Raw genomic sequence first — 139,707 nt, 5'->3', positions numbered from 1 at the left:
GGGCTTTGACGTCTTTCCGAGGTAGTGGTGCTAGTACCCTCCTCTCAGCCTTCGAGAAGAAGCCCTGCTGCAAGGTAGCTCGATGCCTCTGAGTGCCTGTGCTCGGTGTTGACTTTTTCCCGTGTGTTTGTGATGGCTTGGCCGCTGAGCGCCAAAAGCAGCTGCAGCTCTTGTAAAAGGGCCTGTATGCCTGGAAGAGGCCTAGCCTTCTGCCTGCGCCATTTCCTCGCCAAAGGCTGCAAGTTGCTCGGGCCTTGCTCTTGATGCGCTGCCAAAGGTGCTGTAGCCCCCACACAGGTACTGTCCGCGTTCCAGTTGGCAGCACGCTGGGGAAGCCAAAACCGTCCCTGGCTTGTTTGAAATAAGGCAACCAGTGTTTCGCCTGAGACCACTGGTGCCTGTTTTGCCCACGGAAAACAGCCCTGGCTGCTGTGCGGTTTTCCCACTCGGGAACTCACGGAGCCCTTGCTGACGGGAAGGGCTGTGTTGGGACAGACCGCTCTCCCGCGATGCCTTGCTCTTCTGCTCTGCGCTAGCCCTCTGCTGTTAGCCAGCGCCAGCGAGAGGCTCCTGGAGCACAACTGGCCTTACCTAATGACCATGTTCATCCGAGGGCTCAGCAGCTTGACGTTCTGCACAGTGTGCACCTGTTGTCCCAAAGAAGGGTTCTTTCGCCCGGTGTGCAATGCGCCTAAACCACACAGAGTCGAGATATTTGTTTAATTCATTTCTGCGCAGAGATGGGTGCTAGGTGGTAACTCCACCAAGCTAGCACACCTCATTACTACACAGCTTACACTTTATACAGTTTAAGCAACAGTTCTCAGTATAGTTTACAAGGCCATTAAGTCCTCCTCATTCTTATTGGTTCTGTTAGGTCTCCTCTTCATTGGAAGTCACAGTGTCCTCTTTTTCTACTCGGCATGCTCTATGGGGAAGGGGCTTTGATCAGCAGGGGGCTTCCCTGCTTGCCGGTGGGTTTTTTATTATGCTAATTAGGATAGTTCACCCGGAGTTCAAGTAGTTCTCTCCTCTGTTTATCAGCTGTTTTTGTTCTCTTCAGGTTTATTTGGGAACTTCCTTATCTGGTTGCCTTATAGTGTTGTCTTGCTCCTTCCTTCAAGGCCTTGTTTTGTTAACTACCTGTGAAAGACTGAATAATACCTTACTCTCCTTTTTCCCCATACCTCCAACACAACCACTCTGGCCTTTCTCGCTCTTCTCTTCACTTTTCCCCTGTAGCTTTTGCCTTGAGAACCGCTTCTGTAGCAGAGGAGCGGTCTTTCGTGCCAAAAACGTCCAAAGTGTAGAAGAGGTGGAAGCAGGTGGTCGCGTGCCTCAGGACACATAGCTGGAGACAGCGTGTGAGCACGTGCGTGCGCATGCGCGCGAGGCTGGCATTAGGCAAGCTAAAGGCCCCCTGGAGTTGAAGCTGGCCAGGGCCACGAAAGGCAACAAGAAAGGCTCCTAAGCGTCCACCAGCAGCAAAAGGAAAGCGAGGGAAACCGGGGGCCTGCTGCGAGAGGGGGCGGGGGCCCTGGGCACAAAGGAGCCTGACAAGGCAGAGGTCCTGAAGGCTTTCTTCAGCTCAGGCTTCACCAGGAAGACCGGGCTTCAGCACTCGCAGGTGCCTGCGAGCAGAGGGGAAGGCTGCTCTAAGGGTGACTGCGCTCCCCAGTACAAGAGAGACCTGGCACTACTGGAGAGAGTCCAGCGGAGGGCTACAAAGATGATTGGAGGACTGGAGCACCTTTCCTATGAAGAAAGACTGCAAGAGCTGGGCCTGTTCAGCCTGGAGAAGAGAAGATTGAGAGGCGATCTCATAAACGTGTGCAAGTATCTGAAGGGGGAGTGTCAAGAGGATGAGGCCAGACTTTTCTCTGTGGTGCCCAGCAACAGGACAAGAGGCAATGGGCAGAAACTGAAGCACAGGAAGTTCCACCTCAACCTGAGAAAAAACTTCACTATGAGGGTGACAGAGCCCAGAGAGGTAGTGGAGTCTCCTTCCCTGGAGATATTCAAAACCCGTCCGGATGTGATCCGGGGCAATATGCTCTAGAGGTCCCGGCTTGAGCAGGGAGGTTGGACTAGATGATCTCCAGAGGTCCCTTCCAACCTAAACAATTCTGTAATTCTGTGACCCTGGCTGGACGATCAGGTAAGGGAGCGTGGAAGCAAAGTGGACGCAGGCGCGTGCATGGGCCCGGGTGGGCTGCACGCGTGAGCGCGGCGGGCGCTGGCCCATGTCATTGTAAGGCCACGCGCTATCATCTCGGAAAGGTCGTGGCGATGAGGCGAGGGGCCTGCGGACGGGAGGAGGGCAAAAGTGGCTCCAGCCTTCCAGAAGGGCAAGACGGAGGATCTGGGGAACTCCGAGCAGCCTCTGCCCTGCACCTCCTCCTAGACAAGCCGAGCAAGGACAGGCTAGGTAAGCGGTCAGGGAGGTGCAGGCAACACTGCCTCGAGCGCTGGTCTCCGCGGGCTGTGCTCGGGGGCACAGGGAGCAGCGAGAGGCCAGGCACCACAGGTGTCCGCCAGGGCTCAATGCTGGAGCCAAGCGTGTGGAACATAGTGCTCAGGAGGTGGGCAAGAGAGGCTCGGCTACTGGCCGAGAGACCCTCAAAGCAAGTGGGTTGGGGGGGGTGGGTAACACAGGAAAGGACTTGCAGTCCGAGCTGCACGGGGAGCCGCGGGAACCGCGTGGCGGGGCTCGCTGATGGGAGGCTGCTGGAGGCACGGGCCGGCCGCCCAGGCGGGACTGGACTCGTTGCAGCCTACGGGCCCCTTAAAGCTATGCCAACTCTCCCCTTAGCTCAGCTGTGCTAAGCCTGAGAACCTGCTGTCCGGGAAGCAGCTAGACATTGTTGCCAAAAGGGCGACTAGGCCCGCCTGGCCCTGGTGGGCACTTGGTCAGGGTGTAGTTGCACACACTGGGCCTGCTAGCAGCTACTCTGCCAGGCACTGACAGGTGTGCCAGAGCTTGCACAGGTGTTCTCACTCCAGAGGTCTTCCTTAGCAGCCTGGCAGATGCAACTGAATGCACCTGCAGCAAGGTCACACAGGTGATGCAAGCCTGGGAGGAGTGGCTGATGGCCCAAGCTGCTGTGCTGCTTTTCCCAGGGCCCTGCAGAGGCTGGCAAAAGGGGCAGAGAGCAAGCTCCTGGCGTGCCACAAAGGCAAAGGGTGCGCCCCGGGGCGGGGGAGACGAAGAACGCGGGCACCGGTCCGTGCTAGGGGCCAGGCAGCTGGAGAGCGGCTCGGCGGAGAAGGCCCTGGGGGTGGTGGTGGTGCACGAGCTGAGCAGGAGGCAGCAATGTGCCCTTGTGGCCAAGAAGGTATCCTGGGAAGCATGAGAAGAGCATTGCCAGCAGGTAGCGGGGGAAGGGTGGGTGTGGGGGAGGCTCCTTGCCCTCTCCTCAGCCCTGGGCAGGCCACCCGCGGAGTACTGGCTCCAGCTGTGGGCTGCCCAGGACACGAGAGACATGGACCGACTGCAGCGAGTCCAGCAAAGGGTCACCAAGGCGAGGAAGGGGCGGCAGCCTCTCTCCTCGGAGGAGAGGCTGAGCAAGCTGGGAGCGTTCAGCCTGGAGAAGAGAAGGTGGCGGTGGGTGGAGCTTGGCAAGCTCTTCTCTGGTGCTGAGCTGGGCCTCTGCCTCGCACTGGCTAAGGGAGGGCATCGGAGGGGCCCAAGACCGCTTTTCTGCAACTTCAGGCGAGTGCGTGACCGTTGCGAGGGGGAGGGGGGGCTGATGCTTTGGTGTCAGGGTCTGAGTGGGCACGGTGTGGGTTTGGGAGGAGCGAGCAGAAGCATGGACGGGCAGGTCTCTGGAGGCTGCACTTGGCACGCCAATGCTACGGGGGGGTGGGGGGGCAGGGGCCGAAGAGGGCTTCTCGGCAAGCGCTTGGTGGTGGGTGAGCTGTTGGAGAAGCTGTTGCATGCTGTGCGACTCTCGCCAAAGCAGAGAGTTGACTTGTCGTTAGTGCCACTCGTGTCCTGCGTGCCCACTGCAATCTCAGAAGAGCTGCGCTGGTGTGTGGGGAGGTTGGTGTTGGGCACTTGTGGGTGCAGAGAGTGAGCCTTGGGCTGCTTTTGGGACAGGTTTGCTGGAGTTGGTCTTGACCCCCCAGCTCCAGCCCCCGACCTGGTGTCATTTGGGAAAGCTGAGCCGGGGGCCTTGGTCTTTTTTCCCTGCAACGTCCCCTCGGTGTGGTGCATCTGAATTGGGCGGCCATTGCTGGCTGGGGGAAGGGGTGCCTGCGGCCTGAGCAGCGTGCCCATCATGTCGCCCTTTTTGGTGTGGGCAGACGGAGCGTGGGCTGTGTGCCTGCAGCGTGGAGGGGGTGGTGGTGGGTCAGGTGAATGGGGGAGCTGCTGCCCCTTGGGGAGAAGTGTGCTGGGAAAGAGTCGCCGTATAGCCTGCTTCTGCTGGCAAAGGTGAGCCTGCACTTTGCCACTGTGTTTGGTGGTGGGAAGAGAGAGAAAAGGGCCAGTGGGCAGGGGGCTCCTGGGGCCAGAGCGTTGGCGTTGGGTGTGGCGGGGCTGGCGGGGGTGGTTTGTCCAGGCAGCGGCTTCTTGCCGCCTTTGCTTTGCGTGGCGGCCGAGCGCCTGTCGTCTTCTTGGCAGGGTGTCCTTGTGTGAGGCAGCCTTTGCGAGAGCAAGTGTCGAGTGCTGCAGAGGGATCGGGAGGTTGCGGATGAGGCCGGAGCAGCGGGAGGGTTTCTGAGCATGGGCTTTTGGCTGCCTGGGGCCCTCGTGCCAGGCTTCTTGGCGTGCGGGTGCCACGGTGGGAGAGTTTGGTGGGGGGACTGGGGCACTTGTTGGTCTTGCCGGGGAGGTAGTGCCTGTTGCTGAGGGCATTGTCACCGTTGCCCGGGGTGGCAGCGAGTTGTGTGTTCTGGTGGCCATGGAGGGCGGCTCCCCTGGCCGCAAGGTTGGTGTCCTCGTGGGCAGCCGGGGAGCTAGCGTGGGGCTCAGCACTGTCATTGCCATGGTGCAGCGTGGGGGGCCCCGAGCTGTGCGCGGGCCTTGGGGCCGAGGGAGCTGTGGGGAGTTGTTTGGGGCCTGGGGCCTGGCAGCTGCTGCTGCTGGCTTTGCTCGTCGTTTGCTTTGCGCAGGGGCCGAGGGTGGCGGAGAGCAGCTCCCGAGGACGTCCCAGGCCCCTGCAGTGCAGTGCAGGCGAGCGCGCCGGTGTTGGCGTGCGGAGGGGCCGCGTGCCGTGGCGGAGGTACGCAGCCACGGGCCGGGCCCCGGAGGGTTGGGGCTGTTTGGGAGGGGTTGGAGAGCCCCGAGGAGCCTTTTGGCTTGTGCTGCCTGGCCCCTCAGGGGTCTCGCTGGAGTCCTCCACAAGGGTGGGATGAGAGTGCCGTCGGGGCCCAGGGGGCTTGTCTCTTGGGGCTGTGGCCTGGTGGCAGCCGCTGATGGCCTCACTCCTCCTTTGCTTTGCACGGCGGCCGAGCGTGGCGGTGAGCAGCTGCCGAGGATGTCCCGGGCCCGTGCGCTGCAGTGTGCAGGCAAGCACGCTGGCGTTGGTGTGTGTGGCCCCGGGAGGAGGTGGTGGGGGGTGGAGGGGGTCCCTTTGCAGCAGAGCAGCTAAGTGGCTGCGTGCTGGGCTCCGGTGGGCAGGAGGTGCTTGGGAGGTTTGGGAGAGGTGGCAGGGCCCTTTTGGGTGGTCCCAGCTGGTGCCTCGGGGGGGATCCTCAGTGGAGTTGCCCAGGGCAGCAGGAAGGGAGTCCCCTAGGGCTGGGGAATGTGTGTCACGGAGGGGAGGGGGGGGTCGGCTGCTTGTTTCTGGGGCGGCTGGGGCCCATCTGCGGCCACTGCTGGTCTCGTTGCTGCTTTGCTTTGCATGCCGGACGAGCGTGGTGGTGGCGGCGGTCAGCTCCCGAGGGCGTCCTGGCGCTGAGCGGCTTGGCGGTGCACAGGTGATGGCACCAGTGTTTGCATGCGGGCCCCCCGCCCCCGGCTGCATCAGAGGTAAGCGTCTGCATGCCAGGCCAGCTGGGGGAGAGCTGGGTGTGCAGGCGGGGCCGGAGAGTGCCCAGGGCCCTTCTGGGTGGTCCTGCCAGGCGCCTCGGGGCTCTGGCTGGGGTTGCCCAGGGCAGGGGGTCCCCTGAGGCTGCAGCCTTTGGGGGCGCGCCTTTCTTTGGAGGGCTGGGACTGGCATGGAGCGCTGACGGCCTCGCTCCTCCTTTTCCTTTGCCCAGCAGCCAAGGGCGGCGGCGGCGAGCAGCTCCCGAGGGCATCCTGGGGCCGTGCGTCTTGGTGGCGGAGGCGAGCGCGCCGGCGGCACCTGAGGGAGGGCATTCGCTTTGCCCCTGAGAAACAACATGTGTCTCGTCCACTTTTGTAGAAAAGGAAAGACCTTATTAAAGAAATGATGCTCGCTGAGTGGCTCTTTGGGTTTGTCCGTTGCAGTCTCGAAGAGAGAGCGGTGTGCCTAACGAGGTCACTGCTACCGAGCAAAACAAAATAGCAAGGCAAGAAACAGCTCCCGGTGGAACTGCTCCCCCTGTGCTTTGGGAGTTTGTCTGGACGTCAGCTTGGCGTTCTGAAAGGCGCGCTCTTGCAAGCACGGGGAGTGCGTTTGCGACTTTCTGCTGGCCACCCACATGGAGCAGCAGCTGCTTGCTGGGCATATGGCAGCGTGCGCGTGGTGAGGGAACCGCCAGGGTGATGAGCGGCAGAGGAGCCTTTGGAAGCCAGCAGCAAAGAGCAAGAGCCGAGAAGCAGCAGATGGCAAAAGTGCTCTCGTGAGGCTGTTGAAGCCCAGGCAGTGTCCAGGCAGCTGAGGCCGGGCAAAGGCAAGGCTGCAGGCAGCTAGGGCTTTGACGTCTTTCCGAGGTAGTGGTGCTAGTACCCTCCTCTCAGCCTTCGAGAAGAAGCCCTGCTGCAAGGTAGCTCGATGCCTCTGAGTGCCTGTGCTCGGTGTTGACTTTTTCCCGTGTGTTTGTGATGGCTTGGCCGCTGAGCGCCAAAAGCAGCTGCAGCTCTTGTAAAAGGGCCTGTATGCCTGGAAGAGGCCTAGCCTTCTGCCTGCGCCATTTCCTCGCCAAAGGCTGCAAGTTGCTCGGGCCTTGCTCTTGATGCGCTGCCAAAGGTGCTGTAGCCCCCACACAGGTACTGTCCGCGTTCCAGTTGGCAGCACGCTGGGGAAGCCAAAACCGTCCCTGGCTTGTTTGAAATAAGGCAACCAGTGTTTCGCCTGAGACCACTGGTGCCTGTTTTGCCCACGGAAAACAGCCCTGGCTGCTGTGCGGTTTTCCCACTCGGGAACTCACGGAGCCCTTGCTGACGGGAAGGGCTGTGTTGGGACAGACCGCTCTCCCGCGATGCCTTGCTCTTCTGCTCTGCGCTAGCCCTCTGCTGTTAGCCAGCGCCAGCGAGAGGCTCCTGGAGCACAACTGGCCTTACCTAATGACCATGTTCATCCGAGGGCTCAGCAGCTTGACGTTCTGCACAGTGTGCACCTGTTGTCCCAAAGAAGGGTTCTTTCGCCCGGTGTGCAATGCGCCTAAACCACACAGAGTCGAGATATTTGTTTAATTCATTTCTGCGCAGAGATGGGTGCTAGGTGGTAACTCCACCAAGCTAGCACACCTCATTACTACACAGCTTACACTTTATACAGTTTAAGCAACAGTTCTCAGTATAGTTTACAAGGCCATTAAGTCCTCCTCATTCTTATTGGTTCTGTTAGGTCTCCTCTTCATTGGAAGTCACAGTGTCCTCTTTTTCTACTCGGCATGCTCTATGGGGAAGGGGCTTTGATCAGCAGGGGGCTTCCCTGCTTGCCGGTGGGTTTTTTATTATGCTAATTAGGATAGTTCACCCGGAGTTCAAGTAGTTCTCTCCTCTGTTTATCAGCTGTTTTTGTTCTCTTCAGGTTTATTTGGGAACTTCCTTATCTGGTTGCCTTATAGTGTTGTCTTGCTCCTTCCTTCAAGGCCTTGTTTTGTTAACTACCTGTGAAAGACTGAATAATACCTTACTCTCCTTTTTCCCCATACCTCCAACACAACCACTCTGGCCTTTCTCGCTCTTCTCTTCACTTTTCCCCTGTAGCTTTTGCCTTGAGAACCGCTTCTGTAGCAGAGGAGCGGTCTTTCGTGCCAAAAACGTCCAAAGTGTAGAAGAGGTGGAAGCAGGTGGTCGCGTGCCTCAGGACACATAGCTGGAGACAGCGTGTGAGCACGTGCGTGCGCATGCGCGCGAGGCTGGCATTAGGCAAGCTAAAGGCCCCCTGGAGTTGAAGCTGGCCAGGGCCACGAAAGGCAACAAGAAAGGCTCCTAAGCGTCCACCAGCAGCAAAAGGAAAGCGAGGGAAACCGGGGGCCTGCTGCGAGAGGGGGCGGGGGCCCTGGGCACAAAGGAGCCTGACAAGGCAGAGGTCCTGAAGGCTTTCTTCAGCTCAGGCTTCACCAGGAAGACCGGGCTTCAGCACTCGCAGGTGCCTGCGAGCAGAGGGGAAGGCTGCTCTAAGGGTGACTGCGCTCCCCAGTACAAGAGAGACCTGGCACTACTGGAGAGAGTCCAGCGGAGGGCTACAAAGATGATTGGAGGACTGGAGCACCTTTCCTATGAAGAAAGACTGCAAGAGCTGGGCCTGTTCAGCCTGGAGAAGAGAAGATTGAGAGGCGATCTCATAAACGTGTGCAAGTATCTGAAGGGGGAGTGTCAAGAGGATGAGGCCAGACTTTTCTCTGTGGTGCCCAGCAACAGGACAAGAGGCAATGGGCAGAAACTGAAGCACAGGAAGTTCCACCTCAACCTGAGAAAAAACTTCACTATGAGGGTGACAGAGCCCAGAGAGGTAGTGGAGTCTCCTTCCCTGGAGATATTCAAAACCCGTCCGGATGTGATCCGGGGCAATATGCTCTAGAGGTCCCGGCTTGAGCAGGGAGGTTGGACTAGATGATCTCCAGAGGTCCCTTCCAACCTAAACAATTCTGTAATTCTGTGACCCTGGCTGGACGATCAGGTAAGGGAGCGTGGAAGCAAAGTGGACGCAGGCGCGTGCATGGGCCCGGGTGGGCTGCACGCGTGAGCGCGGCGGGCGCTGGCCCATGTCATTGTAAGGCCACGCGCTATCATCTCGGAAAGGTCGTGGCGATGAGGCGAGGGGCCTGCGGACGGGAGGAGGGCAAAAGTGGCTCCAGCCTTCCAGAAGGGCAAGACGGAGGATCTGGGGAACTCCGAGCAGCCTCTGCCCTGCACCTCCTCCTAGACAAGCCGAGCAAGGACAGGCTAGGTAAGCGGTCAGGGAGGTGCAGGCAACACTGCCTCGAGCGCTGGTCTCCGCGGGCTGTGCTCGGGGGCACAGGGAGCAGCGAGAGGCCAGGCACCACAGGTGTCCGCCAGGGCTCAATGCTGGAGCCAAGCGTGTGGAACATAGTGCTCAGGAGGTGGGCAAGAGAGGCTCGGCTACTGGCCGAGAGACCCTCAAAGCAAGTGGGTTGGGGGGGGTGGGTAACACAGGAAAGGACTTGCAGTCCGAGCTGCACGGGGAGCCGCGGGAACCGCGTGGCGGGGCTCGCTGATGGGAGGCTGCTGGAGGCACGGGCCGGCCGCCCAGGCGGGACTGGACTCGTTGCAGCCTACGGGCCCCTTAAAGCTATGCCAACTCTCCCCTTAGCTCAGCTGTGCTAAGCCTGAGAACCTGCTGTCCGGGAAGCAGCTAGACATTGTTGCCAAAAGGGCGACTAGGCCCGCCTGGCCCTGGTGGGCACTTGGTCAGGGTGTAGTTGCACACACTGGGCCTGCTAGCAGCTACTCTGCCAGGCACTGACAGGTGTGCCAGAGCTTGCACAGGTGTTCTCACTCCAGAGGTCTTCCTTAGCAGCCTGGCAGATGCAACTGAATGCACCTGCAGCAAGGTCACACAGGTGATGCAAGCCTGGGAGGAGTGGCTGATGGCCCAAGCTGCTGTGCTGCTTTTCCCAGGGCCCTGCAGAGGCTGGCAAAAGGGGCAGAGAGCAAGCTCCTGGCGTGCCACAAAGGCAAAGGGTGCGCCCCGGGGCGGGGGAGACGAAGAACGCGGGCACCGGTCCGTGCTAGGGGCCAGGCAGCTGGAGAGCGGCTCGGCGGAGAAGGCCCTGGGGGTGGTGGTGGTGCACGAGCTGAGCAGGAGGCAGCAATGTGCCCTTGTGGCCAAGAAGGTATCCTGGGAAGCATGAGAAGAGCATTGCCAGCAGGTAGCGGGGGAAGGGTGGGTGTGGGGGAGGCTCCTTGCCCTCTCCTCAGCCCTGGGCAGGCCACCCGCGGAGTACTGGCTCCAGCTGTGGGCTGCCCAGGACACGAGAGACATGGACCGACTGCAGCGAGTCCAGCAAAGGGTCACCAAGGCGAGGAAGGGGCGGCAGCCTCTCTCCTCGGAGGAGAGGCTGAGCAAGCTGGGAGCGTTCAGCCTGGAGAAGAGAAGGTGGCGGTGGGTGGAGCTTGGCAAGCTCTTCTCTGGTGCTGAGCTGGGCCTCTGCCTCGCACTGGCTAAGGGAGGGCATCGGAGGGGCCCAAGACCGCTTTTCTGCAACTTCAGGCGAGTGCGTGACCGTTGCGAGGGGGAGGGGGGGGCTGATGCTTTGGTGTCAGGGTCTGAGTGGGCACGGTGTGGGTTTGGGAGGAGCGAGCAGAAGCGTGGACGGGCAGGTCTCTGGAGGCTGCACTTGGCACGCCAATGCTACGGGGGGGTGGGGGGGCAGGGGCCGAAGAGGGCTTCTCGGCAAGCGCTTGGTGGTGGGTGAGCTGTTGGAGAAGCTGTTGCATGCTGTGCGACTCTCGCCAAAGCAGAGAGTTGACTTGTCGTTAGTGCCACTCGTGTCCTGCGTGCCCACTGCAATCTCAGAAGAGCTGCGCTGGTGTGTGGGGAGGTTGGTGTTGGGCACTTGTGGGTGCAGAGAGCGAGCCTTGGGCTGCTTTTGGGACAGGTTTGCTGGAGTTGGTCTTGACCCCCCAGCTCCAGCCCCCGACCTGGTGTCATTTGGGAAAGCTGAGCCGGGGGCCTTGGTCTTTTTTCCCTGCAACGTCCCCTCGGTGTGGTGCATCTGAATTGGGCGGCCATTGCTGGCTGGGGGAAGGGGTGCCTGCGGCCTGAGCAGCGTGCCCATCATGTCGCCCTTTTTGGTGTGGGCAGACGGAGCGTGGGCTGTGTGCCTGCAGCGTGGAGGGGGTGGTGGTGGGTCAGGTGAATGGGGGAGCTGCTGCCCTTGGGGAGAAGTGTGCTGGGAAAGAGTCGCCGTATAGCCTGCTTCTGCTGGCAAAGGTGAGCCTGCACTTTGCCACTGTGTTTGGTGGTGGGAAGAGAGAGAAAAGGGCCAGTGGGCAGGGGGCTCCTGGGGCCAGAGCGTTGGCGTTGGGTGTGGCGGGGCTGGCGGGGGTGGTTTGTCCAGGCAGCGGCTTCTTGCCGCCTTTGCTTTGCGTGGCGGCCGAGCGCCTGTCGTCTTCTTGGCAGGGTGTCCTTGTGTGAGGCAGCCTTTGCGAGAGCAAGTGTCGAGTGCTGCAGAGGGATCGGGAGGTTGCGGATGAGGCCGGAGCAGCGGGAGGGTTTCTGAGCATGGGCTTTTGGCTGCCTGGGGCCCTCGTGCCAGGCTTCTTGGCGTGCGGGTGCCACGGTGGGAGAGTTTGGTGGGGGGACTGGGGCGCTTGTTGGTCTTGCCAGGGAGGTAGTGCCTGTTGCTGAGGGCATTGTCACCGTTGCCCGGGGTGGCAGCGAGTTGTGTGTTCTGGTGGCCGTGGAGGGCGGCTCCCCTGGCCGCAAGGTTGGTGTCCTCGTGGGCAGCCGGGGAGCTAGCGTGGGGCTCAGCACTGTCATTGCCATGGTGCAGCGTGGGGGGCCCCGAGCTGTGCGCGGGCCTTGGGGCCGAGGGAGCTGTGGGGAGTTGTTTGGGGCCTGGGGCCTGGCAGCTGCTGCTGCTGGCTTTGCTCGTCGTTTGCTTTGCGCAGGGGCCGAGGGTGGCGGAGAGCAGCTCCCGAGGACGTCCCAGGCCCCTGCAGTGCAGTGCAGGCGAGCGCGCCGGTGTTGGCGTGCGGAGGGGCCGCGTGCCGTGGCGGAGGTACGCAGCCACGGGCCGGGCCCCGGAGGGTTGGGGCTGTTTGGGAGGGGTTGGAGAGCCCCGAGGAGCCTTTTGGCTTGTGCTGCCTGGCCCCTCAGGGGTCTCGCTGGAGTCCTCCACAAGGGTGGGATGAGAGTGCCATCGGGGCCCAGGGGGCTTGTCTCTTGGGGCTGTGGCCTGGTGGCAGCCGCTGATGGCCTCACTCCTCCTTTGCTTTGCACGGCGGCCGAGCGTGGCGGTGAGCAGCTGCCGAGGATGTCCCGGGCCCGTGCGCTGCAGTGTGCAGGCAAGCACGCTGGCGTTGGTGTGTGTGGCCCCGGGAGGAGGTGGTGGGGGGTGGAGGGGGTCCCTTTGCAGCAGAGCAGCTAAGTGGCTGCGTGCTGGGCTCCGGTGGGCAGGAGGTGCTTGGGAGGTTTGGGAGAGGTGGCAGGGCCCTTTTGGGTGGTCCCAGCTGGTGCCTCGGGGGGGATCCTCAGTGGAGTTGCCCAGGGCAGCAGGAAGGGAGTCCCCTAGGGCTGGGGAATGTGTGTCACGGAGGGGAGGGGGGGGTCGGCTGCTTGTTTCTGGGGCGGCTGGGGCCCATCTGCGGCCACTGCTGGTCTCGTTGCTGCTTTGCTTTGCATGCCGGACGAGCGTGGTGGTGGCGGCGGTCAGCTCCCGAGGGCGTCCTGGCGCTGAGCGGCTTGGCGGTGCACAGGTGATGGCACCAGTGTTTGCATGCGGGCCCCCCGCCCCCGGCTGCATCAGAGGTAAGCGTCTGCATGCCAGGCCAGCTGGGGGAGAGCTGGGTGTGCAGGCGGGGCCGGAGAGTGCCCAGGGCCCTTCTGGGTGGTCCTGCCAGGTGCCTCGGGGCTCTGGCTGGGGTTGCCCAGGGCAGGGGGTCCCCTGAGGCTGCAGCCTTTGGGGGCGCGCCTTTCTTTGGAGGGCTGGGACTGGCATGGAGCGCTGACGGCCTCGCTCCTCCTTTTCCTTTGCCCAGCAGCCAAGGGCGGCGGCGGTGAGCAGCTCCCGAGGGCTTCCTGGGGCCGTGCGTCTTGGTGGCGGAGGCGAGCGCGCCGGCGGCACCTGAGGGAGGGCATTCGCTTTGCCCCTGAGAAACAACATGTGTCTCGTCCACTTTTGTAGAAAAGGAAAGACCTTATTAAAGAAATGATGCTCGCTGAGTGGCTCTTTGGGTTTGTCCGTTGCAGTCTCGAAGAGAGAGCGGTGTGCCTAACGAGGTCACTGCTACCGAGCAAAACAAAATAGCAAGGCAAGAAACAGCTCCCGATGGAACTGCTCCCCCTGTGCTTTGGGAGTTTGTCTGGACGTCAGCTTGGCGTTCTGAAAGGCGCGCTCTTGCAAGCACAGGGAGTGCGTTTGCGACTTTCTGCTGGCCACCCACATGGAGCAGCAGCTGCTTGCTGGGCATATGGCAGCGTGCGCGTGGTGAGGGAACCGCCAGGGTGATGAGCGGCAGAGGAGCCTTTGGAAGCCAGCAGCAAAGAGCAAGAGCCGAGAAGCAGCAGATGGCAAAAGTGCTCTCGTGAGGCTGTTGAAGCCCAGGCAGTGTCCAGGCAGCTGAGGCCGGGCAAAGGCAAGGCTGCAGGCAGCTAGGGCTTTGACGTCTTTCCGAGGTAGTGGTGCTAGTACCCTCCTCTCAGCCTTCGAGAAGAAGCCCTGCTGCAAGGTAGCTCGATGCCTCTGAGTGCCTGTGCTCGGTGTTGACTTTTTCCCGTGTGTTTGTGATGGCTTGGCCGCTGAGCGCCAAAAGCAGCTGCAGCTCTTGTAAAAGGGCCTGTATGCCTGGAAGAGGCCTAGCCTTCTGCCTGCGCCATTTCCTCGCCAAAGGCTGCAAGTTGCTCGGGCCTTGCTCTTGATGCGCTGCCAAAGGTGCTGTAGCCCCCACACAGGTACTGTCCGCGTTCCAGTTGGCAGCACGCTGGGGAAGCCAAAACCGTCCCTGGCTTGTTTGAAATAAGGCAACCAGTGTTTCGCCTGAGACCACTGGTGCCTGTTTTGCCCACGGAAAACAGCCCTGGCTGCTGTGCGGTTTTCCCACTCGGGAACTCACGGAGCCCTTGCTGACGGGAAGGGCTGTGTTGGGACAGACCGCTCTCCCGCGATGCCTTGCTCTTCTGCTCTGCGCTAGCCCTCTGCTGTTAGCCAGCGCCAGCGAGAGGCTCCTGGAGCACAACTGGCCTTACCTAATGACCATGTTCATCCGAGGGCTCAGCAGCTTGACGTTCTGCACAGTGTGCACCTGTTGTCCCAAAGAAGGGTTCTTTCGCCCGGTGTGCAATGAGCCTAAACCACACAGAGTCGAGATATTTGTTTAATTCATTTCTGCGCAGAGATGGGTGCTAGGTGGTAACTCCACCAAGCTAGCACACCTCATTACTACACAGCTTACACTTTATACAGTTTAAGCGACAGTTCTCAGTATAGTTTACAAGGCCATTAAGTCCTCCTCATTCTTATTGGTTCTGTTAGGTCTCCTCTTCATTGGAAGTCACAGTGTCCTCTTTTTCTACTCGGCATGCTCTATGGGGAAGGGGCTTTGATCAGCAGGGGGCTTCCCTGCTTGCCGGTGGGTTTTTTATTATGCTAATTAGGATAGTTCACCCGGAGTTCAAGTAGTTCTCTCCTCTGTTTATCAGCTGTTTTTGTTCTCTTCAGGTTTATTTGGGAACTTCCTTATCTGGTTGCCTTATAGTGTTGTCTTGCTCCTTCCTTCAAGGCCTTGTTTTGTTAACTACCTGTGAAAGACTGAATAATACCTTACTCTCCTTTTTCCCCATACCTCCAACACAACCACTCTGGCCTTTCTCGCTCTTCTCTTCACTTTTCCCCTGTAGCTTTTGCCTTGAGAACCGCTTCTGTAGCAGAGGAGCGGTCTTTCGTGCCAAAAACGTCCAAAGTGTAGAAGAGGTGGAAGCAGGTGGTCGCGTGCCTCAGGACACATAGCTGGAGACAGCGTGTGAGCACGTGCGTGCGCATGCGCGCGAGGCTGGCATTAGGCAAGCTAAAGGCCCCCTGGAGTTGAAGCTGGCCAGGGCCACGAAAGGCAACAAGAAAGGCTCCTAAGCGTCCACCAGCAGCAAAAGGAAAGCGAGGGAAACCGGGGGCCTGCTGTGAGAGGGGGCGGGGGCCCTGGGCACAAAGGAGCCTGACAAGGCAGAGGTCCTGAAGGCTTTCTTCAGCTCAGGCTTCACCAGGAAGACCGGGCTTCAGCACTCGCAGGTGCCTGCGAGCAGAGGGGAAGGCTGCTCTAAGGGTGACTGCGCTCCCCAGTACAAGAGAGACCTGGCACTACTGGAGAGAGTCCAGCGGAGGGCTACAAAGATGATTGGAGGACTGGAGCACCTTTCCTATGAAGAAAGACTGCAAGAGCTGGGCCTGTTCAGCCTGGAGAAGAGAAGATTGAGAGGCGATCTCATAAACGTGTACAAGTATCTGAAGGGGGAGTGTCAAGAGGATGAGGCCAGACTTTTCTCTGTGGTGCCCAGCAACAGGACAAGAGGCAATGGGCAGAAACTGAAGCACAGGAAGTTCCACCTCAACCTGAGAAAAAACTTCACTATGAGGGTGACAGAGCCCAGAGAGGTAGTGGAGTCTCCTTCCCTGGAGATATTCAAAACCCATCCGGATGTGATCCGGGGCAATATGCTCTAGAGGTCCCGGCTTGAGCAGGGAGGTTGGACTAGATGATCTCCAGAGGTCCCTTCCAACCTAAACAATTCTGTAATTCTGTGACCCTGGCTGGACGATCAGGTAAGGGAGCGTGGAAGCAAAGTGGACGCAGGCGCGTGCATGGGCCCGGGTGGGCTGCACGCGTGAGCGCGGCGGGCGCTGGCCCGTGTCATTGTAAGGCCACGCGCTATCATCTCGGAAAGGTCGTGGCGATGAGGCGAGGGGCCTGCGGACGGGAGGAGGGCAAAAGTGGCTCCAGCCTTCCAGAAGGGCAAGACGGAGGATCTGGGAAACTCCGAGCAGCCTCTGCCCTGCACCTCCTCCTAGACAAGCCGAGCAAGGACAGGCTAGGTAAGCGGTCAGGGAGGTGCAGGCAACACTGCCTCGAGCGCTGGTCTCCGCGGGCTGTGCTCGGGGGCACAGGGAGCAGCGAGAGGCCAGGCACCACAGGTGTCCGCCAGGGCTCAATGCTGGAGCCAAGCGTGTGGAACATAGTGCTCAGGAGGTGGGCAAGAGAGGCTCGGCTACTGGCCGAGAGACCCTCAAAGCAAGTGGGTTGGGGGGGGTGGGTAACACAGGAAAGGACTTGCAGTCCGAGCTGCACGGGGAGCCGCGGGAACCGCGTGGCGGGGCTCGCTGATGGGAGGCTGCTGGAGGCACGGGCCGGCCGCCCAGGCGGGACTGGACTCGTTGCAGCCTACGGGCCCCTTAAAGCTATGCCAACTCTCCCCTTAGCTCAGCTGTGCTAAGCCTGAGAACCTGCTGTCCGGGAAGCAGCTAGACATTGTTGCCAAAAGGGCGACTAGGCCCGCCTGGCCCTGGTGGGCACTTGGTCAGGGTGTAGTTGCACACACTGGGCCTGCTAGCAGCTACTCTGCCAGGCACTGACAGGTGTGCCAGAGCTTGCACAGGTGTTCTCACTCCAGAGGTCTTCCTTAGCAGCCTGGCAGATGCAACTGAATGCACCTGCAGCAAGGTCACACAGGTGATGCAAGCCTGGGAGGAGTGGCTGATGGCCCAAGCTGCTGTGCTGCTTTTCCCAGGGCCCTGCAGAGGCTGGCAAAAGGGGCAGAGAGCAAGCTCCTGGCGTGCCACAAAGGCAAAGGGTGCGCCCCGGGGCGGGGGAGACGAAGAACGCGGGCACCGGTCCGTGCTAGGGGCCAGGCAGCTGGAGAGCGGCTCGGCGGAGAAGGCCCTGGGGGTGGTGGTGGTGCACGAGCTGAGCAGGAGGCAGCAATGTGCCCTTGTGGCCAAGAAGGTATCCTGGGAAGCATGAGAAGAGCATTGCCAGCAGGTAGCGGGGGAAGGGTGGGTGTGGGGGAGGCTCCTTGCCCTCTCCTCAGCCCTGGGCAGGCCACCCGCGGAGTACTGGCTCCAGCTGTGGGCTGCCCAGGACACGAGAGACATGGACCGACTGCAGCGAGTCCAGCAAAGGGTCACCAAGGCGAGGAAGGGGCGGCAGCCTCTCTCCTCGGAGGAGAGGCTGAGCAAGCTGGGAGCGTTCAGCCTGGAGAAGAGAAGGTGGCGGTGGGTGGAGCTTGGCAAGCTCTTCTCTGGTGCTGAGCTGGGCCTCTGCCTCGCACTGGCTAAGGGAGGGCATCGGAGGGGCCCAAGACCGCTTTTCTGCAACTTCAGGCGAGTGCGTGACCGTTGCGAGGGGGAGGGGGGGGCTGATGCTTTGGTGTCAGGGTCTGAGTGGGCACGGTGTGGGTTTGGGAGGAGCGAGCAGAAGCGTGGACGGGCAGGTCTCTGGAGGCTGCACTTGGCACGCCAATGCTACGGGGGGGTGGGGGGGCAGGGGCCGAAGAGGGCTTCTCGGCAAGCGCTTGGTGGTGGGTGAGCTGTTGGAGAAGCTGTTGCATGCTGTGCGACTCTCGTCAAAGCAGAGAGTTGACTTGTCGTTAGTGCCACTCGTGTCCTGCGTGCCCACTGCAATCTCAGAAGAGCTGCGCTGGTGTGTGGGGAGGTTGGTGTTGGGCACTTGTGGGTGCAGAGAGTGAGCCTTGGGCTGCTTTTGGGACAGGTTTGCTGGAGTTGGTCTTGACCCCCCAGCTCCAGCCCCCGACCTGGTGTCATTTGGGAAAGCTGAGCCGGGGGCCTTGGTCTTTTTTCCCTGCAACGTCCCCTCGGTGTGGTGCATCTGAATTGGGCGGCCATTGCTGGCTGGGGGAAGGGGTGCCTGCGGCCTGAGCAGCGTGCCCATCATGTCGCCCTTTTTGGTGTGGGCAGACGGAGCGTGGGCTGTGTGCCTGCAGCGTGGAGGGGGTGGTGGTGGGTCAGGTGAATGGGGGAGCTGCTGCCCTTGGGGAGAAGTGTGCTGGGAAAGAGTCGCCGTATAGCCTGCTTCTGCTGGCAAAGGTGAGCCTGCACTTTGCCACTGTGTTTGGTGGTGGGAAGAGAGAGAAAAGGGCCAGTGGGCAGGGGGCTCCTGGGGCCAGAGCGTTGGCGTTGGGTGTGGCGGGGCTGGCGGGGGTGGTTTGTCCAGGCAGCGGCTTCTTGCCGCCTTTGCTTTGCGTGGCGGCCGAGCGCCTGTCGTCTTCTTGGCAGGGTGTCCTTGTGTGAGGCAGCCTTTGCGAGAGCAAGTGTCGAGTGCTGCAGAGGGATCGGGAGGTTGCGGATGAGGCCGGAGCAGCGGGAGGGTTTCTGAGCATGGGCTTTTGGCTGCCTGGGGCCCTCGTGCCAGGCTTCTTGGCGTGCGGGTGCCACGGTGGGAGAGTTTGGTGGGGGGACTGGGGCACTTGTTGGTCTTGCCGGGGAGGTAGTGCCTGTTGCTGAGGGCATTGTCACCGTTGCCCGGGGTGGCAGCGAGTTGTGTGTTCTGGTGGCCATGGAGGGCGGCTCCCCTGGCCGCAAGGTTGGTGTCCTCGTGGGCAGCCGGGGAGCTAGCGTGGGGCTCAGCACTGTCATTGCCATGGTGCAGCGTGGGGGGCCCCGAGCTGTGCGCGGGCCTTGGGGCCGAGGGAGCTGTGGGGAGTTGTTTGGGGCCTGGGGCCTGGCAGCTGCTGCTGCTGGCTTTGCTCGTCGTTTGCTTTGCGCAGGGGCCGAGGGTGGCGGAGAGCAGCTCCCGAGGACGTCCCAGGCCCCTGCAGTGCAGTGCAGGCGAGCGCGCCGGTGTTGGCGTGCGGAGGGGCCGCGTGCCGTGGCGGAGGTACGCAGCCACGGGCCGGGCCCCGGAGGGTTGGGGCTGTTTGGGAGGGGTTGGAGAGCCCCGAGGAGCCTTTTGGCTTGTGCTGCCTGGCCCCTCAGGGGTCTCGCTGGAGTCCTCCACAAGGGTGGGATGAGAGTGCCGTCGGGGCCCAGGGGGCTTGTCTCTTGGGGCTGTGGCCTGGTGGCAGCCGCTGATGGCCTCACTCCTCCTTTGCTTTGCACGGCGGCCGAGCGTGGCGGTGAGCAGCTGCCGAGGATGTCCCGGGCCCGTGCGCTGCAGTGTGCAGGCAAGCACGCTGGCGTTGGTGTGTGTGGCCCCGGGAGGAGGTGGTGGGGGGTGGAGGGGGTCCCTTTGCAGCAGAGCAGCTAAGTGGCTGCGTGCTGGGCTCCGGTGGGCAGGAGGTGCTTGGGAGGTTTGGGAGAGGTGGCAGGGCCCTTTTGGGTGGTCCCAGCTGGTGCCTCGGGGGGGATCCTCAGTGGAGTTGCCCAGGGCAGCAGGAAGGGAGTCCCCTAGGGCTGGGGAATGTGTGTCACGGAGGGGAGGGGGGGGTCGGCTGCTTGTTTCTGGGGCGGCTGGGGCCCATCTGCGGCCACTGCTGGTCTCGTTGCTGCTTTGCTTTGCATGCCGGACGAGCGTGGTGGTGGCGGCGGTCAGCTCCCGAGGGCGTCCTGGCGCTGAGCGGCTTGGCGGTGCACAGGTGATGGCACCAGTGTTTGCATGCGGGCCCCCCGCCCCCGGCTGCATCAGAGGTAAGCGTCTGCATGCCAGGCCAGCTGGGGGAGAGCTGGGTGTGCAGGCGGGGCCGGAGAGTGCCCAGGGCCCTTCTGGGTGGTCCTGCCAGGCGCCTCGGGGCTCTGGCTGGGGTTGCCCAGGGCAGGGGGTCCCCTGAGGCTGCAGCCTTTGGGGGCGCGCCTTTCTTTGGAGGGCTGGGACTGGCATGGAGCGCTGACGGCCTCGCTCCTCCTTTTCCTTTGCCCAGCAGCCAAGGGCGGCGGCGGCGAGCAGCTCCCGAGGGCATCCTGGGGCCGTGCGTCTTGGTGGCGGAGGCGAGCGCGCCGGCGGCACCTGAGGGAGGGCATTCGCTTTGCCCCTGAGAAACAACATGTGTCTCGTCCACTTTTGTAGAAAAGGAAAGACCTTATTAAAGAAATGATGCTCGCTGAGTGGCTCTTTGGGTTTGTCCGTTGCAGTCTCGAAGAGAGAGCGGTGTGCCTAACGAGGTCACTGCTACCGAGCAAAACAAAATAGCAAGGCAAGAAACAGCTCCCGGTGGAACTGCTCCCCCTGTGCTTTGGGAGTTTGTCTGGACGTCAGCTTGGCGTTCTGAAAGGCGCGCTCTTGCAAGCACGGGGAGTGCGTTTGCGACTTTCTGCTGGCCACCCACATGGAGCAGCAGCTGCTTGCTGGGCATATGGCAGCGTGCGCGTGGTGAGGGAACCGCCAGGGTGATGAGCGGCAGAGGAGCCTTTGGAAGCCAGCAGCAAAGAGCAAGAGCCGAGAAGCAGCAGATGGCAAAAGTGCTCTCGTGAGGCTGTTGAAGCCCAGGCAGTGTCCAGGCAGCTGAGGCCGGGCAAAGGCAAGGCTGCAGGCAGCTAGGGCTTTGACGTCTTTCCGAGGTAGTGGTGCTAGTACCCTCCTCTCAGCCTTCGAGAAGAAGCCCTGCTGCAAGGTAGCTCGATGCCTCTGAGTGCCTGTGCTCGGTGTTGACTTTTTCCCGTGTGTTTGTGATGGCTTGGCCGCTGAGCGCCAAAAGCAGCTGCAGCTCTTGTAAAAGGGCCTGTATGCCTGGAAGAGGCCTAGCCTTCTGCCTGCGCCATTTCCTCGCCAAAGGCTGCAAGTTGCTCGGGCCTTGCTCTTGATGCGCTGCCAAAGGTGCTGTAGCCCCCACACAGGTACTGTCCGCGTTCCAGTTGGCAGCACGCTGGGGAAGCCAAAACCGTCCCTGGCTTGTTTGAAATAAGGCAACCAGTGTTTCGCCTGAGACCACTGGTGCCTGTTTTGCCCACGGAAAACAGCCCTGGCTGCTGTGCGGTTTTCCCACTCGGGAACTCACGGAGCCCTTGCTGACGGGAAGGGCTGTGTTGGGACAGACCGCTCTCCCGCGATGCCTTGCTCTTCTGCTCTGCGCTAGCCCTCTGCTGTTAGCCAGCGCCAGCGAGAGGCTCCTGGAGCACAACTGGCCTTACCTAATGACCATGTTCATCCGAGGGCTCAGCAGCTTGACGTTCTGCACAGTGTGCACCTGTTGTCCCAAAGAAGGGTTCTTTCGCCCGGTGTGCAATGAGCCTAAACCACACAGAGTCGAGATATTTGTTTAATTCATTTCTGCGCAGAGATGGGTGCTAGGTGGTAACTCCACCAAGCTAGCACACCTCATTACTACACAGCTTACACTTTATACAGTTTAAGCAACAGTTCTCAGTATAGTTTACAAGGCCATTAAGTCCTCCTCATTCTTATTGGTTCTGTTAGGTCTCCTCTTCATTGGAAGTCACAGTGTCCTCTTTTTCTACTCGGCATGCTCTATGGGGAAGGGGCTTTGATCAGCAGGGGGCTTCCCTGCTTGCCGGTGGGTTTTTTATTATGCTAATTAGGATAGTTCACCCGGAGTTCAAGTAGTTCTCTCCTCTGTTTATCAGCTGTTTTTGTTCTCTTCAGGTTTATTTGGGAACTTCCTTATCTGGTTGCCTTATAGTGTTGTCTTGCTCCTTCCTTCAAGGCCTTGTTTTGTTAACTACCTGTGAAAGACTGAATAATACCTTACTCTCCTTTTTCCCCATACCTCCAACACAACCACTCTGGCCTTTCTCGCTCTTCTCTTCACTTTTCCCCTGTAGCTTTTGCCTTGAGAACCGCTTCTGTAGCAGAGGAGCGGTCTTTCGTGCCAAAAACGTCCAAAGTGTAGAAGAGGTGGAAGCAGGTGGTCGCGTGCCTCAGGACACATAGCTGGAGACAGCGTGTGAGCAGGTGCGTGCGCATGCGCGCGAGGCTGGCATTAGGCAAGCTAAAGGCCCCCTGGAGTTGAAGCTGGCCAGGGCCACGAAAGGCAACAAGAAAGGCTCCTAAGCGTCCACCAGCAGCAAAAGGAAAGCGAGGGAAACCGGGGGCCTGCTGCGAGAGGGGGCGGGGGCCCTGGGCACAAAGGAGCCTGACAAGGCAGAGGTCCTGAAGGCTTTCTTCAGCTCAGGCTTCACCAGGAAGACCGGGCTTCAGCACTCGCAGGTGCCTGCGAGCAGAGGGGAAGGCTGCTCTAAGGGTGACTGCGCTCCCCAGTACAAGAGAGACCTGGCACTACTGGAGAGAGTCCAGCGGAGGGCTACAAAGATGATTGGAGGACTGGAGCACCTTTCCTATGAAGAAAGACTGCAAGAGCTGGGCCTGTTCAGCCTGGAGAAGAGAAGATTGAGAGGCGATCTCATAAACGTGTGCAAGTATCTGAAGGGGGAGTGTCAAGAGGATGAGGCCAGACTTTTCTCTGTGGTGCCCAGCAACAGGACAAGAGGCAATGGGCAGAAACTGAAGCACAGGAAGTTCCACCTCAACCTGAGAAAAAACTTCACTATGAGGGTGACAGAGCCCAGAGAGGTAGTGGAGTCTCCTTCCCTGGAGATATTCAAAACCCGTCCGGATGTGATCCGGGGCAATATGCTCTAGAGGTCCCGGCTTGAGCAGGGAGGTTGGACTAGATGATCTCCAGAGGTCCCTTCCAACCTAAACAATTCTGTAATTCTGTGACCCTGGCTGGACGATCAGGTAAGGGAGCGTGGAAGCAAAGTGGACGCAGGCGCGTGCATGGGCCCGGGTGGGCTGCACGCGTGAGCGCGGCGGGCGCTGGCCCATGTCATTGTAAGGCCACGCGCTATCATCTCGGAAAGGTCGTGGCGATGAGGCGAGGGGCCTGCGGACGGGAGGAGGGCAAAAGTGGCTCCAGCCTTCCAGAAGGGCAAGACGGAGGATCTGGGGAACTCCGAGCAGCCTCTGCCCTGCACCTCCTCCTAGACAAGCCGAGCAAGGACAGGCTAGGTAAGCGGTCAGGGAGGTGCAGGCAACACTGCCTCGAGCGCTGGTCTCCGCGGGCTGTGCTCGGGGGCACAGGGAGCAGCGAGAGGCCAGGCACCACAGGTGTCCACCAGGGCTCAATGCTGGAGCCAAGCGTGTGGAACATAGTGCTCAGGAGGTGGGCAAGAGAGGCTCGGCTACTGGCCGAGAGACCCTCAAAGCAAGTGGGTTGGGGGGGGTGGGTAACACAGGAAAGGACTTGCAGTCCGAGCTGCACAGGGAGCCGCGGGAACCGCGTGGCGGGGCTCGCTGATGGGAGGCTGCTGGAGGCACGGGCCGGCCGCCCAGGCGGGACTGGACTCGTTGCAGCCTACGGGCCCCTTAAAGCTATGCCAACTCTCCCCTTAGCTCAGCTGTGCTAAGCCTGAGAACCTGCTGTCCGGGAAGCAGCTAGACATTGTTGCCAAAAGGGCGACTAGGCCCGCCTGGCCCTGGTGGGCACTTGGTCAGGGTGTAGTTGCACACACTGGGCCTGCTAGCAGCTACTCTGCCAGGCACTGACAGGTGTGCCAGAGCTTGCACAGGTGTTCTCACTCCAGAGGTCTTCCTTAGCAGCCTGGCAGATGCAACTGAATGCACCTGCAGCAAGGTCACACAGGTGATGCAAGCCTGGGAGGAGTGGCTGATGGCCCAAGCTGCTGTGCTGCTTTTCCCAGGGCCCTGCAGAGGCTGGCAAAAGGGGCAGAGAGCAAGCTCCTGGCGTGCCACAAAGGCAAAGGGTGCGCCCCGGGGCGGGGGAGACGAAGAACGCGGGCACCGGTCCGTGCTAGGGGCCAGGCAGCTGGAGAGCGGCTCGGCGGAGAAGGCCCTGGGGGTGGTGGTGGTGCACGAGCTGAGCAGGAGGCAGCAATGTGCCCTTGTGGCCAAGAAGGTATCCTGGGAAGCATGAGAAGAGCATTGCCAGCAGGTAGCGGGGGAAGGGTGGGTGTGGGGGAGGCTCCTTGCCCTCTCCTCAGCCCTGGGCAGGCCACCCGCGGAGTACTGGCTCCAGCTGTGGGCTGCCCAGGACACGAGAGACATGGACCGACTGCAGCGAGTCCAGCAAAGGGTCACCAAGGCGAGGAAGGGGCGGCAGCCTCTCTCCTCGGAGGAGAGGCTGAGCAAGCTGGGAGCGTTCAGCCTGGAGAAGAGAAGGTGGCGGTGGGTGGAGCTTGGCAAGCTCTTCTCTGGTGCTGAGCTGGGCCTCTGCCTCGCACTGGCTAAGGGAGGGCATCGGAGGGGCCCAAGACCGCTTTTCTGCAACTTCAGGCGAGTGCGTGACCGTTGCGAGGGGGAGGGGGGGGCTGATGCTTTGGTGTCAGGGTCTGAGTGGGCACGGTGTGGGTTTGGGAGGAGCGAGCAGAAGCGTGGACGGGCAGGTCTCTGGAGGCTGCACTTGGCACGCCAATGCTACGGGGGGGTGGGGGGGCAGGGGCCGAAGAGGGCTTCTCGGCAAGCGCTTGGTGGTGGGTGAGCTGTTGGAGAAGCTGTTGCATGCTGTGCGACTCTCGCCAAAGCAGAGAGTTGACTTGTCGTTAGTGCCACTCGTGTCCTGCGTGCCCACTGCAATCTCAGAAGAGCTGCGCTGGTGTGTGGGGAGGTTGGTGTTGGGCACTTGTGGGTGCAGAGAGCGAGCCTTGGGCTGCTTTTGGGACAGGTTTGCTGGAGTTGGTCTTGACCCCCCAGCTCCAGCCCCCGACCTGGTGTCATTTGGGAAAGCTGAGCCGGGGGCCTTGGTCTTTTTTCCCTGCAACGTCCCCTCGGTGTGGTGCATCTGAATTGGGCGGCCATTGCTGGCTGGGGGAAGGGGTGCCTGCGGCCTGAGCAGCGTGCCCATCATGTCGCCCTTTTTGGTGTGGGCAGACGGAGCGTGGGCTGTGTGCCTGCAGCGTGGAGGGGGTGGTGGTGGGTCAGGTGAATGGGGGAGCTGCTGCCCTTGGGGAGAAGTGTGCTGGGAAAGAGTCGCCGTATAGCCTGCTTCTGCTGGCAAAGGTGAGCCTGCACTTTGCCACTGTGTTTGGTGGTGGGAAGAGAGAGAAAAGGGCCAGTGGGCAGGGGGCTCCTGGGGCCAGAGCGTTGGCGTTGGGTGTGGCGGGGCTGGCGGGGGTGGTTTGTCCAGGCAGCGGCTTCTTGCCACCTTTGCTTTGCGTGGCGGCCGAGCGCCTGTCGTCTTCTTGGCAGGGTGTCCTTGTGTGAGGCAGCCTTTGCGAGAGCAAGTGTCGAGTGCTGCAGAGGGATCGGGAGGTTGCGGATGAGGCCGGAGCAGCGGGAGGGTTTCTGAGCATGGGCTTTTGGCTGCCTGGGGCCCTCGTGCCAGGCTTCTTGGCGTGCGGGTGCCACGGTGGGAGAGTTTGGTGGGGGGACTGGGGCGCTTGTTGGTCTTGCCAGGGAGGTAGTGCCTGTTGCTGAGGGCATTGTCACCGTTGCCCGGGGTGGCAGCGAGTTGTGTGTTCTGGTGGCCGTGGAGGGCGGCTCCCCTGGCCGCAAGGTTGGTGTCCTCGTGGGCAGCCGGGGAGCTAGCGTGGGGCTCAGCACTGTCATTGCCATGGTGCAGCGTGGGGGGCCCCGAGCTGTGCGCGGGCCTTGGGGCCGAGGGAGCTGTGGGGAGTTGTTTGGGGCCTGGGGCCTGGCAGCTGCTGCTGCTGGCTTTGCTCGTCGTTTGCTTTGCGCAGGGGCCGAGGGTGGCGGAGAGCAGCTCCCGAGGACGTCCCAGGCCCCTGCAGTGCAGTGCAGGCGAGCGCGCCGGTGTTGGCGTGCGGAGGGGCCGCGTGCCGTGGCGGAGGTACGCAGCCACGGGCCGGGCCCCGGAGGGTTGGGGCTGTTTGGGAGGGGTTGGAGAGCCCCGAGGAGCCTTTTGGCTTGTGCTGCCTGGCCCCTCAGGGGTCTCGCTGGAGTCCTCCACAAGGGTGGGATGAGAGTGCCGTCGGGGCCCAGGGGGCTTGTCTCTTGGGGCTGTGGCCTGGTGGCAGCCGCTGATGGCCTCACTCCTCCTTTGCTTTGCACGGCGGCCGAGCGTGGCGGTGAGCAGCTGCCGAGGATGTCCCGGGCCCGTGCGCTGCAGTGTGCAGGCAAGCACGCTGGCGTTGGTGTGTGTGGCCCCGGGAGGAGGTGGTGGGGGGTGGAGGGGGTCCCTTTGCAGCAGAGCAGCTAAGTGGCTGCGTGCTGGGCTCCGGTGGGCAGGAGGTGCTTGGGAGGTTTGGGAGAGGTGGCAGGGCCCTTTTGGGTGGTCCCAGCTGGTGCCTCGGGGGGGATCCTCAGTGGAGTTGCCCAGGGCAGCAGGAAGGGAGTCCCCTAGGGCTGGGGAATGTGTGTCACGGAGGGGAGGGGGGGTCGGCTGCTTGTTTCTGGGGCGGCTGGGGCCCATCTGCGGCCACTGCTGGTCTCGTTGCTGCTTTGCTTTGCATGCCGGACGAGCGTGGTGGTGGCGGCGGTCAGCTCCCGAGGGCGTCCTGGCGCTGAGCGGCTTGGCGGTGCACAGGTGATGGCACCAGTGTTTGCATGCGGGCCCCCCGCCCCCGGCTGCATCAGAGGTAAGCGTCTGCATGCCAGGCCAGCTGGGGGAGAGCTGGGTGTGCAGGCGGGGCCGGAGAGTGCCCAGGGCCCTTCTGGGTGGTCCTGCCAGGCGCCTCGGGGCTCTGGCTGGGGTTGCCCAGGGCAGGGGGTCCCCTGAGGCTGCAGCCTTTGGGGGCGCGCCTTTCTTTGGAGGGCTGGGACTGGCATGGAGCGCTGACGGCCTCGCTCCTCCTTTTCCTTTGCCCAGCAGCCAAGGGCGGCGGCGGCGAGCAGCTCCCGAGGGCTTCCTGGGGCCGTGCGTCTTGGTGGCGGAGGCGAGCGCGCCGGCGGCACCTGAGGGAGGGCATTCGCTTTGCCCCTGAGAAACAACATGTGTCTCGTCCACTTTTGTAGAAAAGGAAAGACCTTATTAAAGAAATGATGCTCGCTGAGTGGCTCTTTGGGTTTGTCCGTTGCAGTCTCGAAGAGAGAGCGGTGTGCCTAACGAGGTCACTGCTACCGAGCAAAACAAAATAGCAAGGCAAGAAACAGCTCCCGATGGAACTGCTCCCCCTGTGCTTTGGGAGTTTGTCTGGACGTCAGCTTGGCGTTCTGAAAGGCGCGCTCTTGCAAGCACAGGGAGTGCGTTTGCGACTTTCTGCTGGCCACCCACATGGAGCAGCAGCTGCTTGCTGGGCATATGGCAGCGTGCGCGTGGTGAGGGAACCGCCAGGGTGATGAGCGGCAGAGGAGCCTTTGGAAGCCAGCAGCAAAGAGCAAGAGCCGAGAAGCAGCAGATGGCAAAAGTGCTCTCGTGAGGCTGTTGAAGCCCAGGCAGTGTCCAGGCAGCTGAGGCCGGGCAAAGGCAAGGCTGCAGGCAGCTAGGGCTTTGACGTCTTTCCGAGGTAGTGGTGCTAGTACCCTCCTCTCAGCCTTCGAGAAGAAGCCCTGCTGCAAGGTAGCTCGATGCCTCTGAGTGCCTGTGCTCGGTGTTGACTTTTTCCCGTGTGTTTGTGATGGCTTGGCCGCTGAGCGCCAAAAGCAGCTGCAGCTCTTGTAAAAGGGCCTGTATGCCTGGAAGAGGCCTAGCCTTCTGCCTGCGCCATTTCCTCGCCAAAGGCTGCAAGTTGCTCGGGCCTTGCTCTTGATGCGCTGCCAAAGGTGCTGTAGCCCCCACACAGGTACTGTCCGCGTTCCAGTTGGCAGCACGCTGGGGAAGCCAAAACCGTCCCTGGCTTGTTTGAAATAAGGCAACCAGTGTTTCGCCTGAGACCACTGGTGCCTGTTTTGCCCACGGAAAACAGCCCTGGCTGCTGTGCGGTTTTCCCACTCGGGAACTCACGGAGCCCTTGCTGACGGGAAGGGCTGTGTTGGGACAGACCGCTCTCCCGCGATGCCTTGCTCTTCTGCTCTGCGCTAGCCCTCTGCTGTTAGCCAGCGCCAGCGAGAGGCTCCTGGAGCACAACTGGCCTTACCTAATGACCATGTTCATCCGAGGGCTCAGCAGCTTGACGTTCTGCACAGTGTGCACCTGTTGTCCCAAAGAAGGGTTCTTTCGCCCGGTGTGCAATGCGCCTAAACCACACAGAGTCGAGATATTTGTTTAATTCATTTCTGCGCAGAGATGGGTGCTAGGTGGTAACTCCACCAAGCTAGCACACCTCATTACTACACAGCTTACACTTTATACAGTTTAAGCAACAGTTCTCAGTATAGTTTACAAGGCCATTAAGTCCTCCTCATTCTTATTGGTTCTGTTAGGTCTCCTCTTCATTGGAAGTCACAGTGTCCTCTTTTTCTACTCGGCATGCTCTATGGGGAAGGGGCTTTGATCAGCAGGGGGCTTCCCTGCTTGCCGGTGGGTTTTTTATTATGCTAATTAGGATAGTTCACCCGGAGTTCAAGTAGTTCTCTCCTCTGTTTATCAGCTGTTTTTGTTCTCTTCAGGTTTATTTGGGAACTTCCTTATCTGGTTGCCTTATAGTGTTGTCTTGCTCCTTCCTTCAAGGCCTTGTTTTGTTAACTACCTGTGAAAGACTGAATAATACCTTACTCTCCTTTTTCCCCATACCTCCAACACAACCACTCTGGCCTTTCTCGCTCTTCTCTTCACTTTTCCCCTGTAGCTTTTGCCTTGAGAACCGCTTCTGTAGCAGAGGAGCGGTCTTTCGTGCCAAAAACGTCCAAAGTGTAGAAGAGGTGGAAGCAGGTGGTCGCGTGCCTCAGGACACATAGCTGGAGACAGCGTGTGAGCAGGTGCGTGCGCATGCGCGCGAGGCTGGCATTAGGCAAGCTAAAGGCCCCCTGGAGTTGAAGCTGGCCAGGGCCACGAAAGGCAACAAGAAAGGCTCCTAAGCGTCCACCAGCAGCAAAAGGAAAGCGAGGGAAACCGGGGGCCTGCTGCGAGAGGGGGCGGGGGCCCTGGGCACAAAGGAGCCTGACAAGGCAGAGGTCCTGAAGGCTTTCTTCAGCTCAGGCTTCACCAGGAAGACCGGGCTTCAGCACTCGCAGGTGCCTGCGAGCAGAGGGGAAGGCTGCTCTAAGGGTGACTGCGCTCCCCAGTACAAGAGAGACCTGGCACTACTGGAGAGAGTCCAGCGGAGGGCTACAAAGATGATTGGAGGACTGGAGCACCTTTCCTATGAAGAAAGACTGCAAGAGCTGGGCCTGTTCAGCCTGGAGAAGAGAAGATTGAGAGGCGATCTCATAAACGTGTGCAAGTATCTGAAGGGGGAGTGTCAAGAGGATGAGGCCAGACTTTTCTCTGTGGTGCCCAGCAACAGGACAAGAGGCAATGGGCAGAAACTGAAGCACAGGAAGTTCCACCTCAACCTGAGAAAAAACTTCACTATGAGGGTGACAGAGCCCAGAGAGGTAGTGGAGTCTCCTTCCCTGGAGATATTCAAAACCCGTCCGGATGTGATCCGGGGCAATATGCTCTAGAGGTCCCGGCTTGAGCAGGGAGGTTGGACTAGATGATCTCCAGAGGTCCCTTCCAACCTAAACAATTCTGTAATTCTGTGACCCTGGCTGGACGATCAGGTAAGGGAGCGTGGAAGCAAAGTGGACGCAGGCGCGTGCATGGGCCCGGGTGGGCTGCACGCGTGAGCGCGGCGGGCGCTGGCCCATGTCATTGTAAGGCCACGCGCTATCATCTCGGAAAGGTCGTGGCGATGAGGCGAGGGGCCTGCGGACGGGAGGAGGGCAAAAGTGGCTCCAGCCTTCCAGAAGGGCAAGACGGAGGATCTGGGAAACTCCGAGCAGCCTCTGCCCTGCACCTCCTCCTAGACAAGCCGAGCAAGGACAGGCTAGGTAAGCGGTCAGGGAGGTGCAGGCAACACTGCCTCGAGCGCTGGTCTCCGCGGGCTGTGCTCGGGGGCACAGGGAGCAGCGAGAGGCCAGGCACCACAGGTGTCCGCCAGGGCTCAATGCTGGAGCCAAGCGTGTGGAACATAGTGCTCAGGAGGTGGGCAAGAGAGGCTCGGCTACTGGCCGAGAGACCCTCAAAGCAAGTGGGTTGGGGGGGGTGGGTAACACAGGAAAGGACTTGCAGTCCGAGCTGCACAGGGAGCCGCGGGAACCGCGTGGCGGGGCTCGCTGATGGGAGGCTGCTGGAGGCACGGGCCGGCCGCCCAGGCGGGACTGGACTCGTTGCAGCCTACGGGCCCCTTAAAGCTATGCCAACTCTCCCCTTAGCTCAGCTGTGCTAAGCCTGAGAACCTGCTGTCCGGGAAGCAGCTAGACATTGTTGCCAAAAGGGCGACTAGGCCCGCCTGGCCCTGGTGGGCACTTGGTCAGGGTGTAGTTGCACACACTGGGCCTGCTAGCAGCTACTCTGCCAGGCACTGACAGGTGTGCCAGAGCTTGCACAGGTGTTCTCACTCCAGAGGTCTTCCTTAGCAGCCTGGCAGATGCAACTGAATGCACCTGCAGCAAGGTCACACAGGTGATGCAAGCCTGGGAGGAGTGGCTGATGGCCCAAGCTGCTGTGCTGCTTTTCCCAGGGCCCTGCAGAGGCTGGCAAAAGGGGCAGAGAGCAAGCTCCTGGCGTGCCACAAAGGCAAAGGGTGCGCCCCGGGGCGGGGGAGACGAAGAACGCGGGCACCGGTCCGTGCTGGGGGCCAGGCAGCTGGAGAGCGGCTCGGCGGAGAAGGCCCTGGGGGTGGTGGTGGTGCACGAGCTGAGCAGGAGGCAGCAATGTGCCCTTGTGGCCAAGAAGGTATCCTGGGAAGCATGAGAAGAGCATTGCCAGCAGGTAGCGGGGGAAGGGTGGGTGTGGGGGAGGCTCCTTGCCCTCTCCTCAGCCCTGGGCAGGCCACCCGCGGAGTACTGGCTCCAGCTGTGGGCTGCCCAGGACACGAGAGACATGGACCGACTGCAGCGAGTCCAGCAAAGGGTCACCAAGGCGAGGAAGGGGCGGCAGCCTCTCTCCTCGGAGGAGAGGCTGAGCAAGCTGGGAGCGTTCAGCCTGGAGAAGAGAAGGTGGCGGTGGGTGGAGCTTGGCAAGCTCTTCTCTGGTGCTGAGCTGGGCCTCTGCCTCGCACTGGCTAAGGGAGGGCATCGGAGGGGCCCAAGACCGCTTTTCTGCAACTTCAGGCGAGTGCGTGACCGTTGCGAGGGGGAGGGGGGGGCTGATGCTTTGGTGTCAGGGTCTGAGTGGGCACGGTGTGGGTTTGGGAGGAGCGAGCAGAAGCGTGGACGGGCAGGTCTCTGGAGGCTGCACTTGGCACGCCAATGCTACGGGGGGGTGGGGGGGCAGGGGCCGAAGAGGGCTTCTCGGCAAGCGCTTGGTGGTGGGTGAGCTGTTGGAGAAGCTGTTGCATGCTGTGCGACTCTCGCCAAAGCAGAGAGTTGACTTGTCGTTAGTGCCACTCGTGTCCTGCGTGCCCACTGCAATCTCAGAAGAGCTGCGCTGGTGTGTGGGGAGGTTGGTGTTGGGCACTTGTGGGTGCAGAGAGCGAGCCTTGGGCTGCTTTTGGGACAGGTTTGCTGGAGTTGGTCTTGACCCCCCAGCTCCAGCCCCCGACCTGGTGTCATTTGGGAAAGCTGAGCCGGGGGCCTTGGTCTTTTTTCCCTGCAACGTCCCCTCGGTGTGGTGCATCTGAATTGGGCGGCCATTGCTGGCTGGGGGAAGGGGTGCCTGCGGCCTGAGCAGCGTGCCCATCATGTCGCCCTTTTTGGTGTGGGCAGACGGAGCGTGGGCTGTGTGCCTGCAGCGTGGAGGGGGTGGTGGTGGGTCAGGTGAATGGGGGAGCTGCTGCCCCTTGGGGAGAAGTGTGCTGGGAAAGAGTCGCCGTATAGCCTGCTTCTGCTGGCAAAGGTGAGCCTGCACTTTGCCACTGTGTTTGGTGGTGGGAAGAGAGAGAAAAGGGCCAGTGGGCAGGGGGCTCCTGGGGCCAGAGCGTTGGCGTTGGGTGTGGCGGGGCTGGCGGGGGTGGTTTGTCCAGGCAGCGGCTTCTTGCCGCCTTTGCTTTGCGTGGCGGCCGAGCGCCTGTCGTCTTCTTGGCAGGGTGTCCTTGTGTGAGGCAGCCTTTGCGAGAGCAAGTGTCGAGTGCTGCAGAGGGATCGGGAGGTTGCGGATGAGGCCGGAGCAGCGGGAGGGTTTCTGAGCATGGGCTTTTGGCTGCCTGGGGCCCTCGTGCCAGGCTTCTTGGCGTGCGGGTGCCACGGTGGGAGAGTTTGGTGGGGGGACTGGGGCGCTTGTTGGTCTTGCCGGGGAGGTAGTGCCTGTTGCTGAGGGCATTGTCACCGTTGCCCGGGGTGGCAGCGAGTTGTGTGTTCTGGTGGCCGTGGAGGGCGGCTCCCCTGGCCGCAAGGTTGGTGTCCTCGTGGGCAGCCGGGGAGCTAGCGTGGGGCTCAGCACTGTCATTGCCATGGTGCAGCGTGGGGGGCCCCGAGCTGTGCGCGGGCCTTGGGGCCGAGGGAGCTGTGGGGAGTTGTTTGGGGCCTGGGGCCTGGCAGCTGCTGCTGCTGGCTTTGCTCGTCGTTTGCTTTGCGCAGGGGCCGAGGGTGGCGGAGAGCAGCTCCCGAGGACGTCCCAGGCCCCTGCAGTGCAGTGCAGGCGAGCGCGCCGGTGTTGGCGTGCGGAGGGGCCGCGTGCCGTGGCGGAGGTACGCAGCCACGGGCCGGGCCCCGGAGGGTTGGGGCTGTTTGGGAGGGGTTGGAGAGCCCCGAGGAGCCTTTTGGCTTGTGCTGCCTGGCCCCTCAGGGGTCTCGCTGGAGTCCTCCACAAGGGTGGGATGAGAGTGCCGTCGGGGCCCAGGGGGCTTGTCTCTTGGGGCTGTGGCCTGGTGGCAGCCGCTGATGGCCTCACTCCTCCTTTGCTTTGCACGGCGGCCGAGCGTGGCGGTGAGCAGCTGCCGAGGATGTCCCGGGCCCGTGCGCTGCAGTGTGCAGGCAAGCACGCTGGCGTTGGTGTGTGTGGCCCCGGGAGGAGGTGGTGGGGGGTGGAGGGGGTCCCTTTGCAGCAGAGCAGCTAAGTGGCTGCGTGCTGGGCTCCGGTGGGCAGGAGGTGCTTGGGAGGTTTGGGAGAGGTGGCAGGGCCCTTTTGGGTGGTCCCAGCTGGTGCCTCGGGGGGGATCCTCAGTGGAGTTGCCCAGGGCAGCAGGAAGGGAGTCCCCTAGGGCTGGGGAATGTGTGTCACGGAGGGGAGGGGGGGGTTGGCTGCTTGTTTCTGGGGCGGCTGGGGCCCATCTGCGGCCACTGCTGGTCTCGTTGCTGCTTTGCTTTGCATGCCGGACGAGCGTGGTGGTGGCGGCGGTCAGCTCCCGAGGGCGTCCTGGCGCTGAGCGGCTTGGCGGTGCACAGGTGATGGCACCAGTGTTTGCATGCGGGCCCCCCGCCCCCGGCTGCATCAGAGGTAAGCGTCTGCATGCCAGGCCAGCTGGGGGAGAGCTGGGTGTGCAGGCGGGGCCGGAGAGTGCCCAGGGCCCTTCTGGGTGGTCCTGCCAGGCGCCTCGGGGCTCTGGCTGGGGTTGCCCAGGGCAGGGGGTCCCCTGAGGCTGCAGCCTTTGGGGGCGCGCCTTTCTTTGGAGGGCTGGGACTGGCATGGAGCGCTGACGGCCTCGCTCCTCCTTTTCCTTTGCCCAGCAGCCAAGGGCGGCGGCGGTGAGCAGCTCCCGAGGGCTTCCTGGGGCCGTGCGTCTTGGTGGCGGAGGCGAGCGCGCCGGCGGCACCTGAGGGAGGGCATTCGCTTTGCCCCTGAGAAACAACATGTGTCTCGTCCACTTTTGTAGAAAAGGAAAGACCTTATTAAAGAAATGATGCTCGCTGAGTGGCTCTTTGGGTTTGTCCGTTGCAGTCTCGAAGAGAGAGCGGTGTGCCTAACGAGGTCACTGCTACCGAGCAAAACAAAATAGCAAGGCAAGAAACAGCTCCCGATGGAACTGCTCCCCCTGTGCTTTGGGAGTTTGTCTGGACGTCAGCTTGGCGTTCTGAAAGGCGCGCTCTTGCAAGCACGGGGAGTGCGTTTGCGACTTTCTGCTGGCCACCCACATGGAGCAGCAGCTGCTTGCTGGGCATATGGCAGCGTGCGCGTGGTGAGGGAACCGCCAGGGTGATGAGCGGCAGAGGAGCCTTTGGAAGCCAGCAGCAAAGAGCAAGAGCCGAGAAGCAGCAGATGGCAAAAGTGCTCTCGTGAGGCTGTTGAAGCCCAGGCAGTGTCCAGGCAGCTGAGGCCGGGCAAAGGCAAGGCTGCAGGCAGCTAGGGCTTTGACGTCTTTCCGAGGTAGTGGTGCTAGTACCCTCCTCTCAGCCTTCGAGAAGAAGCCCTGCTGCAAGGTAGCTCGATGCCTCTGAGTGCCTGTGCTCGGTGTTGACTTTTTCCCGTGTGTTTGTGATGGCTTGGCCGCTGAGCGCCAAAAGCAGCTGCAGCTCTTGTAAAAGGGCCTGTATGCCTGGAAGAGGCCTAGCCTTCTGCCTGCGCCATTTCCTCGCCAAAGGCTGCAAGTTGCTCGGGCCTTGCTCTTGATGCGCTGCCAAAGGTGCTGTAGCCCCCACACAGGTACTGTCCGCGTTCCAGTTGGCAGCACGCTGGGGAAGCCAAAACCGTCCCTGGCTTGTTTGAAATAAGGCAACCAGTGTTTCGCCTGAGACCACTGGTGCCTGTTTTGCCCACGGAAAACAGCCCTGGCTGCTGTGCGGTTTTCCCACTCGGGAACTCACGGAGCCCTTGCTGACGGGAAGGGCTGTGTTGGGACAGACCGCTCTCCCGCGATGCCTTGCTCTTCTGCTCTGCGCTAGCCCTCTGCTGTTAGCCAGCGCCAGCGAGAGGCTCCTGGAGCACAACTGGCCTTACCTAATGACCATGTTCATCCGAGGGCTCAGCAGCTTGACGTTCTGCACAGTGTGCACCTGTTGTCCCAAAGAAGGGTTCTTTCGCCCGGTGTGCAATGCGCCTAAACCACACAGAGTCGAGATATTTGTTTAATTCATTTCTGCGCAGAGATGGGTGCTAGGTGGTAACTCCACCAAGCTAGCACACCTCATTACTACACAGCTTACACTTTATACAGTTTAAGCAACAGTTCTCAGTATAGTTTACAAGGCCATTAAGTCCTCCTCATTCTTATTGGTTCTGTTAGGTCTCCTCTTCATTGGAAGTCACAGTGTCCTCTTTTTCTACTCGGCATGCTCTATGGGGAAGGGGCTTTGATCAGCAGGGGGCTTCCCTGCTTGCCGGTGGGTTTTTTATTATGCTAATTAGGATAGTTCACCCGGAGTTCAAGTAGTTCTCTCCTCTGTTTATCAGCTGGTTTTGTTCTCTTCAGGTTTATTTGGGAACTTCCTTATCTGGTTGCCTTATAGTGTTGTCTTGCTCCTTCCTTCAAGGCCTTGTTTTGTTAACTACCTGTGAAAGACTGAATAATACCTTACTCTCCTTTTTCCCCATACCTCCAACACAACCACTCTGGCCTTTCTCGCTCTTCTCTTCACTTTTCCCCTGTAGCTTTTGCCTTGAGAACCGCTTCTGTAGCAGAGGAGCGGTCTTTCGTGCCAAAAACGTCCAAAGTGTAGAAGAGGTGGAAGCAGGTGGTCGCGTGCCTCAGGACACATAGCTGGAGACAGCGTGTGAGCAGGTGCGTGCGCATGCGCGCGAGGCTGGCATTAGGCAAGCTAAAGGCCCCCTGGAGTTGAAGCTGGCCAGGGCCACGAAAGGCAACAAGAAAGGCTCCTAAGCGTCCACCAGCAGCAAAAGGAAAGCGAGGGAAACCGGGGGCCTGCTGCGAGAGGGGGCGGGGGCCCTGGGCACAAAGGAGCCTGACAAGGCAGAGGTCCTGAAGGCTTTCTTCAGCTCAGGCTTCACCAGGAAGACCGGGCTTCAGCACTCGCAGGTGCCTGCGAGCAGAGGGGAAGGCTGCTCTAAGGGTGACTGCGCTCCCCAGTACAAGAGAGACCTGGCACTACTGGAGAGAGTCCAGCGGAGGGCTACAAAGATGATTGGAGGACTGGAGCACCTTTCCTATGAAGAAAGACTGCAAGAGCTGGGCCTGTTCAGCCTGGAGAAGAGAAGATTGAGAGGCGATCTCATAAACGTGTGCAAGTATCTGAAGGGGGAGTGTCAAGAGGATGAGGCCAGACTTTTCTCTGTGGTGCCCAGCAACAGGACAAGAGGCAATGGGCAGAAACTGAAGCACAGGAAGTTCCACCTCAACCTGAGAAAAAACTTCACTATGAGGGTGACAGAGCCCAGAGAGGTAGTGGAGTCTCCTTCCCTGGAGATATTCAAAACCCATCCGGATGTGATCCGGGGCAATATGCTCTAGAGGTCCCGGCTTGAGCAGGGAGGTTGGACTAGATGATCTCCAGAGGTCCCTTCCAACCTAAACAATTCTGTAATTCTGTGACCCTGGCTGGACGATCAGGTAAGGGAGCGTGGAAGCAAAGTGGACGCAGGCGCGTGCATGGGCCCGGGTGGGCTGCACGCGTGAGCGCGGCGGGCGCTGGCCCATGTCATTGTAAGGCCACGCGCTATCATCTCGGAAAGGTCGTGGCGATGAGGCGAGGGGCCTGCGGACGGGAGGAGGGCAAAAGTGGCTCCAGCCTTCCAGAAGGGCAAGACGGAGGATCTGGGGAACTCCGAGCAGCCTCTGCCCTGCACCTCCTCCTAGACAAGCCGAGCAAGGACAGGCTAGGTAAGCGGTCAGGGAGGTGCAGGCAACACTGCCTCGAGCGCTGGTCTCCGCGGGCTGTGCTCGGGGGCACAGGGAGCAGCGAGAGGCCAGGCACCACAGGTGTCCGCCAGGGCTCAATGCTGGAGCCAAGCGTGTGGAACATAGTGCTCAGGAGGTGGGCAAGAGAGGCTCGGCTACTGGCCGAGAGACCCTCAAAGCAAGTGGGTTGGGGGGGGTGGGTAACACAGGAAAGGACTTGCAGTCCGAGCTGCACAGGGAGCCGCGGGAACCGCGTGGCGGGGCTCGCTGATGGGAGGCTGCTGGAGGCACGGGCCGGCCGCCCAGGCGGGACTGGACTCGTTGCAGCCTACGGGCCCCTTAAAGCTATGCCAACTCTCCCCTTAGCTCAGCTGTGCTAAGCCTGAGAACCTGCTGTCCGGGAAGCAGCTAGACATTGTTGCCAAAAGGGCGACTAGGCCCGCCTGGCCCTGGTGGGCACTTGGTCAGGGTGTAGTTGCACACACTGGGCCTGCTAGCAGCTACTCTGCCAGGCACTGACAGGTGTGCCAGAGCTTGCACAGGTGTTCTCACTCCAGAGGTCTTCCTTAGCAGCCTGGCAGATGCAACTGAATGCACCTGCAGCAAGGTCACACAGGTGATGCAAGCCTGGGAGGAGTGGCTGATGGCCCAAGCTGCTGTGCTGCTTTTCCCAGGGCCCTGCAGAGGCTGGCAAAAGGGGCAGAGAGCAAGCTCCTGGCGTGCCACAAAGGCAAAGGGTGCGCCCCGGGGCGGGGGAGACGAAGAACGCGGGCACCGGTCCGTGCTAGGGGCCAGGCAGCTGGAGAGCGGCTCGGCGGAGAAGGCCCTGGGGGTGGTGGTGGTGCACGAGCTGAGCAGGAGGCAGCAATGTGCCCTTGTGGCCAAGAAGGTATCCTGGGAAGCATGAGAAGAGCATTGCCAGCAGGTAGCGGGGGAAGGGTGGGTGTGGGGGAGGCTCCTTGCCCTCTCCTCAGCCCTGGGCAGGCCACCCGCGGAGTACTGGCTCCAGCTGTGGGCTGCCCAGGACACGAGAGACATGGACCGACTGCAGCGAGTCCAGCAAAGGGTCACCAAGGCGAGGAAGGGGCGGCAGCCTCTCTCCTCGGAGGAGAGGCTGAGCAAGCTGGGAGCGTTCAGCCTGGAGAAGAGAAGGTGGCGGTGGGTGGAGCTTGGCAAGCTCTTCTCTGGTGCTGAGCTGGGCCTCTGCCTCGCACTGGCTAAGGGAGGGCATCGGAGGGGCCCAAGACCGCTTTTCTGCAACTTCAGGCGAGTGCGTGACCGTTGCGAGGGGGAGGGGGGGGCTGATGCTTTGGTGTCAGGGTCTGAGTGGGCACGGTGTGGGTTTGGGAGGAGCGAGCAGAAGCGTGGACGGGCAGGTCTCTGGAGGCTGCACTTGGCACGCCAATGCTACGGGGGGGTGGGGGGGCAGGGGCCGAAGAGGGCTTCTCGGCAAGCGCTTGGTGGTGGGTGAGCTGTTGGAGAAGCTGTTGCATGCTGTGCGACTCTCGCCAAAGCAGAGAGTTGACTTGTCGTTAGTGCCACTCGTGTCCTGCGTGCCCACTGCAATCTCAGAAGAGCTGCGCTGGTGTGTGGGGAGGTTGGTGTTGGGCACTTGTGGGTGCAGAGAGCGAGCCTTGGGCTGCTTTTGGGACAGGTTTGCTGGAGTTGGTCTTGACCCCCCAGCTCCAGCCCCCGACCTGGTGTCATTTGGGAAAGCTGAGCCGGGGGCCTTGGTCTTTTTTCCCTGCAACGTCCCCTCGGTGTGGTGCATCTGAATTGGGCGGCCATTGCTGGCTGGGGGAAGGGGTGCCTGCGGCCTGAGCAGCGTGCCCATCATGTCGCCCTTTTTGGTGTGGGCAGACGGAGCGTGGGCTGTGTGCCTGCAGCGTGGAGGGGGTGGTGGTGGGTCAGGTGAATGGGGGAGCTGCTGCCCTTGGGGAGAAGTGTGCTGGGAAAGAGTCGCCGTATAGCCTGCTTCTGCTGGCAAAGGTGAGCCTGCACTTTGCCACTGTGTTTGGTGGTGGGAAGAGAGAGAAAAGGGCCAGTGGGCAGGGGGCTCCTGGGGCCAGAGCGTTGGCGTTGGGTGTGGCGGGGCTGGCGGGGGTGGTTTGTCCAGGCAGCGGCTTCTTGCCGCCTTTGCTTTGCGTGGCGGCCGAGCGCCTGTCGTCTTCTTGGCAGGGTGTCCTTGTGTGAGGCAGCCTTTGCGAGAGCAAGTGTCGAGTGCTGCAGAGGGATCGGGAGGTTGCGGATGAGGCCGGAGCAGCGGGAGGGTTTCTGAGCATGGGCTTTTGGCTGCCTGGGGCCCTCGTGCCAGGCTTCTTGGCGTGCGGGTGCCACGGTGGGAGAGTTTGGTGGGGGGACTGGGGCGCTTTTTGGTCTTGCCGGGGAGGTAGTGCCTGTTGCTGAGGGCATTGTCACCGTTGCCCGGGGTGGCAGCGAGTTGTGTGTTCTGGTGGCCGTGGAGGGCGGCTCCCCTGGCCGCAAGGTTGGTGTCCTCGTGGGCAGCCGGGGAGCTAGCGTGGGGCTCAGCACTGTCATTGCCATGGTGCAGCGTGGGGGGCCCCGAGCTGTGCGCGGGCCTTGGGGCCGAGGGAGCTGTGGGGAGTTGTTTGGGGCCTGGGGCCTGGCAGCTGCTGCTGCTGGCTTTGCTCGTCGTTTGCTTTGCGCAGGGGCCGAGGGTGGCGGAGAGCAGCTCCCGAGGACGTCCCAGGCCCCTGCAGTGCAGTGCAGGCGAGCGCGCCGGTGTTGGCGTGCGGAGGGGCCGCGTGCCGTGGCGGAGGTACGCAGCCACGGGCCGGGCCCCGGAGGGTTGGGGCTGTTTGGGAGGGGTTGGAGAGCCCCGAGGAGCCTTTTGGCTTGTGCTGCCTGGCCCCTCAGGGGTCTCGCTGGAGTCCTCCACAAGGGTGGGATGAGAGTGCCGTCGGGGCCCAGGGGGCTTGTCTCTTGGGGCTGTGGCCTGGTGGCAGCCGCTGATGGCCTCACTCCTCCTTTGCTTTGCACGGCGGCCGAGCGTGGCGGTGAGCAGCTGCCGAGGATGTCCCGGGCCCGTGCGCTGCAGTGTGCAGGCAAGCACGCTGGCGTTGGTGTGTGTGGCCCCGGGAGGAGGTGGTGGGGGGTGGAGGGGGTCCCTTTGCAGCAGAGCAGCTAAGTGGCTGCGTGCTGGGCTCCGGTGGGCAGGAGGTGCTTGGGAGGTTTGGGAGAGGTGGCAGGGCCCTTTTGGGTGGTCCCAGCTGGTGCCTCGGGGGGGATCCTCAGTGGAGTTGCCCAGGGCAGCAGGAAGGGAGTCCCCTAGGGCTGGGGAATGTGTGTCACGGAGGGGAGGGGGGGGTCGGCTGCTTGTTTCTGGGGCGGCTGGGGCCCATCTGCGGCCACTGCTGGTCTCGTTGCTGCTTTGCTTTGCATGCTGGACGAGCGTGGTGGTGGCGGCGGTCAGCTCCCGAGGGCGTCCTGGCGCTGAGCGGCTTGGCGGTGCACAGGTGATGGCACCAGTGTTTGCATGCGGGCCCCCCGCCCCCGGCTGCATCAGAGGTAAGCGTCTGCATGCCAGGCCAGCTGGGGGAGAGCTGGGTGTGCAGGCGGGGCCGGAGAGTGCCCAGGGCCCTTCTGGGTGGTCCTGCCAGGCGCCTCGGGGCTCTGGCTGGGGTTGCCCAGGGCAGGGGGTCCCCTGAGGCTGCAGCCTTTGGGGGCGCGCCTTTCTTTGGAGGGCTGGGACTGGCATGGAGCGCTGACGGCCTCGCTCCTCCTTTTCCTTTGCCCAGCAGCCAAGGGCGGCGGCGGTGAGCAGCTCCCGAGGGCTTCCTGGGGCCGTGCGTCTTGGTGGCGGAGGCGAGCGCGCCGGCGGCACCTGAGGGAGGGCATTCGCTTTGCCCCTGAGAAACAACATGTGTCTCGTCCACTTTTGTAGAAAAGGAAAGACCTTATTAAAGAAATGATGCTCGCTGAGTGGCTCTTTGGGTTTGTCCGTTGCAGTCTCGAAGAGAGAGCGGTGTGCCTAACGAGGTCACTGCTACCGAGCAAAACAAAATAGCAAGGCAAGAAACAGCTCCCGATGGAACTGCTCCCCCTGTGCTTTGGGAGTTTGTCTGGACGTCAGCTTGGCGTTCTGAAAGGCGCGCTCTTGCAAGCACGGGGAGTGCGTTTGCGACTTTCTGCTGGCCACCCACATGGAGCAGCAGCTGCTTGCTGGGCATATGGCAGCGTGCGCGTGGTGAGGGAACCGCCAGGGTGATGAGCGGCAGAGGAGCCTTTGGAAGCCAGCAGCAAAGAGCAAGAGCCGAGAAGCAGCAGATGGCAAAAGTGCTCTCGTGAGGCTGTTGAAGCCCAGGCAGTGTCCAGGCAGCTGAGGCCGGGCAAAGGCAAGGCTGCAGGCAGCTAGGGCTTTGACGTCTTTCCGAGGTAGTGGTGCTAGTACCCTCCTCTCAGCCTTCGAGAAGAAGCCCTGCTGCAAGGTAGCTCGATGCCTCTGAGTGCCTGTGCTCGGTGTTGACTTTTTCCTGTGTGTTTGTGATGGCTTGGCCGCTGAGCGCCAAAAGCAGCTGCAGCTCTTGTAAAAGGGCCTGTATGCCTGGAAGAGGCCTAGCCTTCTGCCTGCGCCATTTCCTCGCCAAAGGCTGCAAGTTGCTCGGGCCTTGCTCTTGATGCGCTGCCAAAGGTGCTGTAGCCCCCACACAGGTACTGTCCGCGTTCCAGTTGGCAGCACGCTGGGGAAGCCAAAACCGTCCCTGGCTTGTTTGAAATAAGGCAACCAGTGTTTCGCCTGAGACCACTGGTGCCTGTTTTGCCCACGGAAAACAGCCCTGGCTGCTGTGCGGTTTTCCCACTCGGGAACTCACGGAGCCCTTGCTGACGGGAAGGGCTGTGTTGGGACAGACCGCTCTCCCGCGATGCCTTGCTCTTCTGCTCTGCGCTAGCCCTCTGCTGTTAGCCAGCGCCAGCGAGAGGCTCCTGGAGCACAACTGGCCTTACCTAATGACCATGTTCATCCGAGGGCTCAGCAGCTTGACGTTCTGCACAGTGTGCACCTGTTGTCCCAAAGAAGGGTTCTTTCGCCCGGTGTGCAATGCGCCTAAACCACACAGAGTCGAGATATTTGTTTAATTCATTTCTGCGCAGAGATGGGTGCTAGGTGGTAACTCCACCAAGCTAGCACACCTCATTACTACACAGCTTACACTTTATACAGTTTAAGCAACAGTTCTCAGTATAGTTTACAAGGCCATTAAGTCCTCCTCATTCTTATTGGTTCTGTTAGGTCTCCTCTTCATTGGAAGTCACAGTGTCCTCTTTTTCTACTCGGCATGCTCTATGGGGAAGGGGCTTTGATCAGCAGGGGGCTTCCCTGCTTGCCGGTGGGTTTTTTATTATGCTAATTAGGATAGTTCACCCGGAGTTCAAGTAGTTCTCTCCTCTGTTTATCAGCTGTTTTTGTTCTCTTCAGGTTTATTTGGGAACTTCCTTATCTGGTTGCCTTATAGTGTTGTCTTGCTCCTTCCTTCAAGGCCTTGTTTTGTTAACTACCTGTGAAAGACTGAATAATACCTTACTCTCCTTTTTCCCCATACCTCCAACACAACCACTCTGGCCTTTCTCGCTCTTCTCTTCACTTTTCCCCTGTAGCTTTTGCCTTGAGAACCGCTTCTGTAGCAGAGGAGCGGTCTTTCGTGCCAAAAACGTCCAAAGTGTAGAAGAGGTGGAAGCAGGTGGTCGCGTGCCTCAGGACACATAGCTGGAGACAGCGTGTGAGCAGGTGCGTGCGCATGCGCGCGAGGCTGGCATTAGGCAAGCTAAAGGCCCCCTGGAGTTGAAGCTGGCCAGGGCCACGAAAGGCAACAAGAAAGGCTCCTAAGCGTCCACCAGCAGCAAAAGGAAAGCGAGGGAAACCGGGGGCCTGCTGCGAGAGGGGGCGGGGGCCCTGGGCACAAAGGAGCCTGACAAGGCAGAGGTCCTGAAGGCTTTCTTCAGCTCAGGCTTCACCAGGAAGACCGGGCTTCAGCACTCGCAGGTGCCTGCGAGCAGAGGGGAAGGCTGCTCTAAGGGTGACTGCGCTCCCCAGTACAAGAGAGACCTGGCACTACTGGAGAGAGTCCAGCGGAGGGCTACAAAGATGATTGGAGGACTGGAGCACCTTTCCTATGAAGAAAGACTGCAAGAGCTGGGCCTGTTCAGCCTGGAGAAGAGAAGATTGAGAGGCGATCTCATAAACGTGTGCAAGTATCTGAAGGGGGAGTGTCAAGAGGATGAGGCCAGACTTTTCTCTGTGGTGCCCAGCAACAGGACAAGAGGCAATGGGCAGAAACTGAAGCACAGGAAGTTCCACCTCAACCTGAGAAAAAACTTCACTATGAGGGTGACAGAGCCCAGAGAGGTAGTGGAGTCTCCTTCCCTGGAGATATTCAAAACCCATCCGGATGTGATCCGGGGCAATATGCTCTAGAGGTCCCGGCTTGAGCAGGGAGGTTGGACTAGATGATCTCCAGAGGTCCCTTCCAACCTAAACAATTCTGTAATTCTGTGACCCTGGCTGGACGATCAGGTAAGGGAGCGTGGAAGCAAAGTGGACGCAGGCGCGTGCATGGGCCCGGGTGGGCTGCACGCGTGAGCGCGGCGGGCGCTGGCCCATGTCATTGTAAGGCCACGCGCTATCATCTCGGAAAGGTCGTGGCGATGAGGCGAGGGGCCTGCGGACGGGAGGAGGGCAAAAGTGGCTCCAGCCTTCCAGAAGGGCAAGACGGAGGATCTGGGGAACTCCGAGCAGCCTCTGCCCTGCACCTCCTCCTAGACAAGCCGAGCAAGGACAGGCTAGGTAAGCGGTCAGGGAGGTGCAGGCAACACTGCCTCGAGCGCTGGTTTCCGCGGGCTGTGCTCGGGGGCACAGGGAGCAGCGAGAGGCCAGGCACCACAGGTGTCCGCCAGGGCTCAATGCTGGAGCCAAGCGTGTGGAACATAGTGCTCAGGAGGTGGGCAAGAGAGGCTCGGCTACTGGCCGAGAGACCCTCAAAGCAAGTGGGTTGGGGGGGGTGGGTAACACAGGAAAGGACTTGCAGTCCGAGCTGCACAGGGAGCCGCGGGAACCGCGTGGCGGGGCTCGCTGATGGGAGGCTGCTGGAGGCACGGGCCGGCCGCCCAGGCGGGACTGGACTCGTTGCAGCCTACGGGCCCCTTAAAGCTATGCCAACTCTCCCCTTAGCTCAGCTGTGCTAAGCCTGAGAACCTGCTGTCCGGGAAGCAGCTAGACATTGTTGCCAAAAGGGCGACTAGGCCCGCCTGGCCCTGGTGGGCACTTGGTCAGGGTGTAGTTGCACACACTGGGCCTGCTAGCAGCTACTCTGCCAGGCACTGACAGGTGTGCCAGAGCTTGCACAGGTGTTCTCACTCCAGAGGTCTTCCTTAGCAGCCTGGCAGATGCAACTGAATGCACCTGCAGCAAGGTCACACAGGTGATGCAAGCCTGGGAGGAGTGGCTGATGGCCCAAGCTGCTGTGCTGCTTTTCCCAGGGCCCTGCAGAGGCTGGCAAAAGGGGCAGAGAGCAAGCTCCTGGCGTGCCACAAAGGCAAAGGGTGCGCCCCGGGGCGGGGGAGACGAAGAACGCGGGCACCGGTCCGTGCTAGGGGCCAGGCAGCTGGAGAGCGGCTCGGCGGAGAAGGCCCTGGGGGTGGTGGTGGTGCACGAGCTGAGCAGGAGGCAGCAATGTGCCCTTGTGGCCAAGAAGGTATCCTGGGAAGCATGAGAAGAGCATTGCCAGCAGGTAGCGGGGGAAGGGTGGGTGTGGGGGAGGCTCCTTGCCCTCTCCTCAGCCCTGGGCAGGCCACCCGCGGAGTACTGGCTCCAGCTGTGGGCTGCCCAGGACACGAGAGACATGGACCGACTGCAGCGAGTCCAGCAAAGGGTCACCAAGGCGAGGAAGGGGCGGCAGCCTCTCTCCTCGGAGGAGAGGCTGAGCAAGCTGGGAGCGTTCAGCCTGGAGAAGAGAAGGTGGCGGTGGGTGGAGCTTGGCAAGCTCTTCTCTGGTGCTGAGCTGGGCCTCTGCCTCGCACTGGCTAAGGGAGGGCATCGGAGGGGCCCAAGACCGCTTTTCTGCAACTTCAGGCGAGTGCGTGACCGTTGCGAGGGGGAGGGGGGGGCTGATGCTTTGGTGTCAGGGTCTGAGTGGGCACGGTGTGGGTTTGGGAGGAGCGAGCAGAAGCGTGGACGGGCAGGTCTCTGGAGGCTGCACTTGGCACGCCAATGCTACGGGGGGGTGGGGGGGCAGGGGCCGAAGAGGGCTTCTCGGCAAGCGCTTGGTGGTGGGTGAGCTGTTGGAGAAGCTGTTGCATGCTGTGCGACTCTCGCCAAAGCAGAGAGTTGACTTGTCGTTAGTGCCACTCGTGTCCTGCGTGCCCACTGCAATCTCAGAAGAGCTGCGCTGGTGTGTGGGGAGGTTGGTGTTGGGCACTTGTGGGTGCAGAGAGCGAGCCTTGGGCTGCTTTTGGGACAGGTTTGCTGGAGTTGGTCTTGACCCCCCAGCTCCAGCCCCCGACCTGGTGTCATTTGGGAAAGCTGAGCCGGGGGCCTTGGTCTTTTTTCCCTGCAACGTCCCCTCGGTGTGGTGCATCTGAATTGGGCGGCCATTGCTGGCTGGGGGAAGGGGTGCCTGCGGCCTGAGCAGCGTGCCCATCATGTCGCCCTTTTTGGTGTGGGCAGACGGAGCGTGGGCTGTGTGCCTGCAGCGTGGAGGGGGTGGTGGTGGGTCAGGTGAATGGGGGAGCTGCTGCCCTTGGGGAGAAGTGTGCTGGGAAAGAGTCGCCGTATAGCCTGCTTCTGCTGGCAAAGGTGAGCCTGCACTTTGCCACTGTGTTTGGTGGTGGGAAGAGAGAGAAAAGGGCCAGTGGGCAGGGGGCTCCTGGGGCCAGAGCGTTGGCGTTGGGTGTGGCGGGGCTGGCGGGGGTGGTTTGTCCAGGCAGCGGCTTCTTGCCGCCTTTGCTTTGCGTGGCGGCCGAGCGCCTGTCGTCTTCTTGGCAGGGTGTCCTTGTGTGAGGCAGCCTTTGCGAGAGCAAGTGTCGAGTGCTGCAGAGGGATCGGGAGGTTGCGGATGAGGCCGGAGCAGCGGGAGGGTTTCTGAGCATGGGCTTTTGGCTGCCTGGGGCCCTCGTGCCAGGCTTCTTGGCGTGCGGGTGCCACGGTGGGAGAGTTTGGTGGGGGGACTGGGGCGCTTGTTGGTCTTGCCGGGGAGGTAGTGCCTGTTGCTGAGGGCATTGTCACCGTTGCCCGGGGTGGCAGCGAGTTGTGTGTTCTGGTGGCCGTGGAGGGCGGCTCCCCTGGCCGCAAGGTTGGTGTCCTCGTGGGCAGCCGGGGAGCTAGCGTGGGGCTCAGCACTGTCATTGCCATGGTGCAGCGTGGGGGGCCCCGAGCTGTGCGCGGGCCTTGGGGCCGAGGGAGCTGTGGGGAGTTGTTTGGGGCCTGGGGCCTGGCAGCTGCTGCTGCTGGCTTTGCTCGTCGTTTGCTTTGCGCAGGGGCCGAGGGTGGCGGAGAGCAGCTCCCGAGGACGTCCCAGGCCCCTGCAGTGCAGTGCAGGCGAGCGCGCCGGTGTTGGCGTGCGGAGGGGCCGCGTGCCGTGGCGGAGGTACGCAGCCACGGGCCGGGCCCCGGAGGGTTGGGGCTGTTTGGGAGGGGTTGGAGAGCCCCGAGGAGCCTTTTGGCTTGTGCTGCCTGGCCCCTCAGGGGTCTCGCTGGAGTCCTCCACAAGGGTGGGATGAGAGTGCCGTCGGGGCCCAGGGGGCTTGTCTCTTGGGGCTGTGGCCTGGTGGCAGCCGCTGATGGCCTCACTCCTCCTTTGCTTTGCACGGCGGCCGAGCGTGGCGGTGAGCAGCTGCCGAGGATGTCCCGGGCCCGTGCGCTGCAGTGTGCAGGCAAGCACGCTGGCGTTGGTGTGTGTGGCCCCGGGAGGAGGTGGTGGGGGGTGGAGGGGGTCCCTTTGCAGCAGAGCAGCTAAGTGGCTGCGTGCTGGGCTCCGGTGGGCAGGAGGTGCTTGGGAGGTTTGGGAGAGGTGGCAGGGCCCTTTTGGGTGGTCCCAGCTGGTGCCTCGGGGGGGATCCTCAGTGGAGTTGCCCAGGGCAGCAGGAAGGGAGTCCCCTAGGGCTGGGGAATGTGTGTCACGGAGGGGAGGGGGGGGTCGGCTGCTTGTTTCTGGGGCGGCTGGGGCCCATCTGCGGCCACTGCTGGTCTCGTTGCTGCTTTGCTTTGCATGCTGGACGAGCGTGGTGGTGGCGGCGGTCAGCTCCCGAGGGCGTCCTGGCGCTGAGCGGCTTGGCGGTGCACAGGTGATGGCACCAGTGTTTGCATGCGGGCCCCCCGCCCCCGGCTGCATCAGAGGTAAGCGTCTGCATGCCAGGCCAGCTGGGGGAGAGCTGGGTGTGCAGGCGGGGCCGGAGAGTGCCCAGGGCCCTTCTGGGTGGTCCTGCCAGGCGCCTCGGGGCTCTGGCTGGGGTTGCCCAGGGCAGGGGGTCCCCTGAGGCTGCAGCCTTTGGGGGCGCGCCTTTCTTTGGAGGGCTGGGACTGGCATGGAGCGCTGACGGCCTCGCTCCTCCTTTTCCTTTGCCCAGCAGCCAAGGGCGGCGGCGGTGAGCAGCTCCCGAGGGCTTCCTGGGGCCGTGCGTCTTGGTGGCGGAGGCGAGCGCGCCGGCGGCACCTGAGGGAGGGCATTCGCTTTGCCCCTGAGAAACAACATGTGTCTCGTCCACTTTTGTAGAAAAGGAAAGACCTTATTAAAGAAATGATGCTCGCTGAGTGGCTCTTTGGGTTTGTCCGTTGCAGTCTCGAAGAGAGAGCGGTGTGCCTAACGAGGTCACTGCTACCGAGCAAAACAAAATAGCAAGGCAAGAAACAGCTCCCGATGGAACTGCTCCCCCTGTGCTTTGGGAGTTTGTCTGGACGTCAGCTTGGCGTTCTGAAAGGCGCGCTCTTGCAAGCACGGGGAGTGCGTTTGCGACTTTCTGCTGGCCACCCACATGGAGCAGCAGCTGCTTGCTGGGCATATGGCAGCGTGCGCGTGGTGAGGGAACCGCCAGGGTGATGAGCGGCAGAGGAGCCTTTGGAAGCCAGCAGCAAAGAGCAAGAGCCGAGAAGCAGCAGATGGCAAAAGTGCTCTCGTGAGGCTGTTGAAGCCCAGGCAGTGTCCAGGCAGCTGAGGCCGGGCAAAGGCAAGGCTGCAGGCAGCTAGGGCTTTGACGTCTTTCCGAGGTAGTGGTGCTAGTACCCTCCTCTCAGCCTTCGAGAAGAAGCCCTGCTGCAAGGTAGCTCGATGCCTCTGAGTGCCTGTGCTCGGTGTTGACTTTTTCCTGTGTGTTTGTGATGGCTTGGCCGCTGAGCGCCAAAAGCAGCTGCAGCTCTTGTAAAAGGGCCTGTATGCCTGGAAGAGGCCTAGCCTTCTGCCTGCGCCATTTCCTCGCCAAAGGCTGCAAGTTGCTCGGGCCTTGCTCTTGATGCGCTGCCAAAGGTGCTGTAGCCCCCACACAGGTACTGTCCGCGTTCCAGTTGGCAGCACGCTGGGGAAGCCAAAACCGTCCCTGGCTTGTTTGAAATAAGGCAACCAGTGTTTCGCCTGAGACCACTGGTGCCTGTTTTGCCCACGGAAAACAGCCCTGGCTGCTGTGCGGTTTTCCCACTCGGGAACTCACGGAGCCCTTGCTGACGGGAAGGGCTGTGTTGGGACAGACCGCTCTCCCGCGATGCCTTGCTCTTCTGCTCTGCGCTAGCCCTCTGCTGTTAGCCAGCGCCAGCGAGAGGCTCCTGGAGCACAACTGGCCTTACCTAATGACCATGTTCATCCGAGGGCTCAGCAGCTTGACGTTCTGCACAGTGTGCACCTGTTGTCCCAAAGAAGGGTTCTTTCGCCCGGTGTGCAATGCGCCTAAACCACACAGAGTCGAGATATTTGTTTAATTCATTTCTGCGCAGAGATGGGTGCTAGGTGGTAACTCCACCAAGCTAGCACACCTCATTACTACACAGCTTACACTTTATACAGTTTAAGCAACAGTTCTCAGTATAGTTTACAAGGCCATTAAGTCCTCCTCATTCTTATTGGTTCTGTTAGGTCTCCTCTTCATTGGAAGTCACAGTGTCCTCTTTTTCTACTCGGCATGCTCTATGGGGAAGGGGCTTTGATCAGCAGGGGGCTTCCCTGCTTGCCGGTGGGTTTTTTATTATGCTAATTAGGATAGTTCACCCGGAGTTCAAGTAGTTCTCTCCTCTGTTTATCAGCTGTTTTTGTTCTCTTCAGGTTTATTTGGGAACTTCCTTATCTGGTTGCCTTATAGTGTTGTCTTGCTCCTTCCTTCAAGGCCTTGTTTTGTTAACTACCTGTGAAAGACTGAATAATACCTTACTCTCCTTTTTCCCCATACCTCCAACACAACCACTCTGGCCTTTCTCGCTCTTCTCTTCACTTTTCCCCTGTAGCTTTTGCCTTGAGAACCGCTTCTGTAGCAGAGGAGCGGTCTTTCGTGCCAAAAACGTCCAAAGTGTAGAAGAGGTGGAAGCAGGTGGTCGCGTGCCTCAGGACACATAGCTGGAGACAGCGTGTGAGCAGGTGCGTGCGCATGCGCGCGAGGCTGGCATTAGGCAAGCTAAAGGCCCCCTGGAGTTGAAGCTGGCCAGGGCCACGAAAGGCAACAAGAAAGGCTCCTAAGCGTCCACCAGCAGCAAAAGGAAAGCGAGGGAAACCGGGGGCCTGCTGCGAGAGGGGGCGGGGGCCCTGGGCACAAAGGAGCCTGACAAGGCAGAGGTCCTGAAGGCTTTCTTCAGCTCAGGCTTCACCAGGAAGACCGGGCTTCAGCACTCGCAGGTGCCTGCGAGCAGAGGGGAAGGCTGCTCTAAGGGTGACTGCGCTCCCCAGTACAAGAGAGACCTGGCACTACTGGAGAGAGTCCAGCGGAGGGCTACAAAGATGATTGGAGGACTGGAGCACCTTTCCTATGAAGAAAGACTGCAAGAGCTGGGCCTGTTCAGCCTGGAGAAGAGAAGATTGAGAGGCGATCTCATAAACGTGTGCAAGTATCTGAAGGGGGAGTGTCAAGAGGATGAGGCCAGACTTTTCTCTGTGGTGCCCAGCAACAGGACAAGAGGCAATGGGCAGAAACTGAAGCACAGGAAGTTCCACCTCAACCTGAGAAAAAACTTCACTATGAGGGTGACAGAGCCCAGAGAGGTAGTGGAGTCTCCTTCCCTGGAGATATTCAAAACCCATCCGGATGTGATCCGGGGCAATATGCTCTAGAGGTCCCGGCTTGAGCAGGGAGGTTGGACTAGATGATCTCCAGAGGTCCCTTCCAACCTAAACAATTCTGTAATTCTGTGACCCTGGCTGGACGATCAGGTAAGGGAGCGTGGAAGCAAAGTGGACGCAGGCGCGTGCATGGGCCCGGGTGGGCTGCACGCGTGAGCGCGGCGGGCGCTGGCCCATGTCATTGTAAGGCCACGCGCTATCATCTCGGAAAGGTCGTGGCGATGAGGCGAGGGGCCTGCGGACGGGAGGAGGGCAAAAGTGGCTCCAGCCTTCCAGAAGGGCAAGACGGAGGATCTGGGGAACTCCGAGCAGCCTCTGCCCTGCACCTCCTCCTAGACAAGCCGAGCAAGGACAGGCTAGGTAAGCGGTCAGGGAGGTGCAGGCAACACTGCCTCGAGCGCTGGTTTCCGCGGGCTGTGCTCGGGGGCACAGGGAGCAGCGAGAGGCCAGGCACCACAGGTGTCCGCCAGGGCTCAATGCTGGAGCCAAGCGTGTGGAACATAGTGCTCAGGAGGTGGGCAAGAGAGGCTCGGCTACTGGCCGAGAGACCCTCAAAGCAAGTGGGTTGGGGGGGGTGGGTAACACAGGAAAGGACTTGCAGTCCGAGCTGCACAGGGAGCCGCGGGAACCGCGTGGCGGGGCTCGCTGATGGGAGGCTGCTGGAGGCACGGGCCGGCCGCCCAGGCGGGACTGGACTCGTTGCAGCCTACGGGCCCCTTAAAGCTATGCCAACTCTCCCCTTAGCTCAGCTGTGCTAAGCCTGAGAACCTGCTGTCCGGGAAGCAGCTAGACATTGTTGCCAAAAGGGCGACTAGGCCCGCCTGGCCCTGGTGGGCACTTGGTCAGGGTGTAGTTGCACACACTGGGCCTGCTAGCAGCTACTCTGCCAGGCACTGACAGGTGTGCCAGAGCTTGCACAGGTGTTCTCACTCCAGAGGTCTTCCTTAGCAGCCTGGCAGATGCAACTGAATGCACCTGCAGCAAGGTCACACAGGTGATGCAAGCCTGGGAGGAGTGGCTGATGGCCCAAGCTGCTGTGCTGCTTTTCCCAGGGCCCTGCAGAGGCTGGCAAAAGGGGCAGAGAGCAAGCTCCTGGCGTGCCACAAAGGCAAAGGGTGCGCCCCGGGGCGGGGGAGACGAAGAACGCGGGCACCGGTCCGTGCTAGGGGCCAGGCAGCTGGAGAGCGGCTCGGCGGAGAAGGCCCTGGGGGTGGTGGTGGTGCACGAGCTGAGCAGGAGGCAGCAATGTGCCCTTGTGGCCAAGAAGGTATCCTGGGAAGCATGAGAAGAGCATTGCCAGCAGGTAGCGGGGGAAGGGTGGGTGTGGGGGAGGCTCCTTGCCCTCTCCTCAGCCCTGGGCAGGCCACCCGCGGAGTACTGGCTCCAGCTGTGGGCTGCCCAGGACACGAGAGACATGGACCGACTGCAGCGAGTCCAGCAAAGGGTCACCAAGGCGAGGAAGGGGCGGCAGCCTCTCTCCTCGGAGGAGAGGCTGAGCAAGCTGGGAGCGTTCAGCCTGGAGAAGAGAAGGTGGCGGTGGGTGGAGCTTGGCAAGCTCTTCTCTGGTGCTGAGCTGGGCCTCTGCCTCGCACTGGCTAAGGGAGGGCATCGGAGGGGCCCAAGACCGCTTTTCTGCAACTTCAGGCGAGTGCGTGACCGTTGCGAGGGGGAGGGGGGGGCTGATGCTTTGGTGTCAGGGTCTGAGTGGGCACGGTGTGGGTTTGGGAGGAGCGAGCAGAAGCGTGGACGGGCAGGTCTCTGGAGGCTGCACTTGGCACGCCAATGCTACGGGGGGGTGGGGGGGCAGGGGCCGAAGAGGGCTTCTCGGCAAGCGCTTGGTGGTGGGTGAGCTGTTGGAGAAGCTGTTGCATGCTGTGCGACTCTCGCCAAAGCAGAGAGTTGACTTGTCGTTAGTGCCACTCGTGTCCTGCGTGCCCACTGCAATCTCAGAAGAGCTGCGCTGGTGTGTGGGGAGGTTGGTGTTGGGCACTTGTGGGTGCAGAGAGCGAGCCTTGGGCTGCTTTTGGGACAGGTTTGCTGGAGTTGGTCTTGACCCCCCAGCTCCAGCCCCCGACCTGGTGTCATTTGGGAAAGCTGAGCCGGGGGCCTTGGTCTTTTTTCCCTGCAACGTCCCCTCGGTGTGGTGCATCTGAATTGGGCGGCCATTGCTGGCTGGGGGAAGGGGTGCCTGCGGCCTGAGCAGCGTGCCCATCATGTCGCCCTTTTTGGTGTGGGCAGACGGAGCGTGGGCTGTGTGCCTGCAGCGTGGAGGGGGTGGTGGTGGGTCAGGTGAATGGGGGAGCTGCTGCCCCTTGGGGAGAAGTGTGCTGGGAAAGAGTCGCCGTATAGCCTGCTTCTGCTGGCAAAGGTGAGCCTGCACTTTGCCACTGTGTTTGGTGGTGGGAAGAGAGAGAAAAGGGCCAGTGGGCAGGGGGCTCCTGGGGCCAGAGCGTTGGCGTTGGGTGTGGCGGGGCTGGCGGGGGTGGTTTGTCCAGGCAGCGGCTTCTTGCCGCCTTTGCTTTGCGTGGCGGCCGAGCGCCTGTCGTCTTCTTGGCAGGGTGTCCTTGTGTGAGGCAGCCTTTGCGAGAGCAAGTGTCGAGTGCTGCAGAGGGATCGGGAGGTTGCGGATGAGGCCGGAGCAGCGGGAGGGTTTCTGAGCATGGGCTTTTGGCTGCCTGGGGCCCTCGTGCCAGGCTTCTTGGCGTGCGGGTGCCACGGTGGGAGAGTTTGGTGGGGGGACTGGGGCGCTTGTTGGTCTTGCCGGGGAGGTAGTGCCTGTTGCTGAGGGCATTGTCACCGTTGCCCGGGGTGGCAGCGAGTTGTGTGTTCTGGTGGCCGTGGAGGGCGGCTCCCCTGGCCGCAAGGTTGGTGTCCTCGTGGGCAGCCGGGGAGCTAGCGTGGGGCTCAGCACTGTCATTGCCATGGTGCAGCGTGGGGGGCCCCGAGCTGTGCGCGGGCCTTGGGGCCGAGGGAGCTGTGGGGAGTTGTTTGGGGCCTGGGGCCTGGCAGCTGCTGCTGCTGGCTTTGCTCGTCGTTTGCTTTGCGCAGGGGCCGAGGGTGGCGGAGAGCAGCTCCCGAGGACGTCCCAGGCCCCTGCAGTGCAGTGCAGGCGAGCGCGCCGGTGTTGGCGTGCGGAGGGGCCGCGTGCCGTGGCGGAGGTACGCAGCCACGGGCCGGGCCCCGGAGGGTTGGGGCTGTTTGGGAGGGGTTGGAGAGCCCCGAGGAGCCTTTTGGCTTGTGCTGCCTGGCCCCTCAGGGGTCTCGCTGGAGTCCTCCACAAGGGTGGGATGAGAGTGCCGTCGGGGCCCAGGGGGCTTGTCTCTTGGGGCTGTGGCCTGGTGGCAGCCGCTGATGGCCTCACTCCTCCTTTGCTTTGCACGGCGGCCGAGCGTGGCGGTGAGCAGCTGCCGAGGATGTCCCGGGCCCGTGCGCTGCAGTGTGCAGGCAAGCACGCTGGCGTTGGTGTGTGTGGCCCCGGGAGGAGGTGGTGGGGGGTGGAGGGGGTCCCTTTGCAGCAGAGCAGCTAAGTGGCTGCGTGCTGGGCTCCGGTGGGCAGGAGGTGCTTGGGAGGTTTGGGAGAGGTGGCAGGGCCCTTTTGGGTGGTCCCAGCTGGTGCCTCGGGGGGGATCCTCAGTGGAGTTGCCCAGGGCAGCAGGAAGGGAGTCCCCTAGGGCTGGGGAATGTGTGTCACGGAGGGGAGGGGGGGGTCGGCTGCTTGTTTCTGGGGCGGCTGGGGCCCATCTGCGGCCACTGCTGGTCTCGTTGCTGCTTTGCTTTGCATGCCGGACGAGCGTGGTGGTGGCGGCGGTCAGCTCCCGAGGGCGTCCTGGCGCTGAGCGGCTTGGCGGTGCACAGGTGATGGCACCAGTGTTTGCATGCGGGCCCCCCGCCCCCGGCTGCATCAGAGGTAAGCGTCTGCATGCCAGGCCAGCTGGGGGAGAGCTGGGTGTGCAGGCGGGGCCGGAGAGTGCCCAGGGCCCTTCTGGGTGGTCCTGCCAGGCGCCTCGGGGCTCTGGCTGGGGTTGCCCAGGGCAGGGGGTCCCCTGAGGCTGCAGCCTTTGGGGGCGCGCCTTTCTTTGGAGGGCTGGGACTGGCATGGAGCGCTGACGGCCTCGCTCCTCCTTTTCCTTTGCCCAGCAGCCAAGGGCGGCGGCGGCGAGCAGCTCCCGAGGGCATCCTGGGGCCGTGCGTCTTGGTGGCGGAGGCGAGCGCGCCGGCGGCACCTGAGGGAGGGCATTCGCTTTGCCCCTGAGAAACAACATGTGTCTCGTCCACTTTTGTAGAAAAGGAAAGACCTTATTAAAGAAATGATGCTCGCTGAGTGGCTCTTTGGGTTTGTCCGTTGCAGTCTCGAAGAGAGAGCGGTGTGCCTAACGAGGTCACTGCTACCGAGCAAAACAAAATAGCAAGGCAAGAAACAGCTCCCGATGGAACTGCTCCCCCTGTGCTTTGGGAGTTTGTCTGGACGTCAGCTTGGCGTTCTGAAAGGCGCGCTCTTGCAAGCACGGGGAGTGCGTTTGCGACTTTCTGCTGGCCACCCACATGGAGCAGCAGCTGCTTGCTGGGCATATGGCAGCGTGCGCGTGGTGAGGGAACCGCCAGGGTGATGAGCGGCAGAGGAGCCTTTGGAAGCCAGCAGCAAAGAGCAAGAGCCGAGAAGCAGCAGATGGCAAAAGTGCTCTCGTGAGGCTGTTGAAGCCCAGGCAGTGTCCAGGCAGCTGAGGCCGGGCAAAGGCAAGGCTGCAGGCAGCTAGGGCTTTGACGTCTTTCCGAGGTAGTGGTGCTAGTACCCTCCTCTCAGCCTTCGAGAAGAAGCCCTGCTGCAAGGTAGCTCGATGCCTCTGAGTGCCTGTGCTCGGTGTTGACTTTTTCCCGTGTGTTTGTGATGGCTTGGCCGCTGAGCGCCAAAAGCAGCTGCAGCTCTTGTAAAAGGGCCTGTATGCCTGGAAGAGGCCTAGCCTTCTGCCTGCGCCATTTCCTCGCCAAAGGCTGCAAGTTGCTCGGGCCTTGCTCTTGATGCGCTGCCAAAGGTGCTGTAGCCCCCACACAGGTACTGTCCGCGTTCCAGTTGGCAGCACGCTGGGGAAGCCAAAACCGTCCCTGGCTTGTTTGAAATAAGGCAACCAGTGTTTCGCCTGAGACCACTGGTGCCTGTTTTGCCCACGGAAAACAGCCCTGGCTGCTGTGCGGTTTTCCCACTCGGGAACTCACGGAGCCCTTGCTGACGGGAAGGGCTGTGTTGGGACAGACCGCTCTCCCGCGATGCCTTGCTCTTCTGCTCTGCGCTAGCCCTCTGCTGTTAGCCAGCGCCAGCGAGAGGCTCCTGGAGCACAACTGGCCTTACCTAATGACCATGTTCATCCGAGGGCTCAGCAGCTTGACGTTCTGCACAGTGTGCACCTGTTGTCCCAAAGAAGGGTTCTTTCGCCCGGTGTGCAATGCGCCTAAACCACACAGAGTCGAGATATTTGTTTAATTCATTTCTGCGCAGAGATGGGTGCTAGGTGGTAACTCCACCAAGCTAGCACACCTCATTACTACACAGCTTACACTTTATACAGTTTAAGCAACAGTTCTCAGTATAGTTTACAAGGCCATTAAGTCCTCCTCATTCTTATTGGTTCTGTTAGGTCTCCTCTTCATTGGAAGTCACAGTGTCCTCTTTTTCTACTCGGCATGCTCTATGGGGAAGGGGCTTTGATCAGCAGGGGGCTTCCCTGCTTGCCGGTGGGTTTTTTATTATGCTAATTAGGATAGTTCACCCGGAGTTCAAGTAGTTCTCTCCTCTGTTTATCAGCTGTTTTTGTTCTCTTCAGGTTTATTTGGGAACTTCCTTATCTGGTTGCCTTATAGTGTTGTCTTGCTCCTTCCTTCAAGGCCTTGTTTTGTTAACTACCTGTGAAAGACTGAATAATACCTTACTCTCCTTTTTCCCCATACCTCCAACACAACCACTCTGGCCTTTCTCGCTCTTCTCTTCACTTTTCCCCTGTAGCTTTTGCCTTGAGAACCGCTTCTGTAGCAGAGGAGCGGTCTTTCGTGCCAAAAACGTCCAAAGTGTAGAAGAGGTGGAAGCAGGTGGTCGCGTGCCTCAGGACACATAGCTGGAGACAGCGTGTGAGCAGGTGCGTGCGCATGCGCGCGAGGCTGGCATTAGGCAAGCTAAAGGCCCCCTGGAGTTGAAGCTGGCCAGGGCCACGAAAGGCAACAAGAAAGGCTCCTAAGCGTCCACCAGCAGCAAAAGGAAAGCGAGGGAAACCGGGGGCCTGCTGCGAGAGGGGGCGGGGGCCCTGGGCACAAAGGAGCCTGACAAGGCAGAGGTCCTGAAGGCTTTCTTCAGCTCAGGCTTCACCAGGAAGACCGGGCTTCAGCACTCGCAGGTGCCTGCGAGCAGAGGGGAAGGCTGCTCTAAGGGTGACTGCGCTCCCCAGTACAAGAGAGACCTGGCACTACTGGAGAGAGTCCAGCGGAGGGCTACAAAGATGATTGGAGGACTGGAGCACCTTTCCTATGAAGAAAGACTGCAAGAGCTGGGCCTGTTCAGCCTGGAGAAGAGAAGATTGAGAGGCGATCTCATAAACGTGTGCAAGTATCTGAAGGGGGAGTGTCAAGAGGATGAGGCCAGACTTTTCTCTGTGGTGCCCAGCAACAGGACAAGAGGCAATGGGCAGAAACTGAAGCACAGGAAGTTCCACCTCAACCTGAGAAAAAACTTCACTATGAGGGTGACAGAGCCCAGAGAGGTAGTGGAGTCTCCTTCCCTGGAGATATTCAAAACCCATCCGGATGTGATCCGGGGCAATATGCTCTAGAGGTCCCGGCTTGAGCAGGGAGGTTGGACTAGATGATCTCCAGAGGTCCCTTCCAACCTAAACAATTCTGTAATTCTGTGACCCTGGCTGGACGATCAGGTAAGGGAGCGTGGAAGCAAAGTGGACGCAGGCGCGTGCATGGGCCCGGGTGGGCTGCACGCGTGAGCGCGGCGGGCGCTGGCCCATGTCATTGTAAGGCCACGCGCTATCATCTCGGAAAGGTCGTGGCGATGAGGCGAGGGGCCTGCGGACGGGAGGAGGGCAAAAGTGGCTCCAGCCTTCCAGAAGGGCAAGACGGAGGATCTGGGGAACTCCGAGCAGCCTCTGCCCTGCACCTCCTCCTAGACAAGCCGAGCAAGGACAGGCTAGGTAAGCGGTCAGGGAGGTGCAGGCAACACTGCCTCGAGCGCTGGTCTCCGCGGGCTGTGCTCGGGGGCACAGGGAGCAGCGAGAGGCCAGGCACCACAGGTGTCCGCCAGGGCTCAATGCTGGAGCCAAGCGTGTGGAACATAGTGCTCAGGAGGTGGGCAAGAGAGGCTCGGCTACTGGCCGAGAGACCCTCAAAGCAAGTGGGTTGGGGGGGGTGGGTAACACAGGAAAGGACTTGCAGTCCGAGCTGCACAGGGAGCCGCGGGAACCGCGTGGCGGGGCTCGCTGATGGGAGGCTGCTGGAGGCACGGGCCGGCCGCCCAGGCGGGACTGGACTCGTTGCAGCCTACGGGCCCCTTAAAGCTATGCCAACTCTCCCCTTAGCTCAGCTGTGCTAAGCCTGAGAACCTGCTGTCCGGGAAGCAGCTAGACATTGTTGCCAAAAGGGCGACTAGGCCCGCCTGGCCCTGGTGGGCACTTGGTCAGGGTGTAGTTGCACACACTGGGCCTGCTAGCAGCTACTCTGCCAGGCACTGACAGGTGTGCCAGAGCTTGCACAGGTGTTCTCACTCCAGAGGTCTTCCTTAGCAGCCTGGCAGATGCAACTGAATGCACCTGCAGCAAGGTCACACAGGTGATGCAAGCCTGGGAGGAGTGGCTGATGGCCCAAGCTGCTGTGCTGCTTTTCCCAGGGCCCTGCAGAGGCTGGCAAAAGGGGCAGAGAGCAAGCTCCTGGCGTGCCACAAAGGCAAAGGGTGCGCCCCGGGGCGGGGGAGACGAAGAACGCGGGCACCGGTCCGTGCTAGGGGCCAGGCAGCTGGAGAGCGGCTCGGCGGAGAAGGCCCTGGGGGTGGTGGTGGTGCACGAGCTGAGCAGGAGGCAGCAATGTGCCCTTGTGGCCAAGAAGGTATCCTGGGAAGCATGAGAAGAGCATTGCCAGCAGGTAGCGGGGGAAGGGTGGGTGTGGGGGAGGCTCCTTGCCCTCTCCTCAGCCCTGGGCAGGCCACCCGCGGAGTACTGGCTCCAGCTGTGGGCTGCCCAGGACACGAGAGACATGGACCGACTGCAGCGAGTCCAGCAAAGGGTCACCAAGGCGAGGAAGGGGCGGCAGCCTCTCTCCTCGGAGGAGAGGCTGAGCAAGCTGGGAGCGTTCAGCCTGGAGAAGAGAAGGTGGCGGTGGGTGGAGCTTGGCAAGCTCTTCTCTGGTGCTGAGCTGGGCCTCTGCCTCGCACTGGCTAAGGGAGGGCATCGGAGGGGCCCAAGACCGCTTTTCTGCAACTTCAGGCGAGTGCGTGACCGTTGCGAGGGGGAGGGGGGGCTGATGCTTTGGTGTCAGGGTCTGAGTGGGCACGGTGTGGGTTTGGGAGGAGCGAGCAGAAGCGTGGACGGGCAGGTCTCTGGAGGCTGCACTTGGCACGCCAATGCTACGGGGGGGTGGGGGGGCAGGGGCCGAAGAGGGCTTCTCGGCAAGCGCTTGGTGGTGGGTGAGCTGTTGGAGAAGCTGTTGCATGCTGTGCGACTCTCGCCAAAGCAGAGAGTTGACTTGTCGTTAGTGCCACTCGTGTCCTGCGTGCCCACTGCAATCTCAGAAGAGCTGCGCTGGTGTGTGGGGAGGTTGGTGTTGGGCACTTGTGGGTGCAGAGAGCGAGCCTTGGGCTGCTTTTGGGACAGGTTTGCTGGAGTTGGTCTTGACCCCCCAGCTCCAGCCCCCGACCTGGTGTCATTTGGGAAAGCTGAGCCGGGGGCCTTGGTCTTTTTTCCCTGCAACGTCCCCTCGGTGTGGTGCATCTGAATTGGGCGGCCATTGCTGGCTGGGGGAAGGGGTGCCTGCGGCCTGAGCAGCGTGCCCATCATGTCGCCCTTTTTGGTGTGGGCAGACGGAGCGTGGGCTGTGTGCCTGCAGCGTGGAGGGGGTGGTGGTGGGTCAGGTGAATGGGGGAGCTGCTGCCCTTGGGGAGAAGTGTGCTGGGAAAGAGTCGCCGTATAGCCTGCTTCTGCTGGCAAAGGTGAGCCTGCACTTTGCCACTGTGTTTGGTGGTGGGAAGAGAGAGAAAAGGGCCAGTGGGCAGGGGGCTCCTGGGGCCAGAGCGTTGGCGTTGGGTGTGGCGGGGCTGGCGGGGGTGGTTTGTCCAGGCAGCGGCTTCTTGCCGCCTTTGCTTTGCGTGGCGGCCGAGCGCCTGTCGTCTTCTTGGCAGGGTGTCCTTGTGTGAGGCAGCCTTTGCGAGAGCAAGTGTCGAGTGCTGCAGAGGGATCGGGAGGTTGCGGATGAGGCCGGAGCAGCGGGAGGGTTTCTGAGCATGGGCTTTTGGCTGCCTGGGGCCCTCGTGCCAGGCTTCTTGGCGTGCGGGTGCCACGGTGGGAGAGTTTGGTGGGGGGACTGGGGCGCTTGTTGGTCTTGCCAGGGAGGTAGTGCCTGTTGCTGAGGGCATTGTCACCGTTGCCCGGGGTGGCAGCGAGTTGTGTGTTCTGGTGGCCGTGGAGGGCGGCTCCCCTGGCCGCAAGGTTGGTGTCCTCGTGGGCAGCCGGGGAGCTAGCGTGGGGCTCAGCACTGTCATTGCCATGGTGCAGCGTGGGGGGCCCCGAGCTGTGCGCGGGCCTTGGGGCCGAGGGAGCTGTGGGGAGTTGTTTGGGGCCTGGGGCCTGGCAGCTGCTGCTGCTGGCTTTGCTCGTCGTTTGCTTTGCGCAGGGGCCGAGGGTGGCGGAGAGCAGCTCCCGAGGACGTCCCAGGCCCCTGCAGTGCAGTGCAGGCGAGCGCGCCGGTGTTGGCGTGCGGAGGGGCCGCGTGCCGTGGCGGAGGTACGCAGCCACGGGCCGGGCCCCGGAGGGTTGGGGCTGTTTGGGAGGGGTTGGAGAGCCCCGAGGAGCCTTTTGGCTTGTGCTGCCTGGCCCCTCAGGGGTCTCGCTGGAGTCCTCCACAAGGGTGGGATGAGAGTGCCATCGGGGCCCAGGGGGCTTGTCTCTTGGGGCTGTGGCCTGGTGGCAGCCGCTGATGGCCTCACTCCTCCTTTGCTTTGCACGGCGGCCGAGCGTGGCGGTGAGCAGCTGCCGAGGATGTCCCGGGCCCGTGCGCTGCAGTGTGCAGGCAAGCACGCTGGCGTTGGTGTGTGTGGCCCCGGGAGGAGGTGGTGGGGGGTGGAGGGGGTCCCTTTGCAGCAGAGCAGCTAAGTGGCTGCGTGCTGGGCTCCGGTGGGCAGGAGGTGCTTGGGAGGTTTGGGAGAGGTGGCAGGGCCCTTTTGGGTGGTCCCAGCTGGTGCCTCGGGGGGGATCCTCAGTGGAGTTGCCCAGGGCAGCAGGAAGGGAGTCCCCTAGGGCTGGGGAATGTGTGTCACGGAGGGGAGGGGGGGTCGGCTGCTTGTTTCTGGGGCGGCTGGGGCCCATCTGCGGCCACTGCTGGTCTCGTTGCTGCTTTGCTTTGCATGCCGGACGAGCGTGGTGGTGGCGGCGGTCAGCTCCCGAGGGCGTCCTGGCGCTGAGCGGCTTGGCGGTGCACAGGTGATGGCACCAGTGTTTGCATGCGGGCCCCCCGCCCCCGGCTGCATCAGAGGTAAGCGTCTGCATGCCAGGCCAGCTGGGGGAGAGCTGGGTGTGCAGGCGGGGCCGGAGAGTGCCCAGGGCCCTTCTGGGTGGTCCTGCCAGGCGCCTCGGGGCTCTGGCTGGGGTTGCCCAGGGCAGGGGGTCCCCTGAGGCTGCAGCCTTTGGGGGCGCGCCTTTCTTTGGAGGGCTGGGACTGGCATGGAGCGCTGACGGCCTCGCTCCTCCTTTTCCTTTGCCCAGCAGCCAAGGGCGGCGGCGGCGAGCAGCTCCCGAGGGCTTCCTGGGGCCGTGCGTCTTGGTGGCGGAGGCGAGCGCGCCGGCGGCACCTGAGGGAGGGCATTCGCTTTGCCCCTGAGAAACAACATGTGTCTCGTCCACTTTTGTAGAAAAGGAAAGACCTTATTAAAGAAATGATGCTCGCTGAGTGGCTCTTTGGGTTTGTCCGTTGCAGTCTCGAAGAGAGAGCGGTGTGCCTAACGAGGTCACTGCTACCGAGCAAAACAAAATAGCAAGGCAAGAAACAGCTCCCGATGGAACTGCTCCCCCTGTGCTTTGGGAGTTTGTCTGGACGTCAGCTTGGCGTTCTGAAAGGCGCGCTCTTGCAAGCACGGGGAGTGCGTTTGCGACTTTCTGCTGGCCACCCACATGGAGCAGCAGCTGCTTGCTGGGCATATGGCAGCGTGCGCGTGGTGAGGGAACCGCCAGGGTGATGAGCGGCAGAGGAGCCTTTGGAAGCCAGCAGCAAAGAGCAAGAGCCGAGAAGCAGCAGATGGCGAAAGTGCTCTCGTGAGGCTGTTGAAGCCCAGGCAGTGTCCAGGCAGCTGAGGCCGGGCAAAGGCAAGGCTGCAGGCAGCTAGGGCTTTGACGTCTTTCCGAGGTAGTGGTGCTAGTACCCTCCTCTCAGCCTTCGAGAAGAAGCCCTGCTGCAAGGTAGCTCGATGCCTCTGAGTGCCTGTGCTCGGTGTTGACTTTTTCCCGTGTGTTTGTGATGGCTTGGCCGCTGAGCGCCAAAAGCAGCTGCAGCTCTTGTAAAAGGGCCTGTATGCCTGGAAGAGGCCTAGCCTTCTGCCTGCGCCATTTCCTCGCCAAAGGCTGCAAGTTGCTCGGGCCTTGCTCTTGATGCGCTGCCAAAGGTGCTGTAGCCCCCACACAGGTACTGTCCGCGTTCCAGTTGGCAGCACGCTGGGGAAGCCAAAACCGTCCCTGGCTTGTTTGAAATAAGGCAACCAGTGTTTCGCCTGAGACCACTGGTGCCTGTTTTGCCCACGGAAAACAGCCCTGGCTGCTGTGCGGTTTTCCCACTCGGGAACTCACGGAGCCCTTGCTGACGGGAAGGGCTGTGTTGGGACAGACCGCTCTCCCGCGATGCCTTGCTCTTCTGCTCTGCGCTAGCCCTCTGCTGTTAGCCAGCGCCAGCGAGAGGCTCCTGGAGCACAACTGGCCTTACCTAATGACCATGTTCATCCGAGGGCTCAGCAGCTTGACGTTCTGCACAGTGTGCACCTGTTGTCCCAAAGAAGGGTTCTTTCGCCCGGTGTGCAATGCGCCTAAACCACACAGAGTCGAGATATTTGTTTAATTCATTTCTGCGCAGAGATGGGTGCTAGGTGGTAACTCCACCAAGCTAGCACACCTCATTACTACACAGCTTACACTTTATACAGTTTAAGCAACAGTTCTCAGTATAGTTTACAAGGCCATTAAGTCCTCCTCATTCTTATTGGTTCTGTTAGGTCTCCTCTTCATTGGAAGTCACAGTATCCTCTTTTTCTACTCGGCATGCTCTATGGGGAAGGGGCTTTGATCAGCAGGGGGCTTCCCTGCTTGCCGGTGGGTTTTTTATTATGCTAATTAGGATAGTTCACCCGGAGTTCAAGTAGTTCTCTCCTCTGTTTATCAGCTGTTTTTGTTCTCTTCGGGTTTATTTGGGAACTTCCTTATCTGGTTGCCTTATAGTGTTGTCTTGCTCCTTCCTTCAAGGCCTTGTTTTGTTAACTACCTGTGAAAGACTGAATAATACCTTACTCTCCTTTTTCCCCATACCTCCAAGAGTTCCCCCCTTTGAGACTTAGATTGATAATTCATTATTTCAAATAAGTCTCATTCAATGGCTTTTGTTTTTTTCCCATTGGCGTATATCTTGCTGGATTTCTCCTCTATTGCTTATAGGAAGACTTTTAGGGTGGGTCGTGCTTATCCTTACAGGTGAGGATTGTGACGTTGCAGCTCGGATGATTAGACCCTTGATACAGCTGAAGATTATGCAAACTACTAAAATCAATATTACAAGTATAACCAGGGTTTGAAGCAAATTCTGCGGCCATCTTATTAAAGAGATTCCCATCCTGTGAAGGGTGTTACTTAACCATTCACTTTCCATACTGCTCCTCAGATCACGCCTAGTGTTTGCCAGTTGTTCTAGTTGATCAAATTGTTTATCTAGATTTTCAGTGATGTTAGGGATATGGACACAGCAACTGTCATTTCTTAAGTCTGAATAGCCGCAGACTCCATGTTCATGTAATGAAAGTAAATCTAGGACCAAATGACTTTGTACAGTCATTTTGGAGGGGGCCTGCAAGTGAGAATTTAGTTTCCCCATCTCAGTTCGTGTCCATTTTAAAAAATATGTCCCTTCTCTGCTACACCATATTCTGGTACTATTGGGTACATTTTTCCACATATGTTCCCACGTTGATGTTAAGTTAGTTGTGAGTGTTCCCCAAGTCCCCCATTTGGTGACTTAGTAGACTTTAGAGTTGGCAAACAAATAGTGATCTGAGTTGCATCATGGATTTTCCCAAACGATTGTATAAATTGTAAGATCAGATTTGCGTTACTAACAGGTAAACATAGTACAATTAAGAGTGTTCTTATCCATAGTCCTCTAGACATTGTAGTTTAGCTTGAAAAGATCAGTATTCTATGAATAAATCTTATGACTACAGGCAGCAATATTACTACAGGCAGCTTTTCCTTTCTTTCACCCCCCCCAGTGCCCGTTGTCCTTTTGATATATCCAACCCAAGATACCGGACTTTCTCTCTTGCAATTTGGACCTTTCTTTTTGAGACCCGGTCTCCAGCCAGTCCTAGAAAGTTCAACAGGCTTATTGTTGCTTCCATACAAGCTTGTTCAGTATCAGCTCCAATTAAGATGGCATCCACATGCTGCAAAAGAGTAACACCATCTTGAGCATTTCGCCACTGGTCTAATTCTTTGGCCAATGCCTCGCCAAACAAAGTAGGACTGTTTTTAAATCCCTGAGGAAGAACAGTCCAGCACAATTGTCCTTTCCTTCCAGGGGTCGGGTTCTCCCATTCAAAGGCAAAAAGAGTTTGACGTTGCTCATCTACTGGAATGCAGAAGGCGGCATCTTTTAAGCCTAATACTGTGCAATAGGCATTACTCTCCGGTGCAGATGCTAATCGGGTGTAAGGGTCAGACACCGTGGGATGTATATCTTTAGTTATTTGATTTATAGCCCTCAAATCTTGCACTAATCGTTATTCCTGGGAATGGGGCTTTCTTACTGGCAAAACCGGTGTATTATATTCAGATTGACATTCCCTAAGTAATCCATATTGTATGAAGATATTTGTCAGGGGTTCAAGGCCTTTGCGAGCTTCCAGCCTAATGGGGTACTGATGTACCCTTACCGGTTTTGCCCCATCTTTTAGTTCTATTTTGATCGGACTTTTTGGCTCTTCCTGGTTTCTTAGAAGCCCACACCGGTGGAATTACCGCATCTAGTACGATGTTCGGGATATTTTGCTCAGGTTCTTGCGGTGTCCTGTCCGTCAGCAAGTAGATCTGAGCCTTCCAGGCAGATTCTGGTGGGATGCGGAGCTGCACAGCGTTCTCGGAGAAAGTTACTTGTGCATTTAATTTGCACAGTAAGTCTCGTCCCAATTCTGGCATATATAGAAATTCATGAATGAATTTAGTGTCCCCAATTGTACATTCCGTCGGCTGTAAGAATGGCCTTAATGTTCTTTTTCCAGTTGCCCCAACAATAGGTATAGTTACTTTACTTAGAGGTGCTTTACAACTGTTAACTACTGAATGAGTGGCCCCACTGTCAATTAGAAAATCTATAGTTTCATTCCCCAACTTAACGGGAACCAGGGGATCAGCTGGGGAAACTTCAATATTTTCCCCCGGTCCCCTTCTGTCTGAATCTTCTAACACAATGAGGTTAGTCTCTCCCACCTGATCCTGCCTTCTTACCCCGCTTCGATTTGGGCTTTCATTCTTCCAGTGTCCTTCCTGTCTACAGACTGCACATTGATTTGGCCCCAATGGAATTCGGCTTTGTGAATCTCTTCCCCTTGTCATTCCACCTCGTCCCCCTCCACCTCTGCCTCTCCTGCTGTTTCTCCCTCTATTGTTATTCCCATTTATTGCTGCTGCTAACAGAGATGCTTGCAACTTTATGCTATTCTGCTTCTCTTTTCTTTCCTTCTCATCCCTACTGTTATACACTTTATATGCTATTTCTGTCAGTTGAGAAATTGGCATTCCTGCTGCTCCGTCAACTTTTTGTAGCTTTCTCCTTCTATCCTGGGCTGACTGGCCAATAAACAACATATTGAACATTTTCCAGTTTGCCTCCTCATCTGGAGTCAAATCAGTCCATTGTCTAGCTACTTCACATAACCTTCCATAAAAGGTTGATGGATTTTCCTCTAAGCCCTGCCTCCCTTCGTAACGTTTAGACACATTCTTCGGTGTAGGCACTCCATATCGAAGCCCGTATAGTATCAACTGCTGATATTGCTTCAGCTGAGCTCTTTCTCCCCTTACATTAGGATCCCACTCCGGGTCCTTTGTAGGTAGAAAAGTCTCAGAGTCATCCTGCCCATCGCTCCTTCTCTCCCCTTCTTCTCTGGCTTCTTCCACAACCATTCTCTTTTCCTCTAGCGTGAAAAATGTATTTAACAAAGCTTGTACATCTCCCCACTTGGGATTATGTGTTAGCATTATAGTCTCTAACAACTGGTGCATCTTTTCAGGGTTTTCTCTGTATGATCCAACAGATTGTTTCCGATTCGACAGGTCAGAGGTAGTAAACGGAACATGCACAAAGACTGGCTGTCGCTCTGGCCCCACTGCTTGTCTCAAGGGAGCTTGGGAAACTGGTTGGGCACGCCCTCTAGTCCGACTGGGAACAGGACTCAAATTTTCATTGCTCAATGGTGAGCTAGGATCACCTGGGCACTGCTCAATAGCTCGGTATGGAGGTGGGGCTATTGGGACCAGTAATTGTACATCCTCCTGTTCTTCTTCTCCTACAATTTTTCTATCCCCCCCACATCGACCACTTTCCTTTTTCCCAGTGGCCGCATACCTCACCGAGTCAGCTGTTAGCTTACATTCCTGACTAACATCAGGATGTCTGTACAGAGTCGTAAAAGCATCAGCATAAGGTACTTCATCCCCCTTTCCCGTCTGACGGCAAAATAACATCAATTGTAATATAGTACTGTAGTTTACCGATCCATTCTCTGGCCAAACCTCACCATCACCCAATTTATAATTTGGCCACCATTGATTACAGTATCTCTTCATCCTTTCTTTTGTCATCGGGTCGCCTCCAAACTTTTCCCAATTTTTCAAAACACACTCCAAAGGGCTACAGGGAGAGGAAGTCGTGGATTGCTTTGATCCCATAATTGTACTTATACCTGTACCTGTACCAATTTTTATACCTGGCTGCACCCCGTGTGAGCTCAGCTCTGACAGCCCCCTGCTGCCACGCGTCTACGCACACACGCTTCGCGAGACTAAGGAACCAAAACCCACCTTGTGTCTGCGCTCGGGCTATGGCAGCCCCCTGCTACCATGAGACTACGCACGGACACACTTCTTATTCCGCGGAAAAACCAACCGTAAAAAGGTGACACTTACGAATCCAGGAGTTCGCCCCCCCTTTCGCCCTTGATATTATAAATATCTCTGTGAACGTTGCACCGTTGAGCCGCTCACCGGCCCGACGCAGGAGGAGACCTGAAGGAGTCCCCGATCAATTAGTCGGTGCGCGCTGGAGTCCTGTCTGATCTGCCTCTGGTCTGCCGGGGACGGCAAGACGATCTGGGCAAGGCTTTACGGCCGTCCCATCTGGGTCGCCAAAAATGTTGTCCCAAAGAAGGGTTCTTTCGCCCGGTGTGCAATGAGCCTAAACCACACAGAGTCGAGATATTTGTTTAATTCATTTCTGCGCAGAGATGGGTGCTAGGTGGTAACTCCACCAAGCTAGCACACCTCATTACTACACAGCTTACACTTTATACAGTTTAAGCAACAGTTCTCAGTATAGTTTACAAGGCCATTAAGTCCTCCTCATTCTTATTGGTTCTGTTAGGTCTCCTCTTCATTGGAAGTCACAGTATCCTCTTTTTCTACTCGGCATGCTCTATGGGGAAGGGGCTTTGATCAGCAGGGGGCTTCCCTGCTTGCCGGTGGGTTTTTTATTATGCTAATTAGGATAGTTCACCCGGAGTTCAAGTAGTTCTCTCCTCTGTTTATCAGCTGTTTTTGTTCTCTTCGGGTTTATTTGGGAACTTCCTTATCTGGTTGCCTTATAGTGTTGTCTTGCTCCTTCCTTCAAGGCCTTGTTTTGTTAACTACCTGTGAAAGACGGAATAATACCTTACTCTCCTTTTTCCCCATACCTCCAAGAGTTCCCCCCTTTGAGACTTAGATTGATAATTCATTATTTCAAATAAGTCTCATTCAATGGCTTTTGTTTTTTTCCCATTGGCGTATATCTTGCTGGATTTCTCCTCTATTGCTTATAGGAAGACTTTTAGGGTGGGTCGTGCTTATCCTTACAGGTGAGGATTGTGACGTTGCAGCTCGGATGATTAGACCCTTGATGCATCTGAAGATTATGCAAACTACTAAAATCAATATTACAAGTATAACCAGGGTTTGAAGCAAATTCTGCGGCCATCTTATTAAAGAGATTCCCATCCTGTGGAGGATGTTACTTAACCATTCACTTTCCATACTGCTCCTCAGATCACGCCTAGTGTTTGCCAGTTGTTCTAGTTGATCAAATTGTTTATCTAGATTTTCAGTGATGTTAGGGATATGGACACAGCAACTGTCATTTCTTAAGTCTGAATAGCCGCAGACTCCATGTTCATGTAATGAAAGTAAATCTAGGACCAAATGACTTTGTACAGTCATTTTGGAGGGGGCCTGCAAGTGAGAATTTAGTTTCCCCATCTCAGTTCGTGTCCATTTTAAAAACTATGTCCCTTCTCTGCTACACCATATTCTGGTACTATTGGGTACATTTTTCCACATATGTTCCCACGTTGATGTTAAGTTAGTTGTGAGTGTTCCCCAAGTCCCCCATTTGGTGACTTAGTAGACTTTAGAGTTGGCAAACAAATAGTGATCTGAGTTGCATCATGGATTTTCCCAAACGATTGTATAAATTGTAAGATCAGATTTGCGTTACTAACAGGTAAACATAGTACAATTAAGAGTGTTCTTATCCATAGTCCTCTAGACATTGTAGTTTAGCTTGAAAAGATCAGTATTCTATGAATAAATCTTATGACTACAGGCAGCAATATTACTACAGGCAGCTTTTCCTTTCTTTCACCCCCCCCAGTGCCCGTTGTCCTTTTGATATATCCAACCCAAGATACCGGACTTTCTCTCTTGCAATTTGGACCTTTCTTTTTGAGACCCGGTCTCCAGCCAGTCCTAGAAAGTTCAACAGGCTTATTGTTGCTTCCATACAAGCTTGTTCAGTATCAGCTCCAATTAAGATGGCATCCACATGCTGCAAAAGAGTAACACCATCTTGAGCATTTCGCCACTGGTCTAATTCTTTGGCCAATGCCTCGCCAAACAAAGTAGGACCGTTTTTAAATCCCTGAGGAAGAACAGTCCAGCACAATTGTCCTTTCCTTCCAGTGGTCGGGTTCCGGTTTCCCCCAAAATCCCCTCCCGCTCCCTCCCCACACACTTTGCACCGCCCCTTTTTCTCCCCTCACGCCTCCTCGACACCCCCCCGCTCCTTTCCACACCACTTCCGCTTGCCGACTCCCACTTCCGGCCTCCGCCCGAAAACTTACGGTTTCCCCCAAAACCCCCTCCCGCCACCTCCCCGCACACTTTTCACCGCCCTTTTTCTCCCCTCACGCCTCCTCGACACCCCCCCGATCCTTTCCACACCACTTCCGCTTGCCGACTCCCACTTCCGGCCTCCGCCCGAACACCTACGGTTTCCCCCAAAACCCCCTCCCGCCACCTCCCCGCACACTTTTCACCGCCCTTTTTCTCCCCTCACGCCTCCTCGACACCCCCCCGATCCTTTCCACACCACTTCCGCTTGCCGACTCCCACTTCCGGCCTCCGACTGAACACTTACGGTTCCCCCCAAAACCCCCTCCCGCCACCTCCCCGCACACTTTTCACCGCCCTTTTTCTCCCCTCATGCCTCCTCGACACCCCCCGCTCCTTTCCACACCACTTCCGCTTGCCGACTCCCACTTCCGGCCTCCGCCCGAACACTTACGGTTTCCCCCAAAACCCCCTCCCGCCACCTCCCCGCACACTTTTCACCGCCCTTTTTCTCCCCTCACGCCTCCTCGACACCCCCCCGATCCTTTCCACACCACTTCCGCTTGCCGACTCCCACTTCCGGCCTCCACCCGAACACTTACGGTTTCCCCCAAAACCCCCTCCCGCCACCTCCCCGCACACTTTTCACCGCACTTTTTCTCCCCTCACGCCTCCTCGACACCCCCCCGATCCTTTCCACACCACTTCCGCTTGCCGACTCCCACTTCCGGCCTCCGCCCGAAAACCTACGGTTTCCCCCAAAACCCCCTCCCGCCACCTCCCCGCACACTTTTCACCGCCCTTTTTCTCCCCTCACGCCTCCTCGACACCCCCCCGCTCCTTTACACACCACTTCCGCTTGCCGACTCCCACTTCCGGCCTCCGCCCGAACACTTACGGTTCCCCCCAAAACCCCCTCCCGCCACCTCCCCGCACACTTTTCACCGCCCTTTTTCTCCCCTCACGCCTCCTCGACACCCCCCCGCTCCTTTCCACACCACTTCCGCTTGCCGACTCCCACTTCCGGCCTCCGCCCGAACACTTACGGTTTCCCCCAAAACCCCCTCCCGCCACCTCCCCGCACACTTTTCACCGCCCTTTTTCTCCCCTCACGCCTCCTCGACACCCCCCCGATCCTTTCCACACCACTTCCGCTTGCCGACTCCCACTTCCGGCCTCCGCCCGAACACTTACGGTTCCCCCCAAATCCCCCTCCCGCCACCTCCCCGCACACTTTTCCCCACCCTTTTTCTCCCCTCACGCCTCCTCGACACCCCCCCGATCCTTTCCACACCACTTCCGCTTGCCGACTCCCACTTCCGGCCTCCGACCGAACACTTACGGTTCCCCCCAAAACCCCCTCCCGCCACCTCCCCGCACACTTTTCACCGCCCTTTTTCTCCCCTCACGCCTCCTCGACCCCCCCGATCCTTTCCACACCACTTCCACTTGCCGACTCCCACTTCCGGCCTCCACCCGAACACTTACGGTTTCCCCCAAAACCCCCTCCCGCCACCTCCCCGCACACTTTTCACCGCCCTTTTTCTCCCCTCACGCCTCCTCGACACCCCCCCGCTCCTTTCCACACCACTTCCGCTTGCCGACTCCCACTTCCGGCCTCCGCCCGAACACCTACGGTTTCCCCCAAAACCCCCTCCCGCCACCTCCCCGCACACTTTTCACCGCCCTTTTTCTCCCCTCACGCCTCCTCGACACCCCCCCGCTCCTTTCCACACCACTTCCGCTTGCCGACTCCCACTTCCGGCCTCCGACCGAACACTTACGGTTTCCCCCAAAACCCCCTCCCGCCACCTCCCCGCACACTTTTCACCGCCCTTTTTCTCCCCTCACGCCTCCTCGACACCCCCCCGATCCTTTCCACACCACTTCCGCTTGCCGACTCCCACTTCCGGCCTCCGACCGAACACTTACGGTTTCCCCCAAAACCCCCTCCCGCCACCTCCCCGCACACTTTTCACCGCCCTTTTTCTCCCCTCACGCCTCCTCGACACCCCCCCAATCCTTTCCACACCACTTCCGCTTGCCGACTCCCACTTCCGGCCTCCGCCCGAACACCTACGGTTTCCCCCAAAACCCCCTCCCGCCACCTCCCCGCACACTTTTCACCGCCCTTTTTCTCCCCTCACGCCTCCTCGACACCCCCCCGCTCCTTTCCACACCACTTCCGCTTGCCGACTCCCACTTCCGGCCTCCGACCGAACACCTACGGTTTCCCCCAAAACCCCCTCCCGCCACCTCCCCGCACACTTTTCACCGCACTTTTTCTCCCCTCACGCCTCCTCGACACCCCCCCGCTCCTTTCCACACCACTTCCGCTTGCCGACTCCCACTTCCGGCCTCCGACCGAACACTTACGGTTTCCCCCAAAACCCCCTCCCGCCACCTCCCCGCACACTTTTCACCGCCCTTTTTCTCCCCTCACGCCTCCTCGACACCCCCCCGCTCCTTTACACACCACTTCCGCTTGCCGACTCCCACTTCCGGCCTCCGCCCGAACACTTACGGTTTCCCCCAAAACCCCCTCCCGCCACCTCCCCGCACACTTTCCACCGCACTTTTTCTCCCCTCACGCCTCCTCGACACCCCCCCGCTCCTTTCCACACCACTTCCGCTTGCCGACTCCCACTTCCGGCCTCCGCCCGAACACCTACGGTTTCCCCCAAAACCCCCTCCTGCCACCTCCCTGCACACTTTTCACCGCCCTTTTTCTCCCCTCACGCCTCCTCGACACCCCCCCGATCCTTTCCACACCACTTCCGCTTGCCGACTCCCACTTCCGGCCTCTGCCCGAACACCTACGGTTTCCCCCAAAACCCCCTCCCGCCACCTCCCCGCACACTTTTCCCCACCCTTTTTCTCCCCTCACGCCTCCTCGACACCCCCCCGCTCCTTTCCACACCACTTCCGCTTGCCGACTCCCACTTCCGGCCTCCGACCGAACACCTACGGTTTCCCCCAAAACCCCCTCCCGCCACCTCCCCGCACACTTTTCACCGCCCTTTTTCTCCCCTCACGCCTCCTCGACACCCCCCCGATCCTTTCCACACCACTTCCGCTTGCCGACTCCCACTTCCGGCCTCCGCCCGAACACTTACGGTTTCCCCCAAATCCCCCTCCCGCCACCTCCCCGCACACTTTTCCCCACCCTTTTTCTCCCCTCACGCCTCCTCGACACCCCCCCGCTCCTTTCCACACCACTTCCGCTTGCCGACTCCCACTTCCGGCCTCCGCCCGAACACTTACGGTTCCCCCCAAAACCCCCTCCCGCCACCTCCCCGCACACTTTTCACCGCCCTTTTTCTCCCCTCACGCCTCCTCGACACCCCCCCGCTCCTTTCCACACCACTTCCGCTTGCCGACTCCCACTTCCGGCCTCCGCCCGAACACTTACGGTTTCCCCCAAATCCCCCTCCCGCCACCTCCCCGCACACTTTTCCCCACCCTTTTTCTCCCCTCACGCCTCCTCGACACCCCCCCGATCCTTTCCACACCACTTCCGCTTGCCGACTCCCACTTCCGGCCTCCGCCCGAACACCTACGGTTTCCCCCAAATCCCCTCCCGCCACCCTCCCGAGGGGCTTTCCCTCCCGAGTTTCCTCCTCAGGCACCTTTTTTGCTCCTCCCTCCCTCCTTTCCCCCCCTCACTTCCTGGTTTCCGTCTTCCACCTCCCACTTCCGGCTTCCCCCAATTCCCCTCCCTCCCCCTCCTCAGGCACTCTCTCCCCCGATTTTCCTCCTCGGTTGCCTTTTCGCTCCTCCCTCCCTGCTTTCCCCCCTCACTTCCGGGTTTCCGTCTTCCACTTCCAGGTTTCCCCAAATCCCCTCCCTCGCCCTCCCCAGCCACTCTTTCCCCCGAGTTTCCTCCTCGGGCGCCTTTTCGCTCCTTCTGACCCGGCTTCCCACCTCACTTCCTGGTGTACACCTTCCACTTCCGTCTTTCTCCAAATCCGCTCCCTCGCCCTTCACGAGGTGCTTTTGTTCCCCGATTTTCCTCCTCGGGCGCCTTTTCGATCCTCCTCCCCCGCTGCTTCCCCCCTCACTTCCGGTTTCCACCTCACACTTTCAGGTTTCCATCTTCCACTTTCGGGCTTCCCCCAAATACCCTCCCTCCCCCTCCACGAGGTGCTTCCCCCCCCCCCCCGAGTTTCCTCCTCGGGCGCCTTTTCGCTCCTCCCCCGCTGCTTTCCCCCTCACTTCCGGGTTTACACCTTCCACTTTCAGGTTGCTCCCGTCCACTTCCGGCTTCCCCCAAATCCCCTCCCTTGCCCTCCTGAGGCGCTTTCCCTCCCGACTTTCCTCCTCGGGCGCCTTTTCACTCCTCCTCCCCCCGGCTTCCCCCCTCACTTCCTGGTTTACACCTTTCACTTTCGGGTTGCTCCCTTCCACTTCCGGCTTCCCCCAAATCCCCTCCCTCGCCCTTCCGAGACGCTTTCCCTCCCGAGTTTCCTCCTCGGGCACCTTTTCGCTCCTCCCTCGCTGCTTCCCCCCTCACTTCCTGGTTTACACCTCCCACTTTCAGGTTGCTCCCTTCCACTTTCGGGCTTCCCCCAAATCCCCTGCCTCGCCCTCCCCAGCCAGTCTTTCCCCCCCGAGTTTCCTCCTCGGGTGCCTTTTCGCTCCTCCCCCCCGGATTCACCCCTCACTTCCGGTTTCCACCTCCCTCACTTCCGGGTTGCTCCCTTCCACTTCCGGTTTCCCCCAAATCCCCTCCCTCGCCCTCCCAGACGCTTTCCCTCCCGAGTTTCCTCCTCGGGCACCTTTTCGCTCCTCCCTCCCTGCTTTCCCCCCTCACTTCCTCGTTTCCGTCTTCCACTTCCGGGTTTCCACCTCCCACTTCCGGCTTCCTCCAACTCCCCTCCCTCGCCCTCCCCAGCCACTCTTTCCCCCGAGTTTCCTCCTCCTGCCCCCGGCTTCCACCCTTCACTTTCGGGTTTACACCTTCCACTTCCGGCTTCCTCCAACTCCCCTCCCTCGATCTCCCAGCAGGCCTTTTCCCCACCAATTTTCCTCCTCGGGCGCCTTTTCACTCCTCCTCCGCTGCTCTCCCCCTCACTTCCGGTTTCCACCTCCCACTTCCTGGTTCCCACCTTCCACTTCCGGGTTGCTCCCTTCCACTTCCGGCTTCCCCCAACTCCCCTCCCTCGCCCTACCCAGGCGCTATGCCCCCTCCAAATTTCCTCCTCGGGTGCCTTTTCGCTCCTCCTCCCCCGCTGCTTCCCCCCTCACTTCCGGTTTCCACCTCCCACTTCCAGGTTTCCATCTTTCACTTTCGGGTTGCTCCCGTCCACTTTCGGCTTCCCCCAAATCCCCTCCCTCGCCCTCCCGAGACCCTTTCCCTCCCGAGTTTCCTCCTCGGGTGCCTTTTCGCTCCTCTCTCCCTGCTTTCCCCCTCACTTCTCGGTTCCCACCTTCGATTTCTGGGTTTCCACCTTCCACTTCCGGCTTCCCCCAAATCCCCTCCCTCGCCCTCCCAAGACCCTTTCCCTCCCGACTTTCCTCCTCGGGTGCCTTTTCACTCCTCCTCCCCCCGGCTTCCCACCTCACTTCCGGGTTTACACCTTCCACTTTCAGGTTGCTCCCTTCCACTTCCGGCTTCCCCCAAATCCCCTCCCTCGCCCTCCACGAGGCGCTTTCCCCCCCCGATTTTCCTCCTCGGGCGCCTTTTCGATCCTCCCTCGCTGTTTCCCCCCTCACCTCCGATTTCCACCTTCTACTGCCCGGTTTACACCTTCCCACTTCCGGGTTGCTCCCTTCCACTTCCGCCTTTTCCCTCCTCCCTCCCTGCTTTCCCCCTCACTTCTAGGTTCCCACCTTCGATTTCTGGGTTTCCACCTTCCACTTTCGGGCTTCCCCCAAATCCCCTCCCTCGCCCTCCCGAGGCACTTTCCCTCCCGACTTTCCTCCTCGGGCGCCTTTTTGCTCCTCCCTCGCTGCTTCCCCCCTCACTTCCTGGTTTACACCTCCCACTTCCGGGTTGCTCCCTTCCACTTCCGGCTTCCCCCAAATCCCCTCCCTCACCCTCCCCAGCCAGTCTTTCCCCCCCGCGTTGCCTCCTCAGGTGCCTTTTCGCTCCTCCCCCCCGGATTCACCCCTCACTTCCGGTTTCCACCTCCCACTTCCGGGTTGCTCCCTTCCACTTCCGGCTTCCTCCAAATCCCCTCCCTCGCCCTCCACGAGGTGCTATTCCCCCCCCCCCCACTTTCCTCCTCGGGCGCCTTTTCGCTCCTCCTGCCCCCCGGCTTCCCACCTCACTTCCACTTCCGGCTTCCCCCAAATCCCCTCCCTCCCCCTCCCCAGCCACTCTTTCCCCCGAGTTTCCTCCTCGGGCGCCTTTTCGCTCCTCCTGCCCTCGGCTTCCCACCTCACTTCCGGGTTTACACCTTCCACTTCCGGCTTCCTCCAAATCCCCTCCCTCGCCCTCCACGAGGCGCTTTTCCTCCCCGATTTTCCTCCTCGGGCGCCTTTTCGATCCTCCCTCGCTTCTTCCCCCCTCACCTCAGATTTCCACCTTCTACTGCCCGGTTTATACCTTCCACTTCCGGCTTCTCCCAAATCCCCTGCCTCGCCGTCCCCAGCCACTCTTCCCCCCCCCGAGTTTCCTCCTCCGGCGCCTTTTCGCTCCTGCCTCGCTGCTTCCACCCTCATTTCCGGGTTTTCCCCTTCCTTTTCCGGGTTGATCCCTCCCACTTCCGGTTTGCTCCCTTCCACTTCCGGCTTCCCCCAAATCCCCTCCCTCCCCCTCCCCAGGCGGCTTTCCCCCCCGACTTTCCTCCTCGGGTGCCTTTTCACTCCTCCTGCCCCCCGGTTTCCCACCTCACTTCCGTGTTTCCACCTTCCACTTCCGGCTTCCCCCAACTCCCCTCCCTCGCCCTCCCCAGGCACTCCTTCCCCCGATTTTCCTCTTCGGGTGCCTTTTCGCTCCTCCTCCTCCCGGCTTACCACCTCACTTCCGGTTTACACCTCCCACTTTCGGGTTGCTCCCTTCCACTTCCGGGATTCCCACAAATCCCCTCCCTCCCCCTCCCCAGGCGCTATTCCCCCCCCCGATTTTCCTCTTCGGGCGCCTTTTCGCTCCTCCTGCCCCCCGGCTTCCCACCTCACTTCCGGGTTTCCACTTCCCACTTCCCCCAACTCCCCTCCCTCCCCCTCCCCAGCCACTCTTTCCCCCGAGTTTCCTCCTCGGGTGCCTTTTCGCTCCTCCTGACCCGGCTTCCCACCTCACTTCCGGTTTACACCTTCCACTTTCGGGTTTACACCTTCCACTTCCGGCTTCCTCCAACTCCCCTCCCTCGACCTCCCAGGAGGCCTTTTCCCCACCTCCTCGGGCGCCTTTTCGCTCCTCCCCCGCTGCTCTCCCCCTCACTTCCGGTTTCCACCTTCCACTTCCAGGTTCCCACCTTCCACTTCCGGGTTGATCACTTCCACTTCCGGCTTCCTCCATCCCCCCTCCCTCGCCCTACCCAGCCACTCTTTCCCCCCCGAGTTTCCTCCTCGGACGCCTTTTCGCTCCTCCCTCCCTGCTTTCCCCCTCACTTCTCGGTTCCCACCTTCGATTTCTGGGTTTCCACCTTCCACTTTCGGGCTTCCCCCAAATCCCCTCCCTCGCCCTCCCGAGACCCTTTCCCTCCCGAGTTTCTTCCTCGGGCGCCTTTTTGCTCCTCCCTCACTTCTGGGTTTACACCTTCCACTTTCAGGTTGCTCCCTTCCACTTCTGGCTTCCCCCAAATCCCCTCCCTCACCCTCCCGAGGCGCTTTCCCTCCCGAGTTTCCTCCTCGGGCGCCTTTTCGCTCCTCCTGCCCCTGGCTTCCCCCCTCACTTCCGGTTTCCACCTTCCACTTCCGGGTTTCCACCTCACACTTCCGGGTGGCTCCCTTCCACTTCCGGCTTCCCCCAAATCCCCTCCCTCGCCCTCCCGAGACGCTATTCCCCCCCCCCCCCGACTTTCCTCCTCGGGCGCCTTTTCGCTCCTCCCTCCCTGCTTCCCCCCTCACTTCCCGTTTCCCCCTTCCACTTCCGGGTTGCTCCCTTCCAATTCGGGCTTCCCCCAAATCCCCTCCCTTGCCCTCCTGAGGCGCTTTCCCTCCCGACTTTCCTCCTCGGGCGCCTTTTCGCTCCTCCCTCACTTCCGGGTTTCCACCTTCCACTTTCAGGTTGCTCCCTTCCACTTCCGACTTCCCCCAAATCCCCTCCCTCGCCCTCCCGAGACCCTTTCCCTCCCGAGTTTCCTCCTCGGGCACCTTTTCACTCCTCCTACCCCCGGCTTCCCCCCTCACTTCCGGGTTTACACCTTCACAGAATCACAGAATCACAGAATCGTTTAGGTTGGAAGGGACCTCTGGAGATCATCTAGTCCAACCTCCCTGCTCAAGCCGGGACCTCTAGAGCATATTGCCCTGGGTCACATCCGGATGGGTTTTGAATATCTCCAGGGAAGGAGACTCCACTACCTCTCTGGGCTCTGTCACCCTCATAGTGAAGTTTTTTCTCAGGTTGAGGTGGAACTTCCTGTGCTTCCGTTTCTGCCCATTGCCTCTTGTCCTGTTGCTGGGCACCACGAAGAGGCTGGCCTCATCCTCTTGACACTCCCCCTTCAGATACTTGTACACGTTGATGAGATCGCCTCTCAATCTTCTCTTCTCCAGGCTGAACAGGCCCAGCTCTTGCAATCTTTCTTCATAGGAGAGATGCTCCAGCCCCCTCCTCATCTTTGTAGCCCTCCGCTGGACTCTCTCCAGCAGTGCCATGTCTCTCTTGTACTGGGGAGCCCAGAACTGGACACAGTACTCCAGGTGAGGCCTCACCAGGGCTGAATAGAGGGGCAGGATCACCTCCCTCGTCCTGCTGGCAACACTCTGCCTAATGCACCCCAGGAGACCATTGGCCTTCTTGGCCACAAGGGCACACTGCTGGCTCATGGTTAACTTGTTGTCCACCAGCACTCCCAGGTCCTTCTCAGCAGAGCTACTTTCCAACAGGTCAACCCCCAGCCTGTACTGCTGCATGGGATTATTCCTGCCTAGGTGCAGGACCTTGCGCTTGCCTTTGTTGAACTTCATGAGGTTCCTCTTCGCCCACCTCTCCAGCCTGTCCAGGTCCCTCTGAAGGGCAGCACAGTCTTCTGGTGTGTTAGCCTCTCCCCCCAGTTTAGTATCATCAGCAAACTTGCTGAGGGTGCACTCTGTCCCTTCCTCCAGGTCATTGATGAATATATTGAACAAGACTGGGCCCAGGACTGACCCCTGGGGGACACCACTAGTCACAGGCCTCCAACTTGACTCTGCGCCATTCACCACAACCCTCGGAGCTCGGCCATCCAGCCCGTTCTCAAGCCACCTCACCGTCCACTCATCTAGCCCACACTTACCTAGGAGGATGTGATGGGAGACGGTGTCAAAAGCCTTGCGGAAGTCCAGGGAGACAACATCCACTGCTCTGCCCTCAGCTACCCAGCCAGTCATTCCAGCAGAGAAGGCTATCAGATTGGTCAAGCATGATTTCCCTTTGGTGAATCCATGCTGACTACTCCTGATCACCTTCTTGTCCTCCAGATGCTTAGTGATGACCTCCAGGAGGAGCTGTTCCATCACCTTTCCAGGGATGGAGGGGAGGCTGACAGGCCTGTAGTTTCCTGGCTCCTCCTTCTTGCCCTTTTTGAAGACTGGCGTGACATTGGCTTTCTTCCAGTCCTCAGGCACCTCTCCTGATCTCCAGGACCTTTCCAAGGTGATGGAGAGTGGCCTAGCGATAACATCCGCCAGCTCCCTCAGCACTCGGGGGTGCATCCCATCAGGGCCCATGGATTTATGGATGTCAAGTTTGGACAAAAGATCTCTAACCTGATCCTCCTCCACCAAGGCAGAGTCTTCCTTTCTCCAGACTTCCTCTCTTGTCTCCAAGGTCTGGAATTCCTCAGGACTGGCCTTAGCAGTGAAGACAGAAGCAAAGAAGGCATTCAATAACTCTGCCTTCTCTGTATCCTTTGTCACCAGGGCACCTGCCCCATTCAGCAGCGGGCCCACGTTTTCCCTAGTCTTCCTTTTGCTATTGATGTATTTGAAGAAGGCCTTCTTGTTGTCCTTGACATCCCTTGCCAGATTTAATTCCAACTGGGCCTTAGCCTTCCTCGTCGCATCCCTGCACGCTCTGACAACGTCCCTGTATTCCTCCCAAGTGGCCTGTCCCCTTTTCCACATTCTGTACACTTCCTTCTTCTGCTGCAGTTTGGCCAGGAGTTCCTTGCTCATCCATGCAGGTCTCCTGCCCACTTTGCTGGACTTCTTCCTCAGAGGGATGCACTGATCCTGAGCCTGGAGGAAGTGACGCTTGAATATTAACCAGCTTTCTTGGACCCCTCTTCCTTCTAGGGCCCTACCCCAGGACATTCCCCTAAGTAGGTCCCTGAAGAGGCCAAAGTCAGCTCTCCTGAAGTCCAGCGTTGCAATCCTACTCATTGCCCTGCTCCCTCCTCGCAGGATCCTGAACTCCACCATCTCATGGTCACTGCAGCCAAGGCTGCCCCCAACCTGCACATCTCCAACTAGACCTTCTTTGTTCGTTAGTACAAGGTCTAGCATTGCACCTCTCCTCGTTGGCGTCTCCACCACCTGGGTCAAGAAATTATCATCAATGCTTTGCAGGAACCTCTTTGACTGTTTGTGCCTAGCTGTGCTGTCTTCCCAACAGATGTCAGGGTGGTTGAAGTCTCCCAGGAGAACCAGGGCCTGTGATCGTGAGGCTACTTCCAGCTGTCGGTAGAAGGCCTCATCGATGACTTCCTCCTGATCAGGTGGCCTGTAGTAGACCCCCACAACAGTGTCACCCATGTTAGCCTGCCCTTTAATCCTTACCCACAGGCTCTCCACTTGCTCTTCATCCACCCCGAGGCAGAGCTCCATACATTCTAGTTGCTCCCTCACATAAAGGGCAACTCCACCACCTCACCTTCCTGGCCTGTCTTTCCTAAAAAGCACATAGCCATCCATGACCGCATCCCAGTCATGTGAACTATCCCACCATGTCTCTGTCACTGCAATGAGATCATGGCCCTGCGACCGCACACAGATCTCTAACTCTTCCTGCTTATTCCCCATGCTGCGTGCATTGGTATACAGGCATTTCAGAGAGCCACTCAAGCACGCAGGCTTCCCAGAAGAGGTGCAAGAGGATCCTCCATAGCCATGTCCCATGCTGTCTCCCCTGGTTGTATGCACCCGCTGGAGGCATCCTGACTTGAGCGGTGTTTTACTGACTCCCCTGCCACTATACCACTCCCCTTCCCCCATCTTGCCTAGTTTAAAGCCCTCCTCACCAGGCTGGCCAATCTGTTGGCAAAGACACGCGTGCCCCGCTTGGTAAGGTGGATCCCATCACTCCCCATCAGCTGTTGATCTTCAAACAGGGTCCCATGGTCATAGAAACCAAAGCCCTGCTGCCAACACCAGCGGCGCAGCCAGCTGTTAACTTGGAAAACTCGTCTACTCCTCCTCCTGTCCTTTCCCCTCACAGGCAAGATTGAGGAGAAAACAACCTGGGCTCCCAGACCCTTGACCACCATTCCCAGAGCTCTGAAGTCCCGTTTGATGGTTTCCAGTTTGCCTTTCGTGTCATTAGCACCCACATAGAAGATCAGCAGAGGGTAGTAGTCCGACGCATGGACAAGCCTTGGCAGTCTTTCCACGACATCTCTTATTCGAGCCCCTGGCAGGCAGCAGACCTCTCTGGACAAGAGATCAGGTCGGCAGATAGGTGCCTCTGTCCCCTGCAGCAGGGAGTCACCCACAACAATCACTCGCCGTTTCTTCCGGGGGTTCCTGCACGGCACAGGGTCTGCCAGGCCAGTTGCCTCTCTTGGAGCCATGCCCAGCTCCTCCTCGGCTTGGAGGGCGCTAAACTTGTTCTTCAAGGGTAAGTCTTGAGGAGGAGCAAGAGCCTTTCTCTTTCTACGAGAGGTCACCAGCTTCCAGCCCTCTTCAACAGCGTTATGATGCACCTTTACACACAGTGCTGAGCCCTCTGACACCTCCGCTGCAGTGGGGGCAGGGGACTCCCGGAGCTGAACAGTCTCTGAGAACGCCCTGTCAATCTCCCGCTCATCCTCTCGGATGCTACGCAGCCTACTAACCTCCTCCTGTAACTCCTTTATCTGGTGACGCAACTGGTCAACCACAGCACACCTAACACAGGAGAGCTGTCTGTCAGTCCAGGCCTCACGGAGAGGCCCCAGGCACTCCCCGCAGCCTGACACCTGCAGAGCTGCATCTGCTGTCTGAGGGTCTGTCTGGGTTGAGGCCTCAGACACAGCCAATGCAGCACCTCCCGCAGCCATTGGGGAACGTGCTCTGCGACGTGTCATGACCATGCCCCGGGGAAGGACACACCACTGCGCAAAATGTGTAAAATGGAGAAGTGCCTTCTTTGCCTTCTGGCGCCCTTCTGCGCGAACTGCTGCGCAAACTGCTGCATCTGTTGGCTGCCTCTGTTGGCTGTGCTCAGGGTTGAGCGCAGCCCCTCCCTCGCTCTCGCCAGCCACTATTTCCCCCCCGAGTTTCCTCCTCGGGCACCTTTTCGCTCCTCCCTCCCTGCTTTCCCCCCTCACTTCCGGGTTTCCGTCTTCCACTTCCGGGTTGCACCTCCCACTTCCGGCTTCCCCCAACTCCCCTCCCTCGACCTCCCCAGCCACTCTTTCCCCCGATTTTCCTCTTCGGGCGCCTTTTCGCTCCTCCTGCACCCGGCTTCCCCCCTCACTTCCGGGTTTGCACCTTCCACTTCCGGGTTGCTCCCTTCCACTTCCGGCTTCCCCCAACTCCCCTCCCTCGCCCTACCCAGCCACTCTTTCCCCCCTGAGTTTCCTCCTCGGGCGCCTTTTCGCTCCTCCCTCCCTTCTTCCCCCCTCACTTCCGGTTTCCACCTCCCACTTCCGGGTTGCTCCCTTCCACTTCCGGCTTCCTCCAACTCCGCTCCCTCACCCTCCACGCGGTGCTATTCCCCCCCGACTTTCCTCCTCGGGTGCCTTTTCGCTCCTCCTCCCCCCGGCTTCCCCCCTCACTTCCGGGTTTCCACCTTCCACTTCAGGGTTTACACCTTCCACTTCCGGCTTCCCCCAAATCCCCTCCCTCGCCAGCCACTCTTTCCCCCCCGATTTTCCTCCTCGGGCGCCTTTTCGCTCCCCCTCCCCCGCTGCTTCCCCCCTCACTTCCCGTTTCTGACTTCCACTTCCGGGTTGCTCCCTTCCAATTCCGGCTTCCCCCAAATCCCCTCCCTTGCCCTCCCTAGGCGCTATTCCCCCCCGATTTTCCTCCTCGGGCGCCTTTTCACTCCTCCCCCGCTGCTCTCCCCCTCACTTCCGGGTTCCACCTTCCACTTCCGGGTTCCCACCTCACACTTCCGGGTTGCTCCCTTCCACTTCCGGATTCCCCCAACTCCCCTCCCTCGCCCTACCCAGGCGCTATTCCCCCTCCATTTTCCTCCTTGGGCACCTTTTCGCTCCTCCTCCCCCCGGCTTCCCACCTCACTTCCCGTTTCCACCTTCCACTTCAGGGTTTACATCTTCCACTTCCGGCTTCCTCCATCCCCCCTCCCTCACCCTCCCCAGCCACTCTTTCCCCCCCGAGTTTCCTCCTCGGGCGCCTTTTCGCCCCTCCCTCACTTCCGGGTTTCCACCTTCGATTTCAGGTTGCTCCCTTCCACTTCCGGCTTCCTCCAACTCCCCTCCCTCGCCCTCCCGAGGCGCTTTCCCTCCCGATTTTCCTCCTCGGGCGCCTTTTCGCTCCTCCCCCGCTGCTTTCCCCCTCACTTCCGGGTTTCCACCTTCCACTTTCAGGTTGCTCCCTTCCACTTCCGGCTTCCCGCCCACTCCCCTCCTTCGCCCTCCCCAGGCGCTTCCCCCCCAGTTTTCCTCTGCTGACACCTTTTCGCTCCCTGTCAGCCTGGTTTGCGGTGGAGGGTCGATGTCAGCCATTCGGTGGTTTGGGCCAGTTGGCCGCGACACTTCGAGGTCGGCCCGTCAGCCGGGACAGATTGGGAATAGCCAGGGCGTGTCCAGGTCAGCCGGTGCTGGTAGAGGTCGGCTGCAGCGGTTCAAGGTCAGCCCGTCGGCCCGTCAGGCAGGTCAGCTGCAGCAGGTCGAGGTTGGCCAGTCGGCCCGTGTGGTCGGCCAGCCGTGGCATGTTGAGGTCAGCCGGTTGGCTGGGGTGGGTCAAGGACAGCCGTGTGTGTCGATGTCAGCCAGTTGGGCCAGTCGGGCTGGACGGCCACGCCGCATCGATGTCGGCCGGTCCGGCCACTCTAGCTGGTCAGCTGTGGCATGTCGAGTTGGGCTGGTCGGCCCGTTGGGCTGGTCATCCGTGGCCAGTCAAGGTCTGTCAGTTAAGCGGGATGGGTGAAGGATAGCCTCGACGACCCCCGTCGAGGTCAGCCGGGGCTGGTCGAGGTCAGCCGCAGCAGGTCGAGGTCAGGCTGTTGGCCGTGGCTCATCGAGGTCGGCTGGTCGGCCCATCGGCCGTGGCGCCTGCAAGTAGACTGGTCGGCCCGTCGGCCGCGGCTGGTCGGCCGTGGCACCTCGAGGTTGGCCGGTCAGCCTGTTGGGCTGTTTGGCTGCAGTGCGTTGAGTTCAGCCGGTCGGGTTGGTCGGCCACAGCGGGTTGAGGTCGGTCTGTCGGCCCGTCGGGCCGGTCAGCTGCGGCGGGTCGAAGTTGGCTGGTCTGGCTGGGGCGGGTCGAGAATTTCCAGGGTGTGTCAAGGGCAGCCTGGGCTGGTCGAGGTCAGCTGCGGCAGGTCGATATCGGCCCGTCGGGCCGGACAGCTGCGGAGCATCGAGGTCGGCCGGTAGGGCCGGTCGAGGTCGGCCATTCAGTCTGTCGAGCTGATCGGCCACAGCGCGTCGAGGTTGGCCGGTCGGCCGGGGCAGGTCGAGGATAGTCAGGGTGTGTCGAGCTCAGCCGGGGCTGGTCGAGGTCCGCTGCGGCACGTCGAGATCGGCCCTTCGGCCACAGCTCGTAGAGGTCGGCCGGTCGGCCTGTCGGGCCAGTTGTCCACAGTGCGTCGAGGTCACCGGTCGGGCCTGTCAGGCCGTTTGGCCCCGACGCCACAAGGTCGGCTGGTCGGCCCGTCGGGCTGGTCGGCCGCGGCGCCTCGAGGTTGGCCGGTTGGCTAGTCGGGCCTGTCGGCTGTGGCCATTCGAGGTCTGCCGGTTAAGCTGGACAGGTCAAGGATAGTCGGGGTGTGTCGAGGTCAGCCGGGGCTGGTTGAGGTCAGCTGCGGCAGGTTGAGGTCTGCTGGTTGGTTCGTCGGGCTGGTTGTCCGCGGCGTGTCGAGTTCGGCCGGTTAAGCGGGATGGGTCGAGGATATCCGGGGTGTGTCGAGGTTGGCCGGTTGGGCCGGTCGGGCCGGTCAGCCGCGGGGGGTCGAGGTCGGCCGTTCGGCTGGTCATGCCAGTCGGCCACGGTGCCACAATGTCGGCCGGTGGGCCAGTGTGGCCGGTCGGCCGTGGCGTCTTGAGGTCGGCCTGTCGACCGGGGCGGGTCGAGAATATCCGGGGTGTGTCGAGGTCAGCCTGGGCTGGTCGAGGTCAGCTGCGGCACATCGAGGTGGGCCCGTTGGTCCATCGGCCACAGCTTGTTGAGGTTGGCCGGTCAGGCCAGTCGGCCACGGCACCTCGAGGATAGCCGGGGTGTGTTGAGGTCAGCCGGGGCTGGTCGAGGTGAGCTGCAGCGGGTTGAGGTCTGCTGGTTGGTTCGTTGGGCGGTTGTCCGCAGCGCGTCGAGGCCAGCCAGTCAGGCCAGTCGGTCTGGTTGTCCGCAGAGGGTCGAGGTCGGCCGGTCGGCCGGTCGGGCCGGTCGGCCGCAGCGCGTTGAGGTCGGCTGGTCAGCCAGTCGGGCCGGTCGGCCTGTCGGGCCGGTCAGCCGCGGCTCCACGAGGTCGGCCGGTCGGGCCGGTTGGCAGCGGAGGGTCGAGCTTGCCCTTTTGACCGGGGCAGGTCAAGGATAGCCGGGGTGTGTCGAGGTCTGCCTGGGCTGATCGAGGTCTCCTGCGGCACGTCAAGGTGGGCCGGTCGGCCGCGGCGCATCGAGGTCAGCCTGTCGACCGGGGTGGGTCGAGGATAGCCAGGGTGTGTCAAGCTCGGCCGGGGCTGGTCGAGGTCTGCTGCAGCACGTTGAGGTGGGCCCGTCAGACCGTCGGCTGCGGCTTGTCGTCCGGTCGGCTACAGTTCTAAGAGGTCGGCTGTTCATCCCTCCTGGTTGGTCGGCCGCGGCTCGTCGAGGTCGGCCAGTCAGCCCGTCGGCCACAGCTCTAAGAGGTCGGCCAGTCGGCCCGTAAGCCGCGGTGCCTCGAGGTCGGCTGGTCGGCCCGTCGGGCCGGTTGGCTGCGGTGCCTCGAGGTCGGCTGGTCGGGCCTGTCAGGCCGCAGCGCGTCAAGATCGGCTGGTTAAGCAGGATGGGTTGAGGATATCCGGGGTGTGTTGAGGTCAGCCTGGGTGGGTCGAGGTCAGCCCGTCAGGCCGGTCGGCCGCGGTGCGTCGAGGTAGGCCGGTCTGGCTGGTCGGGCCGGGCGTCCGTGGAGGGTCGAGATCGGCCGGTCGGTCATGGCGCCACGACGTCGGCTGGTGGGCGGGTCGGGCTGGTCGGCCGCGGCGTGTCGAGGTCAGCCTGTCGACCGGGGTGGGTCGAGGATAGCCAGGGTGCGTCAAGGTCAGCGGGGCTGGTCAAGGTCTGCTGCAGCGCATCGAGGTGGGCCCGTCAGCCGGTCAGCCCGTCGGCCACAGCTCTAAGAGGTCGGCCAGTTGGCTGCAGCGCCTCGAGGTCGGCCGGTCGGCTGCAGTGCGTCGAGGTCGGCCGGTTGGGCTGGTTGGGCCGGTTGGCCGCGGCGGGTCGAGGTCGGCCCGTCGGGCCGGTAAGCTGTGGCCAGTCGAGGTCTGCTGGTTAAGCGGGATGGGTCGAGGATAGTCGGGGTGTGTCGAGGTCGGCCGGGGCCAGTCGAGGTCCGCTGCAGCGGGTCGAGATCAGCCCGTTGGGCCGGCCGGTCAGGCCAGTTGGCCATGGTTCCTCCAGGTTGGCCGGTTGGCCCGTCGGGCCGGTCGGCCGCGGTGGGTCGAAGTCGGCTGGCCAGGCCGGGGCGGGTCGAGGATTTCTGGGGAGTGTCAAGGCCGGCCTGGGCTGGTCGAGGTCAGCTGCGGCAGGTCGATATCGGCCCGTCGGGCCGGACGGCTGCGGCCCGTCGAGGTCTGCCAGTCGGCCCATCGGTCCGGTCGGTCATGGCGCCACGACGTTGGCTGGTGGGTGGGTCGGGCCGGTTGGCCGCGGCGTGTCGAGGTCAGCCTGTCGACCGGGGCGGGTCGAGGATAGCCAGGGTGTGTCAAGGTCGGCCGGGGCTGGCCGAGGTCCGCTGCAGCGTGTCGAGGTGGGCCCGTCAGCCGCGGCTCGTTGAGGTCGGCCCGTCAGCCTGTCGGCCACAGCGCCTAGAGGTCGCCCGGTTGGGCCGGTCAGCCGCGGAGGGTCGAGATCGGCCACTCGGCCAGTCTGGCAGGTGTTCTGGGAGCACCCCAGAGCAAACCCCTCTTCTATGGGCTGCACCATCCTGAGTCCCACGCTTGCCTGTGTGGTGCCTATCAGGCCTCTCGCTGCTCCCTGTGCCCCCGAGCACAGCCCGCGGAGACCAGCACTTGAGGCAGTGTTGCCTGCACCTCCCTGACTGCTTACCTAGCCTGTCCTTGCTCAGCTTGTCTAGGAGGAGGTTCAGGGCAGAGGCACTCAGAGGCATCAAGCTACCTTGCAGCAGGTCGTCTTCTCGAAGGCTGAGAGGAGGGTACTAGCACCACTACCTCGGAAAGACGTCAAAGCCCTAGCTGCCTGCAGCCTTGCCTTTGCCCGGCCTCAGCTGCCTGGACACTGCCTGGGCTTCAACAGCCTCACGAGAGCACTTTCGCCATCTGCTGCTTCTCGGCTCTTGCTCTTTGCTGCTGGCTTCCAAAGGCTCCTCTGCCGCTCATCACCCTGGCGGTTCCCTCACCACGCGCACGCTGCCATATGCCCAGCAAGCAGCTGCTGCTCCATGTGGGTGGCCAGCAGAAAGTCGCAAACGCACTCCCCGTGCTTGCAAGAGCACCAAGCTGACGTCCAGACAAACTCCCAAAGCACAGGGGGAGCAGTTCCATCGGGAGCTGTTTCTTGCCTTGCTATTTTTTGCTCGGTAGCAGTGACCTCGTTAGGCACACCGCTCTCTCTTCGAGACTGCAACGGACAAACCCAAAGAGCCACTCAGCGAGCATCATTTCTTTAATAAGGTCTTTCCTGTTTCTAAAAAAGTCGACGAGACACATGTTGTTTCTCAGGGACAAAGCGAATGCCCTCCCTCAGCTGACGCCGGCGCGCTCGCCTCCACCACCAAGACACACGGCCCCAGGATGTCCTCGGGAGCTGCTCGCCGCTGCCGCCGCCGCCCTTGGCTGCTGGGCAAAGGAAAAGGAGGAGCGAGGCCGTCAGCGCTCCATGCCAGTCCCAGCCCTCCAAAGAAAGGCGCGCCCCCAAAGGCTGCAGCCTCAGGGGACCCCCTGCCCTGGGCAACCCCAGCCAGAGCCCCGAGGCGCCTGGCAGGACCACCCAGAAGGGCCCTGGGCACTCTCCGGCCCCGCCTGCACACCCAGCTCTCCCCCAGCTGGCCTGGCATGCAGACGCTTACCTCTGATGCAGCCGGGGGCGGGGGGCCCGCATGCAAACACTGGTGCCATCACCTGTGCACCGCCAAGCCGCTCAGCGCCAGGACGCCCTCGGGAGCTGACCGCTGCCACCACGCTCGTCCGGCATGCAAAGCAAAGCAGCAACAAGACCAGGGGTAGCTGCAGATGGGCCCCAGCCGCCCCAGAAACAAGCAGCCGACCCCCCCTCCCCTCCGTGACACACATTCCCCAGCCCTAGGGGACTCCCTTCCTGCTGCCCTGGGCAACTCCACTGAGGATCCCCCCCGAGGCACCAGCTGGGACCACCCAAAAGGGCCCTGCCACCTCTCCCAAACCTCCCAAGCACCTCCTGCCCACTGGAGCCCAGCACGCAGCCACTTACTGCTCTGCTGCGAAGGGACCCCCTCCACCCCCCACCACCTCCTCCCGGGGCCACACACACCAACGCCAGCGTGCTTGCCTGCACACTGCAGCGCACGGGCCCGGGACATCCTCGGCAGCTGCTCACCGCCACGCTCGGCCGCCGTGCAAAGCAAAGGAGGAGTGAGGCCATCAGCGGCTGCCACCAGGCCACAGCCCCAAGAGACAAGCCCCCTGGGCCCCGACGGCACTCTCATCCTACCCTTGTGGAGGACTCCAGCGAGACCCCTGAGGGGCCAGGCAGCACAAGCCAAAAGGCTCCTCGGGGCTCTCCAACCCCTCCCAAACAGCCCCAACCCTCCGGGGCCTGGCCCGTGGCTGCGTACCTCCGCCATGGCACGCGGCCCCTCCGCACGCCAACACCGGCGCACTCGCCTGCACTGCACTGCAGGGGCCTGGGACGTCCTCGGGAGCTGCTCTCCGCCACCCTCGGCCCCTGCGCAAAGCAAACGACGAGCAAAGCCAGCAGCAGCAGCTGCCAGGCCCCAGGCCCCAAACAACTCCCCACAGCTCCCTCGGCCCCAAGGCCCGCACACAGCTCGGGGCCCCCCACGCTGCACCACGGCAATGACAGTGCTGAGCCCCACGCTAGCTCCCCGGCTGCCCACGAGGACACCAACCTTGCGGCCAGGGGAGCCGCCCTCCACGGCCACCAGAACACACAACTCGCTGCCACCCCGGGCAACGGTGACAATGCCCTCAGCAACAGGCACTACCTCCCCGGCAAGACCAACAAGCGCCCCAGTCCCCCCACCAAACTCTCCCACCGTGGCACCCGCACGCCAAGAAGTAACAATACTGTCACTAGAGAAGATTTAGACAATGCACAAAGTATGTTTTATGTTATTACTCTACTCCAAATATTCTTTCAGAAACATGAACTATTGCATCAAATCAATGTAGGCTTCTGTTTCAATTCTTATGAGTTACTGTCTTACAACTCAGATTGACAAGCAAAGGCTCAGATGATTTGTCAGATTTCAGTGCAACTGTAGGTGTTAACCTACAGTTTTAAACTTCATTTGTCACATTTTAAATTAACAATCTAAGGCTAAAACATTGGATGCCCTATCTTGGTTTCAATTTGGTTTTTAAATTCAGATTGAGATTCTTTGAGACTTTAACAAGGAAAATAAGTCACAGTGTATTCATCTATCTGTGCTGTGCTTGAAGGGGGCAGTCCTGAAGGTGCTCCAAACTCAAAGTTTGCAAGATCTGGCACCTTGCATTTACAACTTCTTGTTGGTAACAAAACCCACCCACCTTAAAATCCTACTTTTTTCTGAAGTAAATCATGGGGCTCTAAGATTTCAGCCCTCATTAATCATCAATATTTTCAGGCCAAGCATCATAAAATTTAAGAAAGCATACAAAAGCCTAGCATTTTTGCATCGCCCAGTGTGATCAACAGAAAGGCATAGCATGTACTCAGCACTTGACCATTACTTTATTTGGAAAAAAATAACATCAGTAAAAGGATAAGGTTTATACAAACACTAACTGTGTTTTTAACAGCAGATCAGCTCCAGCAGCACAGCCTGCCATAGAGCTGGCAGCATCAGACACACAGATCCTTATGTATTGGAAAGGTTTCTATCAAATTACCAGTCCCAGCTGGCATGACAGGCCATTTCAAAAAAAAGAGCGATTAAAGATAATAACCAGAGAATTAGCCAACTTTGGGTTTTAAGTAGTTGTGCTTCTGTCAGGACTTTCTGAAAGCAGCTTAAAAGCTGGGCATCTGGGAAACAGCAGGAAAAGGATGGGACGTAGCAAAGGGAATGTATGCACAGTAATAAAGTTAGGAAGAGTTTAATTGTGAGGGTCAATTCAGATGTGAACTAGCACATGAGTACTAGCACAAGATCATCCTTGATATGTTAGATATCCGAGATTGGTAGGCAATCCCTTAAAAACATGGATGCTCCCATAATTTTATGGTAAGGCACCACAGTCTCAGACAGAGAGAGGAGACACATGCCCTAGCAGTACTAGAGTCTTACTCCAACCCAGACCTAAGTGATACATGAACTACATTGCTTAGCATGACCCCATTAGTCATCTGCCTAGCCTATTAGGTTTCAATTGCATACAAAAAAACTGATGTGAGATGAAAGTTAACACCTTTGTCCAATTTTATGGCAGTCTGCTTTAGCCACTTAATCACTGCAGATAAGGAAAGGACTAAGCAGTTCTGGCTCCATTTTTATCTCGATGCATAGGCTGCAAAAGCTCTGTCACATAATACTGAAGTACCTGCCTCCGTTCACTGATCCTCAGTTATGCCTTATCACAGGAACACAGGAGCAGCGGTCTCTTAAACATGCCTTCTACTAAACTCCAATAGCTAGCATATTATGGCTGATGAGCTTCTGGTAGTACTTGCTCTGTATTCCCAGATCATTTCTAAATTGACCTTGGCAACCAAATTGTTCCTAATTTCATTAACATACAGGTATATACAGTCGAGGCTCAGCCTATTAGAAACATTAATTAAAAATAACATAAATATAAACCTCCGGAGTTGGTGTAGCAACTGCTGTACAGTACAGCACTGTCAAAGTACTTTCACTCAACCCATATATGTATTTAAGTTCATACATATTTTGATCCAGACTCAGCCCACTAGATTATAATGCATACCGGACTCGCTGAAAAAACATTGGGCAACTCAACATAAGCAACGGGGAAAAGAAAGAAGCAACGGGGAAAAGAAAGAAGCAAAAGTGTTCTGGGTAATCTCATCTGTACCTTGAACTGGGTAGTTCTGACTGATATTCAGATAACTTTTAGAGTTACAAGTTCATCCATCCAGAAGCATAAAAATACATTTTGCTGTTAAGGAAAGAATACAAGAACAGAAAAATATTCTTAAATAGACATAACTTCAGATTACCATCTTGTAGTCAGCTTGTTTACAGCTGTGACATTTCTCCAACATACTACTTTGGTCATAATTTTTTCGATCCTGAGGTATCAGTAATAAAACTCCACCTATCATGCAAAACTAGGAACGATTTCTAGATTTGTTTCTGTGATTACATATCTGGAAGCCTCCAGTGTTGAAAAGCTATTTCTACTTGCAAAGTAAACTCTAATTTAACTTCTTAGAGTTATTCACAGTGTAATAGTACAATAGAGAATGTTTCTGCTTGATGAAGGTTAAGGTTGCAGAAATCATCAGACACTGTAAAAACCCACCAATTAGATTATTTTTATATGAAATGGCTCTAATAAATAGCAAGTAAATTACTCTCACGTTCTCAAAATGGTCACCAATCACGAATGTTTGTATTTTCAGTATCTACATTTTTTTAGAGAAAATTCTAATACACAATTTGCCAAAACATTACCCTGCACCCAAAAACAGGCTGGGGAAATAACTAGTTTATTTAAAGCAATTTTCTGAAGACCTTGCAAAAAAGATACGTTGTCAGAGTACAAATCTAAATAGCAGAGCTTGCTTCCTCTGACACTCAACCTCTACGAGCATGGAACTACCACTACATAAAAAGAAAAGGTTAAAAAAATGTAAGACTGCAAAACCTTATTAAAGAGGTAGAGAATTAACATATGCAGTCTTTAAGGACAACACATATGCACTATGAGATCTTCAATGCTCTAGTTTCAGTCTCACTGCCAATTCAAATACAAAACGGAACACAAATCTTGTGTTAGTTGACCTCCACATCACTTCTCCAGTTTCCCTTCTGCCTTTCCTCTGATCTTTAGCCTCCTGTATTTCAGCTAGTTCACTTCCTTTTTTTCCCTCCCTCACCAGCTTCATAATCAATGCAAGTAAGGAGTGGGCTGGGACAGTTTTGACAGCACTGAAAAAAAATAAATCCTTCTTCTCTGAAACCCTGTACAGCAGCCCCAGCACACAGAAAGGGCAACTACCAAGCTGGGCCTCTCCCAAAGCCCAGGAACATGGCATCCTCACCCACACGGCCAGGGTGGACTGGAACAGGTATTCCCTGAAATGTACCTGCAGAGAGCATTTTGCCACCAACCTAAAAGGCTTGAGTGTATTTGCATTCCTGTTATTCCACCACAATTGGGCAGATTTTCACAGGGTATCAAGAGGCATACAGCAGTGATTCCCCTGCAAAATTTCAGTATTATCTATCAAAACAAAGTGCAAGACCAGCATAGCAAAATGTTACTTTCTATTAATTGTGCTCTTAGAAATGACTTAAGTCATCTGCCTTGAAACATACCAAAAATTTTTAACTCAGGACAGACCAAATTTCTTTTTAGAAAGTTCAGAAAAGTTGTGAACACATTGAAGGTAAGTTTCTACAGCATATTCTTTAGAGATCACATGCAAAGACACAGTTACAAATTTTTCCTACAGTATACCAATTATAATTTTGTGTAAAAGAACAGTCATTAAAATTTCATCATTGCTGTAAAACTGAACACAATTCCAGTGGTGCCTATGTACTGAAAGAGATACTGTAATTAGAGCAAATGCTCCATGATTGGTGTTGGGACATAACCAGAGGTTCAGTACACTTAGATATTGTTCCCAAGTTATTTAGACAGCCTGTATTTAGCTACTGTACATCAAGAGCATCAAAGAAATAACACCCAAAGGAAAGCTATTAGCAGACTGCTGAAATTTAAGATTACACTACCTCCAAAGAACATTACAAAATGATTCAGACAGATTCCCCACTGTCAAGAATTAGTTTGTGCTTCTGCAGGCATGAAGTGCAACTCCTCTTCATTCAGCACAGTACATAATATGCTTTACAAAACTAAAGGCTTTCCTAATGCCACTATTTATTTCAAGCACAGAATGATGAAGCATAACAACCTTTAAAATTGTATTTCAAACTATGAGACACTAACAGTGCTGGAAAAGAAAGAGATGAGAAATTTCCATTAAAAAAACTTTCTACTTCAGTTGCCACAAAATATAATCCCAGAGCTCAATCACTGGATGCCACCACTTAAGAAAACAAACATCAAAATTATATATATGAAAAGAAAGGTATTGCTCAGTCCCCTTACGCCTGCTAAAATCTTCCCGTAGTACCTACATCACTGAAGAAAAAATAGTTTTCAGAACAATTCCCCTTCTCCCACATTCATGTTTTAACTCAGCTGGAGAGGAAGTTTTTGATGTTATTAAGTGCAGCTACTTTTTGGTATTAACAAATCTGCATGCTTCTTTCAAAAGTGTTTCAACATCTTCATTATTTTCTTCTGAATTTGGTTCCCAGTCAGAATCATCGTCAGTAGGTTCGCACTCCTCTTCATCATCATCTATAAAGCTGTCATTAAGATCATATTCATTTGGTAAACCATCATTGTTACTGTCTTCCTCCAAAACCCTTTTTCCTGTAGGGAAAAAAAAAAGTAATATATTCTTGAATCATCACTAAAAAAAAAAACAGAAAGACCTTGAAGAGACCATCTAGTTGATCTTTCTCAAGAAGAGGAAAGATCAACTAAAGCACCACAACCAGTTTTGACAATTTTGGAATTTAAGAATCCCACGAAAAGTTGTACCACCTCTCTCAAACATCTACTGCAGTACTTACCTGTCTATCACTTAGAAAGTTTTCCTAAATGACTTTAATACATGTCGCTTTTTACAGTGAAGCCAGAATTTTCTTCCTTTTCTCTTTGCAGTATCTTTTATTTATTTAATATTTCTCCCAAATCCTCTCTTCTCTAGACTACACTACCTTTAATTTACCCCTCAGGTGTCATGCTTTCTGCACATCTGATCTTTGACACTCTTTTCTGGAACCCAAGCCTTTTTGTCCATGTCATTGCCCGTACAGAACTCCAGGTAAGGCACTACCCGTTCTGGGGAGACAAAGATACTACATGGTAAACATACAACCCCTCTGTAAATAAAATACAATATGATTGCTTTCATAACTGCTGTTCTTGTAAAACAGTTAAAAGCACACTAAGTTATCTGTGGTTCTGCAGAAATAGGTCATGGGACTATAATAGATCACAGAAAGGTTGAGGTTGGAAGGGACCTCTGGAGATCATCTAGTCCAACCTCCCTGCTCAAGTAGGGTCCTTGCACAGGATCACGTCCAGGCGGGTTCTGAATATCTCCAGGGAAGGAGGCTCCACAGCCTCTCTGGGCAACCTGTGCCAGGGCTCTGTCACCCTCACAGTCAAGAAGTTTTTCCTCAGCTTCAGACGGAACTTCCTGTGGTTCAGTTTAGGCCCCTTGCCTCTTGTCCTGTCGCTGGGCACCACGGAGAAGAGCCTGGCCACATCCTCTTGACACCCTCCCTTCAGATACTTATATGTATTGATTAGATCCCTCCTCAGTTGTCCCTTCTCCAGGCTCAACGGGCCCAATTCTCCTAGCCTTTCTTCAGAGGAGAGATGTTCCAGTCCCTTCATCATCTTAGTTGGACTCTCTCCAGCAGTGCCATGTCTCTCTTGTACTGGGGAGCCCAGAATTGGACACAGTTCTCCAGGTGTGGCCTCACCAGGGCTGAGTAGAGGAGGAGGATCACTTCCCTCGACCTGCTGGCAACACTCTTCCTAATGCACCCCAGGATCCCATTGGCCTTCTTGGCCACAAGGCCACATTGCTGGCTCATGGTTAACTTGTCCACCACGACTCCCAGGTCCTTTTCTACAGAGCTGGACCTGGGAATCCTAGTGGACAAGTCTTACTGTAGAACTAGTAACTCTGGCAAAATGCTGACTACTTCCATCAAACTATTTATATTTTGCTGTTCTACTACAAATGTTTGAGCATACCATGATGTTTTTCCTCCCCATACTTCAACGCTTTTGGATTTCAGCAGTAAATGATATATTTCCTTTCACGTACTCCCACTCCACCTCTTCCTGCTAAAATTTATTCAGTTCCACAGCTCCCAAAGCAGCTCATTAGGCACAATTCTGCTTTTTCTCTGGTATCACATTGATCAAGATGACCTTGACATTTCTATGAAAGTGCCTGCTCCACACAGGGGAAAAAAGGATTCTGACTATCTCTTTTCAAATAATTATATTTGAAAGTTACATGATTAGCTTGCTAGAAAAACTACAAAAAAAGTTAAGAAAATTCTGTAAAGTCCATAGCCACAGCAGATCATTCATCTAGGCAGTGACAATCCAGTGTGACAATTTAGCGACAATTTAGAAGTGATGATTTAGCAACATCAACTTTGACTCTTTTTGTTTCTTCCTCTACAGCCCGTTCCCAGTGAACTAGCCTTAGATTGTTTCAGAGCATATGCTTCATTCTTTACAGGCTACTTGCAAACCCTCTGGTAGCAATCAGATGCTAAGAACTAAACAAGTCATGTGTCATGCAGTCAACAGCCTTCTTTTTTTGGTTAGTGGAGTTTAAATACATTTATAAGGAACTATCAACTCTGCTGCGCTTAACAGTAAGCAAAGCTGTGCCAAACAGCACGTAATAAAGGTTAATGAAGCCCTGACTGTCTGTAAGACCTTGTGTAGCTCAGTAGGACAGCCTCAAACATGAATGTGCTGAGCCTAACCTTTTACGAGCTTTCTCCTTAAGAGAACTAAGCCAGCCACTCAACAAGATCTGTAAAAAGAATCAGCAAATTAGCAGTATTTCCACTAATGAACTCCCTTTTTTCCCTCATATTACAAGACATCCATTTTTCACTGGTTCTTACTGAAAGGAGTTGAATTTAACACACTGAATTTGACTTCCATGTTAAAGTTTTAAGAGTTTACAACATAAGCACTTTTCCATACATAGTTATTCTCTGCTGTCAACAGTTGGTGGATACTCAGTATCTACCATTCAGGTAAGTAAGGTGCTTTTACGAAATGCACACCTACAATTTAAAAAACTTCAAGATTTGTCTTTAGAGTAAGGAAGACTTTTAGATATAAAAACAGTCCAGTTTGTTTCGTCATAATATCTTAATCACTCATTGTCCTTACAATGCTATTACAATTCTCACCATGTTATAACACACCTTCCAAGAGGGAACAACGACTGAGATGGACTGGTATGCATCGTAAGATGTGGAAAAACATACAGATAGCAACTATGCCTCAAAACAGGCAAGCAGAAAGATACAAACACATTAAGCACTTAATGATAGCAAAAAGTGCACGCTACATAGCGGGGAAATTGGTGGAATGAAATTTCTCAGTGGAAAGTATATGAGCAACCTTTTAAGTCTACCCACACCAGACCTGCAGCTCAAAACAGTTTTTCTATAAAACTAACTACAGCTATTTATACTTATCCTCTTAAGCAGACAGAACTCTCTATATTTTGAGGATTTATTTAGGACGTGTCTGGCCACATCTTGGAGATCTAGAGGAAGACAAGCCTGTCCCCTTTTGTCATGAGCACATGGGACATGCCTTGTTGAGGCCAATGGAAGTGAAGTCTCCATACCACCTGACTTTCAGACTGCTCATTACTCCTAGAAAGTGATTTCTTTTTAAATTTCTCATTAGTCCTAGGAAGTGATCTCTTTTTAAATTCATGCCCCAAATACAGATTCTGTGCAACTATGATAATCTAGTCCTAGACATTAGATACAGTTGCTTTCCCCATGCACATTTTTCTTTAAAGCCTGGAGAGTCAAGAGCGTAAACAACAAACCTGTGGGAAGTCAGTTTACATCTGCTAAACACTCATTCTTTCCCTCCTCCACATTTGCCTGTTTTCCTCCATCTATCCAGTTTCCTCCAAATTCTCCTCTTCCTTACCCCAAGCTCCTTCAAATATCCTCTACACCACTATCACCAGCTCCCTCCCGTATCTCCTCTGCCTTCTCTCCACAGGACCTGACAGTCCCCACCATATCCTCTAATTTTGTCTTCCGAGAGCTAGAAGAGACAGCACACGTGACAAACAATCCCGAGTTACATGCATGCTGATTGCTGACAATCCACCTCTTGGTGGATCAACAGGTCAGACAGAATTGAGCCACTCCAACTGCTCTCCTCACTGAACATGCTGACAGAGTCTCCTTATTTTATAAACCACCACTTTTCATGAAACTTTGAGGCCTCAGAGATACTGTGTTCTTAAATCTCTAATGAATTTGGTTGCAGAGAGTCAAAACTGCAAGGACAATTAAAAGTAATCACATCTGCTTCCTTTTCATCAGGAAGTGGCATGCAATGTGGAATCCACAGATTACTTCTGGCTGTCCGCAAAAGCTAAGGAAAAAAATAACCCCCAAATATACACGTTACTAAGCATGATAATGCTCTCCGGGGCCTTCCATGGAGGTCTGGTACTTCCAGTGAAAAAGTCTTTACTGATTCTCAAATAAAAATAGCTTTTAAATCACAGAATCGTTGAGGTTGGAAGGGACCTCTGGAGATCATCTAGTCCAATCGCCCCGCTCAAGCAGGGTCACTTAGAGCACGTTGCCCAGGATTGCATCCAGAAGACTTTTGAATATCTCCAGGGACAGAGACTCCACAACCATCATTTGCATAATCAAATCAAGCTAAACATTTGTAAACGGGGAACAGAAAAAAATAGTAATATTGACTGGACAGAGAGGGACAGCTGAGTAATACACTATACGATTCTACATGGTATTTAATAGCCTTAAATCTGGCTAACTTATTTTAAGGAATTAAAAATACTTACTAGATAGACCAAAAGGCTGTCAAAGTTCAGAACAGTTCTTATACGTAACAGTTAAATATCTTTACAAGAATAAGGGATAGATTTTAGATAATGGGTAATATAACAAATAGCAATTTTCTAATGAAGTTCTCACAAAAATTGAGAACAGAAAAAAAACCTGTCCACCATTATATATTCCGTAAGCTAGAGATAAGCATCCATTATATCAATTCTGTGATGCCACTGCCAGTTCTAATTTAAGTGCTTCACAGCAAGCACAGCTGTGATGCTGGTAAAAAGCTCGTTTTTAAATTGTTTTAGAAAGAATAGGAAGCTTCACACACACAGAAGCTGACACAAAAAGTCTGGAAACAGACCTGCAGGATTTTAAACAGGTGGCTATGCATATGCAACACATGAATTAACATCGCTGGCAGCAGCAAAACAAGCTAGGTACACTGCCAACAAATAGAAGAGATATTCATATACAGTCAATATCAATATCTTATCTGAAACACTGATACCCCATAGTTAGTGTAAGAAAAGCTCATCAGCACATGCACAAATGTTACATGAAAGTCCTTTAGAGATCAACACAATGCAAAAGGAATATTCAATGCTTCAGGAGCAATCAATCCTTAGGGAGCAACCTTAAGTTGCTGTGGATGAAACGTTGAGTCCTTTAGTCCTGCTATGATCCCTATGCAACAAAGTGCTAGTTGATACAGCCACATATGTCTTTCCAACTGAAAGGGTACTCTCTTCTCTTTTTTCTTGGCCTCTGTCCAGAGAACTGCAGGTATGCTCATCAAGGAAGCCCGGTAAAAGTTCAATGTCAGCACCACGACTTACAAAAGTAAGCAGGATCCTACTCAAATAAAATAATGACATTCTCTTCAAGTAAGTATCATCAAGTACCTCCAGCACTGTCAAGTGCCTGAAAAACAAAGCAAATCACTTATGTCCCATGCGGATGTGCCTATTCAGAAATTCAGAACACACTAACCATTCTTTGAAGTTCTCTGTCGGGTTCTTCTTTCAGTTACTAAAGAAAAGAACATTATTAGTCAGCATAGAGTACAAGCTAGCAGTAGTATTATTCATTGAGGTTGCTAAAATAAAAGACTGATATTTTAAAGCAAATGCTGCAATGACTGTGCCATATTTACAAGCACAAAAACCTCAAAAATGTTGTTCCATACTGAGTGATCCCTGAGAGATTCCCCAAGTAAACTTTTCATATAATTATAAACAATGCCACCCCTAGCTGTAATGTCATTAAGACTGATATTTTCATTTTAAAGTACTGCAAAACATTTAAATGTTTTACACTGTTGCTTCAATAAGTGTAATTTTTCCTTAACAACTTCATAATCCAGATTGTTTCAAGTACAATGTCATTATGCTTCCATAACTGTTCTGCTCTGAAGTCTTGTTTATTGCATTGGACTTTTAAGCAGGAAAAAAACAACCCCAAAAGCAATAATCAAGAAAAAGTACTAAAAATATATCAAAGTGCCTCTTTGAATTCTTAAAGAATAGACAAATTGCAAACAGCATATTCCCTTGTTTTTTTCCAGCAAATCCAATTACTGGAATACGAAACACTAGAAAAATTTTAAAATAAAAACTTAGATTCAGTTTTGATTATATTCCCCCCAAACCTCAAGAGAACACACACGCAAAAAACGATGTGGCTTAAGAATAGAATCACCGATTCAGAAAAAAATCCAGAGATTCTTGCAATTTTTGCTTTAGAGCATTACAAGACTTAAATGTTTACCTCAGGATTTCCTAACAAAAAATATATATAAATAAATAAAAAGAGCACATGAAGTCTTAAGATATGAATCTTTGGAGTTAAAATATAAAATATTGCTGTACACACAACGCTCAATGTTACGCTATGTAGAGGTGAGGAATACTGTAGAAATAATTTACCACAGTACCCATTCTAAAAGTTAAAATATACTTCAGTACCTTTAATACCAAAATACATTCCTTGTTTTCATTTTATCACTACAGCTCCAAATGGGGAGAGGGCAATACAAGTTAGGCAATATCACAGTATGTCAGTTTTATTTTCAATAAAAATGACTAAGCTTATGCAAATATCCACTTGCCATCTGATATTTTTGTCCATAAAATAGGAGATATAAGCATATAAACTATGTCAATATCCTCTGAGCCAGCTTATCTCACTTCAGCTGAAAAGCATCTGAAAAAGCAAGTGCAAGCTTGAAGTGGCCAAGTAATCTTCCTTAGCACAGACAAGGGCAAAACTTCAAGCAAAGGAAGGAGCAAGAATGTAGCTTACTCTGTGTTATGCTGCAAATACAGCAATTTTCACTTACAATAGCTGAAAGTATTTTATTCCAAATTTTTTGTATGCATTTGTGGGGTTTGGTTTCCCCCTGCCCTGCTCTGAAGTATACTGAACACCTTAGCTTACCTGGAAGTGCGCTGTGCTTGTATTCTAGCTTGTGTTGGGGATTCTTCCTACAATGGAGAAAGCAATAAACGTATCACTGGCTGCTGTGTTCCAAGCTAAATGAGCCCAGACCTCCTTGTTATTTTACAGAAATAGTCACCGTATTATTTTAACTTTCTCAACACCTATTTTAACTGGCTGATTTAGCGTTTAGCTTTGTCAAAGTTGTTGAAAAGTAAATATCCCAAATTAGTATATTTGCTTAAAGAAAAGTCTTATTTAAACAGGAATTGCAAATAAATGTGGTGATAAAACAGAAGCATCTGCTACTTATGGACCTTTCAAAGTGACTCCATAATTGATACTGGAAGCTATCAACCAAGCAAGAAATGCATTCCTGTCTAAGAAGCGTTTTCAGGATAGCCGAGTCAGCTATATACTCCTTCTTGGGTACGAGGCTTTTTAATCACAGAATCACAGACTGGTTGAGGTTGGAAGGGACCTCTGGAGATCATCTAGTCCAACCTCCCTGCTCAAGCAGGGTCCTCTAGAGCATGTTTCCCAGGATCGCATCCAGATACGTTTTGAGTATCTCCAGGGAAGGAAGCTCCACAACCGCTCAGTCACCCTCACAGTCAAGAAGTTTTTCCTCAGGTTCAGATGAAATAGGGGAAATAACATTAACAATGGAAACAGATGGAGGTCAATCCTACTTTCAGATTAGGTGAATGGTGCAATCAAGTAAGTATATGTATTGGACTCATATCAAGTCATTAGTTATCTATAAAATACTTCAAAATGTCACTTTGTTACATATTTACAACTTGCCACTTTAGGATGACAGACTGATGTGTGAGTTCTCTGTCGCTGTAGACAGTAATCAGTTACCTGCCTCCCAGTTCATGTCTAATCCTGCCATTTAAAGAAAACAAAGAAAAAGGAAAAAAAAAGAAAAAACCTAAATATGTTCCACAAACCTAGATTCTTCAATTCTTTCCCAGATTCATACAAAGAAAGACTTCTGTGCTAGTCTGGACATCAAAAACAACAGGCAGGGAAGCGTTAGATTTCCCTCCCTACACTTTGATGTGCAGTGCATTCTTTATCCTCAAAATCCCACAACATGTTCACAAACCTAAAAATTGCACAACACTCTAAAATAAACTGATTTTAATACCAAAATAAATAAGATAGGAAAAGTGCCCACACAAGGCTGAGCAGAGAACAACATGTGATTTGGCGTTTCCAATAACAAAGAGTATAGAGGCATTAAAACTTTAAGTTAAGCAGACACTTCACAGCAACATTTTCACTTTTCATGACTAAGATTGAGAACAACATCTTACAAGTAAGAAAAGACATAACTATTGCTCAGAAGGCATAGTTATTCTGGATGTAGCAAACAGAAAAATCGATGAACAAAACTCATCTTGGGTTTGCAACATTACTACTTATTACTCAGATAATTCCAATGTTACATTCTGTGGTGCAGCAAATTTCAGCAGCTTTCAAATACGACATTTGACTGAGACTTAGGAACTGTAGAACAAACTTGGACTGCAGAAAAGCAGCAGAGTAAAGAATCAGATCTCATACCATTTTTATGAAGGAAAAGCCATGTAGGTAACAAGAGGAAAATTTGTTTCCAGAATCCTATGCCCACCACAGATAATGAAGATGTCACCTGCAACTAAGTATTAAATTCACGGCAATCGAGCATGAGCTTAAAAGACTGCACTCTAGATAGAAGACAAGTTATAAATGAGTTCTTGGTTTATGTCAATTCATATACCCCAGTGTGAAACCAGTTTGCACAAAACCTTACACAGAAGCATACAAATCATTTTTTCAAATCTCTGTGTAGAAGAATTTGAGAAGTGCTTTCTACTTATTATACACCAGGGACATAAACACTGGTGTTTGTAAACTGAGTCACTTCGGTATAACACAGTTCGTATCTTAACAGCAGCTTTGTTAATGACTTGGATGAAAAATTTAGTTAGTATTTCACGTAGCTGAATCGCAATAGGAAAACATGCAAACTGGACTGAAGTACTATATAGCTATTACTATACTTATCAGCTACTACTTGACAAAAAGCATGTAGCTGCAGTTATAAACAGAAGCTCAGCATACCATTGCAAAAACTGTTCTAAGTCTTTCCACACACTACATAGGGCGCTTCGCAAAATATCACTCTGAATCCACACAAATTTAGGGGTTGTATTACCCAAGCCTTTTAATGGATCTGATCTTTAGTCCAATTCACATGCTAGTTGTACCTGTCCCTTTCAGGTTAGACCTGAAAGATGAGTATTCTGAGCAGTCCCTGCTTTTCACCCCACAAGGAGAACAGGCACTGAACAGCAACAAAAGGAATTTCCTGTTTCAGTGCTTTACTACTACCATCAACATCATACCACTTGATCCTAACTCAAGGCTTAGTGTTTGAATCGTTTATTCTCTCAGTTACGTTTACTTCAAATATCAGCCAATAGATAAAGGCAGCAAAGAGGCTATGAAGACTCTTCAAATTGTATATTACTTAGAGACTTAGTTTAAAGAACTATCATTGCTTCATGGCTGCCTCCTTTCCCCTACCCCCAAAAAATTAAAAAATGATCAAGTTATACTGCGTGGAGATTGTCTCCTGGAAGGACGGACAGTTTTGGTTTTGGATTAATTATCCACTCTACTCCTTAAAAGTATGTTGGGAATTTCATTACTGGCATAAGCACAGATTTCTCATCCTAAAGATGTTTATAGTTATTTTGCAAGAGAGAAAACATTTTTTGCATTAACTAAATATATGTGAATTTAAAAACAACAAAAAAAATGCTCTCCTCATTCTGTCACCTTTCATTTGAGAATATGCTGTTTAGAGTTACCCACCTCTGGGAGAGATAGGAGAAACTGTTTCTGCTTAGAGGCAAGCTGTATTAACAGCAGCTGTTAGTATTAATATGCTCACACAGAAATGCTGCTTCCTCAAAATATATGCTTTTGTCCATTGTATCAGCTACACATCAGCCATTAAGCTCTGCTAAATAAAAGTCTAAACATCTAGACACTGAGCAACAAAACGGAATAAGACAACCTTCTTCAGAAAACTGATAGTGCTGGAAACTTGATAAAAGAAACTGCACCGCTGTCAATCATAAATTAGATTTGATTGCTAATCAATTTTTAAAGTGTTATTTGAATTTGGTATGTTATTCTAATCTAAACACTGATTAAAATATAGCCTTTTTGTATAAAATCTCATCAAATATTTAATAAAACTTGAAAATAAGCACAATATATCAAGAACATATAACAATAACTATTTATAATTTATATAAAAGTAACTTCATGCAAATTTCAAAGTAAAGTTCATATACTTTTTGTAAAGTTTATATCAGCTTTACTTTAAAAAGTATACAACTATTTACAGTTTTATATAAAGAGAATAGCATTTTGTCAGGTGAAAAAGTGAAAAAGGGTTGATCTCAGAGTCTCTAAACAGGTTCCAGAAGTCAAGCTTTCACATGTTAGCTGAAATTACTCACAAACACTTTGCAAGACTGGTACTTTAAAGGCAGCAGTCCATCCACAGTAAATTTTAGAAGGCAATGAGACATAAAAAAGGGCCATAATGATATGCTATACTAAAGATTTAACATCAAGAATTACCCATTACTCCATTCTCACTTCATAACTCCATGGGAAAACAGTCTTAGCACATAAATAAGAACAGGGGTTCTTAAGTACAGGGTTTTTTACCTATAGCAAGTAGTTCCATAAGGACATTCAGGCCGGTCATCGCTGTCGGGTTGCGTTACGACGTCCATCTCATGATAATCATCGTCAATAGGGTGACTGAACTGCTGAAAGTGAACGGGATTCTTCCTGTGAAACAAATACATGGCAAGAACTGACTGTTCCATTTATATAGGAGAAGCGGAGCAAAGAAAGGAATTTGACTTATTTCTCTGTAGTTACATAAAAAGTAACCTTTAACGCTTAACTTTATGCAAAATCTAAGACCCAATTCCAGGACAAACAGAAGAAGAGTTTTCTGTTTGAGCATGTTACAAAGGAAATTAGAACAGGAATTTTCCTATCAGCCTTCCGTTTTAAATTTCAGACATCGAATATACTCTATTACTGCTTTATCAGACCTTCAAATACTGGCATGTTGTTTCAAAAGCAGCAGTTTCCTGGATACTACATTGATTCTGTTGCCTAGTTTACCTCAGCCACCGTGGCAGTTTGTTATTTGAAATATCCCATTCCAGCCTGAGCAATGACTACCTGAAGTTGCATCATACAGCAGAACAGCTCAGCCCATCTTTGAAGTCCTACCAACGTCAGGGACACGAGCACTCTCCTAGTATGCCCAGCTTTTTGATCTACAGCACTGATGCAGTCCAAACAAAAGATGTGCAAGTAGGGAATACAAATATATGCATCACTGAAAAACATTTTAACCATTTCTAATCAATCGATTTGTATGCACATGACAGAGGACAAGGCAGCTATAACAACAGGACTTAGGGAACAGTTTTATAAAACCTTGGTAATGGTGTTAAGTAGAACAAAGACAAAATGTGCTGCGGCTTCAGAAGTTCACGTGCTAGACCAAAACATACTTCAAAAATTATGCCAAAGTGAACATGCTATTACCAAAAGAAAATCAGCACTTTTCCATAGGATTCCTTTTAGAGACACTTTCTCCGTTCACGACACTTACAAGCAAGGAACATGAGATATTTCAAAAAACAGCATTCAAAAACATCCACAAAATACTTCAGTGAATTACCATACTAGTTTCCACAGTGTATCAATGTGCCTGTGCAAATTACAAAAATAAATTTCATGCCTCAAACAAGAGGAAGGGCAACTTAAAAATATAGGGTAATTATGGCTTTAATTTATTCCTCTTAGAGCTGCATTGCAAAATGCAAAGCCAAAATGATTACTTAAGAGTTATAATTAATTCTACCACCCATCCAGGCCTCCTTTTAGACATCAAAAAAGATCAGAAATTTGGTATTAATACTTTTAACTCAATTTGTCTAGTATCTTTCACTCAAGGTATTCAGAAAGTAAGTTACAGATATACTCAATGAGCTACTTGTCAAAGATGCTGTGTCCCTTGGATCTTTTTACACATGCGACACACTTCACGTCCAGGTCTCTTCCATTATTTTTTGCAAATTGCAGAAAAGGTAAATAAAAATCATTGCAAAGAAATCAATGCAATACAAATCATTGCAAAGTTGTGTTTATCAGTCATTTTAACGTTTTCTCCTATCACAAATTCTCAGAGCATGTCACTTCTCATACCAAATTCAAAATAAATTAACTTGATGCCCTATGGAGCTAACTGCCTGTTATTTTCCATTTAAAATAACTGAGATTAAACTAAATCTTTTTAGAGGCTACTTTATTTGTTTTCTAAAGGCATAAAATTGTCTTATTAGCAATATCAGCAAGGAGCGTAAGCAAGAAGGTAACTCATCTCCATAAAGGGATAACGGAAGTAACTAGTATTCTGTCCAATAATTTTTACATTTATTCCTACATTAAGACACATGTAGCATCATATTCATACCCAGGAAAGAAGGCTGAATAGCTGTCATTTAGCTAACCTATTGCATTTAAACAGATAGTCATTTCTTTCCAAAGACTTAGTTCAAACCTACTTGGACAGCACCAAGAAGTCCTTTTCAGAGAGAGGATAAAAAAAAGGGGAGTGAGGAGGGTGGTTGATGTCAGCCACTCTCCATTAGGCTTTGGGATTCTTGGGGACAACTGATGACACTCCCGAAATTATACATTAGCTGTGAAGCACCTTAAACAGGTACTACTTAAGATGCTCAGGCCTAGTACAAACATCACTTTTTAATCTTACTTTTTCCTGACTAATCCATGCTTATTCCATCTGTTTCTAGGTGCTACATAATGCTAACAAGCAAAATAAACAGAAGCAGAAAAACGCATAGCTTATATTGAGCCAATATCTTCCCCTCTCACAAAAAAACTAAAGCTTACTTGTACACCTCTTCCCTTTTATAAGGGGCCTCATTTGCTTGAGGTTTTTTTTGATTTCTTTACAGATACTAGGGATTTGGGTTTTAAGAGCACCACGTCTGTCACATCAAAACACACCACCATATGAATGAATTCTCCAAAGTGAATTAGTTTCACAACAAAACCTCATTACACAAGAACGTGCTATCCATTTGATCAAAACAAAATTATTGAGCTTTACTTATACAAGGCAACTACCCATTAAAAGTATATTTTATGGATAAAGTTATATAAAAGACTTACATTATCATAAACGTACTTACATTACCTCATCCCACAATATCTACAACCTTGCTCTGCTTTACAGAAACTCTAAAGTTAAGTGTACGCACACTTCATGATGCAGAAGAAAACTGCAAATAATACTGACAATATTACTAAGAGTCAATGAAATCGCCTCAACTAGAATTTGAACATTGCTCAGGGTAGTTTTTCAGTTATCCAGCTACCAAAAGCAACTTAAAGGCTTTTCTAAATCAAGTTTATCTGATTAGATCAGAAGCTTGGGTTACTCCCACCCCTGGCTCTTTTATAATGCCAGAGGCACCCCTAATCTAGACCAACCCTATCATCTCAAGGGACAGATTTTCTCACTACTGAGAAACTAGTAGTGAAGATATAATGGATTATCAGCATTAATTGAATAGCCATAGAATTCAAGTCACAGAATCACAGAATGGTTGAGGTTGGAAGGGACCTCTGGAGATCATCTAGTCCAATACCCCCTGCTCAAGCAGGGTCCTCTAGAGCATGTTTCCCAGGATCACGTCCAGGCAGGTTCTGAATATCTCCAGGGAAGGAGGCTCCACAGCCTCTCTGGGCAACCTGTGTCAGGGCTCTGTCACCCTCACAGTCAAGAAGTTTTTCCTCAGCTTCAGACGGAACTTCCTGTGGTTCAGTTTAGGCCCCTTGCCTCTTGTCCTGTCGCTGGGCACCACGGAGAAGAGCCTGGCCACATCCTCTCGACACCTTCCCTTCAGATACTTGGACACATCGATGAGATCGCCTCTCGGTCTTCTTCTCCAGGCTCAACAGGCCTGGCTCTCGCAGCCTTTCTTCAGAGGAGAGATGCTCCAGTCCCCTCCTCATCTTTGTAGCCCTCCACTGGACTCTCTCCAGTAGTGCCGTGTCTCTCTTGTACTGGGGAGCCCAGAATTGGACACAGTACTCCAGGTGAGGCCTCACCAGGGCTGAGCAGAGGGGCAGGATCACCTCCCTTGACCTGCTGGCAACGCTCTTCCTCAGGCACCCCAAGATATCATTGGCCTTCTTGGCCACAAGGCCACATTGCTGCCTCGTGGTTAACTCGTTGTCCACCACGACTCCCAGGTCCTTCTCTCCAGAGCTGCTTTCCAACAGCTCAGCCCCCCAGCCTGTACTGCTGCATGGGGTTATTCCTGCCTAGGTGCAGGACCCTGCACTTGCCTTTGTGGAGCTTCAGGAGGCTCCTCTCCGCCCAACTCTCCAGCCTGACCAGGTCCCTCTGAATGGCAGCACAGTCTCCTGGGGTGCCAGCCACTCCCCCCAGTTTAGTATCATCAGCAAGCTTGCTGAGGGTGTGCTCTGCCCCTTCATCCAGGTCATCGAAGACTACACTGAACAAGACTGGAGCCAGGACTGACCCCTGGGGGACACCGCGAGCTACAGGCCTCCAACTAGACTCTGCGCCACTCACCACAACCCTCGGAGCTCGGCCATCCAGCCCGTTCTCAAGCCACCCCGCCGTCCACTCATCCAACCCACACTTCCTGAGCTTACCTAGGAGGATGTGATGGGAGACGGTGTCAAAAGCCTTGCGGAACTCCAGGGAGACAACATCCACTGCTCTGCCCTCAGCTACCCAGCCAGTCATTCCAGCAGAGAAGGCCGTCAGAGTGGTCAAGCACGATTTCCCCTTGGGTGAATCCATGCTGACTACTCCTGATCCCCTTCTTGTCCTCCACATGCTTAGAGATGACCTCCAGGAGGAGCTGCTCCATCACCTTTCCAGGGATGGAGGTGAGGCTGACAGGCCTGGAGTTCCCTGGCTCCTCCTTCTTGCCCCTTTTGAAGACTGCCGTGACATTGGCTTTCTTCCAGTCCTCAGGCACCTCTCCTGATCTCCAGGACCTTTCCAAGATGACGGAGAGTGGCCTAGCAATAACATCCCATCAGCTCCCTCAGTACTTGCAATTGCGTCCCATCAGGGCCCACGGATTTGTGGATGTCAAGTTTGCACAAGAGATCTCTACCCTGATCCTCCTCCACCAAGGCAGAGTCTTCCTTTCTCCAGACTTCCTCTCTGGTCCCCAGGGTCTGGAATTCCTGAGGGCTGGCCTTAGCAGTGAAGACGGAAGCAAAGGTGGCATTCAATAACTCTGCCTTCTCTGTATCCTTCGTTACCAGGGCACCCGCCCCGTTCAGCAGCAGTGGGCGCACATTTTCCCTAGTCTTCCTTTTGCTACTGATGTATTTGAAGAAGTCTAGAGTTATGCTGTAATTGTGTGTGTTTACTACTTTGAAATTCTAAAATTCTAAATCAGACTAACACAAGAGAATAAAATTGTGGACAAAAAACGTGTTTACAGCTTGACAGATCACAGTTCATGTACATCACATCCCTTTTATGTAATTTTAGAAAAAGAGGATTGGGTTTTGTCTTTTTATTTTTATTCTCTATTCTTCCAACTTGGGAAAACCAAGTAACAAGACAAAAAAAGTGGAATAGACAGTATTCAAACAGTATTGACAAGTTCCCTTGTCAATAAACATGGCCAGATATAATGTACACAGAGCATTTTGTCTCTTGATGATAACAGAAGTTTGTTTCAACTTTGCAAGTCTTCAGGCTGGCCCAGAAGCAAAATCTGATACTGAAATATGAGGACAAAAAGATTCCCTGGAAGAAGATTCTGACATCAAGCTCACTCCTTTCCAAAGCAGTGCTTCTGGATTCAGAAGTGAGAAATTCGACCTATGAGTTACAAAATTAGTTCCTAAATGTTTAAGATATTTGTCAGAGAAATCTAATAAAATTAATAGACCTGGCATTCAATCTTCAGTCTGTGCAATTTTTATAGACATCTTGGTCATGTACCATAGTACCCAGAAAAAATATATCTATTAATAGGAGTTTACAAAATAAAGAATAGAACTCTTAAGAGCAGTTAGTTAATGCATAAGTGAAATTTTATGCATAAGAAATATTCTTGACTGGAGAGTATTCACTAAGTCTGAGGCTTGTACAGAGATTTTCCTCACCTAAGAAGAATTTCAAGGAAACACTACGGTTACCAGAGCAGTACCCATTTAAGATGCAGATCCCTATAGTGTGTTTTGTTAGATGATTCCTTTCAAAGGCAAATGCAATGAATGAGAGAGAAACCAATTCCCTAACTCAGGAGAGCACTCAAAGCAGCTCCTTTTCCTTGGAGCTCCTAAAACTGTTTTCTGCTGGAGATGATGCTACACCAAAAAACATTAAATACACTGCAAACTAGCTCCTTAGAAACATCTATTCATGTCATAGTTAAGTATGTTTTGCTAAATACACGAGCAACTGAAGCGATTTGATTTACTCTAATGTAGTCATCCCACAGATGCAGCAAGACTGCTAGTGGTTATATATTGAAAGTAAATTTTAAACATTAGCTATGAGTACAAAGTTATTTATCTTGCTGCAGAAAACTTCCTGAAGCTCAGAGCTGATATTTTCAATACTTCATATTTACAAGCTCCTCCACAGAATAAGATGTTCTACTATGTATTATTTTATAGCATTCTTTTTTTGAAAAACAATGCTTGCTGAAACTATTGCTGCCAAAAATCTGTTTTAGAATAAAGATCTAAGAACAGATGTGCTCATGCAGAACACTGATAACAAAAAATATGTTCTTTACAACCAAGATTCCTTCCCTGAAAAGTTTTTAAAAATTTCATCATGAGTGATCAATTCTAAGTTAAGTAAAAATCATGACATAATTCAATAACTAAATGAACTAAATTCACCTCATGGTGAATTGAGGGGCTTAGGACATGGAAGAAAAAGTGCTCTTTGCTCGCAGTATTACCAAGGAAGCAGACCAGATAAGGGCTAACATGGAGATTGCCATGTTCTATTTTGGGGGAGGGAGTGGACGCTAAACCAGAAAACCGGACTGGTCAAGTTATAATAATAATAATAATAGATAATTTAGGGATGACATAACAAATTTTAAATATTCAGTTCACAAAGCATGCAATTACTTCAATAAATACAAATTATCTTATTCTTTAAGAATGTTTCATTTGTTAATAAAACAAGCCCACAGCATCTACACTGGGCATTGCAACTATTTACATCTTTCTCCTTACTGGTATCACTACTTGGCTGGTACAAGCAGGTTTGTTGATTTCTTTGCTTTTTAATGGACCTCCATTTCTTATTTCCTACAAAATTTCATCTTTTGATTTGCTGAAGTACTTCATCGCTTGTTTAGGTTATATTAGTAACAAGCAAGATCTCCTGGTTCCTCCTTTTATACTTCAAAAAATCTTGTTATGTCCTTTGTTTCTTAGCAGTCTTCTGCTTATCAAAAGATTTTATTTTAATAAAAAAATTGTAATGACTTTACCATTTCCTCTTCCATGTGCTAATAAATCATTTCTTAATAATATGCTAGATTAAGCTAGTTTTAATTTTGCTTTACCTGTAACAGCCTGTTCCATACATGCAAGGTGCCCTCTTATGCTTGATCTGTTTGGAGCTTTCTGAAGTATCTATGCTTCCAGTTGAATCAGAAATTTCAGTCTTGTAATCCAAATTTGCACGAGGCTCATGAGTTCCTTCCTCGGCACCATAATACGGAAAAGTCCTGCCCCAGTGAGCTTGCTGGCTGCTAGAACCAGTAATCTGTTCTTTCTTTTCTGTTTCCTCAATTCTACTCATTTTACTGCAGATCTGACCTGCTGCTTTAGATCTTTTATTATGCAGCTGCCTATCAGTTTTTTCCATAGAACTTCCAGGTTTTTTTGTTTCAGTCTTGCCATTTCCTTCCAAGTTTCTCATGGTACTCTCAAGAGGAAATCCAGATGTATTCTGTGGAACAAGGTTACATTTTGAAGGACCTGAAAATTTACATACTTCAGAACTAAAAGCATTAAGGTCAAACTCTGCCACTTCTCATCATCCAGTTTTCAAAATCTTCTCTACCTTTCACAAATTAGCTGCTAAATACAGTTGCTGAATGAAAGGTTTGTTAAAACATACACGTAGAACAAAGGAAAATTTATCCCTGAGGCTCCTGTTTTCTGCCTCTGTTCCCTCACAACATACATAAGCTCTTCTCCCACCCCACCACGACAGTTGGTGAATAATCTAAGGATTTCTTTGAGAGCACTGCTCCTTAAAAATGAGTGTAGGTTTTACATGTGAAGATATGGTAGACTCTAGAAGAACATATATTCCTGTAAAAGAATAAATTTCAATCCCTTAAGTACCAAGATATATGGGAGACAATAGAATCAGTATTTATATACCTTGAGCTTAACCCCACCTCTCATGCATCTTAAATGCTTTCGCTCAGAACTCTGTCTAAACTAATAGATAAAACTGTTTGTCAGGATATACTGTCAAGCAAAGATTTCACTTTTGACAAATCCTGCATTTTAAAGTTTTGGAATATATGCACACTTAAAATGAAAGATACATATATGCCTTAGAAAAAGGATATGAGATAACATAACCAAAGCAAAAGCATTAAACAGATAACCAGGACATTGTCTGGAAGCATACAAATATTGAAGGCTGAACTACTTTGATACACTACAGAACAATTCAAGGTCCATACTCGCTACAGTTTATTATGTGAAGGATCTCCTCCAGCAAGTTGATCCTCAGTTTACCCTGATGTATTCGGAAGCATTTGGAAAAAAAAAAACAAAAAACAAAAACAGTGGGTGGTTTCCTGTTTGATTTGGCTGCTTTAAACATGGGACTAACAAAACATTAACCAAAACCAGAGACAATTATATTTGAGCAGCAAGATGATTAAGAACAGGCAAATTCAGCATTAACATAAAATGACCCTGACAACAGCATACTTAGTAAGTCAACTCAGAGACAGAGAAGACTCCATTATCTGAGACTCCCAAAAAAGACTGGGCAAACAACTACAGTTGCAAGAAGAATGCCTACATTTTTTTTTCTTAATTTGCCTCTCCTTCTTGTGACTCTACTTCATACTTTTAATCTATCCCATTGCCTATATTATATAATGAGAGTAAACATTTTCAATCTTATTATCAGGACTAATTTTTAAAAGGGATTGTACTTGGGCAAAACCACAAACAGCTCCAACTATTCCCACTGCTTATAAAGTGTATATGACTCCACTGCCACCTTGCGGCTGGCTGTTGCTTAGATGAATTAAGATTCTTTTTACTTCTTTCCCTACAATAGATTTTTCCAATCATCTCAAATATAACAGCAGTAAAGTGATTTTGAGTTTGACATCAAAACTTCATTCTTTTACAGCTTTCTATGAATATTAACTTTGCTTACACTAACAGATGATTTTTCCTGAGAAGTTCTGAAGATACTTTCTTAAATTGTTTGAGATAAAAATGGTTTATGAAATTATTTAATAGGAGGAAAATAAGTAAGGTTTTATACTTTGAAATTGTAAAATAAAATATTTACATAGTCTCTCACCTTATAATCTGACTAAGAGAAAATAATGCTGCAGCTAGAGTTAATGTATCTTTTCAACAACAGAGCTCACTGCTCAGAACACCTTTAAAAATTAAAAGGCACTACTACTATGTTACATCAAGCTACCCTGGAGGGTAGGCTCTCTATTAAGAGATCATTTCAATTAAAGATTTAAATAAGATTTTTTAAAAGTGATGATAGTTTGCACTGTCAAAACTGATTAAATAGCATGCTAAAGTATTTCATCAGATCCATAATATGAATGAAAATTTTAATGTTGGAGATTAGAAGCTCCCCTACAGGTTATTCATTTAAAAAAACAAACCAACCAACCCACCCACATAATTCAATGCAAGTCTCAGTTTGTTCTCACCAGAACATGCTTTTGTTTGTCACTGATAATGGTCCTTGTCTTTTCATTATTAGCAGAGCGTTACCAGTAAGCATATAACTGCCTATAATGCAGGCTTACTTTGAAGACACACAGACACATTGATCAGCTGGACGGAAGTGTCTATTGACTCACTACCATGGACCACTCTTGATTTCAGATAACTTTTTTTTTCTTTCCTTTTTTTGGCTCAGATTTTTAAACACAGGCATGGCCACACTCCCTGCTATCTTTCTTCAAAACATAGCAGTTGCTAACCTATATACTGTAATTTTCCGATCATAAAACCTAACCAGCTAGAATGCTACTAGGTTGGGCAAAATCCAGAGTTGCATTACATCAGTTTCATACCATCATCTATCCCTGGAAAAGGCTCTCGGGAAAAGAAACCACACATCAAGCCATTCCTAATAGCTCACTGTAAACAAGAGCAACATCCTGTAGAACATTCAGGATTTAAATTCCAGGTCCCATGAAGGAAGTACAGAAAACCACCAACAATTCTCAGAAGTGTTCCAGGATCCTTCCTGCAGAGCTGTTTAAGGGAGCTGGCATTTCAAAACAATCACTTGAACATAACAGATTACATACGGAACACATGGTTAATTCCAGACCCAACCTTAAACTACGGCATTGCCAACTACATTCATATTTCTTGAGATAACACAGTTTTGCCATGAGCAAAACCAATTACCTGAGAGGAACGGACAGTGATGGAATGACAGCCCTTTTTCCCTTGATACTGCTCTTCATCTTTACAATCCTCTGTCATTTCTTCAGAAGTTAATCTTTTTCTCTTCTGCACACTTATTTCTATTTTTAATGATTCTATATTACTTCCTCCCTTTCCTTGGTCTCTTTTCATTCCACCACCTTTAGGAGAAAAATGAAAGGGTACTTTTGAAATGCAATTTTTACAGTGAAATCCTGATCACATTAGAAATCTAAAGCTTTCTAAGATACAGGAACAGGTGAAAAAATATCCTAAGCAGAACACTGGGCAAAAAGCATGAGAGATGGCAGTAGTTGTTCACGTTCTGTTTCGGTAACGCATTTATCATTTCCTTTCCTCTCAATCAGAATCTGTTCATGGGAGTTACAACTGTATGTTTTAGACTGAAACAGATGTTTGAGAGGAAATTTGAGGAAAAAAAATAGGTATATGACAAAGGATATTTGTCATAGACTGTCATATAGTCTATTTGATATAGACTGACCCTATGACTGATAAATTATCAATTACACAATAGCAGCTAATCAAGTAAGTGAAATAGCCAAGGTTTTTGTTTGTTTGTTTGTTTTTTTGATACAAACCTTACATGTAACTGTCACTTAGGTCTACCCATTTATACACACAAATGTAAAGCATGACATAACAGAATCAGGGTATATCTACTCGCCTACTCAACCACATCCTATTTGACCATGTAATCAGCCAATAACTGATGGAAAGATGGAGAAAACGATTCCGCTTCAGGAATCATGCTCTCTGTACTGAAGTATCTTCTCGATATATAGACGCTATTTTTATTATAGCTCCATCTGCTACAAAATGCATTCATAAGGAAGATACTTGCTGCTATTTTATACAACTTCAACAATTCTTCCCTTTGAAAAATAAAGGCATCACAAAGACGTTTGAGGGAAGCAAGGAATTTTTCCACATTTTAATGTCAGGCCTCAAAACAACAAATCAGCACTCCCTTTCCAGGAGAAAGACAAACAGGAATAGGAAAAAAAATAAAAAGCCTTTTAGTTCTACTTTTTTACCTTTCCTTGCAATACCACTCTAAAAAAAATGCAAACCATTTCACAACTCTAAGATATTTAACATTTGCTGAAGAGATTGGTTACTTTATTAAAAATAGCCTCTTGTAAGTTGGAATTATCTCATATAAATAATTGTTAAACAGGTCCAACGGTGTTCTTACATATCTCTAACCTCAAGGTCAGGCTTGAAAGAAAGAGAAAGGGGAGAGAAGAAAGGGGGAGGGTTAGAAGAGATATGTACCACATTTATTTTACAATAGCATAAGAGATAAATAAGTAAGGAGATAAAGGTTAACAGGAGCAAAACAACCTTCTTTTCACATTCTTAGTCAGTCCTACTAGAAATAAGAGCAATCGCTGAGTATGTTACACAGTGAATTAATTCCACTTGACCTGCCTAAAAAAATGGGGTAGGATCAGAAACAGATCTCCCTGTGTACCAACAGCTTAGCAAGAGAACAGAGAAGCTCAGGTCTACAAACACCTTAAGACGGCAGCTATGACCAGAGAGACAAGCAGTGTGGAGAGCACTGTCTTAAGGAGATGCAAAGATAAAAAATAACTCACTCACTCCCTCTCCCTCCCTTTCTTTCTCTCTCTCCTCCCTTCCAACCCTCCCCTTCTACCTTCCACTCCTCCTCCTCTCCTCTCTTTTTCCCACTTCTTTAGCTCTCCAATTCCATCAATAATACTCATTAGAGCCAAAATATATTGTGATAAGATTGTCAAAGAATGTCTAACAGTAGTTTTACATTCTGTTATAAGCTCCCAGGACCAAAGCTGGACATGCTAGAAAATATTCCTGGAGTTGTGCCAACATGGCATCCTTGTCTCTTCCTGATACAGACTAAGCACAATATTCCACTGCTGCTGCTGTTGATAAAGAGCTGTAGACGTTTATCATACATTCAGCAACTTCCTTTTGTAGGCAAGATGGGAAGGAATGCAATACTATTTTAGTCTTTTTAGTCTCATTTTGGTAAGAGACAAGTATACTGCAACAAATTGCTCCTAGAAAAAAAACTTTTGAACAGTGTTCCAATATGATTCAGCTACAGTTTAAAAAAAACACACACACAGACAAACCCTCTGCACAACACCTCTAACACCTGTGGAATTGGAAGAACCTAATTTAAAAGGGGCAGTACATCAGGGACTTAAAAGTGGAGGATGCTTGGAATTAAGCATACAGAAACTGCCTAGAATTTACATCCCAAGCAAAATAGGAGAGTTTATGGGAAAGGGCTCAAGAACATCAGATGGTCAGCAGTCCAAAAAGAGTAAGAGCTGGCATAAAAAAAAAAAAAAAAACAACAGAAAGAAGAACCATCTGATCAGAAAGAACTGTATAATGCCCATATGACTGATGACAAAGGAGACAACAGAAGTCAGCCTGTGTCACCTGCCAGGCCTAAAATGTGGAGAGAGAAGTAATAAATGAATACTTTCTACCATCACAATTATAATTTAAGAAAAAGGAGATCAAACCAGAGAAATGTATATTGGTATGCAACAGTGTTGCACTGCACTGCAAACCTACCTTTTTTCATTTCACGGTCAGAAAGCCTCTGAACCATAAAGTCTCCTTCCAGCATCCAAGATGGAAGCACTCTCTTTCTTTGAATAGACTTTGACTGTTCGTTTTCACGATCATCAGAAGGAGGCACCTGAAACTGTATTTACTGCTTAGTACCTTTTTCCAGTCATAGAAGAGGGGGAAAAAACCTAGAACACAACTTTGCTCAGTTACGTCCTTCAGACACAGCCTGGATTACTTTCAAGGGGGTGCCAGTTACCTGAAAATTGTCACTGTTTCTACTCGTTCAGAAAAAATAACATTTATAGAAGCCTTCATTCAACAGAGAACTCCTTAGCCCTTTGGAATAAATACGTAAGAGATGACAATCTAAAACTTTCACAGAACAGCTTTGCCAGTATCTTGCTGTACAGTTTGCATATATAGAGATAGCAAAAAGAGCGAGTTTAACATGAACAAATGCCTATTTGTCAAAAAGCAGAGAAGTCTTGCCAGCATTCTTTCAATTCCTCTGTTAAGAAACCATACTCTAAATCTTGTCTGGAAAAATAAACTGAATAAACCAAACTCATGTCTAGTACATGCTTATTTACAGGGAGCAATACTGTACGTTTGAATCTCTATTTATTAAGTGGTAAAGATCTCACCTACGGTAAAGGCTCAGATTTTGCTTACTGCATTTAGTCAATATCTACAGTGCAATCATGCTGTCCAGCGTGTCCCTTCTAGCCCTATATTGCTGGAAACACAACAGAAGATTAAAGAAAAATCCCACTGGCTACAAATACTAGTTATCTAGACCGCCTGAAAAATGGCTATTTTACTCAGCAAGAGTAAGAGAACAAAAACCACTTACTTTGAAAACTCTGTTCTGCTGGCTCCCAGGGCAAAACAGGAGGGTTATCTATCTGTTTTATTAAACTGATCTATTTATCTGTTATTTATTCTTATGGGTCTTGACAACACAACTCTATCACAGCTGTACGATTTAAAAGAAATAGGTTGCTAGTACACTACAAACAGATATTACTGAAAGCCAGCACAAGGCATCTATAGGTTAGCTGCAATGTCTCCAAGTAGAAATGTCAGAGGCTTTTAGGCTGGCTGAAAGAAGAGTCACTCATTCCTCCAGGCCCTCACAGATACTTATGGGGCAGCTCCTGATACACACCAGAGACCAGAACTGGATGTTGTTTTGCAGTGCTGAACTCATCTACAGTACTGTAAGCTCAAAATATTCACAGAATCACAGAATCGTTTAGGTTGGAAGGGGCCTCTGGAGATCATCTAGTCCAACCTCCCTGCTCCAGCAGGGTCACCTAGAGCATATTGCCCAGGATCACATCCAGACGGGTTTTGAATATCTACATATTCATGTAACAACAGCAATTTTCACATATTCCCGAGAACAAGTTACCATAATAATAATAAACATAAGTACACAATAGAAATATATGTATAGACTTGTATAAAACACAATCCAAATCAATACAAATACGATATTTTGAGCAAACAACTTTGCTTTTTTCAGAGCTTGCCTCTCAGGAAAAAAAGAAAGGTTTAGAATATACAACACCTTTACTTAACTTTCAACCCATGCTCATTAAATATTAATATTTAATGAAACGATTAAGCACTCACCAAATGTCTAGAAGTAGTCTCGTTTTTTCTTATTTTTGTGGTTCCCTGTATCTCAGAACTGGAACATGCCGGTTCTATTAAAGATGGACTACAAGACATTTTAATAGGGTGAATGCTTGGTGCTTCTTCTGCATCAGCCTCCTGACTTTTTCTGACAAAGCAAAAGAGTTTTTATCTACTCAAACACATCATGAATATAAACATGTATTTTTTACTCAAGCACAAAGTACTTCTGAAATTTTGCCATTAATACACTTGTAAACTGAATGCAGCATACTATTAAATAAACTTGAAGAAATAAATATATCTCCCTTTCTATCTGTGATTGAAAGGACTTTGAACCAAAAAAATTTCCAATCATTGCTAACCCCCAATGTAGTGTGCTTTATGGTTTTTTCTTTGTTTGTTTTTAAGTACATAAGCTATAATAGTCATTGCCATGATAAACTTTGAGAAAGCTGAAATTACAGCTTAGAATTTGCTTCACTGGAAACCAGTTTTTCTGTTTTTTATAATACTAGTGCCTTCCTAAATATAATTTTTTATACACAGACACATATATAAGAAATAGCATAGAAATTTGTGTGCAAATTATAGGGACATACTTCTCATTTTGACCTTCTAATTCGAAAAAGATACTTGATTCACTAGACCTAATCACTTGTGTTCATCTTTGACATAATTTTCACACTGCATTTATGACATTTGTCATAGATTAGCATACAGCAAACTCTTTTACCCTAAAATTAAACGTCTCCTTTATTGAAAGACATTATCTGTTTTGGTTTTGAAAAAAAAAAAAAAATCAAAATGTGGACATCGGAGTATATAAACCAAACACATCTGACAAATTTTGAAATAAGAAAAAGGCTTCTACTTCTGGCACTATTTCTCTTTTCTCTACAAATGTTAGAAATTATTCATGAAAGATAAACACAAAGGTGAAATGTCAAGGAATATACCACTTTCAGTTATTGCAGAATCGAACAATGAATCATATAACGTGGGATATGTGGATGACCGTGTGAGTCACTTGGCTCTGGCAAGGGTACTTAAGACTTCTTCCTTCATCCAGGAAAGCAATTAATATCATTTGAAACTGACATAACAGAAAATGAGGACTATCTTGATTACACAAATAAAGCATAATACTAAATGCGTAGAAATATAGTGACTATCAGCAAAAGTAATCTAATGTAAAATAATATCAAGCACTATTGTTTTCACTATTGAACGTTTTCATGTAATGTTACCAGGTTTTCCAAGGACAGGGTGCTAAACTAACACAGTAGCATTTAAATCCATAGGCAAATAGGGGAACACCATAAACAAATCCTGGTCCCATCTCCAAAACTCAGACCACTTGTCATACGCATATCCTACACTGCATGCTTTCTGGGCATCACTATTCATGCTTAACTGAGCATGATACTTCTTAATTGCAAGCAGGCACATTGATTTATTTCCATTCAAGACTCACTACACCTCAGAAAAAGGTGGAACAAGTCAACAGTGAAAATAGTATTATTTCTCACAAGTGTTGATACCTTACTGTGCTCTCCACAGGATGAGCAGAAAGGACCTTGAAAATGTATTTGTCCACCAACAGGGAAAAGCTATCACCAAATTTCAACACGTGCCATTCATGTGCCTCCAGTGGTAGAAGATGGCCATTCTCAGAGGATTGATAAAAGCATGGATTCACATGAATCTGCAAGACGGAAAGAACAGCTGGAATAATTTTTATATAAGTAATGTATGTATATACACCATATGTTTAGTTAACACTCCCTCCCCCTTTCTGTCATACGCAGCAAAGCAGTTATGCCATATTAATAACTCCATAGCAACGCCGCAACCTTGAAATGTTACAGACAAAAGCAGACAGCTATACTAGATGTCACTAACTAGTTCAAACAGCTAAGCTAATTTTTTAAATACCTATAATTAATTTATAAAAATGTGTTTATATATAAACTGATCCTCAAAAAAATTAGCAAAATTAAACTAAAGGCAAACTGGTGTCTTCACCATTACTTTTGTGCAGCTGTTGGTGTGAGCAACGCATTACAAAGTTCAGAATTCCTCTGACTCCAATTAGACTTGTATTTCATAAACCTGAGCAAGCCTAGCAGAAGGCCACTAAGACAGCTGAGAGCTGGAGAACATGCTCTGTGAGAAGCAGATGAGAGGACTGAGCTTGTTCAGCCTGGAGAAAAGAAGGCTGAGAGGGTCCTATAGCAGTCTTCCAGTACCTACAAGGAGGTTATCGAGAAGAAAGAAGCAGGTTCTTTGCTGAGGAGCATTGCAGGAGAACGAGAGACAGTACTTACAAATAGAAACAGGAAATTCTGACAAGATAAAAAGAACAAAATTTTCACTGTGAGGGTAAGTAAGCGCTGAGACAACTTGACCAGAGAGGCTGTGAAATTGCCATCCTTGGAAGTTTTCAAGACCGGGCTGGAAAAAGCCCTAAGGACCCTGATGTGAATTCAGTGTGACCCTGCTCTGGGCAAGGGGCTGGACCAAATGAACTACCAAATCCCTTCCAGGCTGAGTGATACTACAGTAAACAAGCGTACTCTGACAGCTCTCGCAGAGGACACCTTAAAGTACATGAATTAACACATTTAGGTCACCATCCAAAGAAAAAACAAAAAACCCTAAAAAAAAGAAGAAAAGAAAAAAAAGAAAAAAATGGATTTACTGATTTTCCGCAAAGAAAGGCATTTTCCACAAAGAAAGCTTTCAGACAAATATTATGAAGACTTTCATATATATTAGGTACTCAGTTCACAAAAATTTATCTATTTACTGTACATTTCACAGAGCGTCACTGAGAAAATTACAATTACTCCCATTACATGAAATTAAGCACATTGGAAAAATCTTATTAGTCATTTGGTAAAACAGAAACTTGCCTTCATTTTTTCTGGCCAAGAGAACTGCTTTGTTACAGAAAGCAGATGCAATGCTAACTTGTTTGACCTTGAAATTGAACAGAGTAACAGCAAGTGCTCAGACAGATCTGTACAACTTGCCATCATCCCAGCCTGGGAATCTGGCATCCAATTTACCTGGAATACAAATAACTAAGCTCCTCACAGGTTTCCAGACCTGAGAGAGGAGGATCACAGCTGAGGTTTACGAGGTTAACAGCAGGATTAGAGCACTAGGATACAAACTGCTATTTGCATACAACTCTTACACTACAAAATCTTCGCAAAAAGTGAGAATCAAATCTGAGAACCACAGATCAGAGCAAAAATGACAGGCCTGTGGTGACAGAGCATCTCCACTCACCACTCCCAGTACTGGTGGACTGAATAGTCACCTTTCTGTATAAACAGAAAACAGCTACAATCATAAATGAATAGCCTGTATAGCCTATGTGTAAGATTTGAATCTACTGCAACTATATAAAGATTTGAAGAGTCGGTTACTGTACTAACGTTTCAAAAAAAAAAAAAAAAGACAAATATCTGGTTAAGTTTAAAACATCCCTCTAACAACAGCTGAATTTATTTGTAAACAGCAGAATGTATTCTCTATTTGAAAAGTAAAGGCTGTAAATTCAGAGATTTTTTTTTTTTCTAAAGGGGGGGGGGGGAAGATCACTGTAGAGAACAGATCCCTGTCTCAAAAGGGTAGACAGGACAACAAATAAAGTAATAAAGCCTCCATAATATTTTATTTTTCTTTAACTCCCCCACTGCTATGCATGAAAAAGTTAATATATATTATCTGAAGACAAAAGAGACACTGTAACAAGACAATAAGGATTACAGAAAGAGACAAAGGAGAACTGGATGCTACTCTCAGATGAAGCACATGAATATCTGAAAGTGACTATGGCATTTACAGTCTGGCTTTATAGACTTAATCAAAATGAGATTTAAGTTACCGGTTTGATGCGAACCTGGCCACCCTCTACTTCCAATATGGCATGTTTTCTGGATACTCGCTTATCTGTAATCTGGAAGGAAGGCAGAATAACTGATGTGAAAACCATATTGCCTCAAAGTCAATATAGCTTCCTTTCACATCAAATCTTGCAAGTTACCAGATGTAACTGAGCATAATTTTAACAGGATGTGTTTCAGGCATTATGTTGCTCCAGACTGTTTTAAAGCAGCAATGAAATCAAAGTAACTTTCCAAAATTTGATTCTGTACTGAAAGTTAGGCAATAATATTAAGATACAGTTTTCATAATCAGCTACCTAATTAGTTCAGCAGTTCTTAGCAAATTCTCACCAAAAGACTACAAGTCTGCAGCTCTGAGGTGAGACCATTTATTTGAAATTGCTTTGACAGTTTCAGCTCAGGTGAGCCAGCTCTGAGCTGCTTTTTCACCCTAAGAGCACACTGAAATTGCCTTTTTCTTCTTGAATACTTTGTCCTTACACCAGTCAATTCACTAACACAAAGGGTTAAGAAAAAGAAGCCTCCTTACTGTTCTATTCATTTAAGAGTCTTTGGACTCCCTTTGGCAGCTTTTTGCATTACACAAAAGGCACAGGCTTAAAGTACCTTTCACTTAATCACCAAGAGAAGCACAAGAAGCTCTGCCTCATGCCACTTCCCAAGCAGATCCTTTCAGGTGCTTCTCAAGAGGTTCTGTATTCGCCCCCTCCACATTTTGTTACCTGTGATGGAGCTGTCAGTGTACAAAGACAAGGGAGTATTGAGTAGGTGTCTACGGGTCCAGTTTGTGCCCCCCTAAACTCATCGTTAAAACACCTTAATAATTTTCTTTCCATTTTGTCATGCATTTGGAAGAACAGCACTTTCCAGAATTTAAACTTTAACTTGCTGCTTTGAGTCAATAGGCACAAATGACAAAACAGAACCGCTACAAAAGGATACAAGAGGGTTCTGTGGGGCTGCTTGTTTGGAAGGTTTTTTTCTTCAAACCAAAAATCAAAGGCATTTCTAAAGAAGTTATCACTCAAATTTGAAAAAGGACCTTTAAAACTCAAATAAATAAACGTAATGAGTTTCGAAAAATTTGAGAGCACTACTCAGACTACAACTTCTAACAAGTAGTTTTCAACCACAGGCAAATAAGTCATTCAAGTGGATAAAGGCAAAAAAGCATCTATGATCAACTGCTGACACCTTAGTATTCTGTAACTTTATAGTAATTACCATAGTGATCATGACATACAGAAATCATTTTACCATTTAGATCCTACAGCTCCACCTTGAACTCCCTGTAGCTGTACTTATTTATGCCACCTAAAAATTTAGCCTGATCTTTAAAGTTAAATAATTTTAGAAGCTTGTTTTTGAGGTGTTAGCCATCAACAAGAATTTATCTCTTGGTTCTTCAAATCTGAGAAGAATGAACTACAATCTCAATTACAATTTACGTATTTATTATTCTCTGCTTCCAGAAAGCTTACACTTATAATACTCATCTAAAACTACCAACTCAAAAGCACTACCACTACTTTTACCACAGATTTACTTAAAAAACAAACAAACAAACATATCATCAAGAAAGCTACAAAAAGCAAACTACAATCTCAAGAGAGAACTGTTTTTTATTACAGAACTGACAGCTTAGGCAGCATAGAAACACGTGCACTGCATCTACTGATGCATTTTCTGCTCTTAGAGCCTTTGATCCATTGTTTTATATAAACTTTAGATGTACAAGCTTTAAGTAGTCAAGGGTACGTGCTAAGGGATGTCAACATCACTATTAGTATCAAAATACTCTGTCCAGGGCAGGAAGAAGTCTGCTTCAGAATCAATGAAATAAAAGTACCCAAAATTCTGCTATTGTGACAAATAGGAGCACTCAGCAGAGCACATCTACAGAGCAGCTAACAGTCACATTTTCAAGAGGAAGATCACAACAGAACATTCTGACAAATTGCTAATCCCCCACTACTCCTAACTAAGAGTCAACACACTCCAGAAACGATCATTAAAGACCGTACTGTCGTTATATTGATATTTTACAGTCTTAAGGGGACAGCTGATGTGCATGGCAACAGGCACTGTATTTCTGCCACAAAGTAAACTGTCCCATAAGATCCAGAATCCGCATCTGAGGATGCCTGCTTCCTCTAGAGCTTTCTCTAGAGCTTTCATTTCTGCCTGGAGGCAAAAAGCAGAGAATGTAAGCTACATACCAAAAATCTGCAATGTCTGCTCCTTTTTGTGTGCCATTAAGAATATATAGAATTAGTAAGTCTGTATAATACAGGGTGCAAGGATATTGTTCTTGTGGCTTGGCAAAGATACAAGGCACAGCAAGACTGCAGGCAGACATTAGTCACACTCATGTTCCAAAGAGTAGGAAAGAAATGTACAAACAGCAGTGAAACAGTAAGTCAGTTTTATACTTCTGTGTGGAAAAAGCTATGAATAGCAACAGATATAAAAGAATTTTAATTAAAAAGATTCGATAGAGTAGAAATCTCCTCTGAATTAACAACCATAACATCACTGACATAACAGCAATTGCAGAAGTAAGGAAAGGCTGAAAGCAAAGACACTCTTACTCCTGCATTATCAGGATATTGTAGTAGACACAAGGAATAAGGGGAATTGTTTTCATTTTACTCACTTTGTTCAAATCAGGTTTTCAAACAGCAGCTAAGCAGAAACCAATATGACAGCACTAGAGAAAAGCATGCAAAAACCTCAGAATCTCATTTGTTTTATTTTTTTAGTTTTTTGTGTGACACCTATTTACAGTGTTTTATCTGAACTTGCCAAATCCCACTATTCTACAGATTTATTGCATACCTACTTGCCAGAAGCCCCTAGACATTCAAGTAGGACTGCAGAAGTAACTGACTTTATCATTGTTTCATTGCCTTTCCAGATAAAGTGTGAGAAAAAAAATTATTTGACTGTCCCTATTTTTGCTTCCTTAGTAAAACACTTAAAGTGATCCCTACTCTCTGACCTCCTTGCCAACTCATTTGCATGTCCCAGAAGGGCTCTTCAGGGGATGGATGACTGGACCTACCAGCAGGTTTTCCAGGCCCCTAGCCTAGAAGTCTCTGGAGAACATCAATGAAAAGAAGAGGCCTCAGCAGCATCCCGCAACAGTAGTCAGGAGCTACATGATTTTTTTGCATATAAAAACAAATGAAATAGCTAAAAAAATAGAGGAAGAGGACTTTGGTTTGGCCCTTTGGTAACAGATAGCCACATAAATAAGCAAGGGAAGATCTCGTTGCTGTCAGACCCAGTGCTGACAACTTGACTTTTTAAAGGCAAAAATTTCCACCTCCTTATTTGAGAATAATCATAGTTTCTTGTGATGCATGAAACAACAGAAACCACAAGAAAAAGACCAAGGGGGGCAAAAGTCCCATCGCTGGGGCTGCTCAGCCCTTGCCAGGGGCACCAGCAACACCCTCTGTGCACTGCTCTCCCACCGTTGGTTTTCTCCATTTTCCAGCAGCCAGGGAGCAATATTTCCGAGGAGACGACGACTGCGACTCAGTCGTCATTGCAGCCAGTTGTTGTTTTAGTTCAAGTCCCTTCAAGGCTGCTCCCCCTTACACGCCCTTCCACCCCCCAGCCCGGAGGCTTCGTGGCGCCAGCCCCACGCCAGGACTCGGACCCACGGAAAGACGGAGCGAAGCAGGGCGGACGCCGGGACGGCCCGGCCCCCTCCAGCCGCGCCTCGGGCCGCTGGTGGCGTTTCGGCCCCCAGCCCGCGCGCAACGCAGCGCCGCGCTGCGTCGCCCCCTCGGCCCGGCGCGGCCGGCCGCCCCGCACTTACTCCCAGTAGGGGACCTCTTCCCAGCACAGTCTCCCCGGGCGGCAGGGCCACGGGGCAGCCCCCGTCCGCCGGGGCTAACCGCACCCCCGCCATGGCTCTCCTTGCCGCCGTCGACGCGACGCGACGCGACGCGACGCCACGCCCCCCCGTACGCACACTCACTTCTAACTGACGGGCACCGCCGCTGTAAATCCCCCTGAGCCCCGCCCCCTCCGCCACAGCTGCCCGGAGACTGTAGTCTTCCAGCGCCGCCGCCGCCCCCCGCCGCCGTCTCCTTTGCTCCAGGGCAGACTACGAGTCCCAGCATGCCCCGCACCTCCCCTCTCCGCCGTCCCCCCGACTGCCAGTCCACGCATGCGCACAGCGCCCGACGAAGCCAGGCCTGGCACGACAACAGCACGCGGCGCTCATGGCGGAGGCATTTAAAAACAAACGGAAAGCCGCGGCGTGCGGCCAGGTACGCAGCGGGGGGAGGGGGCGCGCATGCCCCCAACAGCCGGCCGGCCGCCGTTAGCCGCGGCGCGTGGGAGCCAGCTGCCGTCACCGGCATGGCCCGGGGCTGCCGCCGGAGCCGGGCTGCGGTACCGCACGCACGGCGCTCGCTCTCGCATCCGGCTTGGCGCCTGCCCGCCCGGTCGCTTGCGGTGGCAGCGGGGACACCAGCAGGGCAACGAGAGACAGCCCGAGGGAAAGGGGGAAAGGGCTCGCTGCCGCTCCAGTGCTCGTCCACAGTGTTATGGCACCAAGACAATACTGATTTAGGCAGCTCGTGGAGTGCTCATTAATTGCTCTGTAATGCTTTCCTCGTTCAGGCTTACTGACGTGATTTAACGAGAACTCGCAGTTATGCAGAAAACACCCAAGAGGAACAAACAGTCATTTGCTTCTTATGAGGAACCAGCAGTTCTTCCTCCTGACAAGAAAAAAAGAGAAAGTAGAGATGACTTTGTAGCAGTTTTGCCTCCAGAAGTCTGCTTTCAAATCTTCAATGAACTTGACATTCAGAGCCTGTGTAATGCAGCAATGACATGCAAGAGCTGGAATCATGCTATTGAGAATAATGACTCTTTGTGGAAAAATCACTGCTTAACTGTAAGAGCTGTCTGTCAACGAGAGATTGATTACGATCGGCAAAATGGATATTCATGGAAGGTAAATTTAAGGTGAACAACAGTGCTGGCAACTAAATAGTTTCTAGGATTAATAACAGATATAGATAGAAAAAAATCTGTTCAAGATTAATGACTAGTGTTTGGAGAACCACTATAATCAGTGTGGTTCAGCAGAGAAATCGAACAACTGGAAATCTGCTTAAATATGCAAAGAAATAAGTGTAAGGCTGTTCTGTTGCCTACCTAAAACCATGTTTGGCTTGCCTAACAAGTTCTGTTTAGTCCTCAAGCTATCAAAGGCATCCAGCCCAGGAGAGCAGCCGAACTGGCCAGTGCAGCCTCAAAACTGGGTTCTTATGATCCCATCAGAAAGACTGAATAGCCCTAATATCAAAGAAAGCCCACATCCTAACATCGAGGCAGGGGAGAGAAAACAACATACCCCTCCACTAGTCTGTCTATGTTCTCTAGTAGTATTTAATTGGAATAATTCTGCTTGGGGAAGATGAGTTCCTGGAGTTTATGTGAGATAGCTTTGCCTCAGCTTATGTTGAGCCACATGCATGCAGAGGTAGGAATTTGGGATGGGGAAGAGAAAACAGAAGATGCTACAAGAACTGAGAGCAGCTGGTTTGGAACTCCGCCCTCTCCCCCTCCTCTCAACAGTCCCAGTTGCAGCTGCACTGAACAAGGAGCAGCTGAGCATGCTGGAAGGTTCAGCAAGTTCACTGACACTGTTGAGTCCAGCCTGCAAACTGAAGTAGATGAGGAAAGAAGCAGGTTCAGACACTCCTTTGAACTAGCAAGGGGAAGATCTCCACCTCATTTTAGTCAGTGCATCTCAAAGCAGGGCAGGAGAGGGAGAAGCAAAAAATAAAACAAACAAAAAAACCCCACCCACACACTTCTCCTGGACTCTCACCTTTCAGAAGTGTTCTGGTGTGAGGCAAAGCCTTGAGCAGGCAGTGGTTGCCCTCCTCCAAAGCAAGCAACAGCATCACTCCTCTAGGATTTGAGAGTATTATCCAATTTAAGGGTTTTCCTTCTCTTGTACACCAGTTTCCAAAGCTCCTTGCCCTGGTTCTCTATTTTGAAGAGGGATTTGAAGTAGAAGCAGTAAATACACCAGGTCAGCATATTCTTGTGCTAAAAGGTTGGCTGAATAGAAGAATTCAACCAGCCTGCATTATGAGCACACACAAGAGAGTTAAAGGCCCTATATATATATATATATATTTTAAAAACCACACATGCACAAACGCACTCAATTACAATGGGAAGAGAAAGCAAAAGGCATTTCTTTTAAAAAGTATAGAGAAAGATGAATTCCTGTTTGGGGTTTTCATTTCCTCATCATCTTTACCCTCTAAGAATTGAGGCAAGCAGTGATTCTCAACCTATCTTAGAGCAAAAAATCCCGATGGAAATAGACCAAGGGCTACTCCTTGTCAGTGGTATACCTTTATGGTCTTAGGATATAGATACCCACATTCCAAATCCCTTTTCTGGCATTACTCTTCAGTTCTCCAAGTTTCCAGTGCAAAACCTATTTGTCTTGAATGCAACTTAAATCCATTTATTTTCAGAACTTTAGCTGTCTGTTTTTCCATCAGATCACATTACTGAGAAACTATTGGAAAAGCAAAGTGAAGCAAGAATGGCTGAGCGGGAAATATAGTAACATTCATTCACGCAGCAGCTTGCCAGAGAAAAGCATGTATCCAATGGATGTTGACACTTGGGGAGAAATTCTGGAAGCAGAACTAGAGAGATGAGAAACCAATTTAAGGTTCTTAAGTTGCAGGAACCAGCGTCAACCACTCAGACTGCCAAACTGTAAATATTTTACTATTTAAATTAGTTTTTGCAAACATGATGAAAGCTTCTCAGAGAAAAGATGTATTTACGTGACTTTGTTTGCACTTTATCAAATTGACTGATTTTTTTGCAAAATTCATTTTGCAAAAAACCTAAAACTAAATATTGTACCTAAAACTAAATATTGTAATCTTATATTGTAAATTTAATGATCTGTATTGTTAAACAGATGTTTATGTGGATTATACTTTCCATTTGCACTTTTTTTGAGAAGACAACTTTAAAAAAAAAACAAACTGTTTGACTTAAAATGTGTTATATCAGCAGCACGTTAATGAGAGTCCACAAGATAAAGATAGGGAAAGAAGAAATCCATACACCATAAAGGAAAAAAAAAGAAAAGAAAAAAGACTGGACAGCCACCTCAGGAATAGCCAGCTTTGTCTGAAGTGATAGAGCCTTCAAAAGGGTCCATTCTAAACCTGTGCCCATTGAAGAGCTAATGTTCATCAGCACCACGTTTCTATTGCTTTGACTCTGCAGGCTGTGGGATATCTGGATTAAGAGCAGGGCAGTGGACAGGACTGAAGCAGCCACAGAACAGGGAGTCTCTGCTATTAGCCATGCATGTTTGTCATTTGCATAACTAGGTAGCTGAGCAGGGAATAAAACAAAATTTTAAACACATGAAACATAACAAAGATATCCTGACTACAAAAATACACAAAGTCTCATATGGTTTAAGCACAGAGACAAAACCAGGTTTTTTTATGTTAATAATCTCCCATTTCACAGACCTACTTTATAGCCTTTTTTTTTTTTTTTTTTTTTTTAAAAAACACAGACTTTTAGAAATGCTGGTAGTGAGAGGTAGACCCCTATCAGAGAAATGGTTGAAGTTGGAAGGGACCTCTGGAGATCATCTAGTCCAACCTCCCTGCTCAAGCAGGGTCCTCTAGAGCATGTTTCCCAGGATCACGTCCAGGCAGGTTCTGAATATCTCCAGGGAAGGAGGCTCCACAGCCTCTCTGGGCAACCTGTGCCAGGGCTCTGTCACCCTCACAGTCAAGAAGTTTTTCCTCAGCTTCAGACGGAACTTCCTGTGGTTCAGTTTAGGCCCCTTGCCTCTTGTCCTGTCGCTGGGCACCACGGAGAAGAGCCTGGCCACATCCTCTCGACACCTTCCCTTCAGATACTTGGACACATCGATGAGATCGCCTCTCAGTCTTCTTCTCCAGGCTCAACAGGCCTGGCTCTCGCAGCCTTTCTTCAGAGGAGAGATGCTCCAGTCCCCTCCTCATCTTTGTAGCCCTCCACTGGACTCTCTCCAGTAGTGCCGTGTCTCTCTTGTACTGGGGAGCCCAGAATTGGACACAGTACTCCAGGTGAGGCCTCACCAGGGCTGAGCAGAGGGGCAGGATCACCTCCCTTGACCTGCTGGCAACACTTCCTCAGGCACCCCAAGATATCATTGGCCTTCTTGGCCACAAGGCCACATTGCTGCCTCGTGGTTAACTCGTTGTCCACCACGACTCCCAGGTCCTTCTCTCCAGAGCTGCTTTCCAACAGCTCAGCCCCCGCCAGCCTGTACTGCTGCATGGGGTTATTCCTGCCTAGGTGCAGGACCCTGCACTTGCCTTTGTGGAGCTTCAGGAGGCTCCTCTCCGCCCAACTCTCCAGCCTGACCAGGTCCCTCTGAATGGCAGCACAGTCTCCTGGGGTGCCAGCCACTCCCCCCAGTTTAGTATCATCAGCAAGCTTGCTGAGGGTGTGCTCTGCCCCTTCATCCAGGTCATCGAAGACTACACTGAACAAGACTGGAGCCAGGACTGACCCCTGGGGGACACCGCGAGCTACAGGCCTCCAACTAGACTCTGCGCCACTCACCACAACCCTCGGAGCTCGGCCATCCAGCCCGTTCTCAAGCCACCCCGCCGTCCACTCATCCAACCCACACTTCCTGAGCTTACCTAGGAGGATGTGATGGGAGACGGTGTCAAAAGCCTTGCGGAACTCCAGGGAGACAACATCCACTGCTCTGCCCTCAGCTACCCAGCCAGTCATTCCAGCAGAGAAGGCCGTCAGATTGGTCAAGCACGATTTCCCCTTGGGTGAATCCATGCTGACTACTCCTGATCCCCTTCTTGTCCTCCACATGCTTAGTGATAACCTCATCACATTAGTCAACATAACAAAAGACTAGAAAACCAATTTGTTACAATTTAGTTTGAATGCCACCTTTCCCAACATACACTTTGCACTAAAGAGAAACGGTAACTGCAAAATGGGAAGATGGCTATTGCTTTATGTATTTCACTGCCTGCAGAATTCAGTCACTGATCTGTGACCAATTTTGAAAGACTTAGTCATGCTTATGAATCTCAGTTAATATGAACTGATTTTAAATTAGCTTCTGTGGACTTTGGCAAAACACTTTCTAGCGAAGCATAATTGCCCCATTGTGAACATTAGATTCAATGCCACTAGAGCAGGCCCCTATTGGATGTAGGGCTTACTGTAAAAGGAGGTTCAGCCCCTTTTAATGGGGTCTAACACCACTAGATGGAGCAGTAGAGCAGTTTTGCCCTGGAAATTCTTGGCTAAGTCCCAGCACGGTTTTTTGGTTGGTGGTAGTGGTATTTAAACAAATCAGCAGTTTAAACTCACAGCCAGCTTAAGTGCTTTTATTTTCTCACAGCTGTTTAGCCATTGCTTAATATTTAGCTAAACCATTCCCCCCCACCCCTTGTAAGCAGCTGGGCTCTCACACTGTTTACTTCAAGCTGCCAATATCTACAAGGAAAGACAGAATATCCAGGTGAAGTTGGAAATTGGTTGGAAATAAAATGGTTCCAAGAGCAGTATTTTGATACCCCTCCTAGTCTGGAGTATTCAGATTTTACTAAAACCTATCCATTTCCCTCAACTTCCTACATTTTTCTGCATTAAAATAGGGTTTGGGGTTCATTGGTAGCAATATACTTTCTACATCATAAGTAGCTATAAATTGAGACAGCTTTCTTGTCAACAGCATTGTATGACATGATAATTGGATAGCATTTCTTTTATACTTTTACAATACATTGTTTATCTATAAAATAAGAGTCCTAGGATCAGTACCCCATTGCACTAGCTTTTAAAGATGAATAACCTCTCTCTTTACAGCCAAAAATAATGATGCTATTCTTGTGGGATGACTACTACGTTAACCATAATGGAAGCAATACTCACCGTTCACTAAAGCTTGTGCAATAACTCTTCCCCCAGTTGTGGCTTATTGCTAAGTATAGTGGGTGTAGTGCAAAGGTCAGTGAATTGCTAACACTGCTTCCTTTATAGTTTTAGAGCAGCATACCTAATCTAGTTATCCCCAATTAAAAATATATACTGTTTTTCCACCGAGGATGCTGCCTCACTCTTTGCTCACAATATCTTTTAGCCTAACTTTAAGAGAGCCAGAGATTAAAAAAAAAGTTGCATATAAATTAATGAAGAAAATACTACCATCACCCGAGCACCCAATTTATCAAACATAAGACAGCAGAAGCACATAGTAATGAGTCTAGTCCCTCATCTTTCTCTTCAGCCAGTTTCCTCCAATTACCTCCCATCTTCTTAATTCTCAGCTATTTAATTACCTCTTTTTGCCCCTTTCCTACACATCAGCTGTAAAGTTTTGTATATTTGTCTCAGGACTTAATTTTTCTACGTAAAAACTATTTTGCTCAAGCCCTGAGGCAGGCTTATTTCAGTGTACACTTTGCTACATCTTCTCCCCATTCTTCCATGGGCTTAAGAGATTACTAGTCCCTGCCATGCCTCTATAACTCTGTCCAGATCATTCATACTCATCTTTATTCACACTAGAGGTTAAACACTCAGCTATGCAATTAGACAAGGCCTAGGTCTTTAAACCTGAAGTAGGAACGGTTGACATTTTTTATTTAAAAAAAAAAATCTATTTTTGAAAGAAAAACATTTAAATACAAGTTATCATGAAAATAAAGCATTCTCCCCCCCTCCCCAGCCCCTCCTTTCAGGGTTTTAATTCCCTCTGGAGATTTCACTTCATCAGTTTTGGCAAGAAGGAAGGGGGAGAAAAAAAAAAACAAAACAAAACAAAAGACCACCTACTCAGTCTTTCAGTTCTGCCACAGGCTGAACGCACTCTCTTCCCATGGAAGACGTTCAGGCTTCCAGCAGCCTCATGACACCCCAGCAGCTTCCACATCTCCAAATAGCAGTACTTTCTACACCACCAGCTGGTTTTGGCCTGTCTCTTCCCCTTCCAGCTGCAAGAAAAATGCTGAAGGGCCAGCAATAGAAAGAACATACCAGTGCCCAAACTGGCAGTAAGGCTTCAGTATCTTTCCCCAGCTAGCATCTTCAGAAACTAATGTCACATATGTAAAACCCACCTACTATTTTAGGACCCGCATCACTTATCCTCACACCTAGATGGCGAGTTGAAGGTCCCTTTTTTGCTTCAGTATGAAGCTCTGTTACCGAAAACTTTTTGAGGAAGTGGAAAGTTTTACTTCAGTATACCCCACCTACTGCCCCTAGATAGTCACATGCCATTTTGACCCTGCTACTCATAATAGTTTGCAGCTGCAGAAAGATGGCTCAGGCACCCATCACCCAGGCACCCTGGCACCCTGCTAGCCACACATTGAAAAAGGAGCCTTTTGAGAGACTATGTGAAGCTTGTATGGTGCTCAGCGAATAGGCTGCCTTTCTCCCACCCCATGCACCAACTATGACATTTGCTCAAATCACTCAAGCTTCTGCAATGAAGAGAAAGTCTCTAAGTTTCTCAGCTGCCCAAAAATGTCCCAAGCTGCTGCACACAGCTTGACATCAAAATGCTCAGCACTGAAGCTCAGCCTGAGGTCCCCAGAGATATGTATTTTATTTCTGCATTTCCAAAACACCTGTGGTTTTCAAACCTCCTATGTGACTACTTACTACTGCAGTGCTCCATTTCTGGAGGGAGGAGCTGTCAGTGTGGCTTATTTCATCATGATGCAGGATGTCGCTTAAAGCCATTGGCATTAAGAGTCAGACTAAATGAAAAGGAAAGCACAGTGCTGTTCATCATCACACATTTTTCTTCATTAGATCATTCAAATTTTAAAGAGAATTTAAACAAGAGAAATGCTCTTCCTAACAAGCAGGCAATAACATTTCATGTCTGTTTCCCAGTCACCTCTGGACGTTCCCAAACAATACAGTTTTCCCAAGTGAAGACAGTAGTTATTTTGCAATTCCACCCATTAGTATGCCCTTGTTACACTTCTGTCAGCTCTCATGGATCAGAGGCAGCTGACTCCAGTCCTGAGCTATGGCTCTTCAATGAAGTTAGAGAGAGGTATTTCAGACTCCTGAGGACGCCTTGACATTTTGAGGTTACTTTTCAGCCTATAGGTCTTTCAGAAAAGTCTGTTCCAAAAACCAAGGAAGAAAACACTCACCACATTTAGAAGCCACTGCTGACTCACAGCTTTGAGTACGAGCACCATGCTAAGAACTGGTACTTTTTCAGGCCTCAGTGTTAATAGCTAGCCCCACTGCTACTATTTTGGTAAACCAAACCCAAGCCACAACTGTGGGTTGCAGGGGCAGAGGGAGAGCAAAACTTGGAGGTCCCAGGGGACCTACCAAGACAAGAACTGAAGTGACTGTTCTATATACCAGGATATTTCTTAAGGCAGTTATTTGCAGTCCTCTCAGAACCATCTTGTTCATCACTGCTGCCAGTCTTCAGCAACTTTGGGTTTACACACTGAGGCAAGGGGAGGCCTGCAACAGCATGCAAATCAGGTGCAAAACTTAACTTTTTTTTGTTCCATATTTAAAAATATTATTAGAACTCCAATGCACTGGTTTTAATGTATTATCTTTAAAAATCATAACAGCCAAAGCAGAAACACTTTGCCCAGGACAGGGGACCCTACTGTACAGGCCATTTTGTTGCAGAGATGCTAGACATGTAATTAGCGAAGTTCACACAAAGACTTCTCCAGGTGCCATGGGACACTCTATAGGTTGTGTAATAATATATTAGCCATGGCGCTAAATACTGTTGCGGCCATCTCAATGCTATCAGAATACCAAATGCAAAATACCGCAAGATGCCATCAACTACTTACTTAAGGATTCAACTTCAAAGGTATAGCTGGAAACAAACTGAAAGCTTCAAACAAGCAAACCACTCACTTTGAGCCTTTAACCCTAACAGAAAAGCAGAAAAAGGCAAATATATTTTCTTGCAGCAGCATTATCTTACAGTGATTAAATGATTTATGAGGATAGCCTTACAAGAACTCTGTTCATTTGAGGGAATATTTTAAATAGCTTCCAGTATTTTTTCCCTCATAATGCTAGAAAACAAGAGTACTGTAAAGTTTAAGTAGGAAATCTGAATGACTAGGTTTTGCAAGAAGATACTAACATAGCCATTTGACAGTCTAACCAATAGAAACATGCCACAGGTTTCATCTACTGTGGTTGACTGAACTAGATAGCTTTTTAAAAATATACCTTTATTTCTGAACATCACTATCTAGTAGACAGTTTTGTCACTAAATTATACTGCTCTTTAAAGTCATTCCAACATACAACTATGTTATCAACATAAGGACTTGGAGATAGTTCTGGATCCTATTCAAATGCTTAAACAGGGAGACCGTAGTGGCACTAAATGCCTGGGAAGTCTCCAGAACATCCGTACGCAGCACAGCGCTATAAGAACGTCAGAGGAAACTTTTGCTGTTCTGGAGCGGTGACTAAAGGCCAGGTGGTATGTTGTAAGAGATCTAAAAATGCCACTAGACTGTTATGTTCAGGCATCTGAGTTTCACTACAGGATGCTTAAAAAACTATAGCCACAAGCTTTCTTAGCCCTTCTGGCGGGTTCAGATTAGAAAACATTGGTCAAAATAGCTCTAAGAAGAAGGGAGGGAGAGGAAGAGAGGAGACAGGGGAAACAAAAGATGCAACTGGAAAAAGAGCCTGCCTTTAAGTGAAAACACTAAGGAAAAATAAGACCACAGCCCACAACCTTATTTTGCCACTGATACACCAATATGGTGAAATATTTCCTTTTATTAATCAGAAAATTGACACAGCACTATCAAATAACTGAGAAAAACAACTATTTGTATTATTCAAAAATAACTTGTGCATGCTTGTGGGTTTTGTTATTGTCCTCTTTCACCATCACGTAGTAGAGACAGGCAGCACCCATTACAGTTAAAATGGAAGTCAGCTGAAGTATGAGAAGTGGGATTTTACTTGGCTTTCACACAGTTTTACTCCCCTCCTTCAACCAACCTGAAAGGAGAAAAAAAAAAAAAAAGAAGGGGAGGGGCAGGAGGCTGCAAAAGAAAATTAGAAGTCTGCAAGAACCAGAAACAAAGACTGGAAAGACACAATTCTGCTTCTAAATGCAGATCAGGACATTTTATGTTCTAATCCGGGGGTGCATGGGGGGGGGGGGAGTTATTTTAAGGGCAAGCCAGGAGTTCTATTTTAAGAAGCCTCGTAAGAAAATACACAAGAAAACCCCTGTTTTCAGTCAAAGATTTTCAAGGAGGTTTGTTCGCTCAGCTTTCAGATAATCCATCCATTGTTTTCAAAGGTAAAGCAATTCCTAAAATGAAGTGTAATTTCAAAAGGCACTGTAGTAATCATGTTCAAATTGTTTCTCATGCATCAGAATCAGACTTCTATTACATTATCACCTATCACCAAAAAAAAACTGACAAATACAGACAGCTGCATGCTGACTCCCTTCCACAGTCATTTCACAAATCTACCAGGACAACTAAGTCTGGTTCTCATGCTGAGGCTATTCCGTATTTACCGACCAACACTTCTACAGACTTGACCAAAGACACTTCTTTTTCAGACGCCAGTCTAGCAATTACTGAAGCCAGGTAGGAGCATTATAGAGGTTTCACAATACCATGAGACTTGCTTTGAACGGTCAAGCCACAAGCTTTAGGCAAGCAAAATCACCTGGAGAAGCACTAGCGTTTGGTAGTTCAGAACTCCAGTCCTGCCACGACCATGTGCTTTTCAAGTCGTCCTCTTGCTCTTCAGTGTTACGCCAGTAAAACAGAAAGAATTGTAACTGCGTTTTGAGATAGATGCTCGGGAACCATGCTCCTGGGAGGCATAGCAGAGAGCAGAAAACAGGAGAGACACTTCTCATTCACCATCAACACTGGTCCACAAGTAGCATGGCTGTGTTCTCCACCCTATGTCCTGACATCAAAAGGCAAACACATGACACCCTTTCCATTGAATACTGCTCAGCATACAGGCTAGATATATTTAAAAAAAAAAAGCTATACCTTACTTGTATAATCTCAAACAGCCATTCCAAACAGAGGCCATGCAAACAGCCTTGCACTTTATTTTATCCTGGCTTTTGAGAAGAACCACTTTGTATATTGTGGCATGCTATTAACATGTAGGGGAATGTATATTCAGCTTCTATTTACTCTAGGACAGTAGTATAGCACATTTACTTAGAAACAATTTGAGTAGGTAGGCTGAAGAACTTTTGGCCATTTATTGCATGGCACACAGTTTTCTCAGGCAGTCAGAGCTATCAGACCCAAAACACGCCTTGAAGGCAGGTGGCTTACAAGAAGAAAGGACTAGAGCACATGCACCCCTGCTAGCCAGGCAGAAAGCTGTACAAGAGAGAGAAGTTAGGAGCCCAGTTGTAAGTCCTTTTTACGCTCTGAAGTTCACGCTGACTGTTGTTAAAGCCCTGTATGCCAGTGAAATTTTGAAGTTCACTCTTACATTGTCCTATGGTTTCAAAAGGAACAAGTTTAAAGCAAAAAAACAAACAAAACTACTAAGCTACTAAAATACTTCTGGCCAACACCAAAAAAAATTTCTAAGGGGAGTTTTCAGGGTTCTTAGTTTTGGTGCTATTCAAGCCTGAAACTCAGAACAAATAGAGGCACATCACAAAGAGCTTACTCAGACCCCTGTGAAGCAAGTCAGTTAGGTTTAAAACAACCTCTAAAAGCTTCTAAGGTGTTTGAGAAAGGATTGGGGGGGGGGGAGGGGGGAATTGTTTGACATTTTATTAAAGGATTTTTTAAAACAAAATCAGAAGCAGTACTACCACATGAAAGCATTACCTACAATATCAAAGGTACAAGTACAAATACAAATTTTATCTAGGAAAAGATTTGACAGAACAAACCAGATCATACCTCAAAAGCCTTAACTACTTTTTCCCCCTCTTCCTTTTCAAATCATATGAAGAAATTTTGATTAGAAACGCCTCAACAAAGAGTTGGCATGCTATTAGAAAACATTTACAGTAGGCCTTTAGCACTTTCTGTAAATTAATCTTTGAAAAGACAAAGTGTTGCAAAAAAACCCCACAAAAACAACAACATCTAGCAACAAGAAAAATACTATTAGTCTTACCCCTCAGAAAGGGCCCCCCAGCAGAGGGGGAGCTAAATGCTTTTGTGCTAGAAACACATTAAGACAGAACCACTTCCACCTGAGAGGCTTAATGGATTACAGCAAGTAAAACCTGTGGGTGATAGCTTGTTAGGCTGTGGCACTCCTCGTGGGTTTTTCAGTGAGTGAGTGAGTGAGTGAGTGAGTGAGTGAGTGAGTGAGTGAGTGAGTGAGTGAGTGAGTGAGTGTGTGTGCGTGTGGTTTGCTTTATTTCATTTTGTTTTTGTGAGTGTGTGCGTGTGGTTTGCTTTATTTCATTTTGTTTTTGTGAGTGTGTGGGTGTGGTTTGCTTTATTTCATTTTGTTTCAAATCCTGTGCATGTGCATTTTTATGACTGCATGGTTAATAAACATTCCTGAAAATCTGACAGTAGTAAGTACACTGTCAGTATTTTGGGGGAGAGAAAACTGCTGAATTTAAGATGTGGCTAGTAAAATAGGGATGTAAGAGGATCTTTATAGTAGATGATAACATACAATAATTGTAAGGTATAAATATAGTTCTCATCCTCAGTGTTTTCATTTACTGTCCCTTAGTCTAAGACAAAAGATTAAGTCATGTTGGAAGTGAAAAAGGAACCAATATTGATTTGGTGTTTGCTGGGTGTGTAGGAAAAGTGTGATTTAAACAGTAAGAGGTTGAAAACAAATGGAAGAAGCATGGTATACAAGGGTCTGCACTTCTATTTTTCTATCTCAATAGTTCTTTGTACCATGCCTACTATCTCTTCTTTTGTTCTAGTATTCAGTATACATGACACTTCTCTTGCGTACTTGCTGAACAACTAGACTGGCTTCAGAATCTATAGTACCCTTGTAGTTCTGTTTCCCTCGGTCAAAATATATTTGGTATCTGTACTGAAGTTGGTAGTGTACTGAAGTAAAACTAGCCCTCTGTTTTGTCATAGATAGAGGTCTACTACGGTAGCCCTCATCACCCTGCCTCAACTCCAGTTGCTTTCTTCTGAATGACTTTCCCGACTCAATTCCAGTGTCTCACGCATGATTCTTAAGGGCGGACCGCTGGTGGCATTTAGACACCTTTTTAGATATAAATGCACAGAAAAAGGAGAGTGAGTTTCAAAAAACCCTATAGTAACACTGGTCCTCAATTCATCCCTCCTGAAGAGCTTATCAGAGAGAGAGGTCTACTCTTCAGTATGGTCCCTCATCCTAAAAAGAGAAAGGCTGGGCCCTGCAGAAATTCATGTTTTTCTTGTCAGTCCTGTTCTGAAAATAGACCAGATCATATTCACCTTGGAATCGGGAGCTAGAAATAATATGAAATTACTCTGTTGATGCTGCAAAATGTGTGATATCCTGACTGAAAGGCAGAGTAGTTTGGAGTCACTTCCAGTACCAGTCTCAAGCTGAGTAAGAGTATTTATGGCAGGAAATGTGGGTAAGGTGGCAGCAGACATACACTTCCATTCATCCTCTTTCAGCCAGGAAGCAGAGAGATACCTACAAACCCTTGTGATAGACCTTCAAAAGAACCATCTATGAGGTTAGAGATCATACTCATATAATCTGGTACAAGCAACAGAGCTTCTCCACAAATATACTGACTCCCATCACCTACCAGATAAAATACTATTCATATGTGGATAGCTGTACCCCGACTGGGTCCAGGGAAAAATGACAAGGTCAAAGACAGAGACAAATAATTAGTTTTACTAAAAAACTGGCAGTTGCTTCCCCCCTTT

At 52.8% G+C, this 139,707-nt stretch overlaps 2 protein-coding genes across 8 annotated transcripts; one reads left to right on the top strand and one right to left on the bottom strand.

The window, feature by feature from the left end:
- Window positions 1-89,148: 89,148 nt before the first annotated feature.
- APLF (aprataxin and PNKP like factor) lies at window positions 89,149-125,734 on the bottom strand. 7 transcript variants are annotated; one of them, XM_068940750.1, is made up of 11 exons: window positions 125,571-125,734; window positions 121,720-121,791; window positions 119,363-119,526; window positions 117,816-117,966; window positions 116,178-116,310; window positions 113,562-113,740; window positions 110,474-110,862; window positions 103,494-103,619; window positions 99,753-99,799; window positions 98,307-98,345; window positions 89,149-93,069 (listed from the first exon to the last, which is right to left on the bottom strand). In XM_068940750.1, exons 1-11 carry the CDS (start codon window positions 125,661-125,663, stop codon window positions 92,867-92,869), a joined length of 1,596 nt encoding a protein of 531 aa, XP_068796851.1. In that variant the 5' UTR covers window positions 125,664-125,734; the 3' UTR covers window positions 89,149-92,866. The 7 variants fall into 7 exon arrangements, with proteins under 7 accessions (XP_068796851.1, XP_068796853.1, XP_068796852.1 ...); XM_068940752.1 differs by having other exon boundaries at window positions 117,816-117,903; window positions 125,571-125,720; XM_068940751.1 differs by having other exon boundaries at window positions 121,735-121,791; window positions 125,571-125,720.
- A 682-nt stretch (window positions 125,735-126,416) lies between these two features.
- FBXO48 (F-box protein 48) lies at window positions 126,417-129,330 on the top strand. The gene is made up of 2 exons (XM_009686930.2): window positions 126,417-126,722; window positions 128,296-129,330. Exons 1-2 carry the CDS (start codon window positions 126,417-126,419, stop codon window positions 128,455-128,457), a joined length of 468 nt encoding a protein of 155 aa, XP_009685225.1. The 3' UTR covers window positions 128,458-129,330.
- Window positions 129,331-139,707: the final 10,377 nt, after the last annotated feature.

The sequence above is a fragment of the Struthio camelus genome, chromosome 3, assembly GCF_040807025.1.
Source record: "Struthio camelus isolate bStrCam1 chromosome 3, bStrCam1.hap1, whole genome shotgun sequence".
In the NCBI taxonomy this organism is placed as follows: domain Eukaryota; kingdom Metazoa; phylum Chordata; class Aves; order Struthioniformes; family Struthionidae; genus Struthio; species Struthio camelus.
The sequence above is the reverse complement of the archived record's forward strand: the minus strand, read 5'-3'. Positions and strand labels throughout refer to the sequence as shown.

Excerpts from the sequence above, each read along its gene's own strand:
- APLF (XM_068940750.1), bottom strand. The coding sequence starts at position 125,663 with ATGGCGGGGGTGCGGTTAGCCCCGGCGGACGGGGGCTGCCCCGTGGCC. Across the intron at positions 119,527-121,719 it reads GCCAGGTTCGCATCAAACCG|ATTCATGTGAATCCATGCTT; the intron begins GTAACTTAAATC and ends TCCGTCTTGCAG. Across the intron at positions 117,967-119,362 it reads CCTGTGGAGAGCACAGTAAG|AAAAAGTCAGGAGGCTGATG; the intron begins GTATCAACACTT and ends TTGCTTTGTCAG.
- FBXO48 (XM_009686930.2), top strand. The coding sequence starts at position 126,417 with ATGCAGAAAACACCCAAGAGGAACAAACAGTCATTTGCTTCTTATGAG. Across the intron at positions 126,723-128,295 it reads AAAATGGATATTCATGGAAG|ATCACATTACTGAGAAACTA; the intron begins GTAAATTTAAGG and ends TTTTTCCATCAG.